Below are 144179 nucleotides of genomic sequence, written 5' to 3'. Positions count from 1 at the left end.
CCAACTCGCTCGGTGGAGATGTTTCCATAAGCGTATTCCGATGCTAGACTGCCGACGCTGATGGTGTACAGACGGTGGGGGAAACACACCTACAGGGAGACGATTTCCATAATCGATCTCCTTACAGCGATTGAGGATGGTCATCATACCTCTAATATCTAAAGTGGAATTCTGACAGTTCTTATAGGGAGGTCCGTTTACTCCCTGCCGGGGCCGGATAAAGGGAGTGGGGTTATGGTTGCCATAGAAACGAGGATGGGGCGACTACGGCTGCCATGGAAATAAATCTTCTGGCCAGCTCGTCTTGCTGGAGGACGAGTTTGGCTGTCACAGCGAGCGGACGTACGTTCTTCCCGCTTAATCACTCTCCTCGCCAGACAGCTGTACTTGATAGTGCATCTTTCAAAAAAAGCATTATCTACTGTTTGTACTTTTAAGTAAACTCTTTTTCAGATTTTATTCCAAGAGGACAAGGATGGAGCAGGTATCCATACGAGCTAGACCGGCCGACTACGACTTCAGGGCAGTGACGGAGGACCTCCGAGTGAGGCTGTGCTCAGAGCTCGCCCCCGACGCTTGATTCCTGGCGCTGATGGTGTACAAAGGGTGGGGGAAGCACACCTACAGGGAGACGATTGCCATAATCGATTGCGAAGCACTTTGGAGAGGGGGCGATCACCCAGCTCATCCACGACGTGATCCGTGGCTTGATGGTCATCATCCGTCCTCAGAACCCAAGCCGCCTCCTCGAATACGAGAGACTGGTGTCTCAACAGTTCCAGGTTGTCCGGTTACCAGGACTCTGGGAGCGATGACACAGGCAGCCAGGAGGCAGCAACACAGACGTCACATGAGACGTCCACCGTCCAGAGGCAGAGTGCTAGGAAGCAGAGAAACCAGCAGGTGGGAACGGACCCGCACTTCTTGGCTCCCCCGCAGACGAGGACCGAGGACGACGGCGACGCTCCCGAGCGCCGCGACGGCGTGACCCAAGTTGATTTTCTGTACTTCACGAAGTACACGCATACCGTCAGGGCCGCCAACCAGGAACGTCCACCAACTGCCCAGGCCACCAAGGGAAGGCCCACCATACGGGCGCAGACCAGGAAGGCGACCCGGACGGCGGAAGGCAGCACGGAGACGAACGCCCCCGGGCGTTCAGAAGCTGCCACGCAGGCTCGGCTTGCTAGCGCGTCGTTCATGATGCAAACATCGATGTGCGCCACTCAGGACAGGGAATGCAACAAGATGCCAACAAACACCGATGCCACCGCCGCCAACCAGGAGGAGGGAGAAACTGGCGCTGCAGCAGGGCCACCAGCTACACAAGGGGTTACCAGGCTGGGAGGGCCACCGGTGCGAGGCCTCCACTCCAGCCGAGCAGAGACTGTCGCTAGGAAGCAGACGCCGCCCCCGGACAAGAAAGAAGAAGACGACGCCGACCCACCTGAGAAGGCCGCTGAGCCGCCACACAGGACTGCTCCCAGGACAGCAGCCGACCGAGGATCCAATCAGGAGAGGACCTCAACAGGTAGTGGCAATCAGGTGAGATCGAAACGACCCCCTCAGCAACCCTTGTAGTGTTTCCGCTTTCTGAGGTGGGGCTACAGGCAGGAGAGTTGTGGGCTCTTAGTGAGGTGCAATCGTTTTAGGGGTGATCACCACTACACGGTCTGCACAGCACTTAGAGAGGCGCCGGTGTGCGCCAACTGAGCAGAGAGCCACCCGTCCTCTCACCGCAGTTGTCCTGTTTACCGGGCCATGACGCGAGCAGAGAGGAAGGAGGCCCGGCGTCATGACCCACCCCCATTCCGGGGGCCCCCGCTCAGAGCGGCTCGGCCTCATTCTCCGAGATCAGAGACTGGGTACGAGGGACCCCAAGGAGGTGGCGCTGTGTGGCGTGCCCTAATGGTACTTGACGCATGGCTCCACAACCGGCAAGGCCCGCGCTAGTCACGGCAGTGCCCAGACGGACTTATCCCTTGCTAACTGGAGTGGCGAGATTATGGTTCATGGCTGGTGCATGATACCTTTTTCTCAACTAACGCAAACACCTGGACCTATCCAGAGACCACATCATTTTGCATGTGCTATCAAAATTTGTCAGGTGTTACATGTAGGCTCTTTCTTTTCCTGCCTATGTGGTTTTCTCCTGACCCTTAATACCACGCCTACCTTACCAACATAAACCTTGCCTCGTAACGCGTCTGACGTGCAAACAGGCAGGTACTCCTCTAGTACCTTTCCAACTCTTCCCTGCTATCTCCTTTCTTCTTAGAAATTAATAGGCAATGTAGATTGAGTCGACTGCCACGCGGGGGGGAGCGGCTTCGCCCCCCTCCCGAGAAAATAAATCGTCTTGCATGGAGTTGTCAAACATCTCACTTGTGAGCTAGATCTTGTCGCAAGAAGTTCAGATAACATAACATGAGATCAAATCAGTCACAGACTGGCCAGGTAGTTTACAACAGATCACAGCGGTCCGAATGAACGAGTGAACAAGTGAGCCGGAAGCGATGGGTAAAGGAATGCTGGAATGTGGCAACATCGTGAAATGGCACGTCAAATGCTCCTCCCTCCAGCCCCAGCTGTCACAAATTACCTTTAGCTATCAGAGGTATTGTTCCGTGCTTTGTGTCTCTCTGCAAACGAATTGGCAACATCGAAGTAGGTGCTGGCGTGAACCAGGCTGATGTAAACAGTGTTGCTGGCTGTTGTACGCTGAGTGTTGACTGTATTGAGTTATTGCTGTTATACTTCACTATACCGAAAACTGGGGTACGTACAGCACAATAAATAAGTAATGGCCCCTGTCTGTAGTTTTCAAAAGTTAGTCTCATAGCGCATGTTACACATGATGTTATAGGTCTCACGTTAAAGTTCGTGGGGTGAAGCCACACTACCCTTACGGGGAATTTTGGTATTTGCACTGTAAAATCACGTGAAGAACACGCAATACCTGCTGCCCTACGCCTCGGGGTTGTTATTAGAGTGGGATGAGCACATAAGAGAGCAATTTGCTCGTCTTTCTCCAGTGTATTTCCAGCGCTCAGGAGTCTGGAGCATGCGTCTCTGACGGATAAGAACACGAATTTCAACGTCACTCCCTTCTTTAATGATTTTAGTACAGTTACAGGCAACGTCGTTGCCAACTTGTAGCCTTCGTTGTAAAATCGGGGAAAAGAAGTATCAGTTAACCGTAAAAGTAGTGGGACGTAAGACAGTGACAGAAAATGAATGGATAAGCATTTGTATCCAAAAATCCCTGAGCTAGTTTTAGACCTTACCTGGCCCATGGCACAGAGGAAAGTTATTTGAAAGAACGTTAATATTCGGAAGATTAACCTGTATTCATGCCAAAATACAACCTGTGATAATAAAATTCGGTGAAGTCAGAACGGTCGATCCGGCAATATTGGCGACACACAACCCTGCACCTGCGTAACAGCGGGTTTTGTCCACCTGCTCCCAACGTTGTTCAGCTGAACATCGTGTGTGTGCCGTGTAAGACCTGTTTGACACAGTGCGTGTTTAGTGCGTTAGTTCTTAACGGAAAATAGTTACCCAGAAATTAGGGAAAAGGAAAACTTTTTCTCGTTTTATACCACATCACTTGAGTGACGATCAGAAGCAGGCACGTTTAGAGGCTTCACAGGATTTTGCCGAAACGGTGGATGCGACACCAAATTTCTTGAACTGCATTGTCACTGAGGATGAAACCTGGTGTCTCAGATACGACCCTGAAACGAAACGGCAAAACATGGAATGGCGTTCTTCTTGATCCCCTCGTCGGAAAAACGTCAGAGCCGAAAAGTCGGGAATCAAAACTATTCTCATCACCTTTTTCGATAGTCAAAGAATTATCCACAAGGAATTTCTATCTGAGGGAACGACGTTAATGCTCCACGGTACATTGGAATTTTGAACCGTTTCATGAAATGTCTACGCAGGGTACGACCAGTACGCACAAGGTTCATGGTTTTTGTCCATGACAACGCTCGTCCACACACTGTCAATATCGTCGAACAGTTCGTGGCAGAAAAGGGGGTGGTGCAACTTGAACATTCACCGTATTCGCCAGATCTCAATCCCCCAGACTTCTTCCTATTCCCACAATTCAAACTCGCTTTGAAAGGAAAGAGATTTGACGATATTCCTGACATCCAACGAAACGTGACGTGGCTTTTGAACACCATTCCGAAGGAAGTCTTCTTGCAAAGTTTCCAGGACATGTATCGCCGATCTCAGCAGTGCAGAGTTATGGGAGGGGACTATATCGAAGGAGAGTAAGGTCACTGTCGTGCATTGTTCATCTATATTGATAGTTCAGGATTATTCACCGAACTATATTGTCACAGGCTGTATAAGGAGAGACAAAGTATAAAGGTAGGCATAGAGGCATGTGGACCTAACACTGCGTCTACATGCACCGCATTTCCCACGTTCTTTGGATTCTCCGCGACGTAGAGTCTCGTGGAAACGGTCTTCGTCCTTGACGAGATCTTCCCATACCCTGGTCTGAATTTCTAGGCGGGTCTTCTGTATGGACGACAGGCATTTTTCGTTTTAACTCGCACAGTTTTAATGCTGAAAACATTTCTTAGCAGATAAAGTAGAAGATCCCCATACTACGGAAAACGAATAATTAAGCAATATCCTGAATTGTGCCGAAAGTTGAAGGGACAAGCGGCCCGGAAAAGTTTCAAATTATGAGTTTTACCTAGCTCTATCAAACTTTTTTTTTTGCTAGGGGCTTTACGTCGCACCGACACAGACAGGTCTTATGGCAACGATGGGATAAGAAAGGCCTAGGAGTTGGAAGGAAGCGGCCGTGGCCTTAATTAAGGTACAGCCCCAGCATTTGCCTGGTGTGAAAATGGGAAACCACGGAAAACAATTTTCAGGGCTGCCGATAGTGGGATTCGAACCTACTATCTCCCGGATGCAAGCTCACAGCCGCGCGCCTCTACACGCACGGCCAACTCACCCGGTCTCTATCAAACTTAAAAAAATAGAAATTTATTTCCGGCCTAAATGCAGTTCCTGAAAGACAGCCCAAAATCGCTTGTTTTCTTTGTGATTCATATCCTAGCCAAGTTAACTTTCTGTAATGTGTTTCTTGGTCCGATACCCTCAGTAAGTTTTTGATTTTGGAAAAAATCCATACTGAATATAGTTACAAGAGCTTAAGTGAGACTTTGAATTGACTCACATTAGCGCTCGTAGTGGTGCTTAATAGTGTTAATGTTGTTTGCTTTACTTCCCACTAACTACTTTTTCGGTTTTCAGAGACGCCGGGGTGCCGGAATTTTGTCCCGCAGGAGTTCTTTTACGGGTTCCACCTGGTGGAGGCGGTAAAGGTGTGCTCGGTTCACCCGGAAGGATGTGGGTTCGAATCCCCATCAGGAAGTCGTAAAATTTAAGAAACGAGATTTCTACTTCCCGAGGTGCACATGTCCCTGAGGTTCACTCAGCGTACACCAAAAATGAGTACCAGGTTAATTCCTGGGGGCAAAGGCGCCTGGGCGTAGAGCTAACTACTCTACCCCATCAAGTGCCGAGGTTACGGATAGTGGAAGCCTTTACCTTCCACCACTCCAAGGGCCTTCATGGCCTATACGGAGATGACTTCGCTTTGCTTTTTTAGGAGTTATTTTACGTGCCAGTAAATGTAGTGACACGGGGCTGACGTATTTGAGCACCTTCGAATACCACGGGACTGAGCCAGAATCGAACCTGCCTAGTTGGGGTCAGAAGGCCAGCGCCTCAACCGTCTGAGCCACTCAGGCTGACTCGTAGTGGTGCTTAAGTGAAGCAATTCACTGACTAACATTAGCACCCGTAGTGGTAGAAAAAGGCAAACTGTTAATATTATCGTCTCGATAACGATGATTAAGGAAAAGATTGTAATTTTTGGAATAAACAAAGAGTATATTCTCATAATTTATTATATTTTATTTACCTAAAATTCGTATCTCATATCCCCAGTAGGTTTTCAACATTAAGTTACATGCATTGTTTCTCTATGACGTCCAGTATCCAGTAATCGGGAGATAGTGGGTTCGAGTCCCACTGTCGGCAGCCTTGAAAATGGTTTTCCGTGGTTTCCCATTTTCACACCAGGCAAATGCCGGGGCTGTACGATAACCAAGGCCACGGCCGCTTCCTTCCAACTCCTAGGCCTTTCCTATCCCATTGTCGCCATAAGACCTATCTGTGTCAGTGCGACGTAAAGCAATTAGAAAAAAATTTCTCTATGAAGTTGAGATGCCATGACTTTGGAGGGCGATATAAAACCATGATCTTAGCGCGATGAGTGACTTGCGCTTGGTGCGCCTGATGGTTATCCATTAGGGGCAGTGTTCTGAAGAGAAAGGAATCAACGTGTTCTGCAAACTATTAACATATTTATGAGGAGGTTACCGGCCGTGGGTGCACTACAACACTGCAGCCTCACTACGAGAGATCCAGCCCCAACTAAGGACTGGAGCTTCATGGTTCATATCAGGCTCCTCTGTCAGGGCGTCCTTCCCAACGGCCCACTAACCCTGAAGTTTACGGCTCCTCGAACGGTAGATACTTCTGTGCAACAGCGGTAGATTATCGCCATCCAGATCCCGAGATATGCACAATTAGTCCGATATTTGAAGGATGGAATGGTGTCCATTCGACACCCCTCGTCATACGATGTCGTCATGTAAAGATGGCGAAATAAATCACATTACAGACTACAGACCCTCTAGAATTGTATTTGTAAGATAAGAACAGTCCGCCTCTCTGGTGTAGTGGTTAGTGTGATTAGCTGCCACCCCCGGAGGCCCGGCTTCGATTCACGGCTCTGCCACGAAATTTGAAGTGGTACGAGGGCTGGAACGGGGTCCACTCAGCCTCGTGAGGCCGAATGAGAAGAGGTGGGTTCGATTCCCACCTCAGCAATCCTGGAAGTGTTTCTCCGTGGTTTCCCACTTCTCCTCCAGGCAAATGCCGGGATGGTACCTAACTTAAGGCCACGGCATCTTCCTTCCCTCTTCCTTATGCATCCCTTCCAATCTTCCCATCCCCCTATAGGCCCCTCTTAAGCATAGCAGGTGAGGCCGCCTCGGCGAGGTACTTGTCATTCTCCCCAGTCCGAGGGAAAACCAACCCTTGAGGGTAAACAGATTTATAATAATAATAATAATAATAATAATAATAATAATAATAATAATAATAATAATAATAATAATAATAATAATAATAATAATAATAACGAACCGAGCGAGTTTGCGTTTGTTTAGAGGCGTACAGCTCCGAGTTTACATTCACGATATAGTGGGTTTGAAGCCCGAAGAGAGTTCTCCGTGGTTTCCCATTTTCCCACCAGACAAATATTGCAGCCGTACCTTAATTAAGGCCACGGGCTATTCCTTCCCACTCCTAGCCCGTTCTCATCCCATCGTCACCATATGACCTATCTGTGTCGTTGCGACGTAAAGCCAACTATAAAACAATAATAGTAATAATAATAATAATGGTCATATTAACTTACGTTTCTAGAAGGAAAAATAATTGAATTCCCGGCTGAAAATATTAAATTATTCAACTTATTGGGGCTTTTTAAACTCAGGAATGAAAGGAATTTCACTCCTTTGTGGAAGCCAGCTCGACATTTGGATTGCCATACCTTTCCAAGACGCCGGCGGCTAGTGTGCTCTTCAGACAACTCTAAAATCTTCCTTTGTAGGAAACTTTGTTAGTTGCTTTACGTCGCACCGACACAGATAGATCTTATGGCGACGATGGGACATGAAAGGCCAAGGAATGGGAAGGAAGCGGCCGTGGCCTTAATTAAGGTACAGCCCCAGCATTTACCCGGTGTGAAAATGGGAAACCACGGAAAACCTTCTTCAGTGTTGCCGACAGTGAGGTTCAAACCCACTATCTCCCGGATGCGAGCTCACAGCTGCGCGCTCCTAACCGCATGGCCATCTCGCCCGGTTGTAGGAAACTAGAGTGACGGTGAACTAGGGAATGTATATTTATACACTTGTGTAAATGTCTGCCTCAGGCTTCTATATCAAATATTAATTTTCCAGAATGAAACCATAATTTAACTACACCAATTGCGAACATTAAATTATTAAAATTTTTTACGCCTTTACAATTGTGAAATTACCAGTGTTTCACTCCAGGGTGGCAGCGGGCTCATCAGTTGGATTGGCACCGCTTTCTAACACGCTTGAGGCTAGTGCGCCATTGGAGAAACCACTGCAAGCCTCTGAGGAGGCATTTATACAACTGGAGGGTACAGATCTCCCCACAGTTCACCCTCAATGCATTGTCCTGCAATGGAGGCTTGCAGTGTGTCCCAATGGCACTCACTCTAACCGCCTGTGCCTTGGGAATGTGAGGAAATGCAATACACGAGTCCACAGCCATACTGGGGTGAAACGCTAGTAATTCTGCGTTTGAAAGGCCTAAGTAATTTTATTTCTTTAAACATCATCTTTTTTATTATTCTTCTTTCCTTACATTCCGGTAGACTTTTAGGGGCGACCTACTTTTCAATTTCAGACATGGCCCTGTTCTACGGCCGAATGCCTTTCTTAACGCCAACCCTATATGGAAGGGTGGATTCACAACTCTTATTTGTTTCCCTTTTTATTACTGAGTGAGTTTGCTGTGCGTTTCGGGCCAAGTAGTTGTAAGCTTTCACTTAGGAGATACAGTGTTCGAACGCCACTTTCACTATCTTCGATGACGTTTATCCGTGGTATCCAATTTTCTCTCCCTGGAAATGCTGGAACCGTACTTCAGTTACGGCCATAGTGGCTTCGTTCTCAGTCCTAGCCCTTAGCCAGCCCATCATTATCAAAATACCTACCTGATAAGGCGTGATGTTTTTTCATTGAAGGAGGGACCCCACTGTCCCCTTCCAACAGTTACCCAGTCCTCGAGCGAGAGGAAAGTAACCTCATAAGGCTAAAATCTCCCACCTGACCGGAAACTGAACCCCGGAACCCTGGAACGAAAGGCTAGTGTGCTATCCGGTGTTACCAGATACAAAGTCAGTATTACAAGCAATTTTAGTTAAATTTAGTGTGAATATTGTTAGCCTGTTGCTGGCCTTGTAAGACAGACCCTCCGACGAAGGTGGGTACCATCTTACGTGTAAAGGAAACTGCGTGTAACTTCATGTTATTTTGGTGGTGGGCAGTGTGTGACGGCCCCACGGTGTAGGGGTAGCTTGACTGCCTCTTTCCCGGAGACCCCGTGTTCTATTCCCGGCCTGGCCAGACGCTTACCTGGATCTGAGGGCTAGTTCGTGGTCAGCTGAAACTACCTGATTACAATTGAGGAGCTATCTGATGGTGAGAGGGAGGCCCTGGTCTAGAGTACCGGCCGAGATGATTCGTCGTGCTGACCACACGATACCTCGTTATGTGCAGGCCTTCAGATTGAGCACCGGTCGCTTGGTAGGCCGTGGCCCATCAGAGTTATTGCACCATGGGGTTTGGTTTGGGTACTGTTGTGTGTAGTGTATGAGTTGGCACGGATGCTGTAGACTGCGCAAACTCGCAGTCCCCCAGCCAAGGGAATTAACCATTTGAGGTTAACGTTTCCGACCCAGCTGGGAAGCGAACTTAGGGCTCTCTGAACCGAAGGCTACTACGCTGACTATTCAGCCTAGGAGCCGAAATTTACCACAAGAGCATTCGCATTACTGCAACCTGTATGTTTACATCTCAGTAACGTAGGTCATTAAAATTACAGCATTTTTGAAGGAACTTTCCAACTTTTTAGATATATTTTAAACTCTAATTGAAAACAAAATAAGGAAAGGGGTATGGAGGGACAGAGAAAGAGATTGGAGCTAATTTACAGTCTACAACCAACAAAGTCCTGTTAAAATGTAATGAGGAATGTACAGAACTTGGGGACACGAGGAGTGGACATTTAGAGCCAATTTTATTGGCTGTTACATGTTTTAAATTTGCAATTACTTTCATTACATCAGCTAATAGCTCATGGTTCCTCGTGTTCTAGTACATGACAGTCGTTAAATACATTCAAGCACTTGCTGTAACTGATTACATTAAATTCTAGATTGATGTAGCCACATGACACACTTTTTTCTGGGAAATGAGATAATGTCAGTTATTTTACAGTTTTGCTTTAGATCAAACCTACACAGATAGGTCTTATGGTGACGATGGGATAGGAAGTGGCTAGAAATGCTAATGCTAATGTCCTGTAGCACACTGGGCATTCTTTCTTACAGAACATATATTAATTCTCTTCGTTTTATGAATGAAACTGACGGACACTTTAGGCTTCGGCTCTCAAGCAAATACCTAGCCATCTCAGTGCGTACTGAAAATGCGGACAGAAACAATGGCATCACACAAGAATATTGTGGCAATGTCCGCCATACAAGTTCCGAGCCGAGTGGAGCGAGCTGTAAGAATAATCTGTTTGACAATATTGAGGAGTTAAACAGTCATCAACAAGTCGCAGGAAAGAACAGTGACGTACAAAAAAAATTTCGTCAGTTAGTGAGTACTATTGAATTTGTGGGTGTATTTAATTGTTCACCTTCTTACTTGAAACCTTTCACACACGGTTAAACATTCGAATGACACCCCCTCCCCCACCGCAATTAGGCATGGAATGTCAAGAATACTCCATGAAGCTCTTATAACATATGTATAACATGCATCAGATCACGAAATTCCCTTCGGAGGTCTGCAAATCGATTTTATGCAAGTTTCAAATATGGTACATATTGTATCCAACGTTTGAGAGACAGCGGAGTGCCTATTGGAACCTCCGATAACCTGCAGGGTTATGATCGCACTATCCTGGGAGCATAAGAGATGATTGTGACCAGCATACTACGACATTCAATAAAAGGAGACGCAGAGCTTAGTAGCTCTGGTGGTAGACAGCTGGGCTTCTGAGCTCAAGGAGATGATGTCAATTCAAGCTCAGTCTGGTGGTATTTGAGGGTGCTCAATTTTGCCACATTCGTGCCGGTAGATTTACTGGTACCTAAAAGAACTCCTGAGAGACAAAATTGCGACAAATTGGTGTCTCCAAAAATATTTTAATGAAGTATTTAGTATGAAATATAATTTAAAAAGTATTATTACTCGATATAAAGTGTGTATTAGCGTGACACACTTTCCAACAAAGAAGTTACGTAACACTATTCAGGTATTTTCTGTGGACGCCCCATGGTGTGTAGGAAATAGCCGACTGTATCGTAAAATACGTACTTAACAGATCACTGAACATATTGGTGAAAACAATTATTGTCCACTCTGGTAAGTATTCCCGGTGATTCAGATTACATAATTGGACTTAAAACGGAATATAAATTCGATTTAACCCTTGTCTCCCTTAATACACATAACTCCCAGAAAAAGATATGGTGGATGAATAGTGATCAAATAAGTAACAACTGTATCGTGTCTTAGATTCTGTACTCGAATATCCACTATAGTGAGTAAGTCTTCTCAATATTAAAATATTTTACTGGCGGCCTAGTTCTAATACCACGTATCTGACAATTCTGTTCTTATCGATTATTTCCCTCAAGGCACACGCCTCCCAACCACATACGGATATGCAGTCCATCAGAACAATTTTCGTAGTAGTGTTCATTTTCGTATGCTAATGTGTAAAGAAAAATGAATCTTACCGTACTGTGCCGCAGGGATGTGCGTTTACGTGGCGTATTTACTCACTCCTAAAGTATAATATAAGGCAAATGCTGGGATGGTTACCTAACTTACGAGCACGGCCACTTCCTTCGTGCTTCCTTGTCTGTCCCTTCCAAACTTCCATCACCGCACAAGGCCCTGTTCAGCACAGCAGGTGAGGCCGCCTGGGCGTGGTACATGTCCTCCTTCCTAGTTGTATCCTCAACCCTAAGTCACACGCTCCAGGACACTGCCCTTGAGGCGCTAGAGGTAGAATCCCTCCCAGAGTTCGAGGGAAAACCAACCCTGGACCGTAAAAGGATTACGAAAGTAGTAGTAGTAGTAGTAGTAGTAGTAGTAGTAATAGTAGCAGTAGTAGAAGCAGAAAAAGAAGAAGAAGAAGACATTTCAATGTTTAAAGAAGAAATTAGTAGTATCACATCGACATCAGTATCATGTCATCAAATGATAAACATTAAGAAAATATCGATTCTTACCAACAGGTAATATGACATAACCTGCACTCGAACTAAGATGGCACAGGGATCCGCTGGGACTGATCTCCCTTTAGTAATATTTCTATTTAGATGTACGTTGTTTAAGTTTTGTTTTTGTGAGCAATAATCTGATATAGCAATATATTTGGCTGATCTATTAAAAGCCTTGGAAAAAAAACTATTCAGGTGTCATATGTCAAAGTAATTCACCTTATTAGATCAAGCCCCTTGTTACAGTTACATTTGTTTTGGACGAGAGGACAGAGCGCAGCACGAGTACATGCTTCTCGAATCTCAATTTACTCCCAGCCTTGTAATCAAAGAAGGAAATGAGGCAAATCAACGACCAGCCCGGTGTCTTTTGTAAAAGTCTTGTTGGCGTGGTAGCCCAGCGAGATGACAGGCTGTCAGAATTCTCTGTGTAGTAGGAAACGAGGGGATGGGGTCTTGTATGTATTAACCCGTACCAGGCTGTGGCTAATGCAGGGTGATGGGGCGGTAGGCCGTCCCTAATGACTGCAAGCCACTACGCCTCGCAAAAATCTTGTTACACAAGAAGTTTGGAGGGCAGACTCTTTATGGTCTCATGAATATTTTAACATTGATTTTCTGACTAGAAATTATTTTAATAACTACTTGGTTCTTAAAACTGAAACTTGCTTTATATTTCAACTTGGGACAGAATAACATTATAAAAGTAGTTACATTATCAGTTGATTATACAAACGGGTAGAGATATTCTAAGCAAACTCTGTAAGTTCAAACAACTAGTCCGATCAATAATAATTATCTAAAAATCGTGAATTTTCTAGTGAAAGTTTATGTTATATAGTGCAGAATAGATAAGGATAGACGCTTGGGTGGCAATCTAATTTATAATCACTTTCCAGTATTGCGTCATACATTGCCTTTCAAAATTGCGAAGTCAGTCATTCAGCAAGTACCGTATTTGACAGTTTGTAGAGGGAAAAGTCATTCGGCTACCAGCAATGATTTCGGAATATCATCATCTACAACTCAGTTTGTTAACATTGATTCTTTCAGGCCCGCACATGTAGACATGATATAGGCTTTTGAGCTGATGCCCTGTCAAGAAAATCTCGACTGTTCACGAGGAAGACTTCTACAATTGATTTTCTTCTGGAGACGTGGAGCAAACTTCTCTGCGAAACGTAGAGTTTCACCTTGCTTTCTTGACACGGTATAAGCCCAGAAGCCTATATCATGTCCAGAAATCAGTTTATTAACTGACAATATCAGTCAACGTATGTATGTATGTATGTATGTATGTATGTATGTATGTATGTATGTATGTATGTATGTATGTATGCATGTATGTATGTATGTATGTATGTATGTATGTATGTATGTATGTATGTATGTATGTATGTATGTATGTATTAGAAAGTTTATCCTCCTGGCACCTCACATTTACCTTATAGTTCACACGGTCACAATTGATAGTGTGTGCTGAGAGCGGATACTGCACTGAATAGTCAATGCAGAAGTGAACATCATTTCCCAACTGCAAAAGCCGCAGCACCAGACACTTTCAGAAACACACTGAAGGAAGTCTACGTTTGAGTTTTGATTACGTGTCCTGATGTGTTTACTGAATCCCCAGTTTAACAGTTTGTTCCGAACATAGCAAAGAGCATTGATAATGATGCAGAGAACTTTATTTTGGAAGGACTGGAAGGACGTTACACTGATTTTTACAGAAGTGATCTGCATTCTAATGTGAAGGATGATTTCCTGTTTAGAACTGGATATAGGTACGTGAGTCTTGTTCAACTTAGACTTAGTTCCTTTGTAATGTGGCACTTCAAAGTTAAACGTCGGTCGAGGAATACTCCCAGATGTTTCACAACCTTGTCATAGGTGTTTGTCGTATGGATATTCCAATGAATATTTTTGCCTGGGTAGATAGTGGATGTCGAGAATAATTATGAGGGTTTAATATTTCCGTACATTCAGTGAAATTATCCAGCCCTGTAAACAAACTGTTATGATAAGCAAGGAATCTGCTGGCGGTGAGTAGCTCATAATATGTCGTGATGTGAATACAAGGAATGAATTGGATACAGATGCATATCATCTGCGTATATTGGGATGTTAATGGATGGAGACGAAGAATAGAACTTTGCGGAAATTTTACTGTGGTAGGTCGAGGAGTCAAATTTGCAGAGTTGATGTAAACCTTAAACGTGCACTGGCTCAAGAAGTTGTAGATAATTCTATATAAGAAATGTGCAATTAAAACTAGCTGAAAATTATATAGCACGTATTTTTGCCAAATTTTATTAAATGTATTCGTAAAATCGAAGAATCCTCTAACAGTCCCATGCCTGAGCTCCAAACCTCGTGTGATTCTTTCTACAACTTGAAAAAGTTGATGAGCAGTTGAATATCTCGGAGAGAAGCCAAGCCGATGATGTGGAAGATAGACTTTACTGTTACCGAGCAAGTGGTCGTGTGGTCGCGTAGCTGTGAGCTTGCATTTGGGAGATAGTGGGTTCGAATCCCACTGTCGGCAGCCTTAAAGATGGGTTCCCGTGGATTCCCATTTTCATAATAGGCAAATGCTGGGGTTGTACCTTAATTAATACCGCGGCCGCTTTCTTCCCACCTCTATCCCTTTCCTATCCCATCATCGTAAGACCTATCTGTGTCGGTGCGACGTAAAAAAATAGAAAACATTAATGTTAGAAAATTATTTAGGCATTTATTGATAATTTTCTCCAAGAATTTCAATAATGATTTCGCGTTTTGTGAATTGCCATGATTTCTACGTGTTTCTATGTCTCAGTAAAGCACTCCAGCCGAATAAGTTAGTTGAATATAGATGACATTTTAATTCCTTATGGAACTGCGGAGTAGAATATTGTAACTTCTTCGACCTCTCTGCTGTGCTCGTGGTTGACTGATGGATTTTGAGTGAAGGAAGCTTCGAAAACATCAGCTAATATGCAACATTTATGAGTGTCGCCCATATAGTGGGCATCAGTCAGTTTCAAAGGTGGAATAATGACTGGTTCATGTAATACTCGTCGGTTCCTACCTAAGCCAGCAAACACTGGGTGATAAACCGGAGAGATGATACTAATAAGATGCAAAAGTGCAATTGTCTGATTTTGCGTGTAATAATTCAGTGATGTTGGAGGCTGAGACTATAATAACAGTCACATTTTAAGTTTGTCTTTTGTGAGAGGACACGCGGTGTGAGTTGTGGGATTTTATCACCTCTGAATAGCGCTATCAATACGTTTACTGGAGTTTAATGACACATTTCATTGAGGACGGCTGCCAAGCTTTTACTGGAAAATATCCCACATAACATGGCCATGCGTGAGTGAATATGGCTGCCTTATGAAGAATTCAGCTGAAAATGACGTAAATAGGCAGTGATTAGGTCTATTTTTGTCTATGGCTCCCATGTATCGTGAAAATGAAAAGTGTTTTGTTAAGAAGATATCGAGGATACGAGTTTATGTTCTACACTAATAAAAATAACATTTTAATATTAGTTACAAAATAAATGAAAACATTGGAATTTCCATATTCGATGCGCGATCGCGGTTGTTCATTTATTATTTTAATTCCGCCAAGTTCTGATATATGGCACTGTGTTTGCGAAATACGAGAGATATTTCAGAAGTTGTAACAGAGTCGGATTAAGAAACGAGGGAATACAGTGTATTTTGTGCATTAAAATGTGCGCATTATCTGAGTTGGGCAAACGTGGCAGACGCAAGCGACCCGGAATTATCGCATCACTTGCCACCGACTTCGGGTGGATCAACCTGGCTGCATTCGGAACAGACACATAAATACAAACCGATTACGCCATTGAGTTTGGTTGGAAATAGACGTCACCTGCGATTTTCCCTCGTGGGTATGGATTGTAGAACACATCCACGGTCTCCCTTGCCTATCATAAGAAGTGACTGAAAGTAAAACCTCGGGCTGACGACGACAACAGGAGCCCTTTCTGAGTCCGGTATCACTTGTGCCAGGTCCCTTATTTCAATCTTTCCTAACCGGCATTTTTCGGTCAACTCCTGTTCTCTTTTGAACCTGATGACATTAGGTTTGAGAGGTCCAGGATTCCATTAATCTGCTTGACGTTTGTGGACTTTAACTTTATTTTGCGGATACCCTCATTTTTCGAAGTTTTGGACCTCTTCTATCTTTTCCTCACGTTAGAATTCAGAAATGATAATAATTTAATGGCGTGTAGCAGGATTTTTTATTTGACACCCGTCAGCGACCTGCGCGTCGTGATGAGGATGAAATGATAATGAAAACGGCGCATAATATTATGGTTATATGAACTTCTTAACACAAAATATTTTCTGTTTTTTCTGCCATTTGTTGTTAAAATTCCCGACCCTGCCTGGAATCAAACCTGGAACCCCTGTGTCCAAAGACCAGCACGATAACCATTTAGCCATGGAGCTCACGTGTACTTCCTCTTACAAAATAACACCAAAACTATAACCGCATTGAATAAAAATATGCGTGGAGTCCTTGTAACAGTAATGTGCAGCGAGAGGGTTAAGAGTGAGCGCGGAGAACTCGTTATATTACATTGTTAAGATGATTTTACATGGTTTCCCATTTACATACCAGGCACATTCTGGGACTGTACTTTCATCATAGCCACGGCCACTTCCTTCCCACTCCTAGCCCTTTCCTATCCCATCGTCGCCATAAGATCTATTCGTGTCGGAGCAACGTAAAGCAGCTTGTAAAAATAATGTTACGTGGTGTACAAAATAGAAGGTTTGAATTCTGAGTGATTTTCTCCAGCTGAAGCTCGCTAGCGGCTATTAAATTAGATGTGGTTCGTATTAAGGTTATGGTTATATGAACTTCTTAACACAAAATATTTTCTGTTTTTTCCTGTCATTATTTTCGTTATCATAATGTCGGTATTTTAAATTTCATCAATTCTCTATAATATGTTGACATCTTGTTTGACATGATTAGTCTTTTCTCAATATATTTCCAGTTTTTATAACCTGTATCAAGCGCTACTGACGTTTAAATGTCGAACAATATCTTCTCGCGGAGGTGGACTGGATACTAACTTCCCGCTTTTTATGGTTCAAGCATTCCATGCATTTCTAATATGCAGCCGAGGTCCAGCGCAATTTATGACGGAAATTAAGTCCCGTGCACAGGGCAGTAACACAGTCCTCACGTATCCACGATTCGTCATAGAACACTCCTCTTTTTGAGTAGGTCGTTACCCGCCCCCTATATTATCCCATAACCTACGGATGCGTAGACCCCACCTTCTTCACCAGCCATACCTGTCTCATGCGACAGTCATGACAAATACCAATAAAAGGACAATACTCTTTCGGATAGTGCTATCAATATTTATAACAAATACACATTCACTCACTACTATAGAGTGTTTCCACATCGCCTGCGACTGTGGTCAATTGGTTAGCATAGAAATTTTACACCTGGGTTATTGTGTTCGATTCTTGGCCAAGGTACGTCACGAATATAAGACACTTTTCTTTCTAGTGGTTTAACGATGCACTAAGACATTGGAAGCTTTCAGCTACCTACTCCAGGACGTGAAACGGCAGGAATTGGGTAAAAGTGGCCGTGACCTTAATTAAGATACAGCCGCAGATTTTGCCAGGAGTGAAAATAGAGAAGTCATGGAAATTAATCTTCAGGGCAGCCGACAGTGGGGAGAATTTAGGATCGACTCGAGGATGCAGTTGAGAAATGAAGTAAGTTCCATTTTTAGGTCATTCTTCTATCTATTTCAAACTCAGACCAATACGAACATAGGTCACGGACTCTAATTGCCTAATCCTGGTCGTTAATTATACAAATTTACACACCACACAAAGTGAAATAGGTTGTTGACCAGTATGTCCTCTACCCTTCTGCATACGAACAAAATCAGTTCAAATGAATTGGATAAGATAAGTTACGGCTCAACTAGTCATTAGCTCTGTATTCTTATTCTAGTCTTGTGCATATCTTCTTGAATGAAACTAGTGTGAGGATAATTGTCCAAAAGCTAAACAAATTGGTGATCTACACAGCTCATTGAAGGCCTTAGGCATGGTACAGTTTCCCAGCTGACCTGATGATGCGCTGCGCGCTCTGACGAGGATGGGAGGACTCTGTCCAGAGAACCTTCCTCATGTACTGTATAATATGTTTATCATCTGTTTTATTGCTATAGATCTGTAGAGACACTGGAGTGCAGGAATTTTGTCTGGAAGGAAGGTTGTTATTTTGATAATATATCGATGGAAACGGGTCTCTCGCCTTTATGCACTCACGAAATGCAACCTGTCTCATAAACATGAGCAAACATGATGAGCACTTTATATTAAGTAAGGTACTTATTGTGTGTGAGTGAAAGTAGAGAGAACACTAGGTTCTAGGTTCTTGCTGTAGTCTGTCCTTGACATGAGGATTGTGCAGTGAGATAACTGTTAATTGAGTAGCCCATTTGAAAACATTATATGTTACCGGAAAAATACATCTTGTTTCGTTGTTCTATGTTGGTCGTTAGTACTATTCCTGTGAATAAGGTAACATAATATCGTTGCTGAACGTGTCCTGTCCATGACAGAAATGATTGTAAAAAGTTAGGCACAGATGTAAAGAGTGTTATGACCTTCAGGTATCTTTAGGATACATGATGCTTTGTTGCAAGATGTAGGCTTTACTTTTATAGTATTTTTAAGGGAGCAATATAATCCATGAAGAAGTAGCTCATACAAAACAATACTCATTTGCATTTGTGTTGATTATTGAGCTATAGTAAGTGACGCATTCAATTAAAATATAATAATGTAATGATAATAATGAATACAATGCGTTTTCTCATTTATTATTTTACAGCTTCACAATGATGTGTTTTAGAATGTTAATGCTTTTAGCATCAAATTTTAAACTGATGCAAACTGTGTTATGCCCCTCGAGTACTGAGGCGTAACAATCTTCACCGTCACAACATCTTTCGGACTGGAAATTTGGCATTCAATGCCTGGAACTTTATCACGATCAATTGCGACGAACTTATACCATTTTTATTTCCGCTCCATCGTTTGTACTGCTTCTCTCTACAATAACTGTATACTAAGTGTGTGTGAGTTTCTGAACATGCATTTGACTACTGCCTAGTGGCGCTCTTCGAAAGTCGCGGGCCCGGCTGTGAGCATAAACTCTGCTACCCGCCTGCCGACTCTGCTCGTGTATTCTACGTTCAGTAATGATGGATTGCGACTGGAATCGCGAAGAGTCGATTCCATATGCCTGGGGAATCGGGTACCCGATTCCGGAATCGATTCCGAGGAACAAGTAGCACCATCTGCGATGCAGATACGTAAACACGTGCAGCACAGAATGTGTTCTATAATGTGAGTTCGTTTTTTGGTTTCTAACCAGGTCAGTCTACAAGCCATGCCTGCTCTTATTATGGTTTCCTGGAGTTATATACTCCAACACGATGTAATTGGATCAGAATACATTATTCTCTATTTGAAACGAATCAAATTGTATGGATTGTCAGTAAATCAAAAGTGTTATGGGTATTATGATATAATATAATACTACTCATTCAACAAAAATGCAATTGTACTAAAGAGACAACCTTAGCCAGTGTCAAGCAATGATGAAAACATAGACTGTAATTCTAGCAGTATTTTTTTTTTTTTTTTTTTTTTGCTATTTGCTTTACGTCGCACCAACATAGATATGTCTTATGGCGACGATGGGATAGGAAAGGCCTAGGAATGGGGAGGAAGCGGCCGTGGCCATAATTAAGGCATAGCCCCAGCATTATCCTAGTGTGAAAATGGGAAATCACGGAAAACCATCTTCAAGGCTGCCGACAGTGGGGTTCGAACCCTCTATCTCCCGATTACTGGATACTGGCCGCACTTAAGCGACTGCAGCTATCGAGATCGGTATTCTGACAGTTTCTCACAATATTTAGTAGTAATATGAAACTTTCATTGCAAATGAAGTGTAATGGTAGGCAGGTACGCTGCCAAACAAGTCGTGTACTTACTTAGAAATGTGATCCACAAACTTTATACGTTTAGACTATACTAGCGATATTTGAAACCACTTTAGAATCAGAATACAGTATAAGCATAAATATCAACGTCGATTGCTACACCCAGTTTCGAAATGTGTTATGTTATTTCCATACTACTATGTTAATTGTTATTTCATTATAATAGGGCATAATTCATTTATAACAACCAATAAGACATTTAATTCAAATGAGTGATATATCACACTATGCTGTACACAAAATAAATAGTAAATACTGCACGTTCGACTTTGCCCCACTTATATTCGGACGACTCAATCTAGTGAGCACTCTCCGGTGACGTCATGGCTGAACCGATTCCTCGCATACGAAATTGAGTGGAGCCTCGCTGTCGTAGGAACTGAGTCTCCCGATTCCAGGCGTCATTCGCGCACATCACTAGCTGGTGACGCTAGCCTTTCTGCCGTTATGCTCCTCACAAAGGACTAGGACATCATGGATTTTGCTCAGCGTGAGGCGATGATGATTGGTCCCGGCTGATCTGGAAGAGATTCCTCTTGGTTATTTTTCAGCCTTCCGGAAGATAAGCTCTGATTTACCAACGACTTCGTTGGGATGATTTAGATTTTACAAACCACGCGGTAAGGCATGCCATTCCGGCTTGCAAGTGAGTTAACTGATTAAAATGTACTTATAATGCGCATAATAAGAATGCGTGTGATCTTGTGGAACTTCGTGTAGAATTTAAGTGATTTCTGTAATAACCACAGAAAATGTAATTTGTTTCTATCATAGTGACTACGACAGGGGTGACTATTTTCAGCTTTACTTTAATTATTTTCTGGCCTATGACAATATCTTACATTATTTCTAAGAGTGAATTTTATTATTATATACACTCTTAATGTTCTCCTTACTACACTGGGTTTGAAAAGGCATCATTCGTAATTTGTCCGACTCGTTGGCTGAATGGCCAGCGTTCTGGCCTTTGGTTCAGAGGGTCCCGTGTTCTATTCTCGGCCGAGTCGGGGATTTTATCCTTAATTGGTTAATTCCAGTGGCTCGGGGACTGGGGGTGTGTGGCGTATTCAACATTAGAAATCATCCTAGGTAGGGCCCTCATCTTCACAGACATGCAGGTCTCCTAATAGGCCGTCTACTAGAAAATACCTGCACCAGGCATCTTCGGAGGCCATACGCCAATATTATCCTTAATCAATCTTTATTCTTATCATGTTTTGATCTAAATATGTCTTCTTTTACTTACGAGGGCAGATCAGAAAATAAGTTTCACTTCCCAGTTATGGCCATTTATTACACCACCTATACAACAGCAACACGACTATAACGACATACACTGTAACGTCACATTTCCACATCGTTTCCAAGAGACTCCAAACATTTCTGTGAACGCACAACCAACTTGTCGATGTCGGATGCATAGAAATTTCCTCCAGAGTTCTGCAACCACTCGGAAACAGCGGCCTTCACCTCCTCATGGGTCTGGATACGTCGACCACCGAACTCCGTTTCGAGCTTACCAAACAGATTAAAGTCACATGACGCTAGGTCGGGACTGTAGGGTGGATGTTGCCAGACCTCCCACTTGAAACGCTGCAACCATTCTCTCGTTTGGCGGGCCTTGTGAGGTGTTGCGTTAGCGTACAACAAAATCACACCGGCGCTCAATTTCCCCCAGTGCTTCTCTTTAATTGCTTTACACAACCGGTGCAACGTTTGTCAATACGACGCCGCGTTGATCGTCGTTCCTTTCGGAATGAAGTCCACGTGCAGCAAACCCTGCATGTCAAAGAACACTGTCGCCATAACCTTACCGGCTGAAGGTTGAATCTTGGCCTTCTTTCGTTGTGGTGATGAGGGGTGAACCCATTCCATTGATGTTCGCTTCGTTTCGGGGGTGAAGTGGTGGACCCACGTTTCGTCGCCTGTGACGATTCGCCGCAGAAACCCGTTGCCGTCTGCGGCATAGCGTTGCAAAAATGCCAGGGAGGATTGTAAACGTTGTCCCTTGTGCTCATCGGTGAGAAGACGTGGGACCCATCTTTGACACAGCTTACGACATCCAAGGTCCTCGTGAACAATGGCGAATACACTGCCATACCACATGTTCATCTGCGTCGCGATTTCTCTCAGCTTAAAGCGCCAGTTCTTTCTAATGATTGCATTCACACTGTTGACCTTTGCACGGGTCCTGGACGTTGCAGGCCTGCCTTCGCGATGGTTGTCCGTGATATCCGTGCGACCGGCTTCGAATTGCTGACACCACTTTACGATACCTTGCCGGGAAATGGCCCGCTCCCCATACACAGCACTAATTTCACGATGAATGTCCGTGCAATTCTTCCTTTTGGCCCATAGGAATCGGATTGTCGCACGCACCTCATATTTTGAGTGAACGTCCAGTTAAAGCGCCATTGCAATTGGCCGCTATTCACACAATACTCTACGAGACACCGCAGCGACCTGCCTAACAGAAGTGTGGGCAGTGTCTGTCCCTTTCTCCGCTGTGCCCACGTTTGCGACACACAGCGCGCTGTTGCGGCGCGTTAGTGCAACTAACTTTTTGATTATTATTTTGATTGTTAGATTTTTATACTTTTCTTCGTTGATTAGGTATGAATATGTAAACATGAATTTCTCCAAATATTTTATTTTTCATTGAAGCTGTATGCTTCCAATTTATTATTAATTATCTTTTCTCCTTCTGTCTTAGTGTAACGTTATTGATCATATTGGTGTTTTTAAGCCAGTATTTTATTCTGCTATGGTGGGGGAATAATAAGTTTCCTTATTCTAATAGTATCAATTCTCAGTCCTTGTGAAACTCGAATAATGCCTATTTAATCTATTTTATTTCATTCAGTAATAATAATAATAATAATAATAATAATAATAATAATAATAATAATAATAATGTTTTTGCTTTACGTCCCAGTAACTACTTTTACGGTCTTCGGAGACGCCGAGGTGCCGGAATTTAGTCCCGCAGGAGTTCTTTTACGTGCCAGTAAATCTACCGACACGAGGCTGTCGTATTTGAGCACCTTCACATACCACCGGACTGAGCCAGGATCGAACCTGCCAAGTTGAGGTTAGAAGGCCAGCGCCTTAACCGTCTGAGCCACTCAGCCCAGCTATTTCATTAAAAAATGCCATTCTTATGGCCGCACTTCTTTTATTTCTCAAATGTTTGGGAGCTGTACCATTAATGTTATCGTCCCGCCACTTATCTTGTAAGCTTTCTTTATGGCTTAAGTGGGTGGGATTATCACTGCTTATTGGTTTTTGTTTTTCCATGGAATTCTCATATATTTATTTGGTGTATCAGATTTAATTGATGTATTGTGAGTGGTATTGGAGTATTATTCCTCGTTTTATTTTAATGAGCTACTCTATTGCGGTTTTCATCTAATTTCATATTTTTTAAAAAAATATTTATTTGTGCAATTAGTTATGGTTCACTAGGCTTTCGAAGGTCAACTGCATTTTGCACCTGATTGGATAACACTAAATAAGCGATATGAAGGCTAATAACCCTTTTAGAAACTTCTTAAAATAGGGATCCCTGCCTTATTAATTTCATTTCAGAGATCTTTAGTTGATTTATTTATTTTTCACTCCATTGCTATCTAGCTTCCTTATATAACTAAAATCATCTTAATTTAAATGGATTTCTCATTCATCCGCTGGGATGGGTTGCCTTTCCTATGGTAAGTTTATTGTGTGATAACCGGGTGAGTTGGTCGTGCGGTTAGGGGCGCGCAGCTGTGAGCTTGCATCCGGGAAAGAGTGAGTTCGAACCCCACTGTCGGCAGCCCTGAAGATGGTTTTCCTTTGTTTACCATTTTCACACCAGGCGAATGCTGGAGCTGTACCTTAATCAAGGCCACGGCCGCTTCCTTCCAACTCCCAGGCATTTCCTATTCCATCCTCACCATAAGACCTGTCTCTGTCGGTGTGACGTAAAACAAATTGTATTGTGTGATGGTTCTTGTAAGTACTACTTTTCTTGTTTCTAATGTTTTACTGCGTGATATATTTGCCTATGTTTTCGCTTGCTATGTATTAGTTTATTCTCCCTTCTCCGCCTAAACAAATCACCATACGACTAATTACACTCAGTACCGATAAGTGGTAGCGTAGCCCTTGGCCCTTGGTGATGGAGTGGCGCAGTATTTTGATGTATTTCTCATTGAGATAAATTTACATTCTCTCCCACTACTTCAAAAGAGATTACGGATATTGCACAATTGGAATCACGTGCCTCTCTGCAATATAAGATTTAGAATATATTTGTAATAATTTCCCAAGATTCTGCTTACATTGACCTAGCAAGTTTTGCAAATGAACTAACAGGATGAGTAATGATCTTGTAAGTTCACTTGCAGTTCAGAACCAGAAGTGCCTGGAGTCCATAAATCTAACTGGAGGGAAGACTTCCTGTGCTTCAGTCTGAAAGGGTTTGTATGGACTGGAGAAAATTAACTGCTTGAACACTATCTTCTTTGTGTAGGAAAAGATAAAAATTGGAGTCAGACGTCAAGAGTGGTGTTCCTTAGTGTGTCCTTGCGTGAGAAGAAGCAGTGAAACGACTCATTTCGTAATTTTTATACCTGTGATTTTCTGTTACTTCTTGGAATCGAACACTGGTATTTTTCATTTGAATGCCAGCGCCTAATTGATATTATCGTGGTTCTGTGTAGTTTAACTAGATGCAAATATTTCAAATATAAACCTTGTAGGAGAATTCGCAAGAGTAAGTGGAGCATGGAGTAAGCCACACACACACACACACACACACACACACACACACACACACATATATATATATATATATACACAAACACACACACATACATGACGATTTGTGATACATTCATCGTCATTTTCCTGTGTAAACAAATGCTCAGACTTGGAGCTTCTGTTTCTTACGATAGCAAAAAACAAGGAAATACTCTAACTGGTTAATATCGGGTGGGGATTTCCTTGTTTTTATACTCTAACTGGTTAATATCGGGTGGGGAGTCCGGCTCCTTGGCTAAATGGTTAGCGGGTTCGATTCCCGGCAGGGTCGGGAATTTTAACCTTAATTGGTTAATTTCGCTGGCACGGGGGCTGGGTGTATGTGTTGTCTTCATCATCATTTCATTCTCATCACGACGCGCAGGTCACCTACGGGTGTCAAATCGAAAGACCTGCATCTGGCGAGCCGAACTTGTCCTCGGACACTCCCGGCACTAAAAGCCATACGCCATTTCATTTCATCGGGTGGGGAGGTAGTTATCCAAGTTGGAGAGCAAGAGTTTAAGAGAGGCTGGTTAATCGGAGAAATAGAGAGACGAGGTGCAATGGGATCAAGCATTTTTCGAAACGCCAATGCTTTGACTGTTCATGTTTGTTAAGTTACAATTTTCATAATGATCCGTATTGAAGACCAAGAAAAGAAAGGGTTCCACCTATTCAGCACACTTGTAGGTGTAACCCTTTCTTTTCCCTATTTGAATTGTTTATGTCTGCATAATACTTTTGAATTGCAGCTAGCTGTGGAATATATCATCAAAGTTTTCTGTTGTCAAAGTACAGAAATATGAGGTTGTTAGCAGATTGTGGTCAAGTGGCTGAAATTGGCGTTAAAATTCCAAGTAAAACACCAGTTTGAGAGGACGTTGATCAATACTGGAGAAAAGCTATTCGTCCCCAAATACCGTTCAATCGCCAGTGGGGAGTAGTATTTGTCAGACGTTAAATCGTCCACAATGAAGGATAGTAACGTAAGCCCAACTTGCCTATATTTTATTCTTATTAAGTTACAGGATTGTGGATGTAAACCAGCGAACAGAATGGCCCGTAAGAGAGTGAATAATCATTCTGCTTCATAATTCTGTCAGTCACCATTCATCTTAGCATTCGTTGGTTGAGAGTTCGGTGTTGGACAATGTGACTGTCGGTGAATATTTCAAAATACTAATGCTTCTCACACATCCAAATAAAATGTCCTGATTATACGAATTATTGTACAATTTTCCAGTCTTGGTCCTAAAAGAACTTACGCTCTTATCTATATATATAAAATAACTTGTCCTGACTGACTGACTGACTGATTCATCATCGCAGAGCCAAAACTACTGGACGTAACGAAATGAAATTTTGGGGATATATTCATATTAAAATGTAGGTGCTCGCTAAGAGAGAATTTTTGGATATTCCTTCGCTAAGGGGGTGAAAAGGGGGGTGAAATTTTAAAATTAGTGTATCTATATCTCAAAAATTTAAAAGTTTACAGATATAAAAATTGGTATTTAGAATCTTCATTAAAAATAAAGAAATACGTATTTTTTTGTTTTCAGAAAATCCCAATATGAGGGGTGAAAAAGGGTCAAAATGGGGAAAAATTGGTTGAATGCCTTTAATCAGGATACCGGTACTTATATCTCAGAAACTGAAGATATTACAGACCTGAAAATTGGTACTTTTGATCTCTTTTAAAAATAAAGAAACACGTATATTTTGTTTTTGGAAAATCCAATTAATGTGAGGGTGAAAAGGGGTGAATTTTTAAAATGAGTGAATGTATATCTCCAAAATTTTAAAGCTTGCAGATGTAAGAATTGGTATTTAGAATCTTCATTAAAAATAAACAAACACGTATATTTTTGTTTTCGGAAAATCGCAATAGGAGGAGTGAACAGGGGTGAAAAAGGGGTTGAATGCCTTTCATGAGTCTACTTATAATTCAGAAACTGAAGATATTACAGACCTGAAAATTGGTGTTTGGGATCTCCTTTAAAAATAAAGAAACAAGTATTTTTTGTTTTTGGAAAATCCAATTAATGGGGGGGTGTGAAAAGGGGGTTAAGTTTTAAAATGAGTGTATCTACATCTCAAAACTTTTAAAGTTTATAGATGTAAAAATTGCTATTTAGAATCTCCTTTAAAAATAAAGAAACACGTATTCTTTCCTTTTCGGAAATCCCAATAGGAAGGGTATAAAAGGGTGAATAATGGGTTGAATGCCTTTAATGAGGCTACTTATATTTCAGAACCTGAAGATATTACAGACCTGAAAATTGGTATTTGGGATCTACTTTAAAAGTAAAGGAACACGTATTACTTCGTATCTGGGAAATCCAAATATTGGGGGGTGAAAAGGGGGGTGAAGTTTTTAAAATGAATCTGTCTACATCTTAAAACTTTAAAATTTACAGATGTAAAAATTGGTAGTTGGAATCTCCTCTAAAAATAAAGGAACACGTATTTTTTTGTTTCCTGTAAATCCCAATAGGAGGGGTGTCAAAGGGTGAAAAATGGGTTGAATGCCTTTAATGAGGATACATATATCTCAGAAACGAAATATATTACAGAAGTGAAAATGTGTATGCGGGATCTCCTTTAAAAATAAAGAAACACGTAGTTTTTAGTTTTTGGCAAATCCAATGAATGGCGGTTAAACAGGAGTGACAAATTGGGGTGAATTTTTTGAAAGACTATATATACAGAATATCTTGGAAACGTAAAATGTTACAGACGTAAAAAGTGGGTGTTTGGAATCTCCTGTAAATGTAAAGAAACATAGGTGATTTGTTTTTTGTAAACTCCACTTAAGGCGAACTCAAAAGCGGTGACATTTTAAAATGAGAATTTTTACAGTATATCTAAAAAAACTTAACATGTTACAGAAGTGAAAAATGGTATTTTTTATCTCTATTAAACATAAAGAAACGTGTATTTTTAGTTTTCGGAAATACCACTTGGGTGGAGGGGGGTAAAAGTGACTGAAAATGGTGTTGAATTCTTTTAATTAGGTTACTGATATCTCAGAAATGAAGATGTTACAGACGTGAAATTTGATATTTGGAATCTGCTTCAAAAGTAAAGAAACACTTATTCTCGGAAAATCCAATGAAGTGGGGTGGGGGTGGGGGGGTGAAAGATTTGAAAAACTAATTGACTTAATTGTATGAGAATACATACATCTAATAAAAAACTAAAGTTGTTACAGACGTGAAAATTCGTATTTGGATCTCCTTTAAAAACAAAGAAAAACGCGTTTTTTGGGGGAAACCATCTTGGAGGGCGGGAGTGTAAAGGAGTTGAATTCCTTTCATGAGGACACATAAATCAAAAACTGATAATTGGTATTTAGAAGATCCTTTACTATTAAAGAAACAAGTATTTTTGGAGGTAAATTCACTTGGGGGGCGGGGGGGAGTAGCGTGAAATGAAGTGAAAAAAGTAAATTATTTTTATGGGGATACTTATATCTCAAAACTGAAGGTAATAGACGTGAACACTGGTGTTTGGAATCTCCTTTAAACATAAAGAAACAAGCCTTCTTTTAATTTCTTTTGGGGGGGGGCGTGGCGGTAAATAAACTTAACGGCGGTGGGGTGTAGAAGGAGGTGAGACCAATTGATTTTACTCTTCTTAATGTACTTATAAGGAAACTCCGTTGCTCAGGCGGCAGCGCGCCGGCCTCTCACAGCTGGGTTCCGTGGTTCAAATCCCGGTCACTCCGGGTGACATTCGTGCCGGACAAAACGGAGGTGGGACAGGTTTTTCTCGGGATACTCCGGTTTTCCCTGTTATCAGCCATTCCAGCAACACATAATAATAATAATAATAATAATAATAATAATAATAATAATAATAATAATAATAATAATGTTCCGCACCGTCGTCAAATGTGTGGACCGCGCTGGAAACGGCTCCTGGACGGGTAATGACTAAGAATGCAGTCCGGCCGCGGGTTCAGTGCCGCCAAGGCACCCAATATGACACCACGCCGGATCTCCTGAAATATTTTATTCATATTAAAAATGATTATAGGAAAAGATGGCAAAGATTTACGGACCCAACCGACCGGGAGGAATACCTGAGCTTAGCCCGGGAAGTACGAAATCGATTGCTGGAAAGGACGATTGAAAATAGGAGGAAACGTGCCGTAATCAAATAGAAAACGAGTCAGGTCGGGAATTTTGGTGGATTATCGCAGAAAACGAGCCAGATCGCGAATTTCGGCGGATTATATATCTAAAACAATAAGCATTCAATTATAAATTTCAGTATAATACCGTAGCGAAGCACGGGTATCTTGCTAGTAGTCGATATGTCAATACTTCGTATACGAGGCATGTTCAAATAATAACTGGACTTTGAAAACACCGCGAAATTTTGAAGTCTAAGTGGTTTCAGTGAATGGCTCTACATAGAGGCAGCCTTCCTGAGTAAATAACAATTTGCAGTGCATTTCTGAAACATTAAGTTATCACTGCTTGTTGTTTGTTATTTAAAGGGGCTTAACGTCTAGGTCATCGGCCTTAAGTTACCACTCTGAAGTTGTGAAATTCCGAGTATGTTGAGTACGCGATGAGATTGTCACGATGTCTGAGTACACTGATGAGTTATTTGATTAGCGATAGTTGCCATTTTGGTAAAATGGCACTCTAGTCGGCCCGCTAAATGTGACAGTACGGCGTAACACTGCGATGTCATCAGATCTCGGGCTGGTCGAGTGAGTAACAGTTGAACACATGGTAGGCAAGAAACGAGATCTCCCCGCATCTGGTATTGGCCAGATAATCGCTGCCAGCATCTCGGAAGTTGACCAGGCACTGGATTGTCCACAGGGCACCGTGTCAAGAGTGTTGCGTAAGTACGTGGATTTAGGGAATACCACCATCATCAGGGTCGACTGGCGTGGAGTACAACGTGTTGATGACGAAGGCCTAGAATGCAGCAGGTCACTAGTAAACTAAATGTTGGTCAACAACGAAGTGTGAGCAACATTTCCGTCCAGAATTATCATCTCAAAATTCAAGATATTTTACAACTACTGCCATTTTATTCCCATAATTAGTACGTGGTTTGATTCATAAGCCATGTCTGTAGCCTATATTTATCTCTGAAAAAGGATACAATTGAAAATCGAGAATAAATCCGTTTGAATGTATGTGACAAGTGCTTCGCATTCCTGCTCGAACATGGGTGCGCTAGTCTGCCAATGTCAATAAGGATTTAGCGTTTGCAGTGCCCAAGGTAAAGAGATCATTTTACGCAGAATCAAATAGTTACGTTCGGAAGTGATATTCCTACCATTAAATATGATAAAATACGGCGAAATGAAACTGAAAGTGCAATTAATGTAGGCTACTGAAACACAGTCATAAATTATATGAATTTGAATCGAAAATGCAAATAATAAGGTCATTCAAACATTACACAAGGTATGTTATAATTTAATGATAATATGTGTATTTAATTTGTAATAGTAATTTTAACATAATAATATTATGTATTTAAAAAATACACGGAAAACTTATTCAAGGAACTAAATATCGTAAAACGGGTATAATTTGCATCTTCAGGGGTTAATTTGCATCAAAACTTAAGACAGAGTTAACCCCATCTGCTGGACAGAAAGCTAACTCAAGTTAAGTCGTTTTGGCATAGTTCAGTAGATGGAAGTTCAAAGCATGCTTTGAACAACTTTCGTAGATATTCCGCCGTTTTGATTTTTCTGTGTTCATGTTTTCATTCTTGTGGCCATAAGCTATTCCAAAAGTAGTCGGAAAAATCCATCGAAGTGATGAACTATTCTATAAATGGAAGGATGTTATTCGAGAAATTGACCCTCCAAAGAGATTGGGTAACGGGCGAATTTTATACATTCCTGAACTTGAAAGGAAATTGTAAAACTGAAGCCAGTTAGTGCAACACAGTGTTTACTGTTGTAAATTGTGTTTAATAATTTAGATTCTTGTAAGATTTGGATTACAACTGCAGTGTTTAATTCCATTAAAAATTTGCCATTCCTTTATGAAACCTTACATTATTATCCATAATGTGATGCTCTTTATTTCTTTCCATACAACTGGTAATTCCATGCTGTAACTTTGTATCTGGTAGCATCATTTATTGAAATAAAAGAAAATAAACCAGTGATGCAAAGTTATGAGTTCATATGGGTTATATTGCATCAGTATTTACATCACAAGAAGACTTAAAATAGAATTGTTAGATAATTAAATTATAACCCGCACATCACCTTTAAAGAGTTTTATGTATTTCCGGCGTTGTAACGCCTCTGAAACAGTGTTTCTTCTTCTGAGTTATAGAAAGTGATGAAAGGTATACTCATTTTACTGTAATCCAAATGTTATACATTTTCTCTAACAATACACAAATCAAAGCATTCCTGATAAGTCCTTAAGCAGCAGACAAATCCATCTCCATACATTCCATGAGCCATTCGTAGTAGTCGGAGGTAAATATCTGTAACTTCGGCACTAAATGAGATAGAGTGTTTGTCCGCCTCTGCCCCGTGAATTAACCTGGTACTAAAATTTAGTACAGGGTGAGTAAAACCTAATGATCATGTGCTTCTTCGGAAGTGAAAAAATAGTTCCTAAGTTTATGGACTTCCTGACGGCGAATCGAACCCACGCTCTTTCGTGTGAACCGAGCAAGCCTTCGCTGTGAATGAGGGCGATTGAACCTTGGAATGCGTTGATGGCTGTAGTTAATATTTTCTTTGATTTTGAATATTCTCTAATTATACTGAAGTTCTTAGTGATGCATGACGTGAAAGGAGACTGATAAGAAAGCATCAAACCACAGAATATGACTCCAATATTTACATGCTATATTAATATTCTTTGACTGAGAAAGAGCCTTCTCTCGGTATAAAGACTGTCTAACGGATAGCTGTCACCAGGAAGTTCACATTTGTACCGTTCACGTACCTGCATATAGTGTCCGACTCGTTGGCTGAATGGTCAGCGTACTGGCCTTCGGTTCCGAGGGTCCCGGGTTCGATTCCTGGCCGGGTCGGGGATTTTAACCTTCATTGGTTAATTCCAATGGCGCGGGGGCTGGGTGTTTTGCTGTCCCCAACATCCCTGCAACTCACACACCACACATAACACTATCCTCCACCACAATAACACGCAGTTACCTACACATGGCAGATGCCGCCCACCCTCATCGGAGGGTCTGCCTTACAAGGGCTGCACTCGGCTAGAAATAGCCACAAGAAATTATTATTATTATACCTGCATATAGTAGTTGCCGATTGAAACAAAGGAAGACAGAACTTGGAAAGTTTTCATGTCTTCATTTTCTATAGATATCAGACTATACTCATTTCCTTACGTCCTCTATCTGTCATCACAGTGTCGCCAAGATCGGAATCAGCCTATAGTGTGTTACATGCAACCTCAATTTTTTTCTGGATTTAATTTAAGATTTCGGCATTGAAACCCCCAACGGTGAACGAATTTGCGTTGTAGGATAGATCCATTTACAGCGCATCTCGGTAATGTAGTTAATATTCGGACTTGCGAAAATTTGGGATCGACAAGGGGCCAGTGCCCAATTTAATGAAAGCAATATCTGTTAATTATGCTAATTCTGATAGTGACTTTTCATCTTCTTGGGATTACTCAGTTGATTCAGACTATCTTGGATAGAACGTTCAAGAAAAGAACACAGGCCATATTAGGGTACATTTTGTTGCAATATGTCTGTTTCCCTACATCTATTATTATTATTATTATTATTATTATTATTCATTTCGGTTGATACAGCTATGATCTTAGGAGTGTTCATCTAAATCATTTGCAGCTTAGGTTATTAGGACTGCTCATATCCCTCCCATTCCTTGTCTTGTTTTTTAAAATTCTTCTGGTATCTGTTGTCTCAATTTTTAAATAAGCTCGGTTTGTGTGTTTTTATGTATTAGAGTTCCAGGGATGTTGAGAGATTCAAGATCATGTTTGATCTGTTTATACCAAAGGGATATTGATTTCTCATCCGAGGATAAGCTTTAATTATTTCAACCCTTTGCGGTGACCAACAAAACTGAAGGCTATATTGATAATTATGAATAATACAGGTCCGCCTCTGTGGCGTACTGGTTAGTGTGATTAGCTGCAACCCCCGGAGGCCCGGGTTCTATTCCCGGTTCTGCCACGAAATTTGAAACGTGGTACTAGAACTGGAACGGGGTCCACTCAGCCTCGGGAGGTATCCGAGTATAGGGGTATCGATTCCTACCGTAGCCATCCTCGAAGTGGTTTACTGTGGTGTCCCACTTCTCTTTCACGCAAATGCTAGAATGGCTACCTAACTTAAGTGCACGGCAGCTTCCTTCCGGCTTCGTTGTCTATCCCTTCCAATCTTCCCATCCCCACACAAGGCTCCCGTTCAGCATAGGAGCTGAGGCTTCTTGGCGTGGTACTGGTCCTCTTTGCCAGTTGTACCAGTTGTATCCCCGACCCAAAGTCTCACGCTTCAGGACACTGCCCTTGAGGCGGTAGTTTGGGATCCCTCGCTGACTCCTGGGGAAAAACCAACCCTGGACTGTAAACGGATTGAGAAAGAAAGAAACATTTTTTTTACAAGTTGCTTTACGTCGCACCGACAGAGACAGGTCTTACGGCGACGATGGGACAGGAAAGGGCTAGGCATGGGAAGGGAGTGTCCGTGGCCTTAATTACGGGACAGCCCCGGTATTTGCGTGGTGTGAAAATGGGAAACCACGAAGAACCATCTTCATGACTTCCGACAATGGGTTCGAACCCACTATCTCCCGAATACTGGATACTGGCCGCACTTATGCGACTGCAGCTATCGAGCTTGGTGAAGGAAAGAAAGAAAGAAAAATAATACAGTCGTTTCGTGTGGCTATTGCCAGCCTGCTGTAACTCTTACAAGGGAGGCCCTCCAACGATCGTGGGCGGCATCTATCGTGTATGAGAAATCGCGTGTTATTGTAGTAGAGTATAGAGTTGTGTGCGGTGTGTGAGCTGCAGGATTGTTCTGAAGAGAACAGACACCCATTCTCCGAGCAATGGGAATTAACCTTGATTAAAATCCCTCAACGTGGCTGCGAATGGGGCTTCGAGGACCCAAGGCAAAGACGCTCAACAACTCACGTCAGACATGTAGCCGGACATAATGTCCATAGCTTTTAATTTGTCGTGCATGGTCTTTTGAAGGATTTAGTCGGGCACGGTCTTAAAGACCGGGTAGGCCATATACACTTTCTTCTAAGAAATGAAACATGATAATCTGCGTAGGTGGCAAATGCAATTAACAGAAATGTTTAAACGCGCTTCGACTATGTGTGCGTGTGCGCTATTACGTGCTCGTACACTCGCACGAAATTTTTCTCGAACATACTTCTCTTGTCTTTCACCGACATATCTGGTTCCAATAGATGTATCCTACACAGTATTTGTTGGAAGTATAACACCAGGTGCTGGCGCCCGTCCGCTGTCCATGATCCTTAAGATGGTCTGACACTGCGATTAGCCAGTTCGAGTCACCTTGCTGGAAACAAGTGTTACTGTCAGAATATTGCCCGGCAAGGTAGGAAAGGTGGTATTATACAATTTATAATCACTAGATTGCGTGATGTAAGCTTGGATTCAATTTCAAACCGTTCCACAACATTCATATTGTGACCGTATCGGTCATATACGTATTTATTTAATAATTATTTTAGGCGGTGAAAACTTTTGTCAAGCTCCCTTGTCCATATTACAGAAAGTTGCATTAGGTTGTATCAGTTTGCACACCGCCTCCAACTTGGTGGTGTAAACACCAGTTGGTCATAGCTGAAAGAACTCCAGAAAGAGAGCGAGCTATGAAAAATTATAAGGAAAGACAATCTATACTAATAACTCCGCCCACTAAAATTTGCCGAAACACGGCAATGCCAACGTGCAAGTTTGATTTGTATTGTATGATTTCGAGATATGCATTACGATTAGTAAGGGAAATCTCGGCATGTCATATGTTTTCATAATAGACCTCTGCCAAAATTCGAGTTGTTTATAAAATTTTAACGTGCGGAAAATTGCGCTTCCATTTGATTATATAATCACCAGTAGCGTGCCCACGCCAACTAAGTACGCAGACACCGGATGGAGATCCCCGTAAAGGCGTCGTTTTGATAATAAATTTTAAATAAACCGCCGATCGATCCGTTTTCCGCCCATTACTATATTACTTAAAAACCTGAGTCACACATTTGAGCGCATTGCCGATGCCATACAACCACTAGAACCACTAATATGAAAAATGTGGTGGGAATGATTGCCGTTCATTGTTCGTGTAGGGGAAAATTATATAAGGGGAAGCCATGTTGAGACAACATCCACTCGACGCGAAAGATCAAAGGCAGAGACACGGTCCGCTGGTGTTCTGGCCTTACCTGTATTCGGGAGTGATAATATACATTTTGCAAATACGCGGTGTGAAAAAACTTGTCCAAGTGATAGTACTGAAAGTATTTAAATAACGTTACCGCAAGAACTGTGTTAAGTTTTGAAAAATTGTGTTTGTGAGTGACGCAACGTATTTCAACGTCATTAGACTTGTTACAGTGAAAAAGAGGACCCTGGGTTTATGAGCGTGCTCAGGAGGAATAGAAGAGGATTCGTACCTGTGATCCACGTCAGCACCATGAGAGGCTAAACGACAATAAGGGCCTTTCCTGGGCCCGAACCATTGATTTCTCGACATGACGATAAGTACAAAAAATCTAAATATTATCCACATAAATGCACGGTTATGTAATATGTAGATCACATAACTTATGTTAGTAATGTAAATTGCATGCATTCTTGAATTAGAGAGAGACTTGTGAGTGGTATTCGTATTGTTTAAAATATATTCAGCTAGATGGGAATAGAAATTCTATTATATGGGCTAAAACTTCAGACCTATAAAATATAAATTTAATGTACTGCATGTACGTGATTTAACGATGAAATATCAGTATGTTTGAGAGTGCTTTAGATTAGGAGGGCAAAATATAGATTTGTGTTATTGATGAATTCAAACCGTGATATGTATATTTTTTATGGAATATTTAACCTATGTTGGAAATGCATGGCGACAGTGTCTTCAAAATGCCACTATTGGCATAATAATCATCAAGACAGGAAGGCACTGTTATTTTAATGTAATGTTCAATGAAAAAATATGTAGATGGCGGTATTAATTATTTATGCAAGTTGTGACACGCCAGGACACGAACGAACGCCCTCCCATTTTTAGATGAAGTTTTCCTTTTATGTCAAGTATTTGCTTTTTTAATATTAGAATAATATTATGGTTACGTTTAAATCCATACTTGATTTTTGTCTGAGTTCAAACTGTAGGAAAACATAGGCTGAAATATTCTATGTAGTCGGATGGGTGTGAACCTGGATATTCTAAGTCCATGGATGTGAAATTGAAAAGATAAATAGTGGCTTGATATTGAATTAAAGAATTGTAAGCGGGCAGGGAATGAATAAGCAAGTGGAGCTTTGGAATATGATAAGAGGATATCAGATGAAATGACATTATTTACCAAGATGTATTATAGTGAGACGGGTCATCTCGCCTTGAGTTTGTTGACAAGAAGTGATCTGTGACCACCCATTTCTAGGCGTGGTTCTGCGTTGTAAAATCTATGATTTTAGAAAAAGGTGCACTGGTACTCCCTTGTGAGTAGGGTCACTGCCAATATTATTGTTTAAGCCAGTCCACTAAGACTGAATGCTTGGGGTTTCACATAAACCCGATTAAAATTAAAGGATTTCCTTTTAACTCGTTCATGTTTATTTCTATAAATAAATTAAATAATTGGAACGCCAGTATTGTATAATATGTTTTTTTGCTATTTGCTTTACGTCGCACTGACACAGATAGGTCTTATGGCGACGATGGGATAGGAAAGGCCTAGGAGTTGGAAGGAAGCGGCCGTGGCCTTAATTATGGTAAAGCCGCGGCATTTGCCTGGTGTGAAAATGGGAGACCACGGAAAACCATCTTAAAGGCTGCCGACAGTGGGACTCGAACCCACGATCTCCCGATTACTGGATACTGGCCGCACTTAAGCGACTACAGCTATCGAGCTCGGTGTATTATATGTTAACCTTATGAATAATTGAGATAGGGAGTTTTTAGAGACCCGTTGGTCGGTGGCATTCTGGAGACAATCGGTTCGAACTCCAAGGCAGACCTTGAATTTTTTCCTCACACACAATTTTTGGGGTTGTACAGCCAGTTGCATGTGTAAATTGATAATACTTTGTTTTAATAAAATGGATTCATAATTTTTGAATATGCTCCTTAAATTGCGTTTAATGCCTTTTTTGTATGAATTCCAAGACGGGTTCTGTCTCGTTATTTGTCATCGAATTCATTGCGATGTGGATTCGATTTTTGGACCCGACATTTGTCTAATTTATTTTGATGGTTGTGATTTTACCCACTGGTGTTAGCTTATTCCTTTGTTTATTTAATTAGTAGTATAAGTTGTCTCCAATTTTCGTATAGATAATATGTTTCTTCTAATAGTGAAGAAAGCTTGTAATGAGAACCGTCGCATTTACAAGGATATATCTGTTCTTAAAAAGGATTTTGTACCAATAATGATATTGGTACTTATTGCCATGTCAAAAGGAGTATGAAACGATTAACTACAGTATTTAATCGATATGCACAAATAATTGTTTAAAAATTCTTAATGAACGGAGTGACATCCTCTAATTCATATTTAGTCCATTGGACATTGTATATTTTGTTTTTATTATTGTGGAATTATTCATGGTCGATTTCAATTAATCGTGACTTTATCAAGGAATAGTAAATAGGTTTTAAAAACTTTTCTTAGCTTGTCATTTTGCCGGAAAAAATTGCATCCTAAATTTCCCTCCGTTCATTTATGCCTTTAAGCTAGTTTAGTGTCATTTAGTCTCATACTTAGATCTTTTGCCGCGAACGCACCATGGCCCTGGGAGGCCGTTGGTTTGATTCTTTGGAACGGAGGAGTACAGTTGATCCTTGCACGGTCGAAAGCGCTTTTGTTCACCCATCACTTTGAAGTTTATTTTTCCTTGCTTTCTAGAGGAGGTGGCATAACACTTTAGACATAAAAGGTTCTATACCATCGAACGCCTTGGCGTATGGTGCTATATGGCGGTAGCCCGAAATTTTGGGGACAATAATGCTGTCGTATGGTTCTATGGGGCAATGGCGTGGGTGGTATAGTTTCAATATGAAGTGAAGGCTTATGACACTGTCACAATTACTGTTATATTACCATCATCAGAAGCGCACAGTTTGCAGTACGTTACTGTATGCTCCTTGCTAATGTATTTATTGCAGTTCGCGCAATTAGCACTCGTCTTTCTGTTCTTCCACCAGGTACAGGAACTGTAACTTTCAGGTGGACCTGTGGATTTAACGATGGTTTTTGGCTGTCAGAAATGCTGGCAAGTTACCGGATTTGCACTTTTAGTTGGCGAGGAAGGCTTTCGACTGAAACCCAAGAGCTTAAACGTTAGACAATAGGAAACGTACAGGTACAATGCTACGTAAAAAATTTAATCAGAATCACACTCGGTAATTCCACCGATAACGGTAGAAAATCCGGCAGCTGCACACGGACGTTTTGACAGTGGTGACGCAGGACTACAATATACACACACACAACACAACTAACAAAATCATTGATAGTAACAAGTCCAAGTTTCCAACAATGTGTGCGGGGAAAGATACACGACGTGGTGGTATTTTTTGTTGCCTACTGTGCTTGCTCACTAATTTAAATGAAACAGAATTAAAATATTCATGAAATAAAATACTCAATCGTCGGACTATGTAGTCTCACTTTGCACGTACCTGATTACTTACACATACAATTGTTGATGGGCGCCACTTTCAAATAAATGTAACGATAATAGAATGAGAATCTTGAAAATCTCTAGGGTGTGGAGTAATACGTTTACTTTGACAGAATAACATATAGGTTCTGGGAAAAGGACATTGCCGTTTGGTTTCCCAAGTAAAATTAGACGTTATCTGATCTACCATTGAAATAAAACAATTAATTGTATTTGATACTAAACTAAATATATTCTTTAAATTCATAATTTAAATGGCGATATTTGCTGTTATAATTCAGATGATAATATAAAACTCTGAAATAAAAACTGAAAGAAAGTCTAGGCATTAAATATGAAATCCTCTTGACCGGACATTTAAAAGTTGTACAAGAATTTTTTCCCTCACTATTTCACTTAACAGTGCCTTGAACACTTTGAGTGTTATTATGATGTATTCCTTTGAATTGGTATCAGGTATAGGTATCTCAAACCTAATTTGGTGAAGTATCCTTTTAGTTTCAAAAACGAGATATAGCATGGCTTGAAAATATAATCACACTTCACAATCAACTTTACAATTAATTATTGATAAGTTCTGCATTACGACGACTCAATATTCGGCTGTTACCGAACTGACACAAGAAATCGACCGAACAGATACACGAAACACACTCCGAACATATAATCCATATGGTCAATAACGATTACGTACGCATCCATGCCACTGCTCTACGTCCAGCTGACTCTCCATCGACCAAGACTCCAACCAACGAACTACAACATTTCATCGTTCGAGGCTGTCCTTCCTACTGACTGACCGCAATAGGATTTTCCTCTCTATATATAGACACTAGTTGTCAAATGGTATAACACCCACGTCAATGATGTCACTCCCACCCAGCTCCAAAGTACCGTATTAGAGATTGTGTTGAAATAGCCTCAGGGAAATTAGGAACTCCCTAAATTATCTCATAGTTCTAAATGCATACAATAACGGAGCGACGACTCGACACTTACTGTAGCAGTATTGCACCATATATTTCAGTCTATTAAAGGTAGTTTCACAAATAATATATCTATGTCCGATATTAGGCAACAAATCTCACTCCACATTATTTTAATGTTAACACACACACACACACACACACACACACACACACGTATATATATATATATATATATAATAAACACAATGAAGCAAGAGATAATTAATACATAGCGAAATCACATTATAGAAATGAATCAAACAATAATAATAGTTACAATAATAGTAATTCGTCTGCTGAATGAATCTAAACCCCAGTATTTATCCTCAAAGTTTAATTTACTCTCCTCCTCTCATGAACACAACACACGATCGACTACTACACTCTCAATTCCTGTGCATCGTTCATCTTCATTTAACCGCTCCTTTCAAGTGTCTGGTGCAAGTCTATGGAATTCCCTTCCAGTTAGTGTTAGGAATTGCACTTCCTTAGCTTCTTTCAAGCGGTCTTGCCGAGATTACCTATTAAATGTATAAGCAGCTTGTATGAATGGCAGTATGAATGGAAGAATGAATGAGGTTAGGATTTATATTTTGTTATATTATTTCATTATTCTGTTTTATAAAGTTTATTAGATATATGGTTAAGTGTAAGAGAGGGCCGTGAGCCTTAACTTCGCCACAAATGAAGACATGAAATAAATAAATAAATAAATAAATAAATAAATAAATAAATAAATAAATAAATAAATAAATAGTGTTACAAATAAAATAATAATTATAGTACAAATAATAATCATAATAATAATAATAATAATAATAATAATACTAATAATAATAATAATAATAATAACAATAATAATAATAATACAGATAAATGCTCTAAAGGGATTTGAACCGTTAAACTACAAAGCTTTAATATATAACACATACGGTCTAAAAGATCATGCCCGAAAAATTAAGTGTTTGGTACTTGTTTAATGTATTTCGAGTTTGGTCTTGGTATCTTACTTCGTTTATTATCTTTTTTTCAATTTGTTTTACTTCGCACCGACAGAGATAGGTCTTATGGCACTGATGGGATAGGAAAGGTCTAGGAGTGGGAAGGAAACGTTCATGGCCTTAAATAACGTACAGTCCCAGTATTTGCCTGGTGTGAACATGGGAAACAACGGAAAACTCTCATAAGGCTGCCGATATTGGGTTTCGAACTCACTATCTCCCGAATGCAAACCCACAGCCGAGCAGCCTTAAATGCACGGCCACTTGCTCGGTGTATAATGCTTGAGCGTGGTATCTTTCTAAGGAAGGTTCCTTCCTTGACCGCAAAATTCTCAAGCAGTTTTGTTCCTTTGGTGGTTAGGGTTTCTGCAGCATAAATAACTTCGGGTTTTATTATTATTATTATTATTATTATTATTATTATTATTATTATTATTATTATTATTATTATTATTATTATTATTATTCGACGGAGACAGATGGATTTAACTCATTTATGTAGTAATGCACAATAAAGATGTAATTAAGAATTTTCGGATTGATGAGAAGATTCTTCAAGATTCAGTCTTTGAATGGTGTCAGTGTAATGAGCTACGTATCCTAAGAGAAAGAAAAACGTAAACTGTGATATGATTTGCAACTTCCATTGGTTAAAATGCGGGGAGAGAACTCTCTGTAATGTCTTTGTTCGAGTTGCAAGTAATTATCTATAGCAAGGAAAAGCTGCAGGGCTCAAGTACCTGGACGAATGCACTAGTTCGTCCTCTTATTAAACTGCTCGGCTTGCCTTCTCTAGGGTAATACGCGTTGAGTGAAGCGATAAGACAGAGATTCCGGTAAGTATCCAATTTGCCGGCGATATTAGGCCCGCCAAGTTCCGTATCAGTCGATAAGGTGCTACCTACGGCACTAAAATGGAATAATTACCGTTGAATAACAACGGAACGCTCTTTTGTCCCATTTTACAAGAGTTCAACAGATACAATACTCGGCTGTAGAAACGGGGAAACTTAAAGCGGCCGCAGTGGGACTAACAGGATTGAAGTGGTCATATTCAGCCTCTTACATAAATATGAGACTAACTAAATTGGATTTACTGATATTCACAGTGTCACAAAATCACCATGTATACAGTAAATACCTGCGACCTGGTTATTTGACTTCTAATCTGGAACATACAAACGGAACGAACTTCAAATGACGTTCACATTATCATATTGTCCGTGCTGTATTCGTAGGGATTCCATGGTGTATTAGAACCAAAACCGGACATAGATCTTCATTTGCGGCTCTATCATAATTTAAAAATAGGCCTAGGTGGGTCTAGTACCAGTTCACCTGGAGGTCTTCACTTCAAAGTTGTATTTTTTCCTGTTTAGCCGGTTTTGACAAGTATTTATCCTCTGCCGGCTTTGAAAAATGCCGGGAATTCTTTCATTTTTTAGTTAAATTGTTCAAATCGTTCAGCTTTCACCATTGCCACTTTCAGTCTGGTCATTTATTCCAAATATTTCACATGACACTGAATACATGTTCTACAAAAGCATTCGGTAGTGGTACTGCTAGAACATGTTGAGGTTTGGTTTTAGATCTATATACAGGGTTATTCACGTAACATATTACACAGAAATAACTTCTAAACCATTAAAGTCAGTCGTCTTTGAGACAGCAGGGAGTGCGGATGTGCTGAGTAGTGCGCGGAGCAGCCGAGCAATGGGTAATACGTTGACACAGTACAGGATAGCGATTGGTAGATGGAACGGCATAAAGGGAAGCAAAATGGAGACAAAAATGGAGCTGAAAGGTGAAAAAAAGAAGGATGATGGCTACTCTACTGGTGGCGGCGGTGGTGATGGTGGTATTGATAATAGGAGGAGTGGAAGTTAATCCTGGTCCAGGTCCAGTGGGTTCCATTGGATGGGAGGAGTTTGAAACGATAAGAGAGATGATAAGAGAGGCTTGTCAGACGGAGCAAGTAAAGGAAATGTTTCGAGAGCTATCCAATGACTTTATGGACCTAAAGTTGAGTATTAAGGAAGACGTAAAGAAGATATTAGAAGAGGAAGGGTCTAATAAAGATGAGTTGGACGTGTTGAAACAGAAAGTAAGAAGTTTGGAGCGGGACCTGAGAGAAACTAAGAGACTAGTAGAGAGGGGTGTACAAGATAGTGTAAGAAATAATATTTTTATATATGGTGTCCAAGAAGAAGAAAAATAAACAAAAGTGGAACTAGTATACAAAGTGGTTGAAGTGGTACAGAATAGAATGAAGATCAATTTTAGTGAAGTCGATATAGACGATGTGCATCGTGTGGGGAAAATTAAGGTAAAAAGGCCCATCAGAGTGAAATTATTATCCACACTGATGGCTGACATTGTGATAAGAAATTCGAGCAATTTAAAAGGAGAGAAAGTGAGGATAAGAAGGGAGATGAACAGGGAAGCCATCGAGAAGAACAGGATCCTGAACAGACACTTAAAAGACGCAAGAAACAAGGCCTTAAAGCATATATCAGAGGACAACAATTGGTGGTTGGAGACGGAAGATGGAATCGTATATGGGGGGTAATCCAGCTAAAAAAAAAACTTGATGAGGAACACCAACAACAGCAGAAGGAGTCCTTGACGGCAGAGGAAGTAGCAAGGAAGGGCACAAAGAGAAGTGCCAGTGACGTTGTGGAGAGTGATATTATGGAAGTGAGCAAAGTCCACATCATATCAGGTGCAGAAAGTAGAGAACTGCTGAACAGCAGAGCCAGCAAACAGATGGTCGGGAGTGCAGAGACCTTGAAGAGTCAGCGCAGCGTAGAGATGGAGGAAGCAAGTAATGTGTCACAAGTGGTGCAGAGTGAAGTGAAAAGTGCAATTGAAGACAATAGGAAGCAGGGTAAGGATTCATCCTCCCCGAATAAAAGGAATACAGAAAATAAAATGGAGAGAATACAGGTACTAAATAAGGAAAGATCATTAAGTTTGAAGGATTTATGGGGAAAGAAAAAGGCGTAGGCACGGAGAAAGGGAAGGAGGACGAGAGGAAGGAATAAGAGGAGAGAGATGGAGAAGACTTGCAAGAAAGAGTGACAAGGAGTAGGGGTGTAAGTGGAGAGGTACAGAAGCAGAGAGGGGGAGGGAAAAATAACTAGATATGACGATAGGGTTGTGGAATATTGAGGGGTTGATGGGGAAGCTAGGAAATAAAGAAATAGAGAAATTAGTCAAAGAGTTTGAGATCACTGCCCTAGTAGAGACTTGGTTAGGGAAAGGGATAGAAATTGAATGTGATGGGTATAGAGTAGTCAACGTCACAAAGAAAAAATAGGGAGGATGGGAAGGAACCCTGAGGGATAACAGTCTTAGTAAAAAATGAGATAGTAGGGAGAGCAGAGAGAATACAGAATGAGGTAGAAGGGGTGGTGTGGTATAGAGTTAAAATGGGAAGTGAAAAGAAGGAGGCAATTTGTCTAGCTCTTTTGTACATTCATCCTAAGGATTCAGTTTATGCGAATAACTTTTTTTGAAGAACTGATTGAAGAAATAAATAAAATTAAAGGTACATATGTGGAAGATGAAATGATATTAATAGGAGATTGGAATGCAAGACTGAGCAATAGGGTACCGAATTATGGGAGGGAGGATATCGAAGTGAGAGGGTACAGAAGAAGCAGTAAAGACAAAGATATAAATAATAATGGTGTAATGTTGCTAGAGCTATGTGCTATAGAAAAATTATATATTTTAAATGGATGGATGAAGGGAGATAGTACGGGAGAATTGACATTCATCACATCGAAGGGAGGGAATGTGGTAGATATAGGAGTAAGCTCGGAAACAGCTTTAAGGAAAATAATAAGTTTTGAGGTGGTAGAATGTGGGTCAGCAGATCACATGCCCATTAGGATAAAATTAAGAGAGTAAAATGGTGAAGTAAAAAGAGGGTTAGGAAAAAGGGTGAGGCATAAAGAGGGATGGAAGTATATTTGGAATGAAACTACGATTGAGAAATTGAGATTGGAGCTAAGTGAGAGGGAGATAGTATAAGGGTAGAAGCTAAAAGGGTGCTGGAAGAAGAGGACATAGATAAAGCTTTCAAAATAATAGAACGCCCTGTATGGGAGGTGGGAAAGAAAGTGAAGATAAGAGAAGAGGAAAACAAAAACAGAGCCACGGGGTGGTTTGATGAAGATTGTAAGAGGGAACGTGAGGTAGTTATGTCAGCACTAGCAGAGTTTAAGAAAGGAGGGAAACAAGGAAAAAGAGAGGAATGTTGTAAACTAATAAGAGAATACAAGAAGTTATTGAACGAGAAAAAGAAATGCTGGAAAGAGACGGAAGCGGAAAGAGTGAATGGATATTGCAAGGAGAAAAGATTTGAGAGGGTATGGGAAACCATAAACAAACTAAAGAGAACTAGGCCTACGGGGAAGGGAACAAGCATAGAGGAAAATGAGTGGGTAGGATATTTTACAGGTCTTTTGAGTGGAGAGGAGACTGGCATGGAGAAATAAGTATGACATTTATCCTAAGAGATTTACAAGTAGGAGTACAGTTACTAGATGACGAAATAACAATACAAGAAGTAATTAGTGTGTTAAGTAAAATAAAAACGAAAGCAGCGGGTGGGGCGAATGGTATTACTAACAGAGTATGGAAGGAAGTAGGGAAAAATGAATCGATGTTGAAGGTGATGGTTAAATTTTTACAAGAAATGGGAATCGGCGAAATTTCCTAGTGAATGGAGAAAAGGAGTATTATGTCCTATATGCAAGAATAAAGGGAGTCGAATTGATCCTAATAACTACAGAGGAATAACACTCCTTGACTCGCTATCGAAGGTGTATACAGGAATTTTAGCCAATAGGATTATAAATTGGGCAGAGAAGTATGGAAGGATTTCGGAGTATCAAAACGGGTTTCGAAAAGAGAGAAATGCTGTGGATAATATATGGCTCTTGGATACCTTAATTACGAAATATGTCAAGATAGCAGGGATGAGATTATATGTAGCAGCAATAGATTTGGAGAAAGCCTTCGATGCAGTGAATAGGGAGGCGTTGTTTACTAGATTAAGGGATATTGGGTTATCAAAGAAAATGAGGATGGCAATAGAAGGAATATATGAGGAAGTAATGGTGATGATTAAATTACAAGGGGGGGAATTGAGTAAGTGTATTGAATGCAAGAGGGGTGTAAGACAAGGCTGTAAGCTGTCACCGATATTACTTTTGTTGTTTATAAACAATATATTAGACAGACAATGAGGCGAGGGCTGGCAATGTCCTTGGATAAGGAAACGGGAAATACCGGGACTGCTATTTGCGGATGATTTATTGATTTTGGCAGTAGCAGCAAGGGGGTTGAGAAAAGGGCTAGAAGAGGTGGTGGAATATACTAGAAGATGGGCACTTAGGAAAAATGTACAGAAGACACAGACAATGGTATGCAGGAAAAGGAAAGACAAGAAAGAAAATAAATTTTGGATAGTAGAACAGGAAGAAATCAGACCAGAAAAAATTGAGTATTTAGGAGTAATAATTAGTAGCAACGGAACATGGAAGGAACAGACCAAAAGAGCTAAATTAAAAGGGAGAGGAGCACTTGCAGTAGTGGGGGTATCAGAGAATAAATTCCCGGATATTAAACACAAAATTCAGAGAATGGTGTCCCAATCAATGGTTAAAGGAAAAATGTTATATGGGGTGGAAGTGTGGGGATTGGAGGAGAATAGAAATGAATTAAACCGGCTGGTGGCAAAATTTAGTATGATTATGATGGGGGTTCCTAACTGTACTGCTAATGTGGGGACCAAATTAGTATGTAAAGAATCGATTGATATTACTATAGCAAAGAGGGTAATGAAGTATTGGATGAGATTGGAAGAAGGAAAGAGAGGAGATTTATTACAAGAGGTGTATAGGTTCCAGAAAAGTATGGATAACGAAGAGTACTGGGTGAATAAGTGCAAAAATAAACTACGAAGGATAGGGTTAGGAGAATGGTGTGAAAGATGGGGAGAGAGGAAAGAATGGGTATTGAGGAAGGTGGAAAAGAGAGAGGCTGATATAGAAAGACAGAGTTTAATAATGGAGTGTACTGAAAGAGATTCATTATCAGTATTAAACAAATTAGTAGAAACTACGAACCCGAGAACCGAATTTGAGGGTAGGAGGGGTAAAAGAGGTTTATACTGTGGGCTATGGGAATTCCAAAAAATATAGGATGGATAGGTCGAGAAAATAAGGATAGATGTATTTTATGTGGAGAGGGATGGTCGGATATGCATATATTTTCTAAATTCAGTGAATTAGAAGAGATGAAAAAGAAAGTGTTGAATAAGAAAGAGATAGAAAAAGTAGAAAAGGGTCATATGATGACGGCATGGCTATGCAGAGAATGGGAAAGAGGAACAAATATATCAAAATATTTAAATTTGGTTAAAGCTAGGTTTGTAAAGAAATTAAGTGAACAATAGGAAGGTGTTATGTTCCAGACAATGAGTGACAGAAGGAAAGGATTGTAGAATAGAGTTGGAAATATAAAGAATGTACAAGTAGTGAGTGATATTTAGACTAAGAGACGCAGATAAGAAAGGAAGAATTGTGACTAATAATTCTAGGACATAGGGCTGAAAATAAGTAAGAAGTGTGCTAACTATAATGGATAAGTTACTATAAGGTAGATTAACAAGTGTAAGGAAGAACAGAGGTGAGTAGATTTGGAAAAGAGTGGAGAGGGGATACCAGAGATAGAAGGAGGGGCTGAATCAGACCCATCTCTAGGTGAAGATAATAAGGGAATTGGTAATGTATAGAAATGTGTAATAGTGAGTGGTTTTTTAGACTAAGAGATGTAAATAAGAGTAAAAAAAATGTGATGAGTAAGAGAACTGTAGAACTGTTGGCAAGTTCGGTGTTTAAAAAAATGTGAAACAGATGAACACTAGGACATAGTGGACGGAATAAACCTGCAGGGTGTAAACAGGTGTATTGAAATTGGTAATGTAAATAAATGTGTAATTAATTAGTGGGTTTTTTAAGACTAAGAGATGTAAATAAGATGAAAGATCGGTGAGGAATAAGGAAACTGTAGAACTGTTGACAGTTCAGTGTTGTTAAATGGTGTATAAAATATTAACTCTAAGACATGGTGTTGACAATATAGTGGATAAGTTACTATAAGGTAGATGAATAGGTGTAAGTGAAGAAGATAGATGGAAAGATTTGGAAAAGGGAGGGAGGGGGGATAGGAGGTGGAAGGATGGGGTGCGATAGACCCATCCCAAGGTGAGAAAAACAAACATGTCCGCACATAGAGATAATGGAGAGGCAAGCTGGGAGCAGGCAATGTGTATCAAGACGACTCAGATCAGTAGGCAGGACAACAGATAAGAGCGTGACAAATCGCACGACGGTCTGGTATCCACCTCTGCGATTTGCCACGCAAAGAATGGGAGGGAAGCACATTGCAATGGAGGTTTAGGTGGGGATGACATCTGACACACGGGTGTGGCTGATAGCGGTACCATGGGTGGAAGGGGTTCCCTCATTACCAGGGGATACCGCGAACAGCCCGTTATCCCTTTTTTCTTTGTTAGTTAGTTGTAGTTAGTTGAATATTAGTTTTAGTGAAGGGTGGTGCAGCTTATGGTTTGGAAATCCGCCTCTGCAGCGCCACCAAATTAGTTAGAGTATGGAGTAAGTAGTTTCAAGAGATATATAGTAGATTTTGTTTGTTTAGTGTAGGGTGGCGTAGCCCACGGTCTGGTGATCCGCCTGGGCGACGCCACCAAATTAGTTAGGGTATGTAGTTAGTAGTTTTAAGAGAGATTAGATATTGTTTGTTTAAAGTCCTGTTTAGTTTCTGTGTGTTTTGGTGTCTTTATTGCCTGTAAGTCGATGGTGTACACTAGGGTGGGCAATAAAGAGATGTTTACATGTTTACATGTTAAACCATTAAAAGTATCGGCATTCTGTTTTCATATTCGTAAATGGTACCCAGGGCCTTGCAAAAAAAACGTGCTACTTAGTCTCATGGGGTGAATTATAACCGATATATTGATACTAACTCCATATTTTTAAATAGAACGGCAAAAATTTATACAGCTGGTCTAAAAGATCAACTGCGTACAAGTTCAAATATGTAAGTATTTTTAAAATCGAACAATTACTTTTTGAGATATAAATAAAAACAGCATACGCGGTTTTGCTGCTGCATCAGACGGCGTGAAGTCGGGTAAGGACATATTGAGGCGCAAGCTGTTTCCTGGCCTTGATTCCAGCCACAGAACGGATACCAGGCATGTACTGTAAACATAATGTGATGTATCGTAACATACCCTGGGTGTGCAACGTTATTGTATGACTGGCGAACACGCCACGGGGAAGAGAGATTAAAGTTGTATTGTTTTGTTTTGACATGTAATAGGTTGCGCTCAGTTTAGCGTTTATTTTTCTCACGTATGGGAATGGGAAGATTTTGGAAAGGAAGTCGGCCGTCGCCTATCACAAAGGTACCTATCCGATATTTGCCTGCTGTTGAACAAGGGACACCATGAAAATCACTTTCAGTTTGGGCGAGGCAGGACTCGAACCTACGCTCTCCCGAATGCACGCTACTACAGTCACGCTGGAGCTCTGCGGAGATTAATGCGTGTAAAGTAAAACATAAATAATAGTGTTGCTGCCATCTCACCACGAACAGTTCTGACCATTTGCTTTTCTAGAAGGAGGTCTTCCGGTGTTTTGTGTTATGTTTATTTCTCAACTCATAGAGTGGTATGAACTGTACCCTAAAACCAATGACAATTATAGCTTTCGTTATGTTCCTTTCAAGGCAAAGTAGTTATTTTATTCCTTTTAAACACATCAACCCTTTCTGTCCTGTTATGTGTTCGTCTGTCATACACACTTTGCAAACCCATCACCTGTGTACGAGGTGCTTACATGCCTGGTATCCATTCTGTGGCTGAACTCACTCCCAGGAATCTGCTTGCGCCTCAATATGTCCTTGCCCAACTTCACGCCGTCTAATGCGGCATGCAAAACAGCACATGCTGTTCTTACTTATATCTCAAAAAGTAATTGTCCGATTTTGAAAATACTTACATATTTGAACTTGCACGCAGATGAACGTTTAAATCAGCTGTAAAAATTTGTACCATTCCATTTAAAATATGGAGTTAGTATCAATATCTCGGTTGTTAATCACCCCATGAAACTAAGTAGCACGTTACTTTACAAGACACTGCGTACCCATTTACGAATATGAAAACATAATGCTGATATCTTTAATGGCTTAGAAGTTATTTCCGTTTAACATGTTAGATGAATAACCCTGTATATAAAATAACTTGTCCTGACTGACTGACTGACTGACTGACTGACTGACTGATTCATCATCGCCGAGCCAAAACTACTGGACGGAAAGAAACGAAATTTCGGTGATACATTCATATTAACATGTAGGTGCTCGCTAAGGGGGATTTTTTGGATAGTCCGTCATTAAAGGGGTGAAAAGGGGGATGAATTTTCAAAATGAGGATACCTATATCTCAAAAAACTAAAAAGATTACAGTCGTAAAATTTGGTATTTGGAATCTCCTTTAAAAATAAAGAAACATGTACTTTTTGTTTTCGGAAAATCCCATTAAGAGGGGGTGATAAAGGGGGAAAGTGGGTTGAACACCTTTTATGAGGGGACTTATATCTCAAAAACTGAAGATGTTACAGACATGAAAATTGAAATTTGGTATCTCCTTTGAAAATAAAGAAACACGCATTTTTGTGTTTTGGATAATCCGATGAATAGGGGGTGAACATGAGTGATAAACGGAGTAAATTTCTAAGAACAATATATCTGCAAATTATCTCAGACGCGTAACATATTACAGATTTGAAAACTGGTGTTTGGAATATCCTGTAAATGTAAAGAAACATAAATATTTCTTCGGAATACCAACTTAAGGAGAACTGAAAAAGAGGGTGAATTTTTAAAATTAGCGTATCTACAGTATATCTCCAAAACCTAACATGTCGCAGACGTGAAAAATGGTATTTGGCATCTCCATTAAAAATAAGGAAACACATATTCTTAGAATTCGGAAAAACCCTTAATAGGGGGTGGGGGTGAAAGAATTGAAAAATTAGTTGAATGATTTGTATGAGAATGTACATATATACCAAAAACCTAAAGATGTTACAAACGTGAAAACTGGTACTTGCACACTCCTTTAAAAATAGAGAAACACGTATTTGGTGGGGGAATCAAATTCATAGGGGAAGGGATGAAAACGGAGATGAATTCCTCTTACGGGGATATATATATCTATCTCCAAAACTGAAGATGTTACAGTCGTGATAATTGGTATTCGAAACGGGTACTGTCTTTTTTGGAAAATTCACTTGAGTGGGGAGTGTGAAAGGAAGTTAAAAAATTTGAGTTCTTTTTCTCGAGAAACTAATATCTCAAAACTGAAGGATACAGACGTGGAAATTGGTATTTGGAATCCCGTTTAAAAGTAAAAGAACACGCATTTTCTTGGTGGGGAGAAAGCAACTTAACGGGCGGGGGTGGTGTGAAAAATGATTTGAATACTTTCCATGACGATACTTATATCTCAAAAACTGAAGATGTTACAGACATGAAAATTTGTATTTGGAATTTGCCTTCAAGGAAAAGAAACACGTAATATTTTGTCTTTGGAAAATCATCTTAAGGGGGGTTGAATTAATTGAAAAATTAGTTGAGTACTTAGTATGAAGATACTTATACCTCAAAAACTAAAGATGTTACAGACCTGAAAATTAGTATTTGGAATCTCCTTTATAAATAAAAAACACGCACTTTTTTTGGGGGGGGGGGCGGAAATGAACGTGGGGGCGGGGGTGGTGATAAGGAGTTTAATTCCTTTTTATGAGGATACATATATCTCAAAACTGAAGATGTTACAGTTCGGATAACTGACATTTGGAAGCTCCTTTATAAATAAAGGAAAAAGTTCTTTTTGGTTTTCGGAAAATTCACTCAATGGACGAGGGTGAAAGGAAGTGAAAAAATTTAATTCAATTTAAAGAGAAACGCATGTCTCAAAAACATAAGGTTAGACACGTGAAAATTTGTATTTGGAATCTCCTTTAAATATAACGGAACACGAATTTTTTGGAGTGGGAGTCAATTTAACGGGCTGGGGTGAAAACAGATTTGAATTATTTTTATGAGGATACTTATATCTCAAAATCTGAAGTTGTTAGAGGCATGATTATTTGTATTTGGAATATTTTTTCAAAGTAAAGGAACACGTGTTCCTTTAACTTTGTAAAACCCACTTACGGGGGGGGGGGGGTGAATGAATTGAAAGATTAGTTATATTATTTGTTTGAGGATACTTGTACCTAAAAATCTAAACATGTTAAAGGCGTGAAAATAGGTATTTGGAATCTCCTTTAAAAATAACTCACTGTCGGCAACCCTGGAGATGGTTTTCCGTGGTTTCCCATTTACACACCAGGTAAATGCTGGGGCTGTACCTTAATTAAGGCCAAGGCCACTTCCTTCCCACCCCTAGCCTCTTCCTATCCCATCGTCGTCATAGGACCTATCTGTGTCGGTGCGACGTAAAGCAACTTGTAACAATAAACAACCTAAGACTGACTTTATATACCTTGCCTGGCCAGGCTTCCAGAAAAGTATGACACAACGTGCTTTCACGTATTTTCTGGAGTCTCCAATAACATATATACAAATCTACAATCTCCCGATTACTGGACACTGGCCGCACTTAAGCGACTGCAGCTATCGAGCTCGGTCTTGGGTTGTTTTAGTCAAGTTGTTAGTGAGAGTCGATAGTCGAGTTAAGTATGTGAACTCATGCTGTGGTTTTGCCGTTGTGTTGTGTTGTGTTGGTACCACATGTGATCTTGTAAAGTGTTCCGTAGTTGGTTGACATGCTGTTGTGGCAGTCGCTTGAGTTTAAGATGATGGTCAATTTGATGTGCAAATATTAATGTGTACATAATTTGTAAATAAAACAGTGTATACAACTGACAGCATCTCGTGTGTGCGTCTTTGTGTATACGATAAGTGTATACAAAAGCCTCTCTGAAGCGATGTACAAAGGTGAGAAATGTTTCATGTATTAGTTAGTATCCCATTGTTCAAGGAAAATACAACCATCTCCTGGGAATGATCAAGTACTGAACGACAACTTCGCTGGGATAAATGACGGTAAGGAGTGACCTAGTCGTAAATAGTGCCTGAGTAATAATATGGTTGGTCATTTTATTACTTTTGGGAGAATTCACTCTATCATTACAACGGTGTGTCGGGACTCCGATATTCTCTTTCACCCACTCACACTTCTGATATCGCTCTCTCAGAGGCTTTTTATTTATAATCTAATCTCATTCAAATATCTGAATGAGAAGAAATGTATCGAATTTAATTTTTTTAAACTGGTTTTCAACTAGACATATACTTTATACCAAGATGCGTATTTTAGTCAGACTAATTTAGACGAAATGCCTACATTTCTTGCAATGAAAACGATTGTTAGTTTGGATGGTGGAATTACTATCTTCATCCAGTCAATAGGTTTCACAAACATTCTATGTGAAATTTATTATCCTAAAAAATGTTAAACAATTTCGTTCCTACATATCGTCCTTTTCATTAACCTATCATCATCATCATCATCATCTGTTTGCCCTCCAGGGTCGGTTTTTCCCTCGGACACAGCGAGGGATCCCACCTCTACCGCTTCAGACTCTTGGTCGGGGATACGACTGGGGAGAATGACCAGTACCTCGCCCAGGCGGCCTCACCTGCTATGCTGAACAGGGGCCTTGTGGAGGGATGGGAAGATTGGAAGGGATAGGCAAGGAAGAGGGAAGGAAGCGGCCGTGGCCTTATGTTAGGTACCATTCCGGCATTCGCCTGGAGGAGAAGTGGGAAACCACGGAAAACCACTTCCAGGATGGCTGAGGTGGGATTCGAACCCACCTCTACTCACTGGACCTCCCGAGGCTGAGTGGACCCCGTTCCAGCCCTCATACCACTTTTCAAATTTCGTGGCAGAGCCGGGAATCGAACCCGGGCCTCTGGGGGTGGCAGCTAAACACGCTAACCACTACACCACAGAGGCGGAACTTCATTAATCTATTCTGCTTTATAATACTACAGTTTTATTTATTTATAACTTTTTATTACTACTACTACTACAAATAATAATCAAAATAAAAATAAAAATAATATTGGCTTTACGTCCCACTAACTACTTCTGTGGATTTCGGAGGTGCCGGAATGTAGTCCCTCAGAAGTTCTTTTACTGGCCGATACAAGGTTAGCGTATTTGAGCACCTTCAAATACCACCGGACTGAGCCAGGCTCGAACTTGCCAAGTTGGGGTCAGAAGTGCAGCGCCTTAACCGTCTGAGCCACTCAGCCCGGCATTTTCTTACTTAGCCGTCGTTGTACGTATGTTCATTCAAAATCTCCTTCCATTGTGTTCTATAGCCCGAGCTCTATGAATTAATTTGCATTACCCAAAGACGCTGTTAATTTCCATGTTCTCCTTATTTCTAACATTATGGGACTCATCAAGGAGTATGTATAGTTACCGCCACGGGCAACTGAAGTGAGTATAACAAACAAAGTTTACAACCGAACTTACAAATGTCTCTGAGACACTTGGCACTCCACACGATGGTTGTGTTTATGCCTACTTAATATCTTTTGGAGCCGCCTCTGTGGTGTAGTGGTTAGCGTGATTAGCTGCCACCCCCGGAGGTCCGGGTTCGATTCCCGGCTCTGCCACGAAATTTGAAAAGTGGTACGAGGGCTGGAACGGGGTCCACTCAGCCTCGGGAGGTCAACTGAGTAGAGGTGGGTTTGATTCCCACCTCAGCCATCCTCGAAGTGGTTTTCCGTGGTTTCCCACTTCTCCTCCAGGCGAATGCCGGGATGGTACTGTGACCGTACCGGCACAATTAGTATTTATTTCAAGTGATATGCTTGGTAAGGAAGCTGGCAGCAAGCTTTCTTTGTGTGGATGCTGGGGGTATCGTCAGGTTGTGCAATACGAAGCCCGCCAGAGAGGCGCCTTCACCCGCCCACTGGGTGGCTTAAAGAATCCCCGAATTAGGTACACGTCATAGAAGAAGCAGGAGAAGAACACTATTTAGCGACTCCATATTGGAGAACATCTGCCAGCGTACAGCGATGCCAGAGCGATCGGGCTAAATTTAATGCATTTTCGGCGTAAATAAGGCTTGATTAACAAGACTGCACCTGTTAGAGTAGTGTGCTGAATTTTGGTGGAATTATAAAGTCAAGAGTTCTGATAGAAAATACTCTCCAAGCGAAAGGCGTTGGTAAACAAGTTATATAAGACCCATAGCGTACGGACGCGATGGCTGAAACCAGATGCCTTTGGGGATTCCCTATTTCCCCTCCAAGCTGATTAATTAATTACTGCAGATCCGCCGAACATATTCAACTCCGCATATCATAGCGTACTTGTGCATATCCAAGTCACACAGTCTAGCGTATTGCTAATTTCGACAGGCTGGTTTATCCAGGAAAGGCCAGAATCAGAGTGGGGGTAGGACACGCTAGCCATCCCTATTCCCGGTTTGGCTATAAGTTGTTGCAGTTTCTCGGGGGAGTGGGTAGTCGAGAACGAGCTTCAGAAGGTGGAACTACGTGCGGTCCGCGAGCGAGGTCCACCTCTTCTTTGTTTGAATAACTGACACAAAGAAACGGGAGTGAAGTTTTAAAAGTGTTTTCCAGTGTGCAGCGATAGTAGGAAATGTAACTATATGACAGAGGTATTTGTGCGACATCCGATCGCGAAGTAAACTCTGAATATTTGTCATTATGTCTTAGGTAGTGACTGTAAAAGGCTAATGTCTGTAGCAGTAAGGGAGCTCAGCTTCGAGGAGTCTAACTTTGGGATTTGGTAAACTTTGTTTCAAAGAAAATCAGATCGTGTGAAGAAATACTATCAGTTAAATCCATGTAACATTGAGAGCAGGATTTCCGGAACAGATTATAACACCAAGTAAAGGGGAATGATAAGTACAGGATCTGATTTAATCGAAATAAGAAAGTAAGAAAAGGACGGTTGATATAAGTCACGGACGTAGGAGGCGATAGACTTGGGAAGGAGGAAAGCACGAATCACAGCTTGCCTGAGTTAACGAAATAGACTAGCTGAGATATCCATAATAATTAGCATCACGTAACTAGTATCGCTCTAGAACGATAGAGGGGAAGTTGGATGGTGTCGAGTGATCAACAAGTGTGCAAGATTGTGTAAATATAAATGCAGTGATTTGTTTACCAGGAAGATGGATTACTCCAGCAAGGTCATCACACTCCTAGAACCAAGGACTGCACGAGCCAGCGACATGGAGTGAGCACCGATGGCAGGCCCCTGAAAACTTCGGGCGGGGGCCAGAAAAACATCATAAACTGTTGAGTATTGAGCTAATTTCTTCCAATGTTAGTATTTCCCCTTGTAAATAGAGTTACTGTAAAGATAGGGTTAATAATGAGGTAAATGATAGGTTAATTACCTGGAGTGGTCGGATGACCCTTGTTTAATTTGTTTTTGTAAGTAGATATGGGAAGGAAGTGAACCAGGAAGGATGTATAGAGTTTGGGACCCCTTTTAGAAGCTGCATGCTATACTATATTATATATTTTGTTATGAGTGCTGAGAAGGATTTAAGGGGGAAAATGAATAGAAATTTGGCCAGGTTAATGCCATAATTTCATCTGCGTGACTGCATAATACGAGCAGGGATTAGTAGGTGTCAGTATCATTAACATGTGCCTATACAGAAGTTAATGTGGGATAGTGACAGCACTCAATTCATAAAAGTAGAGACAGTAGTTAGTTTTTGCATGCTAGTGTATAAGTTTGGCTGTAACTGAAGACGTTCGAGAAAATACGTGCGGAGGTTCAAACCTGGCCCACCCTACACATTAGCTAGGCTAATAAAGTAGAGTTTTTCTAGTTGAGTTTGATCATGTCTGAATATTATTATTATTATCATTATCATTATTATTATTTTCTTAATGTAACTTGATCAGTGTTTTATACCGATACATTTCAAGCAACAGGTTAGTGGATTATTATTATTATTATTATTATTATTATTATTATTATTATTATTATTATTATTATTATTATTATTATTGTTATTATTATTATTATTATTATTATACGTATTTTCTTAAAGTAATGTGATCGGTGATTTTTATAGACCGATATATCTCGAGTAGTAGGGTAGTATATGACAGGTACACAATCTCGCCTCAAGGGGGAGAGATTAGGGGACATTGTTCTTTGGGTTAAAGGCTGACGTAACTGTGGTAAAAACGTGCGACGGAAGAAATGTATGATTGAACCCCAGACTCCTGGAGAGTTGACGGGATTTTTGGTATAAGATAGCGGCTTAATTTGAGAAATGATTCAAGGACATAATGATAGTATGAGCTGGTTCGAGCAGGTGTACCCTGCATTAGCTCGATTATATGATTTTGATGACTCGGTGGCTGCCGATATTGAGTGCGTTAAATGGTCTCTCGCCGCTGTACGAAGGGAAGATTTATGGCCCCAGAATGGGAAGTTCCTTGTGAGAGGGCAGCTTAGGGAAGTCGCTTGGCCGAGAAGTGTTCTTTCTAAGACGGTGCAGTCTTCTGTGAGAATAAAGACAGAATATTTACGTAATTACCACACACGATCCACCAGCCATAATCTAAAGGCAATGTAGGAATTTATGACTGTTCTTGACATGATTAGGTTAATTAGGGTTTTTATTTCAGTGTCCCTGATGGAGACGACCAGAGTCTCAGGTTCGAACCTCAATAGAGCACAGAAGAGACCGATAGCTTGCTCAAGTAGCGGGCGCTACGAGATGAAATACAGCCATTTATACTTTGTGTTGGTGTATAATATGTGTTTCTTTTTCAGAGTGTGATCTTGTTTTGTGTTATGTACTGTTCTGCGCGAATTTAGACTTCGTGAATTTTTCACTGGTAGTTGTTGGAAGTGACGGGTTCGTTGTCGAGCCTGTGTTCGTGTGATTTTTATTTCATTTGTCTTCCAATTGGTGGAGACGCGCAATATTATTTCCTTTTCCATGGTTTACGTAAACCTATGATTATTTCTGCAGTATATTTTTTTATTCACGTATAGATATTTGGTGGCGGTAGATATAAGATAAAATGACCACTCCGGGGTAGTTGAATTAGTGTAAGTAAATGTTTAACTTCATGACATGGGATTCGGTCCCAGGGAATACTGATATTTGGAGGAAAATGGTTCGAATTGTAACTGTAAATAGGTAATCTGTGTTATATTTTGTTTGTGTAACACTCAACAGTTTTTGATATCCAACGGGAGATAGACAGACAAAACAAATGGTATGGACGTAGTATGTCAACGAGATTGGACATCCCTCGGGGATGTATATTTTTCTGTGTATGTCAAATCAGGTATCCATCAGCTTGTTAGTTTGGATGGAAGTATTCTTGCATTTGAAATATCCTTAGGAACTGTGGTCATCCACATAAATATTCTTATGGAATGTGGATGAAGTTTAACTGATGGATGGTAGCACGGATTTTACCGTTGCTAAATATTTGTAATCAACTTGTCAATTTATATTAATTTTCCAAGGATGTCATAGTGTATGTGTATATTTCAACGAGCGCCTTAGTAAATTTGGAAAACTTATTTGTGCTTATTCTTTGCCGAAAAACAAGCATCCAAAATCCTCTTCCGTTCATTGTAGGCCTTTAAGGTAGTTTATGTTTTATAGCCTTTATTTGCCGCGAACGTTCTTCGGCCCTGAGGAGTCCGTGTTCAGACCTCAGGAACGGGAGAGTAGCTCTGCTCTAGCTGAGTCGAATGGTCGATAACTCTTCATGTGAGTGGATTAAGTAAACAATCCCAATGAGGAGAAATCGGCACAGACCAAAAAGATCCCTTGACTATCGACTTCCGTGGAGCATGGTCCCATGTGTTCGTGACCCGAAAGGGTTGGTTTGTTGTCACATGGTCCCATGAGTCATGGGGGACGGTGGGAAAGGTTCCAGTACCTAGCATAAGGCCACGGCCGCTTCCTTCCCTCTTCCTTGCCTATCCCTTCCAATCTTCCCATCCCTCCACAAGGCCCCTGTTCAGCATAGCAGGTGAGGCCGCCTGGGCGAGGTACTGGTCATACTCCCCAGTTGTATCCCAGACCAAGAGTCTGAAGCTCCAGGACACTGCCCTTGAGGCGGTAGAGGTGGGATCCCTCGCTAAGTCCGAGGGAAAAACCGAACCTGGAGGGTAAACAGATGATGATGATGATGATGAATATCTTTTGGGAGAATAAAATACACTCATGTTTAAGAAAATTAAAACACTACGAAGTAAGGTCGAAGCGCATATTAAACATGTAGTAAATTCAATTCAGTGCATGACTAGTAAGTTATCAGAATTACAGACTGACATTTTATTCCTGCCCCAACAATGGCATGTGGACTTTCAGGTTAAGGGCGTTAATAGAGATCTATTGAGGAGCTAAGCAATTAGTGTATCAGAACCAATAGGCTGTAAACTTTTCTCAAAGAGTTATTGCCCGGCATTCTACTTACCGAGTGCAGGTGTGATGGTGTGGGATGCCACCTTCTCGGCTGCTACGTATTCTATGTAATCTCACAGGCAACCGATACATCATGAATGTTGTAAAGGAATGAGTCACCGAGCTCGATAGCTGCAGTCGTTTAAGTGCGGCCGGTATCCAGTATTCGGGAGATAGTAGGTTCGAACCCCACTGTCGGCAGCCCTGAAAATGGTTTTCCGTGGTTTCCAATTTTCACACCAGGCAAATGCTGGGGCTGTACCTTAATTAAGGCCACGGACGCTTCCTTCCCACTCCTAGCCCTTTTCTGCCCCATCGTCGCCATAAGACCTACCTGTGTCAGTGCGACGTAAAGCAATTAGCAAAAAAAAAAGGAATGAGTCATGCCCTTATTTCAGTGCGTTTCTGATTATATATTCCAGCAAGAATATCTCAGAGCACACGTTGCCAGGAATGTTGAAAACTTTCTTTGAAGCACATCAGATAATGACTTCACCCGCAGCCTCCCTACTTTTCAGGCATGTTAGCTATTAGAAATGTATGTGATTTGGACGGCCGGCAGCTATTTCGTCAAATTGCACCAGCAGCTAGTATCAATTCATTGTTGACTCATATACAAGAAGGCTGGCATGCAATTACCCAGGAAGACGTCCAAGGATGCACCGAATCAATTCTTGATATAAAGCAGCCCTCATTGCAGCTCCTGAAACTTTGAAAAATTACTGCTGTTTTCATGTGTTATATTCCGAAATTTTAATAATCACTGTGTAAAATAAAATTTGATTCTCTTCTAATGACAGCCTCCGTGGCTCAGAGGGCAGCGTGTCGGCCTTTCACCGCTGGATACCGTGGTTCAAATCCCGGTCTCTCCATGTGAGATTTGTGCTGGACAAAGCGGAGGCGGGACAGGTTTTTCTCCGGGTACTCCGTTTTTCCCTGTCATCTTTCATTCCAGCAACACTCTCCATTCTCATTTCATAGCATCTATCAGTCATTAATAAATCACTTTGGGAGTGGCGACCCCATCGTACTAATAGCCTATATCTGCTTCATTCATTCCATCCCTGACCGGTCAATGACTGGAAAACAGGTTGTAGGTTTTTCTCTTCTCATGACTTCATGCTGTCGCTTATTTTCATAAATATAATTGCATATTACAAGAACTAAAACACAAATGGTATAGAATCATACATTTAATTGAAATATTGTACTTTCAATAGAATACTGCCAACGGCCGTAGCCGTGTTGAAACACCGGATCCCGTGAGATCTCCGAAGTTAAGCAACATTGGGCGTGGTCGAGAAGTGGATGGGTTGCCACGCGCTGTTGGTGGGGGGTAAGAGAATGGAGGAGCGGAAAAGAACTACGTAAACTCCGGCTCAGGCACATCTCTGTGGAGGTTCGTACCTGCCTTCCGGCAGAACACACCCTTACCTTAATAGAATACTGTAGCAAAAAATGACTTTACAGTTAATATATTTTATTATTTTAACACAAGTAATACTTACTAAAATTAGTTCACGAGATGTAAACCTCAAATAGTAAATTAAATACTTACGTATTTTATCGACTTCTTCACAATTCTTGACGGTAAATAAACTACCTCACCGAAGTGGTTTGTAAATCATTTCTGATTGCCAGTCATCACATCACCTACAGTACTGATTTCTTAGATAGAAACATGTGATGTCTTGTATGTATTGCCCTACGTTCGTCATTAATTTCGAGCCATATAGTAGGGCCTAATACGAAATGAAACACCCTTTGAGATGAAATTTATCCAACTTCGTAATTCATTACCATGTAGGCTACACAGAGTGGCCGAACGCGATGTGCACCGGGCGAGATGGCCGAGAGGTAAGCTTCACGCAGCTGTGAGCTTGCATCCGGGTGATCGTGGGTTCGAGCCCCACTGTTGGCAGCCCTGAAGATGGTTTTCTGTGGTTTCCCATTTACAGAATAGGCAAATGCTGGGGCTTAACATGATGAGACGCCACTTGTCATCAATCCATACTTCCTGGTTATGAAATCACTCAAATCGCTGCCATCTCCGCTCTGGTGTTAAAGGCAGTCTGTGCATGTAATCCTTAGTCCAGCTGATGTCATTCGTCGAAAGAAGGTGCTGGATGTCAAGTGGTGGTGTACTGTAGAGTCCAGTAACTGTGTCCGGCTGGTAGGCACAAATATGCTTGGGCCATAATTAGTTCATTGTCCCTTGGTATGGTCTCTCTTAGTCAACTGCGACATTTCCTCAAAGAAGCAGGTCCTCAATACAATACTACTCAATATCACTGACACTTCGCAAACAAATTAATGTTCTAGGCTTTGCGTCCCACTAACAACTTTTTAGGTTTACGGAGACCCAAGGTGCCGGAATTTAGTCCTACGATTAAGTACCACGATATCTACAGTCATGTAAAAGTTCGGTTCCTGTAGCCAAGTTGAGGTCAAAAGATCAGACCTCAAAATGAAAAGAAGCTCGAAGCACCTTCGTATCTTAGGACTCTGTTTGTCAGACGAAGAAAACTGGAGAAATATTCGAAGATATATATGGTAGGGAAATGTTATTCTTTGACCTTTATTTCTTTCAAGTGGCTTTATGTCGCACAGACACAGATAGGTCTTATGGCGACGATAGCATAGGAAAGGGATAGGAGTGGAATGGAAGCGGCCGTAGCCTTAATTAAGGTACAGCCCCGATATTTACCTTTTGTGAAATTTGAAGACCATGGAAAACCATCTTCTGGGCTGCCGACAATGGGGTTCTAACCCCGAATGCAAGCTGACAACTGCTCGCCCCTAACCGCAAGACCATCTCGCTCGGTTTCTTTGATCTCAACACGGGAAATAAAGTATTTCAGGAATTCGCTCTGGGTGTGTGATATTGTGAGCAGGTACTGTTTTGTTTCAGTATTAATAAGTATATATGTACTGAGAAAGAGGCAGAGAGAGAAAGAGTGTTCAAATGGTCAACACACAGGAAGTTACCAGTTCACCAGGCAACAGAAAACTTAACATTCAGATTGTTAAACGAACGTTTAAGAATTATAACAAAGAATGGAAAGTAAAACTTTCACATGTTTCTACAAGCTAACTTGAATGTATAGAACTGCCTGGTATGTGACAAAGTAGTTCTAAAGTTTAGTTTCCTATGATACACACCCAGCTTCTTCTATCTTCTTCAGGTAGGAAGAAGCCTATCACACTTCTTTTTTTCATTTTCTTTAGCGAGCCGCAAGCAATGAAGTTGGTAGGCTCTCCTTTAAATCAGTAAGTTTCAACTCTTTCGTTCCGGAGTCCGACCGCCGGGACACTTAGTTAAAACGCCTGAGAGCGGTAGTAGCAAGCAGGGCCCAGGGCGGGCTTCCTTTTGTTCCAAATGAGGGAATGCAAGAAAGTTGTGTCCTTTTCATGAAAATAAATGCTAAACTTTGCCAACTTCTCTATCTAGAGCTCGTTCCTAACGACTTAATTAGTCTGCTCACCTATTGTTGGATAGAGCAAGTAGCCAAGGGTAACGCCCTCTTTAAATGTGATCCATTTGAACAGAGAAGGACGTGAACAATACCATTATATGTGCAGCACTGCACTTCGTTCTGATGGAGGTCGTACGGTGAATGAGAAGTGCTAATACCTCTCATGTGTATCAGTAAATTGTCTCTTGTCTGAATGCTCCTCTATTACATTCTCGTGTGAACGCAAATTTACAATCCCCTGTATTTAGCTTTAGGGAAGGAAGGATTGGATTTCCAGGGTGAATGGCAGTTTAAAGGAAGGTTTACAGATACAAACCTCTCACTGAGTGATTTAGTTGATTTTACGGGCCACGTTGCTGTAAGCTTGCATTCGACAAGTGGTGGATTCGAGGCCCATGGTAGGCATCCTTGAGCGTGTTTTATAGTGGTTTTCCATTTTAGCGCTAGAAAAATGCTGGAACTGTACCCCTTAATTAAAGCCAAAAATACTTCCCTTCCTATTATAGACCTTTCTTTTCCCATCATCACCGAAAACGTATCTGAGTTGAACGTTAAACCATTAGTAAAAATGAGAAAAACTCACAATTTCTTAACTATCTTCGTTGATATTAGTTTAATTGCAAGATCGACCATTTCGTGTATAAAGCACGCCTTAGCTCGTATATACATGGAAGTTTATCTACACTTTGCCTATTCTATACTTTTTTTTCTTTTTTTGCTAGGGGCTTTACGTCGCACCGACACAGATAGGTCTTATGGCGACGATGGAAAGGCCTAGGAGTTGGAAGGAAGCGCCCGTGGCCTTAATTAAGGTACAGCCCCAGCATTTGCTTGGTGTGAAAATGGGAAACCACCGAAAACCATCTTCAGGGCTGCCGACAGTGGGATTCGAACCTACTATCTCCCGGATGCAAGCTCACAGCAGCGCGCCTCTACGCGCCCGGCCAACTCGCCCGGTGGTCGGTTTTTGTGTCGCAAGTTATTCACAACACAAGTGGAAAGGTTATTTTCGATCTATCATGCCTTATGTTGTCGCAGGATGAATTGTATCAGAGATTTATATAATTATTGTAATTTATATAATTTATATAATTATTATAATTTATATAATTAGATTTGTATTTAGGCTATTTGTACAATTTTTCGTAGATAATTTCTGGTAATGGCGGTGATTACTTTTTAAAGGTCAAAACGTCGTGAAAATCATCCCACATTTTAATATTTCTTAGCTTCGATGTAGTCGTAGCGAAGGGTGGGGTAGGCGGATCATAAAGGGGACACACAGCGCAGAAGCTGAGAAAGTGGTTATTATTGTGCTTCGCTGTAGGTTAACCACCGGCTGCCTTGAAGTGAGTGGAGCGGTAAGGGGAAGAAGCGTGTTGTCAGTCCTTTTTCTGCAGTGAAGCTAATAATATCACCAGCCATGTTCTCAAGTGGACTAGCACAATATGAAACAAGATGAAAAGATATCGCAACCCACTACGCCACGCGGACTTGACAGGAAACTCTCATCCAACATTCTCAGGTTTTCATTGCATAAGGTAGGGCTCTCACTGGTGCGGTTTGAGTCAAAAAATATACTGAAGCTGTAATTGGCGCGGCACAAAGCAAGGAACATCAAAGCCGCCCCTCATGGGGATGTTTGTTGAATGGTTAGCGTTAAGGCCTTCGTCCCATAGGGCCCTGGATTCAATTCCCAGCCAGGTCGGGGATTAATTCCTCTGATTCGAAGACTAGGTGTTTATGTTTGTCTCAACACACTCCTCTTCATATTCATACAACTCGCCAAACTACCAATTAACAAAAGTTACGCAATAATGAATAGGCCAATAGGATTGGCGTCAGGACGGGCATCCGGCCAAAAATCAGGGTTAAATATACATGTGCGACATAGGTCCAATCTGCGACCCGAAGAGAGTTTGGGAAGAGTGATAGAAGAGGAAGTTCTGTGGTTGGGATTTCTATAGATGACGAGCAGCCAGCAGACCTGGTCATCCGTTGCATGAGGGATAGTGGCGTGTTTTATCGTGTAAAAAAGTAAGTTTTCTCTCATTTTAATTTTATTTTATTGTTAACTGTGTTTTATTCTGTTCTGTTTTAGTTTTTGTGTATTTTAATGCGTTTATTTTAACTTGAACGACACATATGATAGCACTTGAAGGCAATGCCTTATTGTACCTTGATCTATTTCTCTATCATTTTATAAGAGAATTAGGCATTGTAAATTAGATCCACTGATTATTTTATATTCATGATCATTTTTCATCATCAATTTTTAAATTCTAGTCAGTGAATACATATTTAAATTTGAATTGTCATTTCATTTCGCTCCATCTCGTACCATTAGGGGATGATAACATAGATGTTAGGCCCCTTTAACAAAAATCATCATCATCATCGTATTTGTAGGAAACGTGGAAGTCCCATGGACATGATCACGATAGTAACAGTTACGTAAAAAGACAAGTCAGTTTCCTTTGTAATTGATTGTTAATAGTTATTGACATGAATTGCCCAGACCTCACCATATCAGCACGTAAGCTTCGATTACGGCAGCTAATGAAGATGATAACGTGTTATAAATACGTATCATTGTTCGGTGATAAGAGTGCAAACGTACGTCATTCAAACATAACTAGGTAAAATGTACTTAAGGTTTATTTTCCTTTACACATTAACATAGGAAAATGAACACAACGAAAATTGTTCTGATGGACTGCGTATCCATATGTGACTTGGGAGGCGTAACCAGTTTTAAGGGATGTAGTGGATAGGAAGGGCATTATGGGATATGAGATTTTGCTCGCGCAGCTGCGAACGGCTTCGGAGAACACTAGAAATTATCTTTGCAATTGTGTTGGCATTGCTCATGTGAAATGAATTGCTGTCAGAGATCAGTTGTTAGTTTGGATAACGACATATGTCAAATACTAATTCTGGGCACATTCGAAGAAAACAGAACTCATGGTTTTTAAAAAGAAATTACAGCCCTAATTTTCTTCAAAAATTATGAAATGAAATCCTCAGCGTGTTTCCAGTAATCTGACTGAGTCGGAAATGGAATGAATGAAGCCCCATTTAGCAGAAGGATACTAACTGTGCTGGCTGCCGAATCCTGTTACACTCCTCTGGAACAATGATTAATAACTGAAAGATGAAGTGAAATAATATTGGAGAGTGGCGCTGGAATGAAAGATGACAGGATAAATCGGAGTACCCTGAGAAAATCCATGCCCCGCCTCCGCTTTCTCCAGCACAAATCTCACATGGAGTGACCGGGATTTAAAACACGGAACGCTGCCGCCTGAGCCACGGAGGCTCAGAAGGATTATGAAATACGGAAATAAATTTCTACTGGTTTCGTGAAACGTTAATGGAGTGGGAAAACGACAGTATTATGGTCAATGTTTGTTTTTATAAAGTTTTTCACACAGTTTCCCAACGTTACATACTCTCTCCTCACTTCTACCTGCAGCCTCAGCAGTCCTTCTCACAGTTTCGGTACATAACTTCTTTTTCCTTTAAATAATTTTATGGAATTATAAAAACATTGTGATTGTGGCAGTCAGTAACTTTGACGGAAGATCAATTAGTCAGTTCAAGCCAGTCACCTTCCAGAGCTCCTCACACTCATTTCATTTTTCAGTCTCTATCTCAGGATCTTGTAGCTACATTTCTATACGTATGATCTTTCTTCATGGTGTCATTCCGATGGAGAATTTCAAATAATAGTTCACTTTTTTTAACGACTGGACGAAACAATTACACGAGTCTAAACTAGCCAATGGTTGAGGATGTTATTTGTTTTACGTTCAATTAACTACTCTTTTACGGTTTTAGGAGACGCCGAGGTGCCGGAATTTAGTCACGCAGGAGTTCTTTTACGTGCCAGTAAATCTACCGACACGAGGCTGACGTATTTCAGCACCTTCAAATACCACCGGACTGAGCCAGGATCGAACCTGCCAAGTTGGGGTCAGAAGGCCAGCGCCTTAACCGCCTGAGCCACTCAGCCCGGCTGGGGAGCTAGTTCATCAGCCCAATTCACTTCATGTGATTGGTATTGGGCTATACAGTATGCCCTTGCACGGTGTCCGTGTTCAGTTGTAAAAGTCGGATAGAGATTCCGAAGGTGTCGTAGAGCTCAAAATAAGTCATTTTCCTGCAGCTGATGTTCAGAAACGGAATCCCGAATGTTATTGAAAGTCGTCGAAGTTTGGGAAGAAATCAATGTTGTAATTAAGTCCAAGGTGGTGACTTCCAGTACCTGACCTTTCCTATGAGATCGCAGGAAAAATAAAATATGAAATGGTGTGACATTTAACACATGGTAAAGAGAAAGAATGTTGAGTCTTTAATCCGAGCACATAATCGGAAAGACGTTCTTAATTAAGAGCGCCAGAACTTCAAATCTGCGTATTTTGAGGTTCTCTTTATACGTTCATATCTGAGGAAATATTTGTTGCAAGACCACCAAAATTTGTGGACCTTTCACCATGCATGATATCTATTATCTGTATCCATATTTCATGAATAGGGATCCTAATACCAAAATCATCCCCTTTAAACTTTAAAATTTTTACCCTTCGAGCACAACTTCCGCGTATGCTAATATTTGTTGAGCCATAATTATTCCAGTTTTCAAGTTAATAACGCTAGTACCCACATTACCCTATTAAAGTGGGTTCTCAAAAAGAAAAATACAACTTCCATTAAAAATTTGTAGGTTGTTATTGTCATACTATTGATATTATAGGAAAACATGTACTTTTTCGCAGGTCTTCCTGGGAATATTTTGGCAGTTAAATAAGTATATTACCTTTAAGGCTCATGAAAGAAATGTACGTTAAGATTTAAAAATGCCACTTGCAGGCACGTAATGTCACCTGACATCTGAAGAGGACTTATAGAGGTGTTGCCATATTTAAATAGCAATTTTAAAACCTTTTTGTAACAGGAATAAGCTTAAACTATAACTTTATATTTGGGAAAGAAGTGATAATCCCAAGCATATTTCACTAACCTTTTGGAACTAAAACCTATTACTAAGTTGGATCGCTTTCTACGGTCAGTATGGACGTTTCCAGCAAGTATTCCAAGATAGGTACACTTGAACTATTGTATCCATGACCACTATTTGGGTTAGTCAAACAGAGGGTAGTTTCACGGTAAAAAGAATTGTTCCAATTACCATTTGTCTACCTTTGAAAGGTGCTGCGAAGATCATTAACTATTTCATGGAATGTGTTCATGACTACTCAAAGGTCTTACCTAACTTTGCCCCTGTCAGAAATGTTTAAAATGATTACAAATACTCACAGATATCAATTATGATTACGACACTTCCCATGAATAATTGTTTCCTTGTAATTCCAGAAATATTGAAAATTAGCCCTTAGGCAATGATGGACGATAATCATTTTGTTGGAAATGGCTGACGTCGTAAATTTACGTAGTCGGCATTCTACCACGAGTTTAAGCGCTGCTTTACTGTGTTGTGGGCCCCAGGATAATTTAGATTCATTTGTAATTGCCTGCTGTGGTTAATCTGAACAGTCTCGAGCTCCCAACTTCCTACCTCTGCTCACACAGACATTAGCTCTTGAACAACTCACCAATTTACATCCGTCACTAAAAGAAACTGTTATAACAAATCCTTTATTTTCACTGACCATAAAATAGGAAAGGTTCCGAAAAATAAATGACTTTTAATAATGTTATTTTTTTAAACTGGTTGTCTGATTATCTGGGAAACCACTCGACCTACTTTAGTAATTCTTCCTCCATTAGCAAACCTACTTCTTCCAGATTATCATAGCAAAGTAAAAGCAAAGTCATCTCCGTACAGGCCATGAAGGCCCTTGGAGGGGTGGAAGGTAAATGCTTCCACTATCCGTAACCTCGGCACTTGATAGGGTAGAGTGGTTAGCTCTACGCCCGGCCGCCTTTGCCCCCAGGAATTAACCTGGTACACATTTTTGGTGTAGGCTGAGTGCACCTCAGGGCCATGTGCACCTCCGGAAGTGGAAATCTCGTTTCTTAAGTTTTACGACTTCCTGACGTGGAATCGAACCCACGTCCTTCCGGGCGAACCGAGCACGCCTTTACCGCCTCGGACAGTCAGCTCCTGAGATTATCATAGGCCATGTGTAAATATACTAGCTTATCTATGTATCATGTGACGTTTCCTCGGTGGAGTGGCTCGCACGTCCCAATGAAGCAAATAGCCGAGCCATAGGTGCAACCATATCGCATGGGTATCCGTCGAGAGACCAGACTAAGGAATATTTAATCGAAGTCGTGTAGCAGTGGAAGTTGCAACGGCGGAATTCTGGATGATTGGCTGATATGGCATGTACTAATATTTAACATGGTTTAGCTCTGTTTATACTGCTACATGACTGAAAGCACCGCGAAACTATAGACGTAACAAACTCCCGAAGACAAGCAGCTCTCTCTGTATGAATCAATGATGTATTCAGGGTATGATCAGGCGTGGGAAGATCCAGGGATAACTTGCACAAAGCATGATCTCCTACAAGCCACTCGAAGTGCACTGGACATTGCAGAATACTGGGCATATGTAATATGATCTCACATGTTATATTTTATGTACTTCAGTCTGCCGTATACATTAACTGTAAATTTGTACGTTTTCGACTCGAGTACAATATGATAACAATGATGCATTTATGAAGGCTTCCTCCCGGGTAAAATATTCTGGAGGTAAAATAGTCCCCCATTGGGATCTCCGGGTGGGGATACACAGGAGGGGCAATCATCAGCAAGATGAATACTGAAATTCTGCGAGTCGGAGCGTGGAATAATAGAGGTTTGGATCGTTGTGGTAGGTTAGAAATATGGAAAGCGAAATTGATAGACTGAAGTTAGATATATTTATTATTAGTAGTGTACGTTGGCAGGAAGAGCAGGATTTGGGCCAAGTGCGTAGAGAATTAACAACAAAAAATCAAACATGGGAAATTCAGCAGTTAGTTTTAAAATGAATAAGAAAGTAGGGGAGCGGGTAAGCTACCACGACCACCATGAAATTTTGTTGTCAAGATAGACACCAAGCCAATGTCCACCGCAATAGTGCAGGACTATATGCCTACTACTTCAGCAAATGATGAAGACATCCAAAGAATATATGAAGAGAAAGGAGAAGAGAATCTAATAATGATGCGACGCCACCTCCGTTCCTAACCTCTCCATCTTGGACAGTGGAGACTGTAGTTTCTCTTCGTTCGCATTCTCTGTACTCCTCGATCTAAATGTTGTTGAAGAATATTGTAGGACTTAGTAAAAGACATCCTTACGAGTTTCCTTGCCTTGATTAACTTGTCTAACTCCATTGTAACACGTGTGATTTACCGTAAAAATACCTTCTAGTTGCATCAATTAACTTCCCCAACAAGCCTATTACTGCGATCTATCACGTTTGTTAGGGACCGTAATCTACGTGATTCGGGTGTAACCAATTGTTTGTTTCGTTATATTAATAAGAAACGATCAAACATTCCTCGGATACCATCATCATCATCATCTGTTTACCCTCCAGGTTCGGCTTTTTCCCTCGGACTCAGTGAGTGATCCCACCTCTACCGCCTCAAGGACAGTGTCCCGGAGCTTCAGACTCTTGGTCGGGGGATACAACTGGGGAGAATGACCAGTACCTCGCCCAGGCGGCCTCACCTGCTATGCTGAACAGGGGCCTTGTGGAGGGATGGGAAGAGTGGAAGGGATAGGCAAGGAAGAGGGAAGGAAACGGCCGTGGCCTTAAGTTAGGTACCATCCCGGCATTCGCCTGGAGGAGAAGTGGGAAACCACGGAAAACCACTTCCAGGATGGTTGAGGTGGGAATCGAACCCACCTCTACTCAGTTGACCTCCCGAGGCTGAGTGGACCCCGTTCCAGCCCTCGTACCACTTTTCAAATTTCGTGGCAGAGCCGGGAATCGAACCCGGACCTCCGGGGGTGGCAGCTAATCACGCTAACCACTACACCACAGAGGCGGACTCCTCGGATACCTCCGTTCACAATATTTTCACAGAACAGGAACAAAAACTGAGTTATAGAGGATAAACAAGTCAAAGAATGAAAAATATAAACTTTTTAAAGAAAATAAAAGTGATCGTTCTGAACGCAACAATTATACTGTAGATATAATATCGGTCAAGTTTGTAGCTCTTAATGAAATGTTCACAAAACTCCATTTTTTGAGGGATAATGGACACGCTCAAAGAACACAATCAATATGGCTCAAGAATTAATTATGCTCACCACATTAGATTCCAGTAGCTGATATTATCTCCTAGTACATCGTATCATAGCCCCGCCATTGTTTTCATATAACAGTGTAACATTCATGGGTGACATATAGGACTAAATTAGCCTCAAAGTTCATGCACGGTATCATTATTGTCCGACTTCTTGGTTGAATTGTCATCAGAAAGGTGTTTGTTTCAGAGGGACTCGGGTTCGATTCGCACCCAGGCAAGAGATTTTAGCCACATCTTCTGGCTCGAAGGTTGCGACTTCTGTTCATCTCAATACACGCATATTTATCCACATCGCATTACCGACCACCACACAAATAGGCAATCGTAAATACGTCCCTCCACTTAGAGTTGGCGTTAGGAAGGGCATCTGGTACTGAAACTGACTTTCATTTACATTAACGATGACTCCAAGTAATTTAGAAAAGACCACGAAAGGATATAAGAAGACAGAGGGTCATTATTCTTAGGTATCTGAAATCGGTATTGTAACCGTACAACAGGGTTACAGATTCCATTCAGTATTTATTATTATTATTATTATTATTATTATTATTATTATTATTATTATTAACCCGAATCATTAGATTTTATATTCTGTTTCTCATCACTTAGACTGTAATAATTAGGTATCACGTATATTATTATATTTAATCATAGGTTAAGTGAAATTTGTTTGTAATTATTCTGTATTGACGTAAGTGAGATTAGTTGGTTTCATATAGTCAGGCTGTGGCTTGTAACTCTGGCTAGATGAGCTGGTATAGTATTTTGCAATCGAGGCTATGTTTAACTGAGAATGTTATGTGCATGTAGATTTCCCGGTGAAGCATGAAACTTAGTCATCTGCAATCCGCTTAGGCACGCTTAGACAACACTTGACTGATGACATCAGTGCGTGGGCATGTGATTGCGACCAAGTGTCAGTATTCGCCAGCTACTGTATGTTGAAGTGGAAGGGATGAACAGAGAGTAGGGAGATGAGTCGTCATCGCGAGGTTATAAAAGTCGATGCAACGGTGGTGAGAGGTATTCAGATCATATCGTTCAGATCATATGTAACAGTCAGATGTATCAAATGGAAGAAGTGGTCTTAGAGTGATGGTCAGAGCTAAGAGTTGTGTTTTCAAGAGGTCTTGTAATAATCGAGGAGGTCTACAAGTGGTGGTTGTATCCGAGCAGAGACGGGTACTATGCTGATAAAGGAACATCATCTTCTTGTGAGGATGGACTTCACAAGATGTTTCAATAATATTGTCAATTACTTATAATATATTGAGTGGACGTAATTACATTGGAGCTCCCTACACGCGTACATGGTATGTAGGCCAACTCCTTGTTATATAAGAAGATAACAGCAGACGGCTCCCGACTTCAGCTCATAGGTTTTCCCAAGAATTTCAAGTTCAACAGCGGTGTATGCAGACATCAGGTAATTAAAGCATCAGACATGTAATTCATTCATAACATGAAGAAGAATGTAATCAGCGGCGATATCACATCTCACTTCAAGTTCATGCCAATAGCTTTTTTTGTTTAGATTAAATTTTCCTTTTATTAGTACCGCAAATCTCACTATATATATAGTTAAATTAAAAGACGTCAATGATTGTTCCTTGTGACGTATATTATAGTCATAAACTCAGTTTTATTTTAATTATAATAAGTGATTCCAGCTCCATGTACAATCCTCAATTGTGGAAATGCAAGAGTAATTTAATATTGTCCTGATCCATATCCCTGTATATTGCCAGATATGTGAGTTTATCATCTCACGCCTTCAGATAATTGAAATAAGAGGTATGCTCTACCGAATTTTGTTGTTTTTCTTAAAAAAGCAACTGGCGCTCAAACAAATGTTATTTATATTGTGTGGAAGATATGAAGGTATAAGAGTAGTGGTTGGAGTAGCCACAGTATCTGTGTTTATCAGTACATTTATGGAAAATCCTGATAAAAAATCTGGATCATTACACAAATAATAATAATAATAATAATAATAATAATAATAATAATAATAATAATAATAATAATAATAATAATAATAATAATAATAATAAACATACCTTGACACATATATCACATTGAGGTGACACATTGCGACCAAGAGACTAATTATATTGTCTGTCAGTTAACTCAACAGTCCCCAGGTTGCTTGAATTCTCAAATTGCACCATTGAAGGTTATTCATAGGGTTGTAGGGTAAGAGCAAATTCTGTGTCGATACTTCAATGAGCCATACTACTCTTTATAAAGAGGGAGATAATTTGTCATTGTTTCCTTTAAGAAGCCTGAAAGTTCTATTACAGTATGACTGACCCTGTGAGTAACATTTGTCATAAATCCAGACGTACTAGTCGTGTTCTGAATTTCAGAATCTGCAATAAAGTTCCAACAATTACTGAGGCTGAAATATTACTGAAAGCTACTTTTACTTAGCCTAGGTTACGAATTAGATCCAAAAGTATCCCACACATAAGAAAAGACAGCAGGTAATCATAGTTGTTTAGTATATGAATGTTACATAGAAACTCACAAGGGGAGGTCACGATGTCCGCATCACCGATTTTGTTCATATTTTTTCAGGTTGATAGTACATCACAAAAACACACTGGCAAAGTAGTAGCGCGCAACTCTCAAAAATTTCCGAAAAAAGCGATTTTGAAAATGTCGAGAAAAGTTACGAGAGCTTTAGTACGCCAAGTACCATCAAACGTGCGGCTGTGGCGCGTTGGGCGAGTGGTTAACGTTCTCCACTGCCGTTGTGAAGATGGCGAGTTCGAGTCAAGCTCGTCTCGACTTCTTTTTTCTGGCATTTCCTGACATTCCTCGTGTTGCGAATGCTAGTTGCTTTACGTCGCACCGACACAGATAGGCCTTATGGCGACGATGGGACAGGGAAGGGCTAGGAGTGGGAAGGAAGCGGCCGTGGTACAGCCCCAGCATTTGCCTGGTGTGAAAATGGGAAACCACGGAAAACCATTTTCAGGGCTGCCAACAGTGGGGTTCGAACCCACTATCTCCCGAATACTGGATACTGGTCGCACTTAAGCGACTGCAGCTATCGAGCTCGGTGTGTTGCGAATGAGAGCAGCAGTTAGACACTGTCCAACCGCGTTGTGCCGTGTAACAGTTGTGTGCGATGTAACCAGACTTTCTTTCTTAATCTGCTTACCCTCCAGGGTTGGTTTTTCCCTCGGACTCAGCGAAGGATCCCACCTTTACCGCCTCAAGGGCAATGTCCTGGAGCTTCAGACTCTAGGTTGAGGGATACAACTGGAAAGGGCCAGTACCTCGCCCAGGCGGCCTCACCTGCTATGCTGTACAGGGGCCTTGTTGGGGGAAGGGAAGATTGGAAGGGATAGACAAGGAAGAGCGAAGGAAGCGGCCGTGGCCGTAAGTTAGGTAGCATCCCGCCATTTGCCTGGAGGAGAAGTGGGAAACCACGGAAAACCACTTCCAGGATAGCTGAGGTCTACTCAGTTGACCTCCCGAGGCTGAGTGGACCCAATTCCAGCCCTCGTATTACTTTTCAAATTTCGTGGCAGAGCCGGGAATCGAACCCGGGCCTCCGGGGGGGGGGGGCAGCTAATCACACTAACCACTACAGCACAGAGGCGGACTGTGATCAGACTTGCTCATCATAAGTTCAATCGACATGGAGATCTCATATGTTGAATTATGTTCGAATGAAAGTGTTTTTGAATGTGAAGCAACGCAAAATGCAAACGAGTTGCCGGGAGAGCAAGCAATAAATAAACAGTTGAAAAGGGCCAGTCCGCCTCTGTGGTGTAGTGGTTAGCGTGATTAGCTGCCACCCCCGGAGGTCCGGGTTCGATTCCCGGCTCTGCCACGAAATTTGAAAAGTGGTACGAGGGCTGGAACGTGGTCCACTCAGCCTCGGGAGGTCAACTGGGAGGTCAACTGAGTAGAGGTGGGTTCGATTCCCACCTCAGCCATCCTGGAAGTGGTTTTCCGTGGTTTCCCCACTTCTCCTCCAGGCGAATGCCGGGATAGTACCTAACTTAAGGCCACGGCCGCTTCCTTCCCTCTTCCTTGCCTATCCCTTCCAATCTTCCCATCCCTCCACAAGGTCCCTGTTCAGCATAGCAGATGAGGCCGCCTGGGCGAGGTACTGGTCATTCTCCCCAGCTGTATCCCCGACCAAGAGTCTGAAGCTCCAGGACACTGCCCTTGAGGCGGTTGAGGTGGGATCCCTCGCTGAGTCCGAGGGAAAAGCCGAACCTGGAGGGTAAACAGATGATGATGATGATGATGTATTAGCAAACTGATTCCCAAGTTTTGTTGTATGTAAAAGATTAAGTAACACCTTCTTCTAAAACTTTAGGCATGCAGTGGATTCATACTGTAAGTAGATAATTCTTAGGAATCTGCCAAATGTTTCACAGTTCTTTTTCAAATCGTGTTAATGTCATTCGGGTCTCTTTAGCGTAATCATCATCATCATCATCTGTTTACCCTCCAGGTTCGGTTTTTCCCTCGGACTTAGCGAGGGATCCCACCTCTACCGCCGCAAAGGCAGTGTCCTGGAGCATCAGACTCTTGGTCGGGGGATACAACTGGGGAGTAGGACCAGTACCTCGCCCAGGCGGCCTCACCTGTTATGCTGAACAGCGGCCTTGTGGAGGGATGGGTAGATTGGAAGGGATAGGCAAGGAAGGGGGAAGGAAGCGGCCGTGGCCTTAAGTTAGGTACCATCCCGGCATTCGCCTTGAGGAGAAGTGGGAAACCACGGAAAACCACTTCCAGGATGGCAAATTTCGTGGCAGAGCCGGGAATCGAACCCGGGCCTCCGGGAGTGGCAGCTAATCACGCTAATCACTACACCACAGAGGCGGACTTTGCTATAATTAATTTTCATTAGTGCCAACATCCTCCGTGTGTACAATAGCGCATTGAAGTTGCGCGCTGTATATTTAAGAATTTGGAATAGGCTACATAGTTGCAACGTTGCTCTGTTTCACTAATATTTTGATCTTCATTAATGTCCAGGAATCACAAGGTTTTAATAATATGCTTGGAATTTTGAAACTGTGTATATCTCCAGAACAATACTCTGTGTTGTTATATTTTAATTCCCACTGCCAAGAAATTCTGATGCGCGTGGACATCGCACAAAATATACAGACTCGCATCTAGGCATATATCCTTTGAAAAGACGCCAAGCTGTTTGGAAACAAAGTTTTTATTGCGCCTTACAAGACAATATTAAAGCTAGTGTGAAATATGTGCAGTTAAGGGACACTTTGTCGAGATTCATTACTGAAAACGCATACTATTTTCTTGTTTAAAGCTGGAAAATGCGAGCGAGTGCTACCAGACTAATCCATTCGGAGATGTGACAACGACTATGCTCTGTCTGGCTTCAGCTGGTATGTCTCTGTTCTGTGATGGTGAATTACTTCAACTCAGCCTTGTACTCTATAAAATATAATTTGAAAGTTGAGCATCAAGACGGCAAACTTCCAAATAAACATACACTCAAATGTATGATTAAATAAGCTACAAATGAAGTTAATAGATATCAGGTCATGTCCGATGACACGGGAATCCAGTTCCGCTGAGAGTGTGCTTTTGAGATAGGCAATTTGTAAGTGAGCAAATACAGTAAGGACAACGCAAATATCTAAGCTACAGTTCGTAAAACAAAACTGCATTGAGGACAATTAATATGAGAGCCTCCGTGGCTCAAGTGGCAGCACGCCGATCTGTCACCGCTGGGTTCCGTGGTACAAATCTCGGTCACTATATGTGAGATTTGTGGTGGACAAAGCGGAAGCGAACAGGTTTTTCTCCGGATACTCCGGTTTTACCTGTCATGTATAGTTTCAGCAACACTCCCGAATATCACTTCATTTCATCTGTCAGTCATTAATCAGTGCTCCAGAGGAGTGTGACAGGCTTCGGCATGCGGTAAAATTCCTATCCTCGCCACTAGACTGGGGGCTTCATTCAACCCATTCATGACCCGGTCGAATGACTGGAAAAAGGCTGTGAATTTCTATTTTCACAATTAATTTGTTTGATAAAATTAGCTAAAATGTCACTAAATTAACCCGTGGCTCGATAGGAACGCTTACAAAATGTTTACTGTCAATACATTGAGCCCGGCAATCTATTAGCGCACTCGTATGTAAATCTCCTTTTGAATTCATGAATAAAGTATTAAGAGTTCGAATAAAACTGGAGCGTGACTTGCAGGTGGATTGACGATCTACTAGTTTGAAGATAAATGAAATGCTCCTTGCACATAACAACGTGCTGCTTGAAAATCAGTGCAGTGTTTCCCCTTAACTCAGTAGCCCGGAAGTTTTAATAATCGGGAACTTAAACAGAAAGACTTCCGCATTCTTCAAATAAGAGCCGAATTAGTAGTTATAGCTCCAGATGATCTAGTAGACCTACTTACTGGGGTTTAATAAACACGGCAAATTAGTTTATAGGACTGTACTCCAATCAAGTTACTATAAAGAAGTTCTTAGTATAAGTACGTAGGTCGAGTCATAAGTCATGGCAACTATTCTTTTCTCGCCAACAGGAGACAACATGGAAAATCTGATATATGCATTTGGAAACGTACGGTATGTACTTGCGTATGATGACACTAGATGGTGTATGTAAACAACAGTGTGGGTCTAAGCATATCCCCAAATTCAGTGTGTGGGTGTGAGCGTCACAAAGTGGAAGTCAACAAGCTGAAGCAACGATCGCATAGTAAAATAGCAGTTCTCCGTGGCAGAAATGCACGCCAATCCCATGCAGAGCTGCAGGAAGCATTAGATGTCCATGCCATGCCCCATAGAACAGTGGCGAGGTGGGTGGAGACGTTCAAACGGGGTAGAGTATCAACTGATGATTTGCCTCGCCCAGGCCGTCCAGTGCCCATGAACATGGCATGGCATGCACACCTAATGCTTCCCGCAACTCTGCATGGCTTTAGAGTGCATTTCTGCCGTGGAGAACTGCTATTTAAATATACAATCGTTGCTCCTGCTTGTTGACCTCCATTTTGTGACGCTCTCACTCACACACTGAACTTGGGGGCATGCGTAGGCCCACACTATTATTTACATACACCATCTAGTGCCATCATACGCAAGTACATACCATACGTTTCCAAATGCTTACCTTAGATATTCAGTGTTGTCTCCTGTTCGCGAGAAAAGAATAGTTGCCATGACTTATGACTCGACCCTCGTATAGTCTTCGCGCGCACAGCCTGTTGACGTGGTTCGTGCGGAAGACCTGTTAGTGTCCGGACTAATACGTCACGTGTAGTAATTACCCAGTGCGTCGATGGCCGCTACTTGATTTACAAGCCGAAACAGGCATCCTTCTCCATGACAACGCCAGACCGTATGCAGCAGATGCTGTATGGAGGCAACTTCAGTGCTGGGGACGGGAATTACTGGAGCTTCCGCCGTACTTACCTGACCTGTCTCCGTGAGATTTCGATTTCAATCCCATAGTGAAAGAACTATTGCGTGGGGGGACGGTTTGGGACACTGGAGGGCATTGGCAACGCTGTGAAATATGACTGCAAAATTCACAGATGTTGAGGAGACTGGTATCCGACGTGTCAACGCTTTGTTTTTGTTTTTTGTTTTTTGCTAGGGGCTTTACGTCGCGCCGACACAGATAGGTCTTATGGCGACGATGGGATAGGAAAGGCCTAGGAGTTGGAAGGAAGCGGCCGTGGCCTTAATTAAGGTACAGCCCCAGCATTTGCCTGGTGTGAAAATAGGAAACCACGGAAAACCATTTTCAGGGCTGCCGATAGTGGGATTCGAACCTACTATCTCCCGGATGCAAGCTCACAGCCGCGCGCCTCTACGCGCACGGCCAACGCTTTGTTAGCAAGGTAATTTGAACAATCCAGGGGACTACTTTGAGGGTTTACCGTGAGGTTTACAGTACTCTTTGAGAAAGAACACTACGTAGCACAAGGATTTCATGCCTCGCAGCTTCCTCGCTTTATATGCTACACCTGGTAACCTACTCGGCATTTTTCACACATTCCATAGCGCCTTACGCTCCCCATTTCTTCTTCTTTTCCTACCACTTTTCCCACACGTGTGGGGTCGCGGGTGAAAACTGCGTCACACATGTGGATTTGGCCATGTTTTAAGGCCGGATGCCCTTCCTGCCGTCAACCCTACATGGAGGGATATAATCACTATTGCGTGTTTCTGTGGTGTAGTGTAGTGTGTTATGTGAATATGAAGAGGAGAGTGTTGGAACGGACACAAACATCCAGCCCCAGAGCCAAAAGAATTAATCGGAAGCGATTAAAATCCCCAATCAGGCCGGGAATCGAACCCGGGACTCTCTAAACTGAAGTCTATTACGCTGACCATTCAGCCAACGAGTCGGACCTTGCGATCCCCACTCCCATCTGTATATTTCCACTAGTCTGGTACATCCCGTATGCGAGCGAAAAAAGAATAGTTGCCTTGTCTTGTGCCCCAACCCTCGTATAATTCCCGATCACTTATGTTTCAAGCGTTTTTACTGTGCGAGAGATAATAGCGAAGATATTCGCGATTATATATTTCAATAAGTTCCAGGCATCTCCGGGAATAATTTTTCATGCTAGAAAAGTTTACAAACCCGGATTTAAAGTCTTGTGTTTTACAAATTATTATCCTGCGGGGTACAATAAGGGAGATATCCAGGAACGGAATTTGTATTATTAAGTTCATCAATGCTGAGGATCTGTTGAATGAAAATATAGTTTGGACGTCATGACGGCTTATAGACCAGAAAGAAAATGAAGATGACTATAGATATGTGTAAAGATATGAAAAAACGACCACTCGAGACATAAGCGGAAATTTTTTGCTAGTTGCTTTACGTCGCACCGACACAGGTAGGTCATATGGCGACGATGGGACAGGAAAGGGCTAGGAGTGGGAAGGAAGCGGCCGTGGCCTTAATTAAGGTACAGCTCCACCATTTGCCTGGTGTGAAAATGGGAAACCACGGAAAACCATTTTCAGGGCTGCCGACAGTGGGGTTCGAACCTACTATCTCCCGAATACTGGATACTGGCCGCACTTAAGCGACTGCAGCTATCAAGCTCGGTCATGAGCGGAAAAAGGAGTCGTAAAGGGTAAGGGAATGTCTTGTGAGCCTAGATTTAAAATGCCATAGTACAGTCGAGCAAAATCCAAAGACAAAATCAAGGTGATGGCCTAAAATATCCCAAGCCCATAAATTAAAATAAATGTATTACATTAAATTGATATTGTTAGTTAAGGTGCGCTTTGTCTCCTATACTGCAACTCTTCTCCGTTAGACGGAATTCCTATGGAAATTACTGAAACTAATACGTCAAAGACGCGTACACATCACCTAGTTATAACATAAAGTAAATGTTGGGCCTAATTGCTTATTCGTTTCTGATCTTTTTTATACGCCCGTACAGACCTTACATATGAAAAGCAGACTTCCAAATACAGTAAGTAATAATTTTGTAATAAACTTACATACGCTACGTCACTATTGAAATCGTTGATCAATTAATATGTGAATTGGAAAATAATCGGATACCGCCTCACGTTTTCATTCATAACTGTGCCGGTGACTTTTATATCATTTATGAATTCATTTATTCATTTTATATATATATATATATAAAATTCGCTGGGACCATCAAGGACCACGTTAAGTCTTGTTGCATTTGACACTGAACTTGGCCTTCTTTAGAGCCCAAATTTCCCTCATTCTTTGTGAGTGGGCCTGTCCAAGGGGCACCGTGTCTTCTCTTCGGTTGCTCGTCTCGGTTCAGCCCGTTCGTCAATATTTTCTTGCGGAAGAGATCTCTGTTAAAGGCGTTTTCAGCTGAGATATGTAGCATTTGCAGGTGTTCTTTGGTATTTCTAAACCAGGGAACTGTGGTTTTCGGGTTTGAATAAAAAAAGTGAAAGATTTCTTTAGTTATGTTTCTTCCGTCCATTCTTTTCAGATGACCGTAAAATCGTGTCCGTCTTTTTCTAATTGTGTCGGTAATTTTCTCTATTTTGCTGTAGACTTCCTTGTTGGATCTCTTTTGGTGGATTAAATTTCTGTACTTTGATCCCAAGATTCCTCTCACAATTTTGCGTTCTCTTTTCTGCAGTTCCTCAAGGAGTCCTTTGTTGGCATTTAGAGACAGGGTTTCGGCTGCATATAGAACTACTGGCTTCAGAACTGTTTCATAGTGACGTATCTTGGTGTTTTGGGAAAGGCATTTTTTGTTGTAGATTGTGCGGGATGTTTAGTAGGCTATTTCCAGTTTGCGTACTTGCTCCTGAAGTGCTTCTTTGTCCAGTCCATTTTTCATGATGACCTCACCCAGGTATTTGAATTTGTCTACTCGGGTGATGTCCCCGTGTTTTGTATGGAGTTTTGGTGGAGCCTCTTTGATGTTAGTCATTACTTCTGTTTTCTCAAACGATATCTGCAAACCAGTTTGTTCGGCAATTTCCTTTAAATTTTCAACTTGAGCTCTAGCGGTTTCTATGTCATTTGAGAGAACAGCAATATCATCAGCAAATGCTAGGCAGTCTGTTGCGATCCCCTTGGATTTGGTTCCTATTCTCAATGGACTGTACTTGGTTTCCTGTAATCTCACCCGCCAGGTTCTGATGATCTTTTCAAGAACACAGTTGAAGAGTATTGGGGATAGCCCATCACCTTATCGGACTCCTGTTTTGATGTCAAAGGAATGCGAGAGACATCCGTGGAACTTCACCTTGGATTTTGTATCGGTCAGGGTGGCTCTAATTAATGCCAGCAGTTTCAAATCAACTCCAAATTCATTTAAGATGTTTAGCAGGACTTCCCGGTCAATGGAGTCGTACGCTTTCTTAAAGTCCACAAAGACAGACACAGACTGCTTGGACCTTAGTGTACAATATCTGATGATCGTTTTGATATTTTGGATCTGTTCAGCTGTTGAGCGACCTTTTCTGAACCCTCCTTGGTATTCACCTATTTGATGTTCGACTTGTGCTTCCAAACGCTCCAGGATGGCAAGTGATAGAATTTTGTAAGTCACGGGTAGCAAAGATATTCCTCTGTAGTTGTTGATGTTTTCGTGCTGCCTTTTTTGTGTAATGGATGGATCAAAGCTATTTTCCAATCTTCGGGTAGGGCCTCCTTGTTCCAAATTTCTTCTATTTGCTTTTGCAAGATATCAAGTGATTCCTCTGGGGCATATTTCCATAGTTCTGCTACTACTGAGTCTTCCCCCGACGCTTTGTTATTTTTGAGACGGGCAGTATGGCGCTTGATTTCATCTCTGTCGGGTGGTCTGGAATCTGGGTACCTGAGTAAGGGTTCCTTAGTCTCAATGGCGCTTTGCGGTTCAGAGCAATTAAGTAAATTATTGAAGTAATCTGCCAGAATGCTGCAATTTTCTTCATTTGACGTCGCCAGTGTGCCGTCCTTTCGCTCAAAGCATAGAGATGGTGGTTTATAGCCAGTGAGTTTGCGTTTGAAGGCTCTGTAGTACACTCTGCTTTCATTCTTCCTAAAGTTTTGTTCTATCTTTTCAATGAGAGATTTTTCGTATTTACGTTTCTCAGTTCTGAACACCCTAGCTGCTTGGGCACGTTGGGTTTTGTAGGTTTCCCAATCATTTTCTGATTTCGTAGAGTAGTACTTTTTTCACGCATTGAGTCTTTCTTGGAGGACTGATTCGCAGGTACTATTCCACCAGGCATGCTTTTTGCTGCTCTTGATTTCTGCAACGTCTTTGGCGGCCTCAACAAGGAGATTTTTACGTTGTTAAAGTTACAGTCATTTGGTCTAGCCTTCTCCTGGAACTGCTCGACCCTTTGCCGAAGTTTATCATTGTCGAAGCGTGTGATCTGTTTGGTTGTCTTCCTTGTGTTTGCGGGAATTGGTTTGAATTTGACAAGAGACATATAACGATCTGAGGCCACATTGATGCCTTTCTTTACCTCGACATTCATAATCTCAGGGCTATTTCTCCTGGAGATTGCAACATGATCAATTTGGAACTCTCCGAGAGCTTGGACGGGAGACCGCCAAGTCATTTGCTTTCTGGGTAGATGGCGAAAGTAGGTCAACATGACCTGCAGGTTGTGATTTTCGCAAATGGACACCAGTCTTTTGCCGTTGGGATTGGTTCTTTTGTGAGCAGGGTAATTTCCTATAACTTTCTTGTACTTCTGTTCACGACCTAGTTGGGCATTGAAGTCACCCAAAAGAAGCTTGACATGGTGTTTGGGGATTTTGTTTAATTTTTCATCCAGTAGATCCCAGAAATTGTCAACTTCGTCTGGATAAGACTTGTTCTTATCGTTTGTAGGAGCATGTGCGTTAACTAGGGCGTAGGTTTTGTTCGCGCATTTAGTTCTGAGTGTAGACAATCTGTCATTCATAGGTTCGAAGTTTGCAACCGATTTAAGGATCTTGGTTCTAACAGCAAACGCGGTTCCAAGCATCACAGTTCCATTGAAAATTCCTCTTTGCGCATTGCTCTTGAAAAATCTGTAGCCTTCGGATTCTAAAATCTCTTCATCTGGGTACCTTGTTTCCTGTAGGGCCATTATGGATGTCTGATTTTCGTGAAGAGCTTTGGTGAGGGTTTTCAGCTTGCCAGTTTGTGTAAGTGAATTTATGTTGAAAGTTGCCAGAAATGTTTTAGATTTTGGCCTGAGTTTTTGACTCTTCGGGGTACACCGAGACGCTCCGACTCGTCTCTTGCATGATGTTGAGTCTCCTCATTTTTATTTATCACTCTATGTAGACCTACAATAATTTCAATACAATCCATTTAATCTGCCCGCAAGTAATTTTCGACGTTCCATTTTATACCAGCGGATGGCAAAGTAACCAGAAATCCATTGGCGGACCTATGGTTGAGTTAACACTGAAGAGTCACAAGAGATCTTCAACATACCGGGCCGGGCTGAGTGGCTCAGACGGTTAAGGCGCTGGCCTTCTGACCCCAACTTGGCAGGTTCGATCCTGGCTCAGTAAGGTGGTATTTGAAAGTGCTCTAATACGTCAGCCTCGTATCAGTAGATTTACCGGCACTTAAAAGAACTCCTGCGGGACTGAATCCGCCACCTCGGCGTCTCCGAAGTCCATAAAAGTAGTTGGTGGGACGTGAAGCAAATAAGATTAACATACCGGCATCGTACGACATGCAGTGATGAACAGACTTGAGTCGTCAAAATCCAATTTCCTCTGCAGGATTTGAACAAGCGAATTGCGATTCAGAGGTCAACACTCCATTCTACGGAATTACGAGAGAAGATAGTCATTTTGTGTTCCTGGCTGCCCTTTCATGAAGAAGGCAGTTAAGGCACATTAATATAGAAGACAACAGTGCTCATGATCGCAACTCGAAAATCAACCCCCCTCTATATTAAGTCTCAAAATTACTCCCCCTTCACACCTCATCCCAAACAATCTCACCCCACCGCCTTACACCACCATACAGCTGGTGATGATTGGAGGTCTCATCCAGTTGTAACATAATGCGGGGTAGGACCATGTACATGACTGATCCAAGGCAAGCTGAGGAGTTAGATCATCCTGAAGTGCTTACGAACTTCATAATTTGATCTGTATCATGCTGAAAAACACTTATGATGACTGAAAAGTTGGTGAGATGGTCCATTTGGTCGAGAGACTACTTTCGACTAATTCTATGTACACTGCCACTATCTGACTCATATTGGTTTTTGGTCAGGGTTTTAATACAGGATTCCCTTCCTGGTGCTCTATTTCATCCGAGGTAGAACTTTCAGTACGTCATCGTTGTAACATGAACCGCGATCATCAGTATTGAAAGCGATCAACAAAGCAATTCTGATAATCACTCGTCCCCTGACGTGACATTAATTGAAAATGAAATAATTCAGTCTAAATAGCTATCTTGAGAAGAACATCAGGATGATTTTACAAATATTTTACTTATTCAATTTCTCACATAAGAGTTAATTTTCAGTTTTAATGCATTTCTTACCGTTTTCAATGAAAGGTAAATAAAGGTGTGTAACGAAGATTTTCGAAACTCATATAATGTAGTTTATAGGAGTAAAACGTCATCAGTCCATTAATAACCTGGAAAGATGCACGGTATACCTTCACTTCATGGTATGTTATGAGTATTAAAGATAAAAGTAATCTATGTAAATGGTTCCTTATAATTCGTACAATACTAGATATTTAACCCATGACCTTGGACCAAAGGGTTCAATATAGAGGATTCATTTCCAAACAACAAACTTTCCTCGACCTATCCCAGGTATTTCAGGAGCCACACTGATTCATATTACTTTCGGCTGAGAGTTTAAGATGAATGGCCTTACTGATGCCCCAGGAGGAAATACTACACTAGGATCCAGTGGGATTCGAACCTCAGTATCTGAGTGAAAAAAGAGAGCAGCTAAGCAATTGTGCTATTCATGCTTCCCAGGTTTTATTGCTTGTCACTATGGTGAATTCGTATTTTGAGGGGAGAGTTTCAGGCTATTCTGTATGTTTAATATTATGATATGAATAGGAGAAGATGGCTACACAACCTTGGAGAACAGTAAGGTGATAACGATTTACTTTATCACATTTATTTGGATGGTCTTTTGTTACACTGAACATCATTATATTTTTCTAAGAACGAAGTTAATGATACTGAACAAAATAACGCACTTTCTTATGCATGAAAGAAACATGTAGTATTTGTACTCTGACTTCCTTTCTAAAGATATGTTCTTTGTGGCATAAGGTTTGTAGTATTAAGCTTCACATCCTGAAATAAACTTACTAACGAAAGAAAAAAGGCTTGTTCATAACTTTACCATCATTGTGTCCAATTGTACGCAATATCAATTCAAGCTAAAGGATCTCAAAATTCATCCCTCCAGTGAATCATCCTTTGTATGAGGAACTAGAAGCAATATAAGAAGAAATTATATTACGAACAGAATATGATGAGCACGCTAATACCGATTAACTTACGGTTCAGTGATGGAATAAGAATAGTTTACAGTGAAGAGTGAAATTACAGACAATAATTCAGTAATACTATAAACTATTTCATTTTTGTTTTGTTTTAGCAGTTACCACTTCTATTATACCTTGCATTGGTAGCAGTTACAATATCAGCACATAAATATTACAATAATGGTAAATATGGGTATTTTAATGTACGTTATCTACTCATGATTACTGTACAATTTGTATTAGGGCCGATGACTTTCGATGTTAGGCCCCTTTAAACAACAAGCATCGTCATCACCTCAATTTGTATTCCATATTAAGGTGTCGGTATGAAATATTGCTGTTCAATATTATAAACAAAATAATCATAAAACAATTAAAATAAAAAATTTTTATTGACAAAGTTCTTCACATGTTCTGTAGTATGCAGTAGGTAAGTAGATCATTGTTCCATTGCTACAGCCATAAAATTGATTATAGATGTATTTTTAGGAATATGCCAAATTTGCCTCAATTTTCATTTTGAAATCATGCTTACGTTACTTGGCCTTCTTTAGCATAATACTAATTTATGAGAATACAGATCAGTAATAAAAAGTATTAGGACACAGGGATAGTTGTAAAGTCAGGGCATAATCGAAAATGTGTACAGTGTTTTTGTCGTGAGAATATACTTAAAAATTCTACAGATACGTAGAATATTTACGTATCTAGAGGCGCCGGTGGTGAGAACGTGGGCGAATTGTGGTGAAACTGCAGTGTGCCATTTATTTCACTGCAGAGAATTGCTTTGAAGCCGGTGTTGGCTGCATATTCATGAAGCCACAAACATTGAAATTTGATGAGTGGCGTTGGTCAGAAGTGGGGAAATGGATCATAGAGCAATGTTACATAAATTATTTAGGATGTGGATCAATTACTAGCTAGGAATATGTAGGTACGTGTCCCTACTAATTAATTCTGACTAACTGTTTAAGAAGACCTTGTGTGATGTAATAATATATGAAAATATCCCTTTTAATCTACGTATTTGACATTGATGAGAAAGTCGAAGTGTTGTGCAGCCTAAATCGCGCACTAGTGGAACAATTACCTTGTTTCAATGAATTTGACTCCCCTCGATACAAAATGCCTTTAATAAGGTAAGTCTGTTCAAATGATGTTTTTACTTACCCATATTTAAATACACCCGATTCGTCATAGATGCAGAAATAAGTCAAATTTCCTGCCTTGATACCTGAGGCTTACCTCTCTAACCCGCAACGAATACTGTTCTTTCGTTAACTGATTGTGAAGTTCAAGACGTTTGCCCATTTTCATTTTGTGTGTGTGTGGAAATAATATGGGGTTCATTATTTCTATAAATTAATTAATCTACTATTTTCTGGCATATGAGACCCGTTAAACATATACTCAAACTTTGAAAATGCCATGCAGGTTCAAAGTCTTATTGGTTTCCGGTAAGTGGTGTTGTGAGGTGGTTACATTTCTAACTACCTGAAGCGAATTTCTTAATCAGTTAGTTATCGCTCACAAGGTGTTTGATTGCGAATGTATAGAGTATGAGTTGCGGTTGTCGAAATATCTGAATATTATGAGCAGCTTGTAAACATCCGCTTCTGTTTCAAACTGCCGGGAACATTTACGGTCTCACTGTAATGTGGAAGAAAATAGTCGGGACCGAAGAAATAGCGACAGGTAAAATCGAACGTGAAATTTGCTGACGATCTTCTTCCACATCATCCGTGTTGTACACTAACAATACCTACATAAGATCGAAGGTATTACTTCAAAGTCTTGGGACGTTTGAGAGAAAATATCAGGAAAAGAAGAAAGACTTTTGGAGAAACAACTCTCAGAGACTCATCTATGTCAACGCGCCAGCTCACGCACCGCTACTGCTTCGTGAAATTTCGACGAGCAGCTGTGCTTCCCCGTTCATCCTTCCCAGATGATCAGACTCACGCAGATATTCTCCTATTCCAAAAACTGAAATTCACCCTGCGTGGACGATAATATATGTTAATCGAAAAGATTTAAATTAAATCGCAGGCGAAAGTATGTACTATTCCTCAAATCGCCTAACATGAGTGATTCCATAAGAGGAAACGGCGTTCAGTGCGTTGTATTAATGAAGAAGGGGAGTGCATGTGAGGAGAAAAAACCAACAAGGCCGTAGGTGAAAGACCCCTAATGATTTAACTTCAGAGTTCTGTTATCTTTGAACAGACCTCTTATTCACCAGTTTTAACTAGAAAGCTGTGAAACTGAAGTCCTTGGAAACTGACAAAACCTTTATTTCCAACGCTACTTCCTTACTTCCACCACGGTAGGTAGCCATTGTCTATATTTCTTATAGAGATACCATACGAGCACTGGCTTGCTTTCTTCTTCACTGAAAACGCAATTGATTTTCACTTACACAAGATTAACCTGGAGATCACTGAACAGGCTACGATCAGTGTTGCCGGATCTAGGTACAACCTTGTCAAATGGAGCTATTCCAAAGAACCAACACAATGTGACTGCCGAGAAGAACAGACGAAGAGTGATCTATACACTCTGTCCTGAGTCATGCAGTGATGGAGCTTTAATGAAGGCTGAAGAAAATGCACTTGCCGTTGCCCGATTCTGGGTGATGATTATTTCATTTTTCCCCTTAGACATGGAATTATTTAACTGTTCCTTTATAATATTCCATTATTTTACACAATTATGTCAGGCCCACCCATATTCCTTTTCCACTATGATGTATGGTTCATACCATGAATAGGTGTATTCTTGATCATAATCCATAAATTATACACAAACAAAACAATCCCCATGGCTCAAGAGTCCTCATGAATTTTTGACCTAAAATGCGACCATCGTTCAGCCCGAAGGTCTGCAGATTACGAGGTGCTACATGGTCAGTGCGATGAATCCTCTCGTTTGGCTTTCTAGACCGGAGCCGAAACTTTACTGTCATATAGCTGCTTAAGTGTAATCACGTACGCTGAGTGGACGTCGAACCAGACGTCAGGGTCAGGTAAAAAAGGCTGATCTGGCCGGGAATCAATACCGGGACCTCCGGGTAAAAGGCAGACTACACGGCCATCGTCTCAGAAGTCATAAGTCTAAAATGTAATAAAATGGCAACCTGCGGTGTGTTCATATTTATAGTTCTGAGATATAAGTGGAACTAACGAAACATAAACTTACTAGAAAATGATTTTTACTTGTTTCTCTGGAATATATGTACCTCAATCCCTTTACCCCGTTTCCTGATACGAGGCTGAAGATGCGGTGAGATGAAATAATATGCCATGGTTTTTAATGCTGGATGCCTTTCCTGACGCCAAACTCAACTGAGGAACTAATGAATCTGAAATGAATTATGGTGAATGAGATTGGGCAAGGGGTTGGAAGAAATAGGCTGTGGCCTATGGAAAGAAACTCTCACATTTGCCTGGATATGAAAATAGCAAACCGTAGAAAACTATTCCCAGGATAGCCGACCGTCAGGCTCGAACCCACTCGTCTCCCGATTGCAGAACTTGGCTCCATAGCCGTAGCGTGTTGATACCCACGGATTCTACGCTCGCTGAACTTGAAGATGAGTAATGAACTTTAATTAAAGGGACACGATTTTTTACCTACACTAAACGATATTTTATAGATGGAAGAAAATTTCCATGTGTCTCTTTCAGTTCAATTCGTTAATTATTCTAGCAAAAATTGGCGCAAATACTCATTTTAGAGGATGAGGGGTAAGGGATTGGAATACTTTATGAAGGGAAATGTTCGATACAGTACCAAGTTCCTTGAAAACATTTAATACTATGCTAGGTAAACAACTGACAGGGAATCTGCTGCCTGGGCGACACCACTAAATTCAGATCATTGATGACTGATTGATGATTGATTGATCCTTCCTAACTTTAAGGCAGTAATATTTAGAATTCCACGAACCTGCTATGCAGACGTAGCAGGGGGAGGGGTGATACTCCCACGTGGCGCGTCCCAGGTGGTGAATAGGGGGGTCCTAACCGGCTTGCCGGCGGACTTGAGGGAAATAAAATACCTCTCGCGGACCAAACACACACCCCCTGTAAGAATACACCCACGGTATCCCCTGCCTGTTGTAAGAGGCGACTGAAAGGGGCGACCAAGGGACGATCGAATTAGAACCATGAAACTACTTGTAATTAGTACCATCACGCAGGGAACACCATGAGTTGCCTTTACTTGCGTAGTACCACTATGTTAGGTACGCAATAGGTTTGTGATTTGTAGCGACAGTGTGTGAATCAGGAGGAGGGTCCTACAGTACCTGTGATTCGTACCCCTATATGAGCGACACCATGGGATCAGCGACACCATGGTTCTGCCTTACCTATGCTCCGTTCCCACTATGTATTTTCGCGGGATAGTACGAGTCCCTGTGGTTAGGCCACTTATGTGAGGAACGCCATAGGTTTGCGTTGCCGTTATATGTTTGCGTTGCCTGTGTGTGGCGCCGCAGTGTGCGAGACACTATAGGTCTGTGTTACATGTGCACATTACACTACCTGTGAATAGTACCGTAATGTGTGGAATACCGCGAGTCTTCGCTACTTTTGATTAGTACCGCAATATTACGCAGCATGGTTCTACTTTCCTAGCGATAAATACCATTATGAGGTGCTGATGACCTGGATTTTTGACCCATTTCGACTATAATCGATTCAGCATCGTAATATAGAAGCAGTCCCTTGGTCAGTACTACTATTGTTTTGTGCCAGCTTCTGTACATGTAAGGCACTGTGCGTCAGATCCACTGATCATTTTAAATTCATATCCGTCCATCCATTCATTCTTCGTCCTCATGCTTCGAATTCTGGTCAGTGGAGGACTTTGGAATTTTAAATTGTCATTTCATTTCGTCTCATTTCGTACCATTAGGGGCCGATGACCTTCGATGTTAGGCCCCTTAAAACAATAAGCATCATCATCATCAATATTTAGAATTAGAGTTATTGGGTCTGAATATTTATTTGGCATCCAGCAAAATGATGAAAATTATAGAATTATTTTATGCACAATTATAGTGTGCTGTATGTAAAGTAGCTGATATGTAATTTTAGTGTATATTTAACATATAAGATGAGTTTATCTTTAGTTTTGATATTGGTCAAGATTCTGAGTAGAAATCGGGCATGTGGCAACTCGAGTTCTCTCTTGCAAACAATGATCCTTGTCTTTATTTCTTTAAATTTTATTCTTGGCACAAGTGTGAAATAAGAATATACTATTTCTTTTCTTTGATGCGAACATGTTATTATAACAATTAGCAGTCATAGGGATATTTCCTTGCACTAGCCCTGATCTTAGAACAGCTGCCACGATACATTTTTATTATTTTCTATTTAATTTTCATTACATCAACAAATAGAAAGAATTAATTGACGTGAAGAATTACTTTACGTATTGAACAACTTTGGAACATTGCGAAAGATGTCCCGAGTATTATATAAAAGTCAGAATATTCAAGGTGCCGGTAGGGTAGTAAGACGACACCGGCGAATGCAAGGTGGGAAACATGAATTTGAGCGGGTGGACATGTTTAAGTGACCTCGGTTCGTATTCTCCCATAATGGCAGCATAATGAGAGAGTAAGACGTTAAGTTCCTAATGCACTGAAATCTCGCCTGCAATCAACGATATTCTGAAAGGGGGCAGCGAATTCACCGATCTTATTATACTTCCATCATTTGTTACTTGACGAGCAGGCTAAGACAACCAGAAGAAACCTTCAATTATACGCCCCGTAGCTAATGATTTTAACAAGAGAATAAAATGAAAGGCACTTAACTCATTTGAAACGATGCACAGATAAATATGATGAAGATATATGTCTATTATTCTTGCTCTGCCCATATTTCCTGTATTAAAATTTGCTTTATTATAGCTGATTCCTCAGGTTACCCTTTCTTTTCTATTTTTTCGAGCCTTCCGATTTTATAGGACAAGTTTATAACAATACGATAAAAATAAATTGCAAGCTGCAGGATGCCCAACGAATGACCAGTGCTATCCAGTGAGATATATTCCACTCAAAATTGTAAGAAGCATGTGTCGAGTAAATTTAGAAATTTGTTTTTAGATTTTCGTCAGTTTCTTTGAGATACCGTCATTTACTACGAAAGGTGTGAGGCATTGCCATGTTAAATGTGTGTTTGAGTCATCAGTCCATAGACTGGTTTGAAGCAGCTCTCCATGCCACCCTATCCTGTGCTAACCTTTTCATTTCTACGTAACTATTGCATCCTACATCTGCTCTAATCTGTTTGTCATATTCATTCCTTGGTCTACCCCTACCGTTCTTGCCACCTACACTTCCTTCAAAAACCAACTGAACAAGTCCTGGGTGTCTTAAGATGTGTCCTATCATTCTATCTCTTCTTCTCGTCAAATTTAGCCAAATCGATCTCCTCTCACCAATTCGATTCAGTATCTCTTCATTCGTGATTCGATCTATCCATCTAACCTTCAGCATTCTTCTGTAACACCACATTTCAAAAGCTTATATTCTCTTTCTTTCTGAGCTAGTTATCGTCCATGTTTCACTTCCATACAATGCCACGCTCCACACAAAAGTCTTCAAAAACATCTTTCTAATTCCGATATCAATGTTTGAAGTGAGCAAATTTCTTTTCTTAAGAAAGCTCTTCCTTGCTTGTGCCAGTCTGCATTTTATGTCCTCCTTACTTCTGCCATCGTTAGTTATTTTACTACCCAAGTAACAATATTCATCTACTTCCTTTAAGACTTCATTTCCTAATCTAATATTTCCTGCATCACCTGCCTTCGTTCGACTGCACTCCATTACTTTTGTTTTGGACTTATTTATTTTCATCTTGTACTCCTTACCTAAGACTTCATCCATAACATTCAGCAACTTCTCGAGATCTTCTGCACTCTCAGATAAAATAACAATATCATCGGCAAATCTCAATGTTTTGATTTCCTCTCCTTGGACTGTGATTCCCTTTCCAAATTTCTCTTTCATTTCCTTTACTGCCTGTTCTATGTAAACATTGAAAAGGAGAGGGGACAAACTGCAGCCTTGCCTCACTCCTTTCTGGATTGCTGCTTCTCTTTCAAAGCCCTCGATTCTTATAACTGCAGACTGATTTTTATACAGATTGTAGATAATTCTTCGTTCTCGGTATCTGATCCCAATCATCTTCAGAATCATAAATAGCCTGGTCCAATCAACATTATCGAATGCCTTTTCTAGATCTACGAATGCCATGTACGTGGGCTTGTCCTTCTTGATTCGATCCTCTAAGATCAGACGTAAAGTCAGGATTGCTTCACGTGTTCCTACATTTCTTCTGAAGCCAAATTGATCTTCCCCCAACTCAGCTTCAACTTGTTTATCCATTCTTCTGTAAATAATACGTGTTAAAATTTTGCAGGCATGAGATACTAAACTAATGGTGCGGTAGTTTTCACATCTGTCAGCACCGGCTTTCTTGGGAATAGGTATAACAACATTCTGCCGAAAATCGGATGGGACTTCTCCTGTCTCATACATCTTGCACACTAAATGAAATAACCTTACCATGCTGGTTTCTCCTAAGGCAGTCAGTAATTCAGAGGGAATATCATCAATTCCAGGTGCCTTGTTCCTATTTAGGTCACTCACAGCTCTGTCAAACTCTGACCTCAAAATTGGGTCTCCCATTTCATCAGCATCAACAGCCTCTTCATGTTCCAGAACCAAATTATCTACATCGTTACCTTGATACAACTGTTGGATATGCTCCTGCCATCTTTCTGCTTTGTCTTCTTTCCCTAGAAGTGGCTTTCCACCTGAGCTCTTAATATTCATGCACCTAGATTTCCTTTCTCCAAAGGTTTCCTTGATTTTCCTGTATGCAGCATCTACCTTTCCTAGGACCATACAGCCTTCGACATCCTTGCACTTCTCCTTCAGCCATTCTTCCTTAGTTACCTTGCACTTTCTATCCACTTCATTCTTTAATCGCCTGTATTCTTTTCTGCCCTCTTCATTTCTAGCATTCTTGTATTTTCGTCGTTCATCAATCAGGTCTAGTATCTCCTGAGTTATCCACTGATTCTTAGTTGATCTTTTCTTCCTTCCTAACATTTCTTCAGCAGCCCTACTGACTTCATTTTTCATGACTCTCCACTCTTCCTCTACTGTGTTTCCTTCGGCCTTTTCATTTATTCCTTGTGCAACATGTTCCTTGAAACAATCCCTCACACTCTTTTCTTTCAACTTGTCTAGATCCCATCTTTTTGCATTCTTTCCTTTCTTCAATTTCTTCAACTTCAGGTGGCATTTCATGACCAACAAGTTGTGGTCAGAGTCCACGTCTGCTCCTGGGAAAGTTTTGCTATCCAAAACATGGTTTCTGAATCTCTGCCTAATCATAATGAAGTCTATTTGATACCTTCCAGTGTCTCCAGGTCTCGTCCACGTATACAGCCGTCGTTTGTGGTGTTTGAACCAAGTAATGGCGAGGACTAAATTATGATCAGTGCAGAATTCAACCAGCCGACTTCCTCTTTCGTTCCTTTGTCCCAATCCAAATTCTCCTACTCTGCTACCTTCTCTTCCTTGGCCTACCACTGCATTCCAGTCTCCCATCACAATTAGATTCTCGTCACCTTTTACATATTGTATTAAATCTTCTATCTCCTCGTATATTCTTTCAATTTCTTCATCATCCGCTGAACTAGTAGGCATATAGACCTGCACTATTGTGGTGGGCATTGGTTTGGTGTCTATCTTGGCGACAATAATTCTTTCACTATGCTGGTCGTAGTAGCTTATTCGCTGCCCTATTTTCTTATTCATAATTAAACCAACTCCTGCATTTCCCCTGTTTGATTTCGTGTTGATAATTCGGTAGTGAAATTATTTTTCGAATCTGTTGCTGAAAAGTTTGTGTACATAACTAAGTTCAACGTAGACACATGATCTGGAAAAAGTGAATAGCTAATACACAGAATACTCTAGTGTATAGACTTTTGAATGAATAACAACCCTACGAGGTTTTTTCATTGTTTAACTCAGCTTCCTCCTCTCATGACCCTAATACACGTTCCAGCTTTCATACCATTGGTATTCCCAACAACAAAACTACTATTTTCAATCGGTCGTTCCAAGTGCCGGGTGTCAGACTCTGGAACGCTATTCCAGTGAATAACAGGAAATCTAAAAATTTGAAGATCTTTACATCTACTGTCTGAGTGAATGATGTATGGTTGTGTGAGTAACTGGCTACATTTTTTCTTAAGATTTTAAGTTAGACTATATATACCCACAGTATTTAAATTATTTGCCGGGCAAGTTAGCCGTGCGGCTAGGGTCACGCAGCTGTGACCTTGCATCCGGTGATGATGATGATGCTTGTTGTTTAAAGGGGACTAACAACGAAGGTCATCGGCCCGCTTGCATCCGGGAGATAGTGGATTCGAACCCAACTGTCGGCATCCCTGAATATGGTTTTCCGTCGTTTCCCATTTTCTTACCAGTAAAATGCTGGGTCTGTACCTTAATTAAGGCCACGGCCGCTTCCATCCCACTCCTAGACTTTTCCGCTCGCATCTTCGCCATAAGACCTATCTGTGTCGGTGCGACGTAAAGACAATTGTTAAAAAAATGCATTTAAATTAATTAAGTTGCATTTTAATATAAGATTATTACCGTGGTTAAGTTAATTCGTTTTTGTAATATATAATCATTATATTATTATATTATGGTTAAGTATTACTGAGGATTTGGAACCCTAACTTCACCATTAATAAAAGCATTAATATTAAAAGAAATAATAAAAATAATAAAATAAAATATTCAGTATTTTCTGGTAGTCTTCAACATTTCTATAATTACCTTTAAGTTAATATAATTGTAATTTAAGTTGATATGGTGAATGAACATGTTTCTGATCAGAAAGTCGTGAATTTGTATTCGAATACGTTGTGTGACAAATATGTCACTCAGAGCATACAAGGTTAATTTTTTTATTAATGGTGTCTGTTATTTTTACAAAAATGATACTAGGTCTATCACTTTTACGTAACAGAGTGAAAGATTTTTACCAACACGATCTACGGGTAATCTCTTCTCATCTCCCTCGCTGTTCCAGTCTAACTCCCAACTATAGTAGGCCTTATTCGTTATTCATTTGTTACTGAAGATAAGACTATATGACTACTCTTCTATTCTTTCCTCCACTTCATGTATTTATATGGAGAAACATGGAATTATTCACCATATGGAAATAAGGTGTTTCCGGACCCATATCTGTACGCCATGCGTTCTTCTTTCTAAGCGTGAAGAAAGTGCCCTGAATGTTTGGCTGCGCCTAATTGTTATCGCCGGCAAAACGCAAATAAACTTATTGAGAGTAAGATTAAGCATTGGTAATGCACCAAATGTACACACAATGTCAAAATAACATAAGCATCTAAGAGCAGTGGTGGAAATGAAATTAAAGTACGTATGACTGCACTTGTAGTACATTGTCAGACCAAATGAGCAAAGGAGTCGTCTGGACAAGCATACTGCTGGTGATGTGGCGATCTTTCGGGCCTTGATGCATGCCTCGATTTAATTCAGGAAGGAGTCGTGCAGCCAATGCTTCTTCTCTTGATCCCAGCTTCAGAGAACCCCCTAACATGGCCCACACCGGATACTACCAAATGCTGTCGAATATGTCTATGAGGCCAACCCTGTCTTCATGGACCTTATTTCGTTGATCAGTCAGACTGTTTGAATCTATGTTCTTGCCGCATATTACTATCGCCTTACTCGTAGTAGCGGTGCTTATTGTTGCAACTATTTGTTTCGAAATATATCACTAAATACGCGAAGTTTTCTGAATAATTAACTTAAAAGCCCTAAACAAAAATACAATTCAGTAAAATAAAGCATCCTTTGTGGTATGATTTAAGCGACTTTACACTAACTAATTAAAATTGTTAATTGTGAACTGTAACTTCAATGACAACAAAATCGACAAGACAGTCCCGACCGTTAGAATGCTTCATGATCTTGATAATGATTACTCTACTAAATGTTGAATTCTCGAAGACTTTATTTCATGTTAATTTCCCCAGTCAGTATTTGTACCATGGTTGTCATTATCTCCACAACTAACATGCACATGTTTCAGAAATAAATCTCGATAATGAAAATTATGATGTTCCTGTAGGGAATCCAGATGCTCACGAGAATAAAAATCGTGCAGGACTACTAATACCATTAACTCTATCGTAATCTGTGTCATCAGCCTCTCAGCCATAATGGAAGGCACATGAATTTTATTTAAACACTAAGCATACTGTATGATAAACACATGAAAAATACACTTTGTTAAGCTTTAGGGTTAACAGTCCAGCGAGCTGAGGGTACGTGTAAACGACCTGTGCGCAAGGGCAATGTCCGTGAACTGCCATATTCCCTCTGAGTTAGAGCTACGATACACAGGCGAGCTGTTTGCTAACGACTATCCGAGCCAAGAGGATAAACAAAGTAAACGGAAGTAAAGTGAGCTCCCTAATTGGCTGGTTCTCTCCTCAGAGCTGATTGGAACGGAAGGAACTTCCAGTACAGTGGAAAACGAATGGTCACGATTCTCTTTCGTAATACTAATAGTGTTAGGAAATCTAAATTACTGTTATTCTTGCAGAGAACACATTGTCTTTAAATTTAATATAATGATATAAGTAAATGCAGGCAGATAAAGTTTAATATTAATTAAGATCGAATATTAGTGCAGAATGAGGTTTTTCCTAAGGGGTTAGCCACATCTCTACCTTTAGGAAGCCGTGTACTTCTTTCTGAGGTTTAGAAACTTTTTAACTGTCGACACCGATAACGCAAGGTGTTCACTCTAGTTTGTAGTTAATTAGAAGAACGAAATCCCATGAACCTCAATGATAATAATATAACCCCCTCCCCCCATAATTTACCTGAAGTATGCCTGGAATAATTTGGAACAAAAAGTACATAATATAAGTGATGCGTGTCTCCAAGTACCTAGGACCAGGAGGAACATAGTTACCTCAAATGCGCCTTAAATAACCTGGGATCAAAAGATACAATTTACCCGAAGAGTGCCTCAAAGAACTTGGGACCAGGAGGCATATAAATTTACCTGAAGTTTGCCTCGAGTAAACTTGGACAAGGAGACACGTAATTTACCTGAAGTTTGCCCAAAAGAATCAGGAGACACATAATTTACCCGAAGGTCGACTCATAGAACTTGAGATCAGGGGACACATGATTTACCTGTGGTGCGCTTGAAGTAACTTGGGGACGTACGGACACATATTTCCCTGAAGTTTGCCTCAATGTACTTGGTGCCAGGAGATATATAATTTACGTGGGTGTGTCTCGAAGAATATAGGTCCAGGAGACCCGTAATTTACCTGAAGTGTGCCTCAAAGAGCCTAGGACCAAGAGACAGGTTGCTTCTTGAAAATTGCCTTAAATAACCTGAGACCAGAAGACATATAATTTACCTGAAGATTTCCTCAAAGAACGTGGGACAAGGAGGCAATTAATTTGCCTGTAGTGGGCCTGAAAGAACTTGGGAGAAGGAAATTTTCCTGACAGGTGTTCACAGCTTGGTTACAACCACATATGTCTAAGTAATTTAGCATAATATTTTCTAAACCTTTCCTATCGGTAGCAATATTCTGAACTGCTGGCATCCATTCTGTACAAGTTATGAATTATAAAAATGAAGGGACAAATGTTTAGTTAAACTTGGTAAAATGAAACTTGCTAATTCTTGTTTTATATTCACTTATCTCTTTCACGACTGTGCTATTTGTTACATGTGTCCGTAGGTACAGTACAATGTGAATCCCTTCATTGACGGTTAGAGTTCACTTCAACGATCAGGTCGCCTATTACGATGTTAACATAATGTGCCGTTCCATTCTCCTGATTGCCAAAATACGGAGTTTAGGTGTTCTGATTTACCGTGAAAAAAGTTTAAAAGTTCGTATTTTAAGCGTCAGAAAGATACAAATCAGATGATACAAGCGCAACTCTAATCATAGAGGCCCTGACCAAGATAAAATATATCATCTGGAATTGTTAGCATCAACAAAAAGAACAGGAGAGGAGTGATTTTGAAAAAAAGACAGGCGAGAAGATGGACAAAATCAATATCTAGAAAAAGGAAGTTATTTTTGGAGTTAAAATAACAAATTTGTCGGTAGAAAACCGAAGACATAACAGAGAAATATTACCGCGCGTAATATACAAGAATATTTTAATATGTAATACGGAAAAGGAATAAGATATATTGTGGAATTAATCTTGGATACTTGAGCGGAGAAGAGCAAGATTTTTAATCGGACCTGACTGATGGAAGTAAAGAAAAGGTTTCGTTAGGGAACGGATTTTAAAATACGCAATCATATAACACAAATACTATTGAGTTAGACGAACTTAAGTCGCGTCAGACATATTGGTAATCTGTATATAACTTTCACATTTGAGAATATAAAACAAGATATCAGTACAAGAAGGCTTTGCATCTAACCAAATGATGTTATTAATATTGTCTTTGAAACTCTTTTCCATGTATGCGCAAGAAACTGGCGTAATAGATCTGTAAATCGAGCCTGGGGTTGACGACATCACCGGCGGATGAGAGCTCATTTCCCGTAAATCCCACCAAAGGAGGACCAGAACAGCGGAACCAACACCAGTCCCGGCAGAAGACGAACACAGAATAAGATAAGTTCTCAAAAATATTTCCAAATCATTTTGTGTTTTCCTTTGTAGAAGGTAGCTGATGTGTGTTTTATTTTGGAAAGGAATAGGTCGTTATATCTTCGTGATATGGTTCAATAACATGTAATTCCAAGTGAGTGATCCAAAATTAACGTATTAAGGAAGGTGATAGGCAGTCTCCAGCATGATTTAAATACATCCTAAGATAGGAAAGTGAATATATATAAGTGATGTGTTACGTTAGCGATATTCAGTTAATTTTAGTAACCATTGCCAATGATAGGGATTAATGTTGAGAATAGAAGGTGTTACATGTTAATATCGAGTCGTAGGTTGCCAAATTCGTAAAGATTGATCACTTATTGCCAGTTATAAGTCAGTACAGATTAAATATGAATGTATATGGATAAATAAGGTAGATATTGGCAGAGATATGAGATAGTTTTTGATCCATGAAATAATATTTTGGTTATATGTGAAGTGAATTGAATTGTGCGTTACATAGAATTAAATAAGTAATACTGACATCTGGTGCGGTATAAATATATAAAAGAAATATGAGAAAGGAAGTGTGAAATAATTTAAATAATGTTATATGAGGGTAAGAATTGATGAATAAATGCGAAGAGATATGAGGAAGGATTTTCATATGTGAATGAATAAAGGATAGTTAAGTAACGCAAATGTGGATCAGTGATTGATTAGTGGTAATAATGATGTTTACGTATTAAATAATCCATATCGCATGACAAATGACAACTTGGTATTGAACTTACGGGCTAGTGATAAGTATTGGTCATTAAAAATAAATCCAGTAACCCATCATCATCAATCAGATGGCAATTTCGAGTTTAAGTACATATTGTATATGTGTTTTAAGCTGATTATAGCTAATATAACAGGTTGTTAATAGGATATACGATTTTAATGTCTTCTTAATAATATTCTATGACTAATGATGACTTAGAATTGTCATCCATGGTATTCCTTATTAACATATATTGGAATGATTGAATTTTTTTGAGATGATAGACGACAACTGAAATCCACCTTTGTAGCTACCGAGACTATTTAGAGCAACTTCACCTATTTCTAGAATTGATATTTGAATATATTTACTGATGATTACTTTAATTTAGAACATTTTGTATGTTTGGTAGCCAGTGCAGGCTTCACATAATTCAAACTAATCTTATTTCGTGTACGTCTAATTTGTGGATACAAGTCGAAGCAATCGTTCTTAATATCAAAAATATTCTCTTCTCATTGTCATGATATTTTTTAACATTGCAATCTGAATATCAAAATATTATTTTTTAACATTTTAATTTCTTGATAACTGAATATTTCAACAGCAGATGCCTAGTTTTCTAGTATGTGATGGGCAATTTGTGTTGAGAAAGATTAATTTTGGTTAACTAATTCCAATCTGCGACGACTTATATGATGTGAATGATGTAATTTTAAAGTTGCACGTTGAGGAAAAGCTGAGATGACTATTTTCATTTTAATGATCTTTTTGACAATTTATATGAAGTGAAGATGTTATTTAGCAAATACTTAAAAGATAATATTCGTAATTTCGATAAGAAATTTGAACCGCAAGGAAATATTTAATTTATCCATCACATTTAATATTTTTGAATATATGATAGTTAGTAAGAATTAATTCATTTTTAATATGTATAGACTATAGTACATTACTTAAGTTAAGATCATGATAATTCGAGTATATATTTGCTGATTCTGCGGTTGACATATCATAGAAACATCCGTCAAAATTTGTCTGGCATGAATGGAAGCGTTGCGTTGGCAACGTCTCATCTGAATTCACGTAAAAAAAAAAAAAATTAAATTTTGCTGCAAACCCTGAGATGCTCACCGAACCTATCCGTGGGTTTTTCTTGAACGCTACGATATTTGAACTTGGAATGGCACAATAAAATTCAAGTGACTTTACCTCCCATTTCTTTCGTAACGTGACAATTCAACAGAAGAAATGACTGTGAAATTCATGACCGTCCTCTAAACGTCAAGATCTCGGAAATGGAAAGGGTTTCCACCTTTTAACACCTGCGTATTATTTTATGGAAAAGGGCAAGTCAGAGTGCTAAAGCATTAAATAATGTGGTAGGTAGACAAGACTCTGAAGCCAACTGGTTTGAAATACCAGAGTCACCAATTCAATGGCTGTCCACTGATTTCAATTTGAATTCCAAGCTGAATGTGTATTACTTAAGGTCACAACAGGTTTTTGCTCGAGAAATTCTGCCCTAAAACAGATGCCACAGTATCAAGTACACGTGGCTATAGTTCACGTCACCAAATTAAACAATAACAACTGCTTCTATTTGCGACAAGAAGATCCCAAACCGATTTTAAGTATAATATACACATTGCTTTGGAATCGCTTGACAGCAATGCAGAGAAATCGACATCAAACACGAACACACCGTGGGTTTGAGTTGATGCCACTGTAACGTACAGTACTTCCTAAGAAGATAATGTATAACTTCTCTGTAGCACTTAATCAATAATCAGGTGTTTACAGTTACTAAATCAATTGTTGCTTTACCCAAATTTTATGCAGTTGCTCATTCTGAAAAATATAACGGCGATTCTGGGACAAATTGTATATTGCTTATCAAAGTGTAATAATTCGTCCAGAGGACCTACAGTTCACACCAGGGAATGTGGCGGCTGTCCCTTAATTAAGTCAACGATCGCTTCCTTCTCAGTCCTAGCCATGTTCTACCCAACGATCGCCTCTCTGAGACGGGCGAAGCAAAACTAACAGCAAATACTTAGCAAGAGGCATACGAAAGTCAAAACAAGGTTGAGTTGACTGACTGTCTGTTTGTGTGTTTGTTGCGTTATCACGGAAAAATTGCTTAATATAAATTTGTGGAACTCGCTGAATTCATGCATAGCCGAATTGCGCACTAGCATGTGTACTGTTTGATAAGTATTCGGTGGCGAAACATTATTGAAGAAAGCAAACCCTTTAATATTAGTGATGTCGTTAATTTATAAGTACTAAAATTATTGCCAAATATACTTTCCGACATGTTATTTTTCATGTGGTTTTACTTTACGACGAATAATGATAGGTAGGTGATTGGAATCAGTCACTGAGAAAAAAATAATTATCTACAATCTGAACAAAAACAAGTAAGCGGAGATAAGAAACGAGGGCTCTGAGAAAGAAGTAGCGACACAAAATGGAGTGAGCCCCTCTCCTTTTCAATGTTTATGTAGAACAAGCGGTAATGGAGCTCAAAGAAGATTTTGGAAAAGGAATCGGAAATCAAGAAGAGGAAATCAAACCTCTGAGATTTACCCACATATTGTTGTTTGTCTGAATATCCAAACGAACAGGAATTGAGCACAGTGTTGGAGAAAGAGTACAAGAGGAAAGAGTCCAAAACAAAAGTAATGGAGTGCAGTCGAACGATGCCAAGTGATAGAGGAAATATTAGATTAGGAAACGAAGACGTAAAGCAAGTAGATGAATATTGTTACTTGGGTGGTCGATAAACTAACGATAGCAGAAGTAAGGAGGACACAAAATTCAGACTAGTACAAACAAGGAAGTCAATTCCTAAGAAAAGAAATTCGTTCACTTCAAGCATTTGAATTAGAAAGATGTTCTTGAAGACTTTCTTCTAGAGCGTAGCAGGCATTTTATGGAAGTGATACATGGAGAGTAACTAGCTCAGAAAGGATGAAACTAGAACATTTCGAAACGTGTAACAGAAGAATGCTGAAGGTGAGATGGGTAGAGCGAATTACCAATGAGGTACATTGAATCGTGTTGGTGAGAGTATAACGATTTGGCAAAAATTCGATCAGAAGAAGAGATAGAATAATAGCACGCAACTTAAGACCCCAAGAACTTGATCAGTTAGTTTTTGAGGGGAATAAAAGCGGTATGAACTGTAGGGCTAGACCAAGACATGAAAATGACAAGTAGATCAGAGGAGATACAGGATGCAGTAGTTACGTAGAAATAAAAATATTATCACAGGATAGGGTGATATTGAGGGCTGAATGAAGCCAGTCCATGGACTGATGACCCGAACAACAATATTCACTATTATAACACGTTTCACAAAATTCAAAATATATCCGTAAATACTATAAGGGACTGACTGTTAAAAACGGGTCATCCGCCAAAAAATATAGTAGAATATTTCGTACCTTGAAAAACAGAACTCTTATCCCACTGGGTGATGAGGCGATCAATCAGATTCATTAGAAAGTTTGCGGACTGTCGAAATAACCACATTATTTTGTACCCAGTCCCACGAGTAGTTGTCCGATAGAAACCGATGTCCACGAATGTTCTTTCACACCTCCCCATGATGTAAAAATTGCATGGAGAAAGATTTGGGCTCTGGAGAGACAGTTGGAGAGTTACTCACTGAAATCTCCGCAGCATACTTCTCACAGAGTTGGCTTTGTAGGGGCTGAAGTAGTCGTGAAGAAGGATACAGCTTTTCGATAGCATACCCGGACGTTTTTACTCTACGGTGCACCTCAATATCTATAAAGTGTCTACAAAGCGCCGTGCATTTTTGTTGCCCCATCCTGGAAAATAAGGAAAGCCTCTCATGGCCACTGGCAGTAATGTTCCAATACAACACCTCCCAAATGCAAGCTTAAATCTAGCCTGCCCTCACTGCATAACCAGCTCGAAGAGATAATAATTGGGTTAATGGTTCTTTAACCCTGAAACCGTACACCGGGGCACTGACTGCAGTAATTTGGTGTTAGCAACCCTTATAGTCTCCTACCTCCGAGACTTTTCTTTGGCCATCGTATTCTCTCAGCTCGTGCACTAATTCTGAAGAGTGACGACTGCTTGTGTATCAAAATATGTGTTGGGGAAACTCAATTACCTAGTGCACGGTTAATGGAACTTTATTTCCTTGTGGCCAGTTTGGTCTTCCACACTTTTTTAACACGTACCTTCGACTATGTGTTCAGAGTGTCGGAAAATGATTGCCTTGAAAGCGGTGAACAGATTTACCAGAACCATATAGGTCTGAGCCTGATAACCTTGATGATTTTGTCGATGCTTTAGACGACTCCTAGTGGAAACAAACGCTGCTGAAGAAGATGCTGTGATATAATATATATTTTCCCTTCGTGCTTCAGCTGAACTTATTTTCATGTTGACTGAAGAATTAATGAGATTCTGGGTATGACGTTTACTAGAAATCCCATCAATACTCAGAGGAATCCGCGTTTCTATTACGTAATACACCGAGTGGCTAAACTTTACGGTAAGGTTTGTCCCATTAGAAAATGTGCCGTGTTTGACCCCTGAGCTGTGCGACTAGCTGTGGCGTAGATGAGCAGTCTGTCACAGACATCAGTGTCGTGAAGATGGCAGCACTTCACGAGTTAACCGACTTTGAACGTGAGATGATCATCGGCGCACGGCACATGGGTCATAGCATTGAGTAGATTACACGCCAATTCGGGTTTCCACGATAACAGTATCGAGGGGATATCTTCAATATCGCAGATAAACTATTACCACCAGCGTAAACAACCTCATGCGAAGAATACAGTGTTTAACTTACGGACATCACGTCGCCTCCGCAGAACCATACTGGGCTCTCGACGGACTACTCTGAGTCAGATCTCTGCCCAGTTGAATCCTGGGAGACAGGAACCTATTTCTACCGAGACTGTAAGGAGGCAACTTCAACGCATAGGCTTCATCAGCCAACGACCAACTGTTGTTCTTCTGCTCACCCCTCGACACAAAACTCAACGACGTGCATGGGCCGGCGAACAGCGGCAGTGGAGTGGCGGCGAGTGATATGATCCGATGAATCCCGGTTCCAGTTGTATAGAGCTGATGGGCGCGTGAGAGTGTAGCGTATATCCCGATGGAGCTTTCTAGTCTGGGCGGCGCTCACATGGCCGTAAATAGGCCCCATTTGCCGACTGCAGGGAGCGCTGACAGATGTACCTTATGTGGATATTCTTTCATACCATCTGCAGGCCTTTCTGGCCCTAAAGTACTCTGACAGTGATGGCATGTTTCAACAGGACAATGCGCCACGTCACTGCTCTGTGCTGGCACGCAGGTGGTTGGTGGAGCACTCCAGTGAAGTTATGAGCACGGATTGGCCCTCCAGATCCTCCTATCTTCATCCAATCAGGCATTTATGGCATGCTGTGGATGCTAGTGAACGCTCCATGTACCATGCACAACCTCTCAAGACCAATTGCGGGTAGCAGTGCAAGTTGCGTGGGCCCAGATCCTTCCAGAACGATGCCAAAACCTTGTTGATTCGATGCCTCGTCGTATTATTGCCGTTTCGGGGGCTCGTGGATGAGCAACTCGTTATTCATCACATTAGTGTCTTCCCATGACATTTGGCCACTCAGTTTAAATGGTATTTATGAAACCCAGTCAGCCAACACCAGTCAGTCTCAGCTCTGAATGTGTGACGAATGTACAAAGAGTCTAAAATCACTATTATTTGCAGTGAACGAAAGTATGCAAAAATCATACGCTGGATTTGTGCTCAAATTTTGCGAAGTGAAACCTTATAGTAGTACCAAAAACCAAAAGGTAGATATTTAAATATGACCTTTCCATTTTATTTTATTTTCAGCGATTAAATGATGTTATATTTGCAAAACTATACAGGCATATTCACTTATTGAAAACAATCCATTTCACTGATTTCATGATATTAAAATAAATATTAAATCTTAATGTGTAAAATACTTGTTTCTTTTGTGGGGCACACAGTGCCCCGATGTACGGTTAGTGGCCCCGAAACACAGGTGCACGGTTCCATGGTTAATTAACCCTCCTGCTACACTTCACCAATGAACATTATTCTGTTCTCTTTCCCCGCTCTGAAAATAATGGTGATTATCTTTGTGGACTATTATCCTTTCCAGCACGCAGATCCACTGAGAACAGTTTGAACTGATTTTCTGTAGGAATGAAACACATTTGCGAACATCGTCTTGAAAACTGAGAGCTGCGAAACATTCCTACGCGGCAGTGAATTTCAAAGAGGTAGCTTCTGTCTGTTCTTCGACAGAGTTCACGATCGGAGTCAAGGAAGCCGGTGAAGAATGTAATTTAATGGGAACTGACGGCGAAATATGGCGATATTCCGTCTTTATTGCATTCTATTCTCGGGAGAGATGTCTACTTAATACCTCACCTGTCAAAACCGAGCCAACCATTATCGAGGGGAAAAGGCCTCCTTTTAAAGTTAAGAGTTGTAAGAGTTTTATAGTCACAAAAGAAGTTCTACTCATAATATTTTATATTAAAACATTTCTTTTTACTTTATCTTACCAAAAGATTATCTTCCAAGTGAGAATAAACGAGAGGTACGGTATGAACGGAATGTTTTGGGAATCGCTTTACATATTTTCATTTTATTTGCTTAGTTATTAGTTCCGTTTCCTCGTACAGTATTAACACCATACTTTATGTGGATACGCATGAGGAACCCTATCCTTAAAATCTGTTGTCGATGGTGTGACCCCACAAAACAATGCGTTGTTTGCATAGATGTACAGTTATTCAAATATGTTAATTAAAAATCATTCAAATCAAACTTACACTCACTTAACCAAAATAGTGGTAATATCACGACTAAGCATTAAAACTTTAGGTTTTGGAAGATAATTCCCGAGCCAGGCAGACACCTCGAACTTTCAAAGCGTTGACAATCTCAAGTTAAGTGGTTCGATCTCAGTTCAAGGCGCAAAAGTACGCATGCCTGTGACGGTAGTTTTATTGCCACGTAAACAAAACTCCAACGGGAAAAACTTCCGGCACCTTAGCTTCTTCGAAAACCATTGAAATAGTTACTGGGACATAAAACCATATTATTATTATTATTATTATTATTATTATTACTATTATTATTGTTATTATTATTATTAATTGAGAAACACATCTCCCATCACTTATCCCATATCTTTCTGCTGTTCTGTCCTTGAACGTTAACATATCCGGCCTAGATTTATCTGTATTTCCTTACATCACGGTAAAACGACATTCATCAGTTCAAAATGTCTGTACCGAGCGAGTGGCTGCGTGGTTAGAGTCAGTAGGTGTCAGCTTGAATTCGGGAGATCGTGGGTTCAAACCCCACTATCGGCAGCCCTGAAGATGTTTTTCCCTGGTCTCTCATTTTCACACCAGTGAAACCCTGGGGCTGTATCATAATGAAGGCCACGGTCGCTTCCTTTCCACTCCTGTCCCTTTCCTATCCCATCGTCGCCATAAGACCTATTTGTGTTCTTGTGAATTTGAGTGACGAAATTAAGGTACACTCCGAAAGCTTACCTTAAAAGGCTGTCGAATATAATACGACACACTTCAAGATAATATGTCGCCTCTTTGTACGATACTACTCAAATGGACCCTTAGGCACGATTTTTGTCTGTCATTCCTATTTCCAGGGCAGCCCGCATAGCTTCAGTCTGCTCCAGTTTTACGACTGTAACACACGATAACCATCGAAGCAGCTTATGATTTCGTTCGCAAGGAACTCTATTCCAATACTTTTTCATGTTTTATCCGCAATACTGTGAACTGCGATAATTAAATAAAGTTCCCTTAGATTGCGAAAATGTCATCCTGTAAGTTTAAAGTTTATAGGAATTTTGTACAAACGTTATGAGAGAAATCTGCAACATGAGTATGTATTATTTATCTGAAAATATAAAATACAGTATGCGAAATTATTAGCCAAAATGGAGGAGGGCCTAATAGCTTGAAGAAAAATGTTGCCTGTCTCGTTCTCGCAACAGATATAGGATCAACTGTAAATAAATCTGGAATAGATACTGTACATCTCAGCTATTCAGTTCAACTGCAATTTTTCAAATATAAACGTTTTAAAAGTGTACTTGCTAAATTGTGCATGTTTTATCCATTTAAAAGAAGTTAATGGGCAAATGGTTAGTCCAAAATCCAGGTACGTTTGCTTAAAATTCAGTTTACAACAGGGTAAAAAAAAAAAAAGATCACACACTTTTTCCCTTTATCTCTAACAATTCTCCCGGACATAACGATATTACATTTTGGAGCACGCGTTTAACATTAACATTACACTGACTCACTGTTGTAAAGTAACAAAGATGACAAAGTAATTTGATGTAGATCCTACACAAGGATGGTTGCATTTCGATTCCTTTTGGGTCTGGTTGTTTGTTCTTTGTGAATTTTTAGACAGCTCAAAATCTTCCAATGGAAATTCATATTTAGGATCAAAAGTCGAGATATGAACGCACATATTATTTAAAAATTATGGGAGCGACCACAGTTTGCCGGAAATATTTATTAATTGTTGCATCTTTTCTTCAGTTATTAAAATATTATTGGCAAAATGTCACATAAACCATCTCAAAGATCCAGTTGTTAAAACAACACTTCATTTCTGTGCTTGTTACTACGCATTTGTTAAGAAAGAAACTATTTTTTTCAAATGTCGACTTAGTTAATACAAATTTTAAGGTTCCCCACTCTGTCAAAACATAAAATATAATGCTTAAAACATAACTTTCTTGTAGAACACACACTAATAGTTTTTAACAAGTATGGTATATTGTTATAAGTGTTATATTATTAAAATTCCGAGAGTGTCTTGCAGGACAACAAAACACGAATATAACTTACGTCTTAGAACACTATAACATACTTATGAAACGTAGTAATAGATTTTCTACATGTATGTTATCGTGTTGTAAGTGTTATATTTCGTGTTTCGACAGAGTGAAAAATCTTAAAAGCTAAATTTTATTACTGAGACTTCAAATGTCAGCGTCAAATGAGCATTTCGAATGACTAACTCTACATACCAAGGTATGAATATGACAAGCAGATTAGAGCAGATGTAGGATGCAATAGTTACGTAGAAATGAAAAGGTTTGCACATAATAGGGTGGCATGGAGAGCTGCATCAAATCAGTCTATGGACTGATGACTCAAACAACAACAACAACTCTACAGTTCAGACTACGTACATTCCATTACCATTTTCGAACGAAAATTCCTATCTAGAGTCGATAAGGCGCTAAATGTTAATTTTCTTAAGCCTAACATAAGAACATCGCTTGAAAGATTCAAAATACCCCAGGCAGGGACTTAAAGGAAGACAGTGAAGATAGCATGTTATAGCTTGCACACATTTTTTGACTTGAATAGTCTTATAGAAGACAAGCAATAAACATAAAATATGTTATTCGCGTCAGTACACTAACTTTTGTACGGTTATTACTTGAACTGAGCGTTGGTGAACAAACAGCTTGGCAGAGGAGGGGGTTGGACCACGCTATTATCCTGCATTTTCCCTCGGGCTATCGTATTTGTATGCAAATTTGTATCAAACCCATCAACGACGGGTTACACAGTAACGGTGACAGTAACAAAACCGTGCTGAACTAAATTCCGTGCCATTACAGTGATCGTGGTTTTTGTGGCTACTAATTTACTACTCAGTCATTTGAAGTATAAGCTGAAAATGAAATTTCAAATATACGTCGTCCATTACACGTTGGAAACAAGGCATAGAAAGCATCCATTACCAGAATATCCTCACGATTGTGTAACCTGTGAATTCTGAGAATGACGCAGTTGCTCTAATTAAGTCTGCACATAAGTGAGAGTGTATGGAACTGGCTGATGAGCTGAATGAGTGAAGGGCCAACTCCACACTCACCTCATGGAGCTCTAAAGCCTACAGCCTTGCTGTGAAGTGAGCAGTGTGATAGATTCCACCGCGGAAATTGCAACAAACTCTACCGCAGCAATAAATATTCCACCTCAGAATGCTCATCAAATATTATTTCGAGGCTAAGTGGATCATGTTCCCAGCTACCAATCAGTCTTCATTTCGTGTCGAAGTGATCCTACGAGCCTTGCTACAGAAACACTGAGTTTTATTTGAATCATCAGCCTGATAGCTCTACCAACAACAATCACAGACATCCTAGGTGTCACCGAAGAGGGTTACTAGGGACATAAGGAGTAAGATTGTTTTCCGTTGCACTCCTCACTGGGTCAGACGATGTTACAACGTACCAGTCTGTCAAGCCCACTGACATGTCCATAACTAACTTACTCTGCGAGCAACATTTTCACACCAGTTATGACAGGGACGCGCTGCAAAAGGAATGTCATTCCATATATCTCTCGTACCTCAAGTCACATCGTTCGAAGATTCCTGCAAGAGCACCACCTGTAACTAATGGAGTGACCAACAAGAAGTCCCGACTTGAATCCGATCGAAAAAGTCTGGAACCAACTGGGGCAATCGATCCGAGATAGAAATCAGGCAATCCAAGTACTGCAAACTCTTGAAGATGCCCTTTCCTAAGAGTGGTTACAGGTGGTGCTCTTGTAGGGATCTTCGAACGATCTTGGTTCACGTGGTTATTAAGCGTCTTAATAAGGTGTATTGTCAAAGGCAAGGAGGAGATTAAGAGAGGTCAATCAAAATAACAAATTTGTTCGAGCCCATATCAGAAGTCAACACACTGCCTTACCAGAAAACAATTTGGGCTTAGTCCTTAGGTCATCATGCGATTAAATTAAATTACTTATTCCATTATCCGCACTGTACTTTGATCGCTCGTACAATAGTTCTAAGAACGCAGAGCTATTTCAAGATTATATACCGCACAAAAACATAAATTTGGTCACATTTCTATATGTCCATACCTCCATGGTACGTTTATATATTGAAATAAAAACAGACAAGCAATGAAAACAGAACTAATTTGCAAAAGTTACGATTTGAAATGAAAAGCGCTCCACACGTTAATCAACGATGTTGTGTGTTAAGTATACTCAAAATGTTATTGCTCAACGTGTCATAAACAAATTGGTCCCTGGTCATACACCAAAATATCCACTTGGTTATTAAGCGTCTTAATAAGGTGTATTGCCACCGATTTGTATGGATAACGGCTTCCAAACACTTCTTCATGCTTTTGACAAGGTGCCATAGTTTCAGCTCAGGCATGCATCCCCACACTTAGAAAAGTGCATCTTCAAGAGTTTGCAGTATTTGGATTGCTGGATTTCTCTCTCGGATCGATTGAATCAGTTTTTTTCCAGACTTGTTCGATCGGATACAAGTCGGGACTTCTGGTTGGTCACTCAATTAGTTACAGGTGGTGCTCTTGCAGGAATCCTGGAAGGATGTTGGTTCATGCATGAATACTGCGATGTTTCCAATTTGCCCCACCCGAACAACCACATGTGGCAGTGAACAATCCATTGCGCATGATCAGTAAATCGATTTCATTATTAAGACATATGCCTGCCAACACCTTAAAAGATACATCTCCACAGGCAACCGTAGATTGAAAATATTTCGGGTGAAGTACCCGCCCAAGGCTTCTTCAGATTCGGAGACGATCACAAGAAGAATGCAACACGAAATGATAATAGAATTCATCCGAGAACAGAGAGTAAGGGAGATTTCTAGTAAACTGCAGCCTCCTGTCACGACGTAATCTGTCAGGTGCATATACCTGAGCCAGTCGCCGGAATTGAAAATTGGCCTCCCAAAGACAATTTCTGACTGTTTGGTCACTAACTCGTACTTCAAAAGCCTGGTATAAGTCCACCTGTAGTTCTCGTGTTGTAACTTGGCGGTTTTGGAGAACTTGTAGACGCAAACAGCGATCCTGCCCTGAGGTTGCTTTCTGTATTAGGCCGGTATGAGGACACCTGGCAGCACTTCCAGTCTCCTAAAAACGTTTCTAAAGATACCAAGTCGTTATCCGAACAACTCCTAGCAACCTGGAAACGTACCTCTGCGAGTAGCCTTCCTGAATCCATGTAAGTGCAGGAGAGGCTTCATTCGACGACAACTGCTTCCCTCGTTTCCTACCTCGGCCCGTACGTTTAGCCATGTCTCTTTCAGTAAACACTGCATTCCAAAACGACCAACATTCACATTCACATTGAATGAGGTGAACGTACATTTCATCAATAATGAAACCTCGCAAACACCCGGATGATAATGGAGCCTTGTGTTATTTAAACAAGATATTTTATGGCTTTAATAGTGCAATCTTGATGCAACTATGCAATCGTAGAATGTAGTTAGGAACCTCTAAATACGCGACCAAGTTATTGTTTTGACTAGTGTGGTCATTAAGTTGATCACTCACATGCTAATACTCTTCTTCATTTCATCAATGTGATAACAATAGTTATATTCCTCTTGTGCACTGTTGCTCTGACTGGCATATGGAGCTTCACAGCTTCTGTTTCCCAGGTTTCATGGAACTCATCCGAATGAAATCACCGAAGTAATAATAAGAGTACTCCACTGAGCGCTTCAGGCTCGGTCCCTCGGCTGAATGATCTACGTTGTAGTCTTCGGTTCTGAAGGTCCGGGGTTCGATTCCCAGCATTGTCGAGAATTTAGTCGAATGCCATTACCTCCTCTTACCCGAGGATAGTGTGTAATATTATAAAATAAATTAATATTTGCACATATACCACTCCGTATCCATCAATGAATATAGAACTCATTTCTGTGGTAGGCTGCGGCAATCGGACCATCATGTGACACACCAGAAGTTGAGACGCATTCTTAAATTTCTCAATCATCGGGCAGGAATTCGACCACTAATCAGTCTAATTACTCCTTTAGCACCTTGTCTATGTGGTCTGTTAATTAGATTGGCTTCCCCGTAATTTGCCGGTGATTTTATTTTCCAATAGTTTCACGAATCGTGGTATTTGATCCCTGAGAGGTCTATAGTAGTAGATGCTACCGCGCTAAATCCGTCTCATGCATAATATGTGGTGAAATCGTTTCAAATATGATCGCCTAGAATTCTGATAGCAGATGTGCTATTCGTAATACGTAGGTGGATCAAAAGTTTAGTTGCACTAACGCGCTGCAGCAGCGCGCTGTGTGTCGCAAACGTGGGCACATCGGAGAAAGGGACAGACACTGCCCACACGTCTGTTAGGCAGGTCGCTGTGGTGTCTCGTCGAGTATTGTGTGAATAGCGGCCAAATGCACAGGCGCGTCAACTGGACGTTCACTCCAAATATGAGGTGCGTGAGACAATCCGATTCCTATGGGCCAAAAGGAAGAATTGCACGGACATTCATCGTGAAATTAGTGCTGTGTATGGGGATCGGGCCATTCCCTGGCAAGGTATCGTAAAGTGGTGTCAGCAATTCGAAGCCGGACGCACGGATATCACGGACAACCATGGCGATGGCAGGCCCGCAACGTCCAGGACCCGTGCAAAGGTCAACAGTGTGAATGCGATCATTAGACAGAACCGGCGCATTAAGCTGAGAAAATAGTCGTGACGCAGCTGAACAAGTCGTATGGCAGTGTGTTCGCCATTGTTCACGAGGACCTTGGATATCGTAAGCTGTGTCAAAGATGGCTCCCACGTCTTCTCACCGATGAGCACAAGGGACAACGTTACCGGTGTGATTTTGTTGCACGATACCGCAACACCTCACAATGTCCGCCAAACGAGAGAACTGCTGCAGCGTTTTAAGTGGCAGGTCTGGCAACATCCACCCTACAGTCCCGACCTAGCGCCATGTGACTTTCATCTGTTCGGTAAGCTCAAAACGGAGCTCGGTGGTCGACGTTTCCAGACCGTTGAGGAGGTGAAGGCCGCTGTCTCCGAGTGGTTGCAGAACGCTGGAGGAAATTTCTATGCATCCGGCATCGATAAGTTAATTGTGCGTTCGCAGAAATGTTTGGAGTCTCTTAGAAACTATGTGGAAAAGTGACGTTACAGTGTATGTCGTTATAGTCGTGTTGCTGTTGTATAGGTGGTGTAATAAATGGCCATAACTGGGAAGTGCAACTCATTTTCTGATCTGTCCTCGTATTTGTCGAAGTAAAATTCATTGCCACTTCAAAATAAGATTTTAAATTATAACCACAATACCGTGGAATTTATAAACGGTCCGTAACGTTGGTGCGGATAAAACAGTTCCTTTCGCTAATAGATTATTGACTCGCTTCGTCACGGTTAGTGAGCGGCCTTGTGAATCTGAGCTGCGCTTTACCTCCTTGAGCCACCGTTTGGCAAGAAGGGGGGAGGAGGAGAAGTGAGGAACAATTAAGTGTTTTCTTGACATCAGGTTTCTCGTCGTAGAAATAAGACGTGCCGCTTACCAGAGTGGTGGAGCGTGAGGCGATGATTGATATGTCAGTTTATGAAAGCCGAGACAATAAAGGTCGACCAAGAGAGACGGGAGGATGGCGAGAAGTAGATATGATGAAAGGAGAAGCTGAAAAGAGAGAGACGGAGAAGTTAATTTATCTCAGGTTGTGTGTGACGTTAGTGGAGCCAGCTGTGTGTACAGGACGGGAAGTGGTTAACGTCATCATGGTTAACAGTCCTGTGTGCTTCCTGCATTGACAGGAGTTATGATTCTCTCCCCCTTGGCACAAACCAGAGTAAAATGTAGCCTTCACTGGAACTTCGGTCTCCTGTGGTGTATGAATGTTTGGAACTGCACCAACACTCAATATCCAAGCCAAGGAATTTAACATTTTAAGATAAAATTCTGTCGAACTGGCCGGAATAAAATGCGATTCCCGGAGGACCAAAGGCAAAAACGTTGCCTACCCTCCCATGGAACAAGACAGGTCAGTTATACTGCAGTAGCTTGAATGTCGCAATCAGGGTGGATGTAGGTACTAAGGAAGCAAGATACCGAACACTAATCAGAAATAACAAGAAACTTATTAAAATATTTCCCCGAAAATTAAATATTAACTCTCCACTTACAACGACTTGACTCTAAATTAAATAACACTTCTACGCCAGATGATATAAGAAATACTCTGTTCTATCAACATAGAGCTGACGCGTACTTGCTCTAAATTATCGTCCACGAAATTTGGTCACTGAAGGTATTTTTAACTTCAGTTTATATCTAAATTTACTAGACTTTCATGTATGCAGTGTTTTTGGGCACAACTCTGCATACCCCACAGCAAAGTGCACCTTCTTCTAAAGTATAATACTCATTTATGGTTGTAGCAGTATGGTTGTTGCTGAGAGATGAGTGATGCTAATTAATGATTTTCAGAGCCAAGTAACCGCATCCGGGTACTGTGAAAGGTGTTACGTAAGTTGTGCTATAGTACCACCTCCTGGATCAGTGGGAGAAGTAACTGCAAACTCTCACATCTCATCTTGTCCAGCAAGCCAACCTCGGATAATCTCGATGATCCTACCAACTTCGGGGCTAATGACGTAACAAATGAACAAGAATGGGATTAATGTGAATGCAGCCGACGGCTGTACATTTGGTAATATCAACGGAAGCACTGCTCGAAATAAAATACATTTCATCAACGCAGAGCACTGATCCAGTGGAAATGAAATGTTAATTCCAGAAATCGGGCAAGTTGGAAACGTTAGCCTAGTTATTCAGGAACTGTGCAGCTTTTCGTTCGTAGAATATAAATTCATATAAATGTGTTCGTAATTCTGATTCATGTACGTGAATTCAACTAACAATATTAAATGCTAGACTCGTACAATATTTTGATAAAAATTGAGCTTATTTCTCAAAACTATTGTTATGAAAATATAAGAAGTTAACCTAACAGTTTGATGTCGAATATTCCTTCAAATTAGCAACACTACCATCAGAATCGTCATCATTCTCTACCTCAACATTTTTCTCATGTCATAAGTGTATACCATGTTGCCGGAAAAAACTAATGTTACTTACGATGTATTAGTTTTCCTGGATACTGAATCAGGTTTATTAAGCTGCAGTTATGGAGTTTTTCATACAGTTTTGTCTGATAAAGATTGTTAATATCTCCACGGTAGTTTGACGCAAGTGTAATATACTGATATAACTTGAAAACGACATTCTTTAACCCATGGGTAAATAATACACGTATCGAGCTCGAATTATTATTATTATTATTATTATTATTATTATTATTATTATTATTATTATTATTATTATTATTATTATTATTACTAATTGTAATGTATGGCCATGAAGTGTTTACATCCATTTAGTATTATTATTATTAATATTTCCATAGTTTATGATCGCAGTGTTTGTGAGGTTATGTCATGAAACATGTACTGTATACAGACATTTATATCAGTTCAATTAATGTAAGAACCTGTACATAATTTATTATTACCTGTATATATGATTTGTAATCCACTACAGAATTGTAAAACACACTGTAACATCCTGAATGGCACTAGAAAAGACGAAATGATGGTAGGATATTCTGTATATTATAAGCATGTTGTTAGGCACTCGAGAATTTTCGAGAAGGTATTTTTGTAACGTATCTTTCTGGAAGCCTGGCCAGGCACCTATATACGGAGGCGATCTTGACGGTGGAAACGAGTTACTGTTTAGTTGGAGTTATAGATTTACAGGAATATACTTGATACCTCGTGTTGTGTTGAACCGACATGCCGTGGCAGACAGCAGTCAACTGTTTCAACTGTATTTTAAGATTGTAACCTCCATGTGCTGTGATAGGCAATTGTTAAAATGGCGGCTTTGTTGATGTTGACAGCAGTTTATTAGGTAATGTGTATACTTCTCTGAAGTAAGATGAAATACATAAGTCTACCAACTGACAGCATTTCGTGTGCGTCTTTGTGGATACATCAAGTGTTGTTTCTCATAACACCGTACCTCTTTGCCAAGCACCATAGTATGACTTCTCTAAGTTGGCGTGCTTATCGTATTTACTGAAGATCACCATTCGTACTTGTTGCAGTTTCAATTGAGGTTTAGGTGTTTTGAGAAACAAAGGCTTCAAAGCACTCGCCATGTCCAACAAATCATTAAGAGTCATTATCTTCAGGTGAAATGGGGAAGGATGATTCCTTGCTTCAGTGATATATATCTCGTGACCTGTCAACTACATTAAGAAGCGAGGAGGACTACTTGGTAGCGATAGTAGCTGCTACTTTTGGAGTCAACCTTTGAATGAGTCAATATTACTGATTCCATTCAAGCCTAGACTGACGGCGATGGAGCAATATTGAAGAATATTTCAGCACTGCCATAATTATTTATTACACGCACACATGATAAAAAAATTATGACAAACTTGTCCAAAAAGAGCAAAATAGTCTACTGATCGAAAGAACGTCACATTCATCTTCACAATCGAATTCAATTACCAAAAGGAGGGTGCGTCACTGAATGCAAATTTCAAATGAAAATCCCACTATGTGGATGTAAAGTGAAGAAACCAAATGTCTTGTTCACTTTTCAGGTATTCCTCCAGAGGGAATGAGTTGTATGCACCTTTTCAACCACACACCAGTCTCTTCTGACAAGGCCTGGAACGAAACCTAGGCCTCCAAACATATGAGGTAATAAGCGTATGGAGAATGTAGATAACAGAAGTGTCAATTAAAAAGGAAAGCAAAGTCATATCCGTACAGACCATGAACGTAAAACCTTTCTCTAATGGTAACCTCGGTACTAAGTGGTTAGTTCTACTCCGTGTCACCTTTGCTGCAAGGATTCGACATGGTACTCATTTATCCAGCCGGCGAGTGAACCTCAGAATCATGTACCATTCCAAAAGTGGACGCCTCATTTCTAAGATTTACAAGCCTTTGACCTGGAACTGAAACCATGTCCTTGCCGGTGAATTGAAGAAACATCTATACCAAACCCGCCACACCTATAATAATAATAATAATAATAATAATAATAATAATAATAATAATAATAATAATAATAATAATAATAATAATAATAATAATAATATGCATTCAATATAGTGTACTTTTGATGATGGTTGGTAGTTTGCTGTGTTGTGTTTTGATACAGATATATATGTGTTGAGATGAGAACAAATAACCTAGTCTCCGAATCACAGGTATTAACCCTACGCAGTAAAAATCGCCGGCCCGGTTGGAAATCGCACATGGGGCCGTATAAATCTAAAGCCACTACGCTGATCATTTATTCAAACAGCTAGATAATAATAATAATAATAATAATAATAATAATAATAATAATAATAATAATAATTATAATAATAATAATAATAATAATAATAATTTCGAGTGGCTATTGCTAGCCTGGTGCAGCACCTGTGGGGCAGATCCTCCGACGACGGTGGGTGGGATCTGTCGTGTATAGCATACTGCGTGTTACTATGGTAGAGGATATTGTTGTATGTGCTGTGTGATTTGTAGGAATGTTGGAGACAATACAAATACCCATTCCCCGAGCCAGACGATTAACCATTTACGGTTAACATACCCGACTCGGACATGAATAGAACCCATGGCCCCTCGAACCGAAGGCGACTACGATGACCATTCAGCCAAGCACTAGGAATAATAATAATAATAATAATAATAATAATAATAATAATAATACTTAGGGAACGGACTATTTTGTATGTAGGTGTATGTTAAGTCCTCAGCCTGTAGGCTGTTGAGATCCTCAACAGCTCCACCATTAGGTATCATAGATGGCCTAGTCATTACTGAAGAGGCGTGCCAGGGAAATGAGGAGATAGGTGGTTTGTCGTTGCTTTCCTCACTGAGGCAGAAGTTGCTATTAAAAATCCGTCTGCTAAACCCACAGGAATGCATGCACCAACCTACCCTATGAGCAACATTTTCACACCATTCATAACAGGGACTGGCTGCATAAGGAATGGCATTACTAGCATCGCTCATACCTCAGTCACTTTCATATTGACAAAGCTAAGGATAAGACTGAGATAGATCAATGAAAGTGACCAAATTGTTGTAGCCCATACCAGAAGACACAGTGCACTGTAGACACTAGGTTTCTCCAGCAAAGGCATGGTATGTCCAATAATTCTGCTAAAAATTCAAATTTTGATGACTTGTACTATAAAACAATAATTTTTATTTCTACTTCTTTCTAACATTAAAATGCACTCCAAAAGCTCATTTCAAATACTGTCCGAATTAATCAAAATGAAATGTTCATGAGTTACTTTTCTAAATGTATTGCATCGTGACCTTCATTAACTTAGACGTTATCGCTCACTCTTTTCTCATTCGAAGGGTTATTCCTCTATGAATTGTACTAACGCATTCGCTTCAAATGTTCTACAGTAATAGGCGCTCCCTTCATTAATTCAGACTGTTTGAACGGAGCTGGCAAATGACTGGTAATATAATGCTGAAGGTGAAGGCAAGAGTTAATTCTCATTTACAGCAATATGCAGCTGAATTTAGTAAAATTTTACAAGTGACAGAAACATTCTGTCAAGAATGTGGGCAATCATTGAATGCGGATGAACGATCTTAAGTCTTGTACCATTTATAGAGAGGCAGCTTCGTGTGCTACCTGTAGACAAGTTATTTTAAGGTGAAACAATTTCCACCTCACATTCCCCAGTTTCAAAACATTATGAATATTATGCAGATATCCGGATCCATGGTTAAATGGTTAGCGTGCTGGCCTTTAGTCACAGGGGTCCCGGGTTCGATTCCCGGCAAGGTCGGAAATTTTAACCTTTTGGTTAATTTCACTGGCACTGGGGCTTGGTGTATGTGTCATCTTCATCATCATTTCATCCTCATCACGAAGCGCAGGTCGCCTACGGGTGTCAAATCAAACGACCTTCATATGGCGAGCCGAATTTGTCCTCGGACACTCCCGGATCTAAAAGCCATACGCCATTTCATTTTCATTATGCAGATTTATGCAAAGCTTTTCTAAAATCAGATATTCCTTCATATCAGTTGAAATCTTGAAAACATAGGACATTTCTTGTAAAATTACATATTCAACATTGAAAAATGTGTATGTTCCTTTGTGTTATAAAGGGACACTTATGAAGAATCACAACCGAGTCAGGAAATAAGAAATACAATATGTGTAAGCAGAGTTGGGAAGTAATTGAATTACTCGTAACTATTATATTTTTAGTAAATTTTACTCGTAATTTTTAATGTAATTTAAAGTAAATTTTACTCGTAATTTACATGTGAAAATAAAATATTTTTTATCGGTACATTTTGGTAATCGTTACATTCTAACATTCCATATACATCGCATCGAGAGTTTGGAAAATTTAGAGCCCCAGCACTCGTATGGTTTCGCACCAAGGGCATATTCCAGGATACGACGTTCACTCGCTCATTTACCACAGGTTGTCGTGGTGCTGGTTGAGATTTAGATAATCTGTGCTACGTGGTGGTGGTGGTGGTGGTGGTGGTGGTGGTTGGTTGTGGTGGTGATTATTGTTTTAAGAGAAAGTACTATTGGGCAACCGCCTTCTATTAACACTAATCAAACTGTTCGGCACTTCGAGAAGTGTACATATTGGCAAAAAGAAGGAAAGGGCCACGAAGGATGAAAATGAAAATGAATTACTCACTAGGCCTCGAAAACCTAATACTGTGGAGGTCGGAAACGAACAAGAGTTGACCAATGAAGGTGAGATAAGAAAGATGAAACTGAGGATACTGACACCGCAGCTGTGAGCTCGCATCCGGGAGATAGTGGGTTCGAATCCCACTGTCGGCAAACCTGAAGATGGTTCCCCGTGTTTTCCCGTTTTCACGCCAGGCACATGCTAGGGCTGTACCTTAATTAGGGCCACGGCCGCTTCCTTCCCTTTCCTAGGCCTTTCCTGTCCCATCGTCGCCATAAGACCTACCTGTGTCGGTGCGACGTAAAGCAAATAGCAAGAAAAAGTACTGACACAAGTACATTGGAAGCAATGCCGGACTTGCTAAGCTACATTCCCAAGGTGAGAGAACTTGATCTACCTTTTAATCGCCTGTTATGATATTTTATTCTACCGCCCCCACCCACAAGGGTTACGTGGTCTGGAATGGAATCGGAATAAACATGTGACGGTGAAGAAGATAAAGCATTCTCCTATTTAGAATTTATATTTTGAACTAGTTATCCTCAAAAAATGAAAACACGATAGTGACAAGCGAATTCTTCTTCGGAGCAATCATTTTGAAATTCTTATTAGTCTCACCTACTGATGATAGCCACTCAATACCTCTATGCTAAATAACAACAAATGGAGTAATATATTTTTCCTTGCAAAGCTTGTTATCATTCCATCCTCATGTGAAACAAGTGTCAGTGATTTTCTACAGACTCGCGTTCTGTGAAGTAAATTGTGCATTTAATTTTACTAATTACATTCTGGAAAAGTAATTAGTAATTGTAACTGAGAACATGTTTTTGAACCAAATTGCGTTTCATTTGTAATTTTCCAATCACTGTGTGTTATAGACGAATCACTGGAAACAAGTGATTTGTTCAAAGCCAAACATCTAGATCTTGCACTTTCATCTAGACTCAAAGTTAGTCATTGCGGAGCATGGTTGGAGGCAGTAGAGTATTAGCCAGATAATTTTGAAAATTTTAAATCAATGATAGATGAACTAAATAGGGATGACACGTCATCAATAGAAAAAATCAGAATTTACTTATGATCACTTCATTTAAAGTTAATTTTCTATGAATGTGAGTCCTATATGTCTCTCCATAAACAAATAATTAGAAACGGCAACAACTTCCTGACTGAGTCAGTTTGAGGTGCATCGTTTTGAAAAAAAGAAATCATTCACTCAAAGGACGCAAAGTAGAAGCAATCAAGCATAAATTGAAAAGGGCATTGCAAACAATATATGAATTTCATACTACATATCAAGAAGTGTTGGTAAAATTGAAAATGTGTGTGTCAGAGGCATTCCCTTGATGAAACATGCATCGCTATATTCATTGGCGTTAGATGGTCGTTCCCTCAGTATCCTGTATTGCTCTGAGACCGTCAACTTTGGCCTGTGATGGAAAACATGGAGACAATTTTCATTGTTTACTCAAAAGTGAGCTATTAGGACCCATCACGGTTTCAACATAAATGGCGAGTGACTGTCCCTTTCACATACATTACTCATTGAAACAACAATTGTCCGACTCCATGGCTAAGTGGTTAGCCTGCTGGCCTTAGGTCACAGGGGTCCCGGGTTCGATTCCAGGCAGGGTCGGAAAATTTAACTATCATTGGTTAATTTCTTTGGCACGGGGGCTGGGTGTATGTGTCGTCTTCATCATCATTCCATTCTCATCACGACGCGCAGGTCACCTACGAGAGTCAAATCGAATGATCTCCACCTGGCGAGCCGAACTTGTCCTTGGACACTCCCGGCATTTCATTTCATTTTCAAAACAACAATTTTAATAATGTTTATACATATTTTTTCAATTATTTACTACAAACGAAAAAATACTTTCAAGTCCTATTAGCGTATGGAACTCCGATCCCCATAATAATAATAATAATAATAATAATTGTAATACTGTAGTACGGCCTGAGGTAAGGCGTGTAAACGTTTCGATTCGACATCAGTTGGGCTACCCGGCTTGTTAATTTTAGAGTAATTTCAATTATATTGCCATGGTTTAATTAATGTTGTCGGATATCCGAATGTGATACTAGTAATTTAATCTTACCCACATCGTATGACATGAGGTGTAGAATGGACTAATTCTGTCCTTCGAGATGTCAAGTTTGATCCTGCGATCATAGGATACGAAGGTCGTCCACTGATCCACAGAAGGAATCAGTATGTGCCAGAATTAAGAGTGTTATCGGTTAATAGTGATTTCACTGCTGTTTTTATTGTGTTCTTGCTTCAGAAGTCAGTTGGCGATGACGGTCGATCTCATCCGATTGAAAAGGCTCCAATGGAAGCATTACCCAAGTCGTCATCATTTATTCTTAAATCCCATCAGCACTGTGCAACTGAAAAATACATAATCTACAATTTTTTACGTAGACCATGACGGAAAATCTCGAAAACCTTCTCCTGTTAACTTGCTATCACTTATTGCGAGCCAGATTTGAAAGATCGTATATATATATGAATATTTACAATTGAGAAAATCCGAGATGTAAAGGTTGTGTACGAGCCAACATATTAGACTTTTCAGTAGGTGCACACATGGTAAGTTCAGTGGATGAGGATTCATAGCCCAATATAACGGTAGAAATCTAGAAAGCTGAACTCATGGAATTTGAGTAGGTGAAATATTACCTGATCCTGTAATGATTAAAACGGGGTACCGCAGAGCATTTTTATTGCACTTTTTTGTTTTCTTATGTATATAAATGATATGAGTAAAGTACTAGAATCACTGATGGTGCTATTTGCGGATGATATGATACTCTATAGCAGGGCCTCTCAGAGTACATGCACCAGGTGCGTGCACTGTGCACGGTGGAAAAGACGACTTCGCTTGGTTGACCAGAGTACAGACCCCCCACTCCTCGATTTGGAGCAATAGCGCTGTCCCTCTCTTTCCCCACGCCTGTCTCGCTCGCTCCGCCAGCCTCCCTCTTCCTCACTTGCTCAATAGCGCTAGCCGAGTTGAGCCGAGCTTAGCCGAGTAGTCCAGAGACGAAGCGTTGGTCCGAGGCGAACCGAGCAGGACCGATGCACAGTGCACGGAGCTCTTGCGCCTCGATTTGCACGCGTGAGATTTTTGGCATTTGAGAGGCCCTGCTCTATAGCCTAAAGTTGTAAATAAGTTACAGAATTGTGAGATACCACAAGGAGACCTCGACAACGTTGCGACATGGACAGCAGAAAGTGGTATGATGCTAAGTGGGATGAAACGTCAGCTTGTACGTTTCACCAAGGGTACAATTATTGTCAATTTAAATACTGAGTTGATGGGGTGGAAGTACCCCACGAGGAACACTGTAAGTAACTAGGTGTTGATATAAGGAAAGCTCTTCATTTGGGTAATCATATTAGGGAGGTTGTAAGTAAAGGTTACAGATCTCGTCATATGGTTACGAGGGTATTTAGTTTTTGTAGTAGGTACGTAAAGGATGGGGCGTAAGATCCCAGTTAGAGTATGGTTCCAGTATATAGGACCCATACTTGATACGAGAAATGAAAAAGATCCAAGGCAAGGCAGCACGATTTGTTATGAGTGATTTCCGACCAAAAAGTAGTGTAAACTTTCGGCTAGGAAGACTTGGGAGTAAGGAGACGAGCTGCTCCGGTAAGTAGTATATCCGAGTTTTCATTGGAGAAATTGCCTGGAATGGCATTAGTAGACGAATGCGCTTGATTGGAGTAAGGCATGTATATAAAGTTAGAATTCAAGAGGTCATATTGGGCCAAATATTTACTTATAGGAATAGGAATTGGGGACTACAATAATGTATCACGAGAAATGTTCGGTGGATCTCCAAGTTTTTTGACATCATTTGATAGAACACCAGGTAAATATTTCATAGGGAATTTGTCACCTGGGTGGCAGCATCAAAAAAATCAATGATTCTTGATTGATTAATTGAAAGATGAAATTAATCACTATCTAGATAGAAAGTGTCTAAAGTAAATAGCTCGACATTAAAACGACGACGGCAACATTATTCTATTTTAAAGCAATCCTCTTCCTGTTTAATGAAATTTATGTTAGTACTAGCGAATGTACCCGTGCTTCGCTACGGTATTCTACATTGTATTCGAATATCGAAGTAAATAATGTGCATGCAGTAAATAAGATTGTTTTAAAATTGCATGTCTCTTAGCGTTATCCGAGAAAGAGCATGGGGAGGTCCCGTACGTTGTTTCCAATGTAAAGTGTTTGTTATGGATTTGTGATATAATGGCAGGCTCACTTGCCTACTGCCTTTCACAATCGAGTTGGGAAGTTTACATTATAATTGCAGGCCCCATTGCCTACTATGCGGACAGAATCGATTTGGGGAGTTTTCGTTAAAATGGCAGCCCCCTTCCTACTTCCAGACAGATTACAGTTGAGGAGTTTCTATTATAATGGCAGGCAATTACCCTACTATCACTCGAAATTGAGTTGTGCAGTTATCATTATAATGCCAGGCCCATTTTCCTACTTCCAGCCAGCTTACTGCCAGTCACACCAAGTTGGTGAGTTTCCATCAAAATAGCAGGCCACTATGCCAAATGCCAGTCACATTTTAGATGAGGACATTTCTTTATAATGGCGGGCACCCTTGCCTACTGCCAAACACAATCGGGTAGGGGAGTTTTAAACAAAACTGCATGCTCACTTGCCTTCTGCAAGTCAAATCGAGAAGTGAACTATTCATTACAATTGTAGACCTTCCTTACTAATGACAGTTACACAGGAGTTGGAGAAGGAACCCTTTCCTACTGCCAGTCAAAGTCGGTGTGGGGAGTACTGATTACAATAGCAGACCCACCCTTTCTCGATCGCTACAAATCGACATCAGTGAATATATATAGATGGACATACGAAAGTATATGCGTGTTTACAATATTGAAGACCTTCATTTACAGATTAACTGCTACTAAACGTACGTCATATCGACAAAGGATTATACCATAAGACACGCCGGATTTAGTGGCCTAAATGGCTGGTCCTATGATATGTCATCTATTCTTGGGTCAGATTGAGTTAGAAACGTGGAACAGGGTAACGTTCCTGTAAGATTATCTCACATTACATTACTTTTCGGATAATTATGTGACAGCTACATACATAGCATCTGGCTCATATATGGCTACTGGGTGGGCCAATTTTCGTGAAGAGTTTGATGATTCTGTATTTCATATAAGTAATCGAAGGTATGAATTATGCATGTGAAAATTCCAAATTGACTTAACATCGATTAATAGAGAAAAATCAAACGTAAAAGGGATACAGATACGGCAAAAAGTCATAAGACCAAGGTTGAAGATCATTCCAAATTGAACGGAGATTGTGCAATCTGTTATGTGATAGGAATTTCCGATGGTCTGCACCATCATTAAAATTGCCTGCATATTTCGATATTCTTCGGGGATAAAAAGTGAAAAATTTAATTATCTTGGATGTTTTCCGTTCGTTACAGGCTAAAACGTATAATTTTGTCAAATTTCAATTATCTTCTTTTTCTTCTGGCAGATTATGCCGCAATCTGGATTTTGGGGAGGCGGGTAAAAATTAGGACTTTCAGGAAACTAAACTAAAAATTATGCAGATGGTCATTATTACCCCTTAAACGAAAAGCTGTACGAAAATTTCGCCAAAATAGTCAGTGTAGAGGCACACAGTCGTTACGATTTGATTTATATAGATAAGGAATTTGCTCCATGTAAAACACCTTTTTGGCTATGTCCGCTGGACTTAACCTGCAAAAGTGACCATTCATGATATCTCCCTTATTAATCCTCCTGACGAAAAAATGCACATGAAAAGAAAGGTTTAGACGTGGAATTCCATCACGTTTGGTCGATTTTCAGTCAGGTTGGTCTTGTTCTGTATATATTGTGGAAGAATAAAATCACCATTTCGGTTCCCTATAAACAGCCAGTCCATTCCGGAACATGAAATGTTATTTACGTTTAAAACCTACCTTTGGACAGGTGGATGCTAAATATGAATTTTGGTTCGAATGTCTTCAGTAGTTTTCAAGTTGTAAGGAATACGCTTTACACGCACCCGCTCGTGAGTTAAGTCCGATGGGACTTGTACAAAAAAACGGTCCGTTAATTATATCTCCCTTATTAATCCTCGTATCGAAATGATGCACATGAGAAAGAAGGTTTAGAAATTAATTTCTACCAAGGCAGGTAGATTTAAATTAACGTTGGTTGTGTATATTTTGTGGAAGTGCAAAATCACTGTTTCGGTTTCGTATAAACCCCCAGTCAGTTCAGGGATTTAGAAACAATATTTTCCCTAAAACCTATCAAGGACAGGTGTATTCTAAATATGAGTATTGGTGGAAATACATCCAGTAGTTTGTAGCACTCGCGTACATAAGGCGTAATTAAGGAAGAAAATAATACAGTTAAGAAGGTTGAAAGTAGTAGAAAATGGATTATAACTGAGGACAGCCGGATAACGACAAATATGTAAATGCCAAGTTAATGTATTGGAAAATCAAATGCCCCTCAATAAATTATGCTAGTGTGAGTTATGGATATAATAAAACGGTAACAGAGGAGAAATTTAGGTCCATTGGTTCCTAGGTAAACAAATAATAAGAAGATGACTAATGGTGTTATTACTTAATCTATTCGAAGGCGGTTATAACATCCAACGATATTCCGCCAATATCCCGTTACTTACCTGCTGGCATGCAGTCAGAGACGTTGCCATGGTAACCTGTAAGTTCGTTGTCGGTCTGTCGGTCACTCAATGCAGAGCATGGTACCAGCAGAAAATTGTAAATTTCTCCGTAATGTAAAGAGTAAGGTAAATTATGAACATAACGAAAGTTGTTTATAATGAAGAGACATTTCACGTACGGTAAACGAAGTTTACAGAAAATCAATAGTATAAGAGAAAATGGAGGTAAACCATTCTGGTTTTCCTATAAACACCACGTCTATTCGGAGATTTTAAAATGATATGCATATCGAAACCTTCTCCGGGAGGAGTATATTCTAAATATGAAGTTTGGTTGAGATCTATCCAGCCGTTTCGACGTGATGGTGGAAAAACCATTCTGGTTTTCCTATAAACACCCCGCGTATTCAAAGATTTTAAAATGATATGCATATCGAAACCTTCCCCGGGATGAGTATACTCTAAATATGAAATTCGGTTGAGATCTATCCAGCCGTTTCGACGTGATGGTGGAAAAACCATTCTGGTTTTCCTATATACCCCCCGTGTATTCAAGGATTTCAAAATGATATGCATATCGAAACCTTCCCCGGGAGGAGTAGGCCTATACTCTAAATATGAAATATGGTTGAGATCTATCCAGCCGTTTCGACGTGATGGCTGGGAAACCATTCTGGTTTTCCTATAAACCCCTGTGTATTCAAAAATTTTAAAATGATATGCATATCGAAACCTTCCCCGGGATGACTATACTCTAAATATGAAATTTGGTTGAGATCTATCCAGCCGTTTCGACGTGATGGTGGAAAAACCATTCTGGTTTTCCTATAAACCCCCGTGTATTCAAAGATTTTAAAATGATATGTATATCGAAACCTTCCCCGGGAGGAGTATGCTCTAAATATGAAGTTTGGTTGAGATCTATCCAGCCGTTTCGGCGTGATGGTGGAAAAACCATTCTGGTTTTCCTCTAAACCCCCGTGTATTCAAAGATTTTAAAATGATATGCATATCGAAACCTTCCCCGGGATGAGTATACTCTAAATATGAAATTTGGTTGAGATCTATCCAGCCGTTTCGACGTGATGGTGGAACAAACAGACAAACAAACAGACACGAACAATTTTATTTGTATAGATTGTTAATGAAATAACTCGTTAACATATTATTTACAAATTCTAGATGTTTCCTGTCTAGAACGCTAAACATACGGGCTGAAAGGATTCTTCGCGCTGACCACGAGCTAGTTCGCAATCTGCAGGCCGTCGGGCAGATCAGTAATCGGTTGATAGGCTAAGACCCATCTGAGCTGTAGCTTTTGTTTGGTCTCCTTAGATGTTTCAAACCCTAATTCACTTAAATCGCAAAATCCCATTAGCCTTGCTTGTTTGACCGATAGCTAGTGTTTCAATGTTTTCTAAATCCAGAATAATTCTTAACCTTTTCCATCCCATGCGCAAGTGAACTCGGGTGTCAGCATGTCTCCCGCTGTTCCAAACACGAGTTAACTCGGATTTCAAGTAGTACGCCTTTCTTCAATTCCAAGTTCAGTCTGACGCGGTAGTTTTGATGTTCATCACGTGCTCTGTTAAGACGGCGGAAGATTCATAAATCGCCTTACCGTATTTTGAGAATAATTATGTGCCTTCCGTTTTTTTAATAGCTGTCTTCTGAGATGGATGCACAGAAGTGTAAAGAAAGCATGGAAGAAGATTATATTTTAGAAATGTTATGATGTTATGATGAGCCTGAGTTTTATGAGTGTAGTGGAGATAAGTTGCAGTGAAAAGGGCTGTAGACATTCCCGTCAAGTTCTGGAAAAGAGTAAAGAGAAAACTATTGCTAATGTTCTCGTTCCATGACTATTCACTAGCTGTGTAAATACAAATCATTTTTAGCCTATTTCAACCATTGTCGAAACATTCAGAAAAATTTGGTATGGGACTTCGATATGACTGAAAGGGACATGGGAATGAAGAGGTTAATCGCATGTTATTGCAATTGGCTTTACGTCGCACCGATACAGATAGACCTTGCAGCGACGATAAGATAGGGAAGGCCTAGGAGTGCGAAGGAAGCGGCCGTGGCCTTAACTAAGGTACAGCCTCAGCATTTCCCTAGTGTGAAAATGGGAAACCAAGGAAAACCGTCTTCTAGACTGCCGACAGTGGGACTCGAACCCACTATCATCCGGATGCAACATCACAGCTGCTCGCCACTAACCGCACAAACAACATCCGGCAAGCGCATATTATAAATGCATGATTGAGATACTCAGGTATTGAATTGATAGCAAGGTCATACGTAAGGTTTAGAACCCAGAATAAAAGGAGAATAAGATTTCCAGTTGAAGACGACAAGGGACACAATTTCGAGCCGAGTACTTGTCAAGAAATCTCCACGCCCATACAGTACATAAATTAACAGGAACTTTTGCTGTTTGCTTAGATTTCCAAAACTCGGATAACGCTCACTCCTGTATTCATCACAGAATTAATTATCTCGGTTTTCCAAAACTAAATTTTCGTGTCAATCTGAATTTGAACTTAACATTTTTCATACTTCTTTCTTTCTTTCTTTCTTTTTTCCTTTCTTTCATTCTTTCTATCTTTCTTAATCTGCTTACCCTCCATGGTCGGTTTTTCCCTTAGACTCAGCGAATTATCCCACCTTTACCGCCTCAAGGGCAGTGTCCTGGAGCTTCAGACTCTGGGTCGTGGGATACAACTGGGGAGGATGACCAGTACCTCGCCCAGGCGGCCTCACGTATCATGCTGAACAGGGGCCTTGCTGGGGAATGGGAATATTGGAAGGGATAGATAAGGAAGAGGTAAGGAAGCGGCCGTGGCATTAAGTGAGGCATCATCCCGGCATTTGCCTGGAGGAGAAGCGGGAAACCACGGAAAACCACTTCCAGGATGGCTGAAGTGGGAATCGAACCCACCTCTACTCAGTTGACCTCCCGAGGCTGAATGAACCAGGTTCCAGCCCTCGTACCACTTTTCAAATTTTGTGGCAGAGCCGGGAATCGAACCCGGACCTCCGGGGATGGCAGCTAATCACACTAACCACTACATCACAAGGCGGACAAATTTTCATATTTAATCACGGAAAATAAGTGACTATGTACTGCAGCCACTATCGAAATTTAAACAATTTTTTGTTACATACGGGGTTTGCAAATAATTTATCATAAATTAGGTTCGCTATTGAACAGAAACGAAGAAGGAAGACTAATATGACTTTACATGAGAATGAACTGTTATTGAATTTGGTGGCATAAAGCATCGACATCATCAAGAATAAGAAAAATAGTTCTAGCCTAAGAATTGTATATACCACTCAAAAATAAGGCAGTGTTCCTTAATTACTACCAACGGCTGTAGTCGAGTTGAAACACCGGATCACTTGAGATCTCTGAAGTTAAGCAACATTGGAAGTGGTCAAGATTTGGATGGGTTGCCACACGCTGTTGGTGGGGGGGGGGGGGATGAAATGGAGGAGCGGAAAGGAATTGGCCATCCTACCGTACGTAAACTCCGGCTCAGGCACACTGCTGCGGAGTTTCAGACCTGCCTTCGGGCAGAATACACGCTTACTTACTTCAATTATTCATTAAAATGTACCGTACAAGATGTAAACTCTAATAGAGAATTCATTATTACAAATGGTTTTACGTCGCACTGACACAGATAGGTTTTACGGTGACGATAGGATAGGAAAGGGCTAGGAGTGGGATGGGAGCTGCCGTGGCCTTTGTGTTTGGAATTCCAGGTTAAGTTCGATCACGGATAACACTGGCAAAGTCGAAGCTTTAGATAACGTAAAATGCATTTCACAATCAGTGTCATCGTATTCTTCAAAGTATGCAGTTCGTTCTTTTTATCCACCTAGGACTTTTTTGCATAGTCTTGTTTATATTCCTCGTCACTCTGATTTTCTCTTTCAGTTAAATATCCCAGCTGTCTGCGAGCTGCCATTTTGAAAAGCAGATAGCCTGTTTTACCGGCCAACATTTCTCCGCTAAAATTTTAAAACAAGGTTATAACCGTTATCAGAGATAATGTTGTTGGTGAATACAAATGTAAGGGTTATGTCGGTTTTCTTAGCAGTAAACCGCGTTGGTGAGTACGGACCTGAGCAGTGGTTTTCCTTCATTCTTACGGATTGTGAACAGAACGTTTCAATGTGGTTTAACACTCATTCAGTGTTGTGGGGTATGACAATAATCCGCGTGATACAAAACTGTGCGCATTACATAACCAATTTCGTTTTGTGAATTCTTGCTCACCGGGCGAGTTCACCGTGCGGTTGGGAGCGCGCAGCTGTAAGCTAGCCTCCGGGAGATAGTGGGTTCGAATCTCACTGTCGGCAGCCCTGAAGAAGGTTTCCGTGGTTTCCAAATTTTACACCAGGCAAATGCTGCGGCTGTACCTTAATCAAGGCAACGGCCGCTTCCTTCCAATTCCTAGCCCTTTCCTATCCCTTCGTCGCCATAAGACCTATCTGTGTCGGTGCGACGTAAAGCCACTAGCAAAAAAAAAAGAATGCTTGCTCATCAGTTCGTTTCTATCAGCGACAAAGGAGCACGTGTACTTTTTGGATGTGCATTCCATGGATCTTGTCAACAGTCGTATGAGTTGAAATTGTGTTAGAGGTATTCTGGATCCCCACCACACAATTTATTCTACAAAAACATTATACCATAAAACTACTTTATTTTTACCATGTCTGGATTGCACAAGGATCGTGTATTTGCCTCAGGACCTAATTTTGAAAATACCTGAACTCATTGGTTTGATGAGATGGAAAATATCCAGGACAATGGTGTTGAAAATGGACCTGAGGTGATCCTGCTTTCAGAGCGAGCATGATTCACACTTTGAGCAGGAATTATCGAACAGTGATGAAGACTGTAACAGGATTACTGATCATGAGACTTGAATGTCTTTCAATGGACAGTATCAGTTTAAGTGGTCTGTGTAAGAAGCAAAGGGAAATCTTCGAACACCGGCTCACAATATTTTAGTACGCCTTCCTGGTCTTAGGGGAAAAGAAGTGACGCTCGGATATACATGTTCACTTGTACTTCTTCTTCTTCTTCTTCATAGTACCGTATCAGGTCCCCCTTACGTTGGCGATCACTGTGGCGAATGCTAGGTGGAAAAGTCTTTCAACACTGCGAATTCCAGTTCATTCTTTGATGTTTCCAAGCTATGATGTTCACCTCCTCCCGATACCTCTTCGACCCTGTATTTTGCCTTGTACAATCCGCTGTAAGATGAGGTAACGGTTATTTCTAAGGATGTGGCCAAGGTAAGAGATCTTCCGGAGTTGTATTGTTTGAACGAGTTCCCGACTTGCTCTTGCCCTTCTGAGTACTTCTTGGTTCGTTAGTCGTGCAACCCACAAAATCCTGAGCATCCTACGGTGGATCCACATTTCAAAGGCTTCCAAGCGTTTCACTGATATGTTCTTGAGAGTCCATGTTTCCACACCATATAGCAAGGCTGACCATATATAGCACTTGACCATCCTCTGTCTAAGTTTTAAATTTAAGTAGTCATTGCAAAAGAAAGATTTCATTTTTGTAAATATTTTTCGTGCTATTGCTATCCTCTGTTTCACTTCTTTCTCGGGATCAAGTTGTTCAGTGACAATGGCACCCAGATATTTAAAAGTGGTTACTCTCTCAATCTGCCGGATTTTTAGTTGTAAGATTGCCTCAGCATTGGTACGTCTGCTGAAGATCATGAACTTGGTCTTGTTTACATTTACTTTTAGTCCCATGTCCTCACTTACTGCACTGATATTATTGAGCAGGAGTTGGAGAACTTCAAACTTGTCACACAGGATGATTGTATCATCCGCATATCTTGTACACATAATGGAATATGTTTTTAAGAGGATATGTTATAGGTAGTTGTGGCTCATACAAGTCATAAGATTGGCGTCTATAATATGAAGTATGCCGCTGAGTTAAGAACAAAATTGAGGGACACTTCCTTGATAGTAATGAGATCTATTGTTGGATTATCGAATTACACAGAAATATCAAAGTTCAACCACGGAAACCTTAAGTCAGTTTTGATACAAATAGTACTCTATCCATGAATAGGGTATTAGTTGTTTTGATCTGTCTCCGGTTGGAGGAATTAGCAACGAGAAGCGAGAAAATGGAAACAGATCCTGCAGCAGCTGTATCATATTCATTAATTGCTTTGTCAACAATTCCTATCAGTGATACAATGTAGATAAACGTGCTCGTATTGACAAAAATATTGCAAGGAATTTATGGGCGTTGTGTACTTGAAATTAACATAGCAAGTAACCCTAAGAGGCATCACTCGAAATAATGGTTCTTTGTGTTACGAAGATCCATTAAGTGATAAAGGATTACATGCATACTGGCAGAGCGGGCGATGAAGTATGTCTGCCATTTGAAGAAGGGAGACTACTCAGGCAGTACAGGAGCGCTATTCGATTAGACACACCTATGGCCGGTATGCACAGGAACGGAACAGCAGAAAAGAATTAACTTGGATTTAAATTATAGACGAACTGGAGGAAGGAAATGAGATTTATGTAAGAACACTAAATAAAATTGAAGTAAAGTTCAACTGGAGTTCCAGCCACAAAGAGGCTATAACGAAATGACAGAAAAGTATGTTTTTACACAAGAAGAATAAGATTGTGGCACTGATATCGTCTATGCATCCGTCTAGAAATACTGATGAAAATACGGGGAAGCCAGAAATATCGTGCTGATAATGTGAACTAGAAATCTGCAACATTCTTTACTGACAGGTCTACATGTCGTTTGCCCATGGTAATTCCCGAAGAATCCTCAATCTCCATATTGTGTTAATTCACATGCACTCTATTCCACATTTAGGGCCAAGTCTCCTTTACAACGCTTGGATTTTTTAAAACGTGCCGCAAGCCAACTGTGAGAGACGTACATGAATGAAAGACTGGGTTAACAAGATAACTGCGAATCTCAATCAGACGGATACCCAATCAATCTCTCCCACCCCAGGTGCAAGAAACGGGTTCAGTGAAAATGGGACATGTTGTTTGCGTCGCCGTTATTAGGCAAGATAAATAATGTTATCTCTGCAAATTGCAAGCGACAATTTTTTGGTCCGGACGGCATGCAACCTGCATTGAATATGCCGACAAGTGAAAAAAAAATGCTGAATGGCCATGTATTGTGGACATTGTACAAACTGAAATTGGGAAATAATATACTTACGTTTGTACCTTGTGGTTTCCTTTTTGCAGTCATAAAGTGTGTTTCTAATATGTTTCTAACAGCCAATTCATCAGTAGAACAAGTGAGAAGTTCTCTGCTCGTACAAGGGTTAAAAGTTTTCCGTGAAATGAACGCCCTCACTTCTGTCAGCCTCGCTCACTCCCTTAAAAGAGGTTACTTTATAATTCATACGTGTGAATAGCTTTTTCTTCTTCGGTATGATGTTTTATTCTACACCCCAGTGCTAACAGGAAAATTGAATGAAAGCTCTATCTACGTGCCCGGCGAAATATTTCGCAGTTCCTCGGCATTCACCTCCAGTATTTTACATCCTGGTGCAAATTTAGGACTCATGGTTTCCTTGTTCCTTATTACATGGAATCTTTTATAACCTGGGTCATTATCTCAGTTTACCCTGAGCTTTACTCTTCTAATAAGAAAAGTAAAGCTGTCTACGTACAAGCCACGTAGGGTCAGGTAGAGTGGAATATAAACGCTTCCATTATCTGTATTATGGACACTAGCAAATGAACTGTAACCGAAAACGACGAGACTTATGTCACGTGCGAACAGGTAGAAATAAATCCCTGAAATGACTTCGCGATGGACAGTTAAAAGCCATTTTAAAGAATGAAAACTTTCGATGTAGGTGTGAGTGTTGCAATATTAGGTGGTGGGATCATGCGAAGAGGATTGAGGAGATTTTCTTAGAAGAGATACGGATCCAATCATGGAAAGTGAGATCAATAGAGGAGAAACTAGTTAGACACAGCTTTTACTGATTTCGTGGTAGGAGTCATATAAGGAAACGAAGCCAAAGCGTTAGCTGCGAATACACGATTATGAAAGACCTTGAATCATTCAGTCCTTCAGGCTGAACGTTAGAGGTCATACTGGTATAGGATGAAACTGTATTGTACCGGGAACACCGCTACGACAGAAGTCCGAAGTATGTTTGTTGAACTTCGCGCGAGATGGAAGGTAGGCAGCCCGCCGAACGCAGTGACGTACCCAGCGAATGACGTGGCCGCCGTAAGCCAGCTATCCGCTACCATATATGATAATGTTCCAGCTCATCCTCAAAAGTACATTTTGACACTGCCATCTTAAAAGCCCTTACAATGGACATCATCTGTTAAGATTTCAAGAAAATCCACCGACTATTATAGAAGTTATAAGGGTAGATAGTACCCGAGTTCTAGACACTTCCATGCGAACGTGTATAAAAGGAGGACCACCCGACCTACGAATTCAGTGTCTGTCACTCCGCCGTCTCTGTGACACGGGTGACAGGAGAAGTATTGTGTGTGTCGAACTTCTAGTCGACAGTCTGCGAAATCCAAGTTCGGTATTTTCTCTAAGTGTTGTATCAGGACTTTATCATATTCTTGAAGTGCCTGAATGGGACTTTATTTTTTTGCGAGCATCGTATTGGAACTTTGTCATATTGCCACATGGGAACTTTGTTTTTTTCCGTGTGTCGTGACTGGACTTTGATATTTTCTAAAAGTGCCATATAAGAACTTTGTTTTTTTCTGAAGCGTCTCATTGGAACTTAGTTATTTTCGCCAAGTGTCGCGATAAGACTTTATTATTTTCTTAAGGTGACCAACTGGAACATTGTCATCGGAACTTTATTTTCTTCGAGTGTCGTGTTGGGACTTTAATATTTTGGCACATTGGAACTTTGTTATTTCTACACATTGGAACTTTGTTTTTTTGAAGTGCCACATAGGGACTTACTTATTCAACGACGATTGAAAGGACTTTGAATTTTCACGAGTGTTGTGTACCACATTGAACTTACGTTTCGAACTTATTCGAACTTGTATTTTTGAATCAATTTCTGGAACATTGAAACTTTCCGAGCGTGTAGGATGAACTTGTGCCCTACCAACATAAACTTTCGTGTGAACGATGTGACTCGTTTTCTCAAGTGCCTCATTGAATTTACGCCTTGTAAAGACTATGAAACTTAGGGGACATTAAACATTACGTTTAATTTTGAAATATGCAATACTTTCCAAGTGCTACACAGGGACTTATGTTTTGATTCTTAAAGACTGTGACAATTCAGAATACGCATATCGCATTTCCAGAAAGCCTAGAACTTTCCAGTATTTTGAGTGATCCATAATTTATGAAGTCAGACTTTTTCTTTCAAATATTATTTTCTTTAATGGCTATTCACTTCGCCTATTAATGCAACAGGACAGTTTCCGAGTGCTACTTATTCAGTTCATTGCCAATATGTTTTAAATCTTCAGAACTATGCATTTAGGACTGCAGTGACAGTAATCCTCTAGAACATTCTGACTTACAGTGAGCTTGCATTATGAACTTGCATTTCTACCAGTACTTGTTCTTCGAGTGATTATTCCAGAACGTTTTGATTTAATATCTAGAGTGCAGTAACCATAATTAGAAGGTCATATCTGTTCAAACAGTGCCCTGAATATGTGGAGTGCCGTGCAGGAAATTCAAGTGTGAATTACGTCTCGAATCGAACCCAGGAACGTGTGCCACTCTTCGAGACATTTCAGAACGTCGGGACATACCAGAACGTCGAGATTTCCAGAACGTCGAGACACTTCCAGAACCTCCAGACATTCCAGAACTCCTCATCCGAGCAGGTGTGGTCCCTGCCCAGTCGATGTCCAGTACCATCCCAGAACTTGGAGGTACCAACCAGCCACGACACTTCCACGCTGCTGTACGAAGGTGATATGAACTTGCTTTTGATGATCAATAAACTCAATTTATCAAAATAATCTCTCAAATTGATAACTATACCTCTCTCTGTACCAGCTCCAATGATAAAGCCACTCCCTAGGTTAAGAATCATGCTCGTTCATTTAATATCAAGCGCCTTAAAGATATGAACACATTTTTACGGTTACAGTATGTATGTATGCATGTATGTACAATAAGGTAGCATCAATTGGCTTTACGTCGCACCAAAACAGATAGGCGCTATGGCGACGATAGGATATGAAAGGGCAAGGATTGGGAAGGAAGCATCCGTGGCCTTAATTAAGATACAGGTACATTTGCGTGGTGCGAAAATGAGAAAACACGGAAAACCATCTTCAGGGCTGTCGGCATTGGGGTTCGAACCCACGATCTTCCGAATAAAAGTTCACAGCTTCGCGCCCCTAACCGAGCGGTCAACTCGCTCGGTACAAAAAGATAGATAGTTCACGTAAGCTGCACTCTTTTGAAGAAAGGGAATTGTGTACTATATGCAGAAGAAAGCAGTTTATATGCAATTTAAGTGGGTGAGTTCGAGCAACTTATATTCCACTACTACGCTGCATTTATTTAGTGCTTTTTGCTTAAAATATCTTGTTAGTGAGAAAATCAGTCTTACCAAAATTATACTTTCATGAATATTTCATACACAGATTTACAACTCTGACAATATAATGGACTTTCCTGTAATCATTATGATACTTGTAAATTGTATCTTAAAAGCTTTTCAGTCTGACAAACATATATATCAATATTACACTAAAACGTACCTGAGAAAACACACTATTGAACAAGGAATAATAGTGTATAAGTGTTGAAATTGTTTGTTCGACAAACTTAAAAACCTTTTAAGTTACATTTATCTGAGTCGACACTGGAAAGTATGTCTTCCTTCTTAACAAATCACTCTGATATTTTTCATTTGAAAAATGTATTGCAAATTAATTCAAAAAGTGTAGAAAAACACAACTGGTAACATGTCACAAAGATAGTTGCGCAATAAAGCAAGACCAGTCGCAATATCTCCTCTTCTCGAATGAATCTCACTTTTAATTCCAAGGAGACAATTTTCTGTTTTCCTGTAACTCATGGCTACAGTAGACATACTGATCAATAATAGGTATTAAAGTGAAAATTGATTCATTTCCTCTCTCACGTTAAAAACCGCACAGGCCTTCTGTAGTAAAAAGTGACCTTCCGACATTTGTCTGTCCCTTGGCTTGCATTAACAACACCACTAGTGCAGTAGTATGACTTCTGAACCCTATATGAGCTAATTCCATTATATTTAAATGAGAATTACCTTTAAATCTGTCAAGTATAACCCAGGTTATTCGTTAGTACGTAGCGAAATGTTGTTCGCCAGGATTTCTAAAAGACCTACGCCTAATTCAGAACTATGTACAACTAAGTTACGTGTAACACAGAATCAACATAATTTAACACCTAACGTCAAGGGCAGAATAGGTCACAACACGTAACTGAGGAAAACGCGTCGGATAGAAGGAGAGGTGATAATGCCTTATTGTTTGAGGAGAACGAGAAACTCTCCCACTCAAGCTGGCTACCTCCTAATGGTGTTTCACTGTTGTTTTCTCTTCCACTTCAAGTGAAAAGGACTCCGAGCCGCTGCTTTGTATACACCTCCTCCCTCACGTCTGGAATATCGAACTGACTTTGTGCATCCACAGGGTATTATGTAGGATAATACGAAGTAGTTCAGTTCTTCCAGGAACCATCTCTATGTGTGTAGATAAATTATTTATGGATACACTTTACAAATGTAAATACATACGAGAAAATACAAGGAAACTGTCTAGGCCGAACCGGATAGATTTCTATGAAACTTGGGTAAATTTTCAGTAAACATACCCTTCATTTAATGATAATAATATTTTTTCCGTAAAATCAACTTAAAATACTTCATATCGAATATGATTTTGAGAGCACGGCCAGAATTTCACGGTTTATTTTTTTTTATTAATGAAAATGCCCATAATGTGCAAATTACAAAAACTAACTTACATTACTCTAGTCCTAGTTTTGTTATTGCAGACATTTGCATGATATCTTTCACAGTGTTCATTTTACAATTCACACACACACAATATTCATTCGGTGATCACTTATTTTGGCAGAACATGTCATGAAAACGTGTCGAAGGTCGTAATTTGCTTGTTTCCAATCTTCCGTCATTAAGGCGTCTGTCGTTCCAGATATAGCAGCGTTTTTTATGTGAGAATTTGGAATGTGTATTCGTAGACCTTCGTATTTTGATGTCTTCTATGGAGAATGTTTCTTTTAGTAAGACGTAGGTCAAACTTGATGGCGCTGGCTTTCCGATACCCAGGATTCGTTTCGTACCGTATAAGGAGCTTCAACTTTCTCTATCGTTATCAAAGCAGAGCGAAGCAAAGTAATCTCCGTACAGGCCATGAAGGCCCTTGGAGGGGTGGAAGGTAAAGGCTTCAACTATCCGTAACTTTGGCATTTGATGGGGTGGAGTGGTCAGCTCTACGCCCAGCCGCCTTTGACCCCAGGAATTAACCTGGTACTCATTTTTGGTGTAGGCTGAGTGAACCTCAGGGCCATGTGCACCTCCGGAAGTGGAAATCTTGTTTCTTAAATTTTACGACTACCTGACGGGGATTGGAACCCACGTCCTTCCGGGCGAGCCGAGCACATTATATATATCCCATGCTATTGGTGATTTAGCTGTTTTGCTATTTTCGTTGAAAGTTTTTGTGGTTGTTGAATGTTGTCAATTGCTTTTATTGCTGACATTGTTCTTTCTTTGATTTGATTGTTGAAAATGCCAATGTTGTTTGAAGAGTAATTCCGAAATACATGAATTTTTGTACTATTTCTAGAGGTTTATTTTGGAGAGAGTTTACCACCTCTTCTGAAAGTCATTTGTTTTGTTTTGTCATGATTTATTTATAAGTCATTTTTTGGCCCGTGAAGTGAGTCTATTTAGTACCTTCTGGAACTGTTCCCTGTCTTCTGAACGTATTAGCATATCATCTGCATAGAGTAGAAGTATTGCTGAACGCTCCCATTTTACCAAGGAGTTGATATATGATTATCAACTTGTACGATCTGTTAGTCTACTCTTTAAGTTACCCATCCTGTGAAGTGACCACGCTATCGCACCGAATATAAGAAACCTATAATAATTCTGAAAATGTTGTTAATTTACTGAAATTTTTCTCACATTGATCACCACTCGTACTAGTATGCCTTTAATATCGATGAACCGTACAGCAACCTGGAATATTCCAGCTGGGGAGCGATGGCATCCATCCACAAGGATAAATCAGTCACTGATCAACCACTGTCCTGAATTTAGGACTGTCGTGCAAGTGACAGATTCCCTATCAATTGTTCATCTAATAATTTCTTAAATGATCACAAAGAAGTTGGAAATCTATCGAACGTCACAGGTGGTAAATTATGCCAATCTCTAATCCCCGTCCTGTAAACGAGTACTTGCGACCAATTTGTGCTCTTGAATTCCAACATTGCATTTATATTATGATCTTTCTTCTTTTTAAAAATTCCATTTAAGGTTACTTGCCTCATAATGCCATTCCATGCCACGTCCAGCTCCACGGCTAGATGGTTAGCGTGCTGGCCTTTGCTCACAGAGGGTCGGGTTCGATTCTCGGCAGGGTCGGGAATTTTAACCATCATTGGTGAATTTGCTGACACGAGGCCTGGGTGTACGTGTCGTCTTCATCATCATTTCATCCTCATCACGAAGCGCAGGTCGCCTAAGGGAATCAAACCAAAAGACCTGCACCTGACAAGCCTAACATGTCCTCGGAAACTCCCGGCACTAAAAGCCATACGCCATTTCATTTCATTCCATGCCACCCCTCCACTGACAGTTTGAAGAATAGTGCTTAGTCGAGCAGCTCGTCCCCTCACTATCAAGTCTTTTTTTGTTTTTTTGTTTTTGCTATTCGCTTACGTCGCACCGACACAGATAGGTCTTATGGCGACGATGGGACAGGAAGGGCCTAGGAATGGGAAGGAAGCGGCCAAGGCATTAATTCAGGTACAGCCCCAGCATTTTCCTGGCATGCAAATGGGAAACCACGGAAAACCATACTCAGAGCTGCCGACAGTGGGGTTCAAACCCACTACCAATTCTACTCAGCTCAATGATTGCAACATTTTAGTAACACTACCCTTCTGTCAGAAATCACCCCAAGGGAAATGTTCGATGGATCATCTAAGATACAACTGACAGGCAATCTGCCACCTGGGCGACAGCTCTAACTGGTGATCAGTGGTGATTGATTGATTGATTGATTGATTGATTGATTGGTTGATTGATTGATTGATTGATTGATTGATTGATTGATTGATTGATTGATTGATTGATTGATTGATTGATTGATTGATTGATTGATTGATTGATTGATTGATTGATTGATTGATTGATTGATTGATTGATTGATTGATTGGCATCCCTTCTCTCCCGTTGTTCCGTACTGGCACTTTTTATTTTGAATATTGATCGAGAAAATTCCTTGCATACTGCTGTTTTAAGTTTTAACTGATACGAGGTATATAGGAAGGCAATTTGTGGTTACCAGTTATTTCCAGAAATGGCACTGTCTCTTCCTTTATTTTACGATCTTATGTTGTCGTTCTCTACAAAGTTAACTACTGTAATGAAAAATGCAGTTCCAATAAAAAATGCCCCGTTATTTTCTTGTACATTTTCTCCTTTGCCCGTTGAAAATCTTATTGGTAAGGCAAAGTTACTTACTTTTGAAAAAACGTAAAGACGTTAGATTCATTAATTCAAAAAGGTTTTTGGCAACGTTGGAGTAGGACAGGGCTACTACTAGAAAGGAAGCGCCAATGGTCTTAATTAAGGTACATTCCTTGCATTTGCTTGGTGTAAAAATGGGGAAACTACCGAACGTGTTGCTGCGCGGTTTAGTTCATGTAGATGTCAGTTTGCATTCGGGAGATAGTGGGTTCGAACCCCATTGTCCGTACCCCTAAGACGTTTTTCCGCTTTTCTCCATTTTCGCACAAATTATATGCCAGGGCTGTAGCTTAATTAAGGCCACGGCCGTCTTATTCCCACTCTTAGCTTTTGACTACCCCATCGTTTCCGTAAGACAATCTGTGTCGGCGCAACGTAAAGAAGTAAGAAAAAGTGGAAAAACACAGACAACCATCTTAATGGCTTCGGATGGTGACCCACTAAATGCAAGGCTACAGCTACGCGGCCCATACCACTCAGCCAACTCGCTCGGTAACATTATTTGCGGTTACCAAGTCCATGACTCCACTACTGACTTTATGACAATCATATTAATTCGCTATAGCACTTTCTACCGACTTCTCAGAAATTGACATGGTGACATTCCTTAGTTCGTTATTACCCGTGTAGGAACAGCACAATAATTAGGTTTTCTCTACAAGAAGGCTAAGTGGTTGACGATATTGTGGCATGACACTTACTGATGTATCCCCTGTCTGTAAGTTGTGCAAGTTCATATCTTTAACTAAACTTGTTCTTTGTTCAAGTGCATGCGTTATACCGCGGATGAGAGAGGCAGATAATTACACAGCAAAATGTTGTTAAACAGACAAGGAATAGTGGGATTTCGTACATAGCAAGCAAGGAAATTGTCGATGTAAACGTTTTTAGAGGCATAGACCATCGGTGCCGAAATAAATACCTCAGTTTTATAAGGATTCAAGACCAAGGGGCTTCACGTAAGCTGATTTTGGAGGTCGGTGATGTGAAAACATAATAACTTTCAGCATTCTCATGTGACAGGACTTGTATTTCGAGATGGAAGTAGAACTCTCTGGACTTTTGGATTCTTTATTTCCTAAACTTCACGAACAGGACAATTCAAGTGTGTAAGATGAAACTATATTCCCTCTTAACGTCATTTAAATAATTTCTCATACAATCTCCAGACTTGTTTTGTATTTTATGTTAATTCACATGAAAATTCATTCTGTTGTTGTTTAGAAATGCATTTTTTAATTTAAGCT

The sequence above is a fragment of the Anabrus simplex genome, chromosome 2 (genome assembly GCF_040414725.1).
Source record: "Anabrus simplex isolate iqAnaSimp1 chromosome 2, ASM4041472v1, whole genome shotgun sequence".
Lineage (NCBI taxonomy): Eukaryota > Metazoa > Arthropoda > Insecta > Orthoptera > Tettigoniidae > Anabrus > Anabrus simplex.
The sequence above is the reverse complement of the archived record's forward strand: the minus strand, read 5'-3'. Positions refer to the sequence as shown.